This window comes from Oncorhynchus tshawytscha, linkage group LG19, assembly GCF_018296145.1.
Source record: "Oncorhynchus tshawytscha isolate Ot180627B linkage group LG19, Otsh_v2.0, whole genome shotgun sequence".
NCBI lineage: Eukaryota > Metazoa > Chordata > Actinopteri > Salmoniformes > Salmonidae > Oncorhynchus > Oncorhynchus tshawytscha.
The window spans coordinates 19,417,252-19,561,430 of record NC_056447.1 but is presented as its reverse complement, the minus strand read 5'-3'; the positions used below and the strand labels follow the sequence as shown (position 1 = coordinate 19,561,430).

The 144,179-nt window shown below is 43.5% G+C and overlaps 3 protein-coding genes and 3 long non-coding RNA genes across 13 annotated transcripts in view; 1 reads left to right on the top strand and 5 right to left on the bottom strand.

Moving 5' to 3' along the window:
* Positions 1–35,940: 35,940 nt before the first annotated feature.
* LOC112218155 lies at positions 35,941–39,193 on the bottom strand. The gene is made up of 2 exons (XR_002948591.2): positions 39,152–39,193; positions 35,941–38,991 (listed from the first exon to the last, which is right to left on the bottom strand). It is a non-coding gene; the product is annotated as an uncharacterized LOC112218155 (long non-coding RNA).
* Positions 39,194–40,189: 996 nt separating this feature from the next.
* LOC112218156 lies at positions 40,190–61,923 on the bottom strand. Its single transcript, XR_002948592.2, has 4 exons — positions 58,327–61,923; positions 44,883–44,907; positions 40,560–40,590; positions 40,190–40,269 (listed from the first exon to the last, which is right to left on the bottom strand). It is a non-coding gene; the product is annotated as an uncharacterized LOC112218156 (long non-coding RNA).
* Positions 61,924–62,220: 297 nt separating this feature from the next.
* LOC112219076 lies at positions 62,221–63,627 on the bottom strand. The gene is made up of 2 exons (XR_002948678.1): positions 63,563–63,627; positions 62,221–63,348 (listed from the first exon to the last, which is right to left on the bottom strand). It is a non-coding gene; the product is annotated as an uncharacterized LOC112219076 (long non-coding RNA).
* Positions 63,628–63,907: 280 nt separating this feature from the next.
* appl2 (adaptor protein, phosphotyrosine interaction, PH domain and leucine zipper containing 2) lies at positions 63,908–81,887 on the top strand. Its single transcript, XM_024378726.2, has 20 exons — positions 63,908–64,054; positions 69,850–69,948; positions 70,137–70,196; positions 71,179–71,250; positions 72,148–72,235; positions 72,369–72,410; positions 72,499–72,557; positions 73,123–73,269; positions 73,483–73,718; positions 74,597–74,785; positions 74,893–74,935; positions 75,140–75,196; positions 78,207–78,301; positions 78,463–78,597; positions 78,705–78,757; positions 78,853–79,027; positions 79,120–79,156; positions 79,428–79,583; positions 79,700–79,747; positions 79,849–81,887. The coding sequence occupies exons 1-20, from the start codon at positions 64,001–64,003 to the stop codon at positions 79,978–79,980; spliced, it is 1,977 nt and encodes a 658-aa protein (XP_024234494.1). The 5' UTR covers positions 63,908–64,000; the 3' UTR covers positions 79,981–81,887.
* A 1,153-nt stretch (positions 81,888–83,040) lies between these two features.
* On the bottom strand, positions 83,041–114,404 carry tubgcp6 (tubulin, gamma complex associated protein 6). Of its 7 annotated transcripts, none has more exons than XM_042301436.1 (25): positions 113,778–114,022; positions 111,372–112,215; positions 111,022–111,185; positions 104,929–105,142; positions 104,095–104,256; positions 100,870–100,991; positions 100,558–100,621; positions 100,320–100,429; positions 100,071–100,162; positions 99,129–99,268; positions 97,186–97,335; positions 96,670–96,751; positions 95,234–95,322; positions 94,821–94,936; positions 94,432–94,570; positions 92,432–92,524; positions 90,385–92,280; positions 90,105–90,297; positions 89,573–89,741; positions 89,323–89,464; positions 87,506–87,700; positions 87,109–87,241; positions 86,609–86,868; positions 86,032–86,225; positions 83,041–84,085 (listed from the first exon to the last, which is right to left on the bottom strand). In XM_042301436.1, exons 2-25 carry the CDS (start codon positions 112,173–112,175, stop codon positions 83,980–83,982), a joined length of 5,829 nt encoding a protein of 1,942 aa, XP_042157370.1. In that variant the 5' UTR covers positions 112,176–112,215; positions 113,778–114,022; the 3' UTR covers positions 83,041–83,979. The 7 variants fall into 7 exon arrangements, with proteins under 7 accessions (XP_042157370.1, XP_042157367.1, XP_042157368.1 ...); XM_042301433.1 differs by having other exon boundaries at positions 90,105–91,151; positions 91,233–92,280; XM_042301434.1 differs by having other exon boundaries at positions 90,105–91,161; positions 91,243–92,280.
* Positions 114,405–117,350: 2,946 nt separating this feature from the next.
* plxnb2b (plexin b2b) overlaps positions 117,351–144,179 on the bottom strand; it is a 182,727-nt gene continuing 155,898 nt past the window's right edge. For both annotated transcript variants that reach the window (XM_042301429.1, XM_042301428.1), the window contains 19 exons: positions 142,089–142,197; positions 140,916–141,125; positions 138,457–138,642; positions 138,064–138,197; positions 137,531–137,631; positions 135,248–135,477; positions 134,712–134,893; positions 133,871–133,937; positions 133,533–133,679; positions 124,201–124,357; positions 123,906–124,006; positions 123,594–123,678; positions 123,288–123,436; positions 122,622–122,782; positions 121,498–121,645; positions 121,236–121,300; positions 121,015–121,090; positions 120,526–120,600; positions 117,351–120,344 (listed from right to left, as the gene is read on the bottom strand). In XM_042301429.1, the coding sequence (XP_042157363.1) occupies positions 120,240–120,344; positions 120,526–120,600; positions 121,015–121,090; positions 121,236–121,300; positions 121,498–121,645; positions 122,622–122,782; positions 123,288–123,436; positions 123,594–123,678; positions 123,906–124,006; positions 124,201–124,357; positions 133,533–133,679; positions 133,871–133,937; positions 134,712–134,893; positions 135,248–135,477; positions 137,531–137,631; positions 138,064–138,197; positions 138,457–138,642; positions 140,916–141,125; positions 142,089–142,197 (2,488 nt within the window). In that variant the 3' untranslated portion in view covers positions 117,351–120,239. The remainder of the gene's footprint in view (positions 120,345–120,525; positions 120,601–121,014; positions 121,091–121,235; positions 121,301–121,497; positions 121,646–122,621; positions 122,783–123,287; positions 123,437–123,593; positions 123,679–123,905; positions 124,007–124,200; positions 124,358–133,532; positions 133,680–133,870; positions 133,938–134,711; positions 134,894–135,247; positions 135,478–137,530; positions 137,632–138,063; positions 138,198–138,456; positions 138,643–140,915; positions 141,126–142,088; positions 142,198–144,179) is intronic.

Here is a 144,179-nt window from a genome sequence, read left to right as displayed (position 1 = left end):
AACGTACAGGAACGTACCCCTACCCCATGTGACGGTGCAGCTGCAGGCAGGACATGGTACGGTATGGTGATTTATTGCAGGGTTAATTGTTCAGTGAGAAGGAACAGTGGATCAGCAGAGCTCTGATTATGGTTTAGCTGCTATCGGATTGTAGGATGCGGTTCATTAGCTCCATAATGGGGCTTCTCCCCCAGGACAGTGGAGGGGCAGGGGGGACCAGAGGAACCAGGGCATGATGAGGGGAGCATTGCCAGACCACAGGCCTGATTAGGCGCCACTCAGGGGAGGGGGAGACTTCCTGTGTGTGTCCATTGGCATTGGGCAACACTGGCCAGCTGCATGGTGTCTCTCTCCACTGGACTCTACCCACACATACTACACTGACACTCCAACCATCACACAACATATGCTGACACACACGCATGCATATTGACGCCACACACACACTTTCACACTGTTCACATAAGCTGATGCTACTCTGTTTATTACCTATCCTTCTACCCCTACCTACATATTACCTCGTACCTCTGCACTTTAACTCGGTACCTGTACTCCTTGTAAATAGCCTCATTATTGTCATTTTATCATTTTTTTATGTAGCAAATTTCTCTTACTTTTTAACTCTGCATTGTTAGGAAAGGGCTCGTAAGTAAACATTTCACGGTCAAGTCTACACCTGTTTTATTCGGCGCATGTGACAATTTTATTTTGATTTGATGAGAGGCGAGGAGGTAGTTGTACTATTGGCTGTCCCTTTGTTCCCGCCAGATCATGATTGGATACTAAAGGATATGAACCCCTGGGCTGTAGTACAGCGGGGAGAGTGATGAACCAACAACTGGAATGATGTGTTGTGACATTATCATGAAAATAGTCCATTGCACATTGCTACCATGGACTGCATCTAACAGAGAGGAAGCAAGAGAAGCAGATGAACAGTCGAGAAAGAAGGGAGGTAGGGAAGGGGAGGGAAGGGGAGAGTTACAGAGAGAGAGCGAGGGAGTGAGGGAGGGAGTGAGGGAGGGAGGAGGGAGGGAGGGAGGGAGGGGGAGGGAGGGAGGGAGGGAGGGAGGGAGGGAGGGAGGGAGGGAGGGAGGGAGGGAGGGAGGGAGGGAGGGAGGGAGGGAGGGAGGGGGGGAGGGAAAGAAGAAGGGAGGGAGGGAGGGAGGGAAAGAAGAAGGGAGAGAACTGGAGTATGAGAGAGTCATAGAGAGTTGGTATAATCAGTCCTGGGACGTATGCCTAATGGACTGTAATCTTCTGTTTCCTGATATTAACTACAATCGGCAATCAAAGTGCACTGCAATTCATGAGCTTGTAAAAACATGTTTTGGGACAGTACATCTAATGCACTTTCCATTTTCTGAGCTCTGCCTCTTTTAAAATGAACATGTCAAAAAAATGATGCTAGTTTAGTGGAGCCAGTAAAAAAAAAAACTTTTTTTAGGGGGAAACGGGAACATTCCTCATGCTCATTAGCTTAAAACGAAAATGGACTGCAGAACAAATTAATGTTAACTTTCATTTCTGGTTTTACATAAATATGAAAACCTGGAGCAGCTCAAGGGATGTCGGGTGGGAGGGTTCAGAGGGGTGCACGCTGCACACTGCACAGGCCTTCTGAAACCCATGGAAACTAAGCCGCCACATTTTTTACAGGGCGATTGGGTTGGTTTTGGCAGGGTTCTCTTAAAACGTCTTTGGCCTACCTTTGTGTTTCTCGCTCTGCCGTGGGAGCATGAGGAAAAGGTTAGCTACTCGCGCTCTGCCGTGGGAGCATGAGGAAAGGGTTAGCTACTCCCGCTCTGCCGTGGGACCATGAGGAAAAGGTTAGCTACTCCCACTCTGCCGTGGGAGCATGAGGAAAAGGTTAGCTACTCCCGCTCTGCCGTGGGAGCATGAGGAAAAGGTTAGCTACTCCCGCTCTGCCGTGGTAGCATGAGGAAAAGGTTAGCTACTCCCACTCTGCCGTGGGAGCATGAGGAAAAGGTTAGCTACTCCCGCTCTGCCGTGGGAGCATGAGGAAAAGGTTAGCTACTCCCGCTCTGCCGTGGGAGCATGAGGAAAAGGTTAGCTACTCCCGCTCTGCCGTGGGAGCATGAGGAAAAGGTTAGCTACTCCCGCTCTGCCGTGGTAGCATGAGGAAAAGGTTAGCTACTCCCGCTCTGCCGTGGTAGCATGAGGAAAAGGTTATCTACTCCCGCTCTGCCGTGGGAGCATGAGGAAAAGGTTAGCTACTCCCGCTCTGCCGTGGGAGCATGAGGAAAAGGTTAGCTACTCCGACAGTGTTCATCAGAGCGTTTCTCTCACGGAGCGTTCACTGGACGCTCTGGCTGAGGAGTACACACACACACACACACACACACACACACACACACACACACACACACACACACAGGCCCTCTCTAATGGAGAGTCTAGCATGCTGCGGCTCTGTGTGCAATCAATGGGTGTTCGGTCAGTTCCTTCACCTTGCTAAAAATACAGCTTCTTTCATCCTGCGCCATTCATTTTGAATATGAGAGCTTTACTGGGTGCTGGTGAGCAGGCCTGGCGGGAGCACAAGAACCAGCTCCTCCTGTAAAGTAGTTGGCGCAGAACATCTAGTGATTCACTGCCTCTGACCCATGCCATGCCTCCCTTCCTGCAGCTGTAAAGCCCAAATGACAGTGACAATGACTAGTCCCTCATGCTGCGTTAACCTACATTCTTTCCAACAGGAGTTAGCGAGTAGAATATGGCCGACCGCATGGACTGACTACAACCACATGCAAACTCCTTTCCCTCCGCCAAGTGTTCATGTGAACAGCAGGAGACGCAGTGCTTAATTTGATTAGCATCCAGCACTTCTCAGATTTGACTTTGTTTTTTCCAGCACCTATTCGCCCAGATCCGGTACCTCGGCATGATTAATTAATTGTTTAACTGTTCGCACTGTAGACATTCTAAAAAAAAAGCGATTTGCGTTAAATGAAGTCGTCTCCTCATTAGAAAGATCCTTGTGTAAAAGCGTGGTGATCCTTCTATGTAAGCATCCCATTCAGCCACACTGATTCCAGACCTGCGCTCTTATTTGTACATAGATGATGGTGTAAGTAGCGGGGTAAGTAACTGATCTTGACACAGGTCTTGGTAGCGGTGGTCAGCAAACTGTTCCTGTTGGCGCTGCTAATCTCGTCAGTTCAGCATCACCACCGGCACCTCCACTAGCTAGTAGACCTACAAGAGAGTCAGACTCAGCAGGAGAGGGAGACGTGGAGCTGGGGGGAGGCGGGCAGTGCATCCACCACGAAGTGCTCGAAGCAGGAGTAATTTGCAGGTAAAGAAGAAGCAAACGTATTTCCCCTGGCTTGTCATTCAGAATTCAAAGTTGGGCTGTACAACATTAAAAAGGGTAGGGAACTTGGGTCTAGAAATGACTGGAGGGATTAAACTAGCAAATTAGTGGGTGGAATGTACAGTAAATTAACATCCTATGCATCAGATGTAAAAAATAAATAAAAACTAAGAGCCTTCAGAAAAAAAGTTCATGCCTGAACAAAGGTGCATTTGGTGGCAGCAAGCCTTGTAGACAAGGCTGAAGAGGACACCCAGGTTAACACATTTTTTTGTATAATACACACAGTCAGAGTCTTCAGAACAGATTTAGAAGACGGCTAAACACCACAGCCACATGCCCACTCGTGGCTTTGAGCAAGAAGTTGACTCCCAGGAGTTAAATGGACTTGACATGGGGAGAGTCATTGTGGGAGGTTTTGAAAACTAAGGTAGGACATTTTTTCCCCCCTTTACCTTCACAGCACAGAACACATTTGTATTCTGAATATGTGCTTTATATTATCACATAGGCAGGAGGTGTTCTGATGTAGCCGACATTGATTTATTTTAGTTGAAGTTATATTCCGATATTTGTTCTACTGCTACATTGATGTCTTGAACATGATATGAAATTGGGGTCTGGTAAGCCCCACAGCTGAGTATGTGTGCATATGGCAGGTATTCTGCAGTGTCTAAAAATGTTGCTGTACATTGAGGTCTCGAAAATTCGCCTAAAAGAAATCCATACTTATGTAAACCTTGCAGCTATACTCAAGTATGTGTGCATACTGCAGTGACGTCTAAAATGCTTTGAATTAATCAGCACCTTGGAGAGGGCTGTCCGTTTCAACACCATAGATAGTAGGCTACTTGGCTGCTACGTTGTGTTTGACACTTTTTTTAGCTGTGTTTGAATACTCATACTAACCGTACGATTTGTGATGTAAATAGAGTATGTAGCATGTTTATTGGTCATAGTTAGCATGCCAAAAGTTCCCTGATGTCGTACTAAATTCACCAAAATACAAAGTATACAAGCGGTGAACATTATTTCCGTGCTTTTAGAGCCCATAATGCAATTCTTCAGAAAATGAGCGTGGCTTCACAACTTTTTCAGATTTGAAGAAAATGGCAGAAAATATGCAGCCGAAGTCTGACGAGAGCGGATACAAATTCATATTGCTTTAACTAATTATGACAAATGTTAATAAAATGTTGAGCAACGTAACTGTGATTCACTTTTCAAATAAGTTACATTAAACGTTATGTTAGCTGACAAATTGTTAGCTAAACTATCCATACGATCCGCATAGTATTACAGCAGTATGTACAGGTATGTTGTTGCCAGCAGCACAGTGAGTTACCAACACTCTGGGTAGCATGAAAAAAGCTGAACCAGTTCTGCTAGGGCGAGTAAAATGGTCAGAGTGAGTCATTTGTGTCTGGCCAACGTTAGCTAGTTATCTTGGGTGCTTGACTAGTTGTGAGGCCAGAACGCTCGGACCAACCCTACTCCTCAGCCAGAGCGTCCAGTGAACGCTCCGTGAGAGAAACGCTCTGAAATTACAAATTGACAATCTGACAACGTTCTGGATTTACGCAAACCAAGAGGGCACTCTGAGCGCACTCTGGCACTCCAGATTGAATTTACGAACACACCCGAAAAATGTCAAATGTCTAGCTAGCTAGTCACCTCGTTGGTCCGGGACCTCCCGATTTACAAATGAAGCACTGAGGAGACATGAGGGAGGGAGGGGGGTTACACTCTTACAAAAAAGTGGCTGTCTAGAACTTAAGGGTTCTTTGACTGTTCCGATAGGACAGGGATCATGAACTACATTACATTTTTTTCTTGAGCAGATAGTCAGTGGGCCGGAACAAATTGACCGCAAGAAGCCCAAACCGATTTAATATTTGACTATAAGATACTGTAATAATGTCAAATCGTACTTACATTTGTATATGATCACATACACTGAGTATACAAAACATTAAGAACACCTGCTCTTTCCATGACATACAGTGCCTTGCAAAAGTATTCATCCCCCTTGGCTTTTTTCCTATTTTGTTGCTTTGCAACCTGTAATTTAAATGGATTTTTATTTGGATTTCATGCAATGGACATACACAAAATAGTCCAAATTGGTGACGTGAAATAAAATAAAATAAACTTTCAATTTCTTTTATTTAATTATAAACGGAAAAGTGGTGCATGCATATGTATTCACCCCTTTTGCTATGAAGCCCCTAAAAAGATCTGGTGCAACCAATTACCTTCAGAAGTCACATAATTAGCTAAATAATGTCCACCGGTGTACAACATGATCTCCGCAGAGTCTGCAACACCACAAAGCAAGGGGCACCACCAAGCAAGCGGCACCATGAAGACCAAGGAGCTCTCCAAACAGGTCAGGGACAAAGTTGTGGAGAAGTACAGGTCACGGTTGGGTTATAAAAAAATATCCAAAACTTTGAACATCCCACAGAGCACCATTAAATCCATTATTTTAAAAAATGGAAAAAATATGGCAACACAACAAACCTGCCAAGAGAGGGCCGCCCACCAAAACTCACAGACCAGGAAAGGAGGGCATTAATCAGAGAGCCAACAAAGAGATCAAAGATAACCCTGAAGGTGCTGCAAAGAGGAGATTGGAGTATCTGTCCATAGGACCACTTTAAGCCATACCCTCCACAGAGGCCAGAAAAAAGCCAGTGCTTAAAGAAATAAATTAGCGAACACGTTTGGACTTCACCAAAAGGCATGGGGGAGACTACCTAACCATATGGAATAAGGTACTCTGGTCAGATGAGACTAAAATTTAGCTTTTTGGCTATAAAGGAAAACACTATCTGGCGCAAACCCAACACCTCTATCACCCCGAGAACACCATCCCCACAGTGAAGCATGATGGTGGCAGCATCATGCTGTCGGGATGTTTTTCCATCGGCAGGGACTGGGAAACTGGTCAGAATTAAAGGAATGGTGGATGGTGCTAAATACAAGGAAATTCTTGAGGGAAACCTGTTTCAGTCATCCAGAGATTTGAGTCTGGGATGGAGGTTCACCTTCCAGCAGGACAATGACACTAAGCATACTGCTAAAGCAACACTTGAGTGGTTTAAGGGGAAACATTTAAAGGTCTTGGAATGGCCTAGTCAAAGCCCAGACCTCAATCCAATTGAGAATCTGTGTTATGACTTAAAGATTGATGTACACCAGCGGAACCCATCCAACTTGAAGGAGCTGGAGCAGTTTTGCCTTTATTGGGCAAAAATCCCAGTGGCTAGATGTGCCAAGTTCATAGAGGCATACCCGAAGAGACTTGCAGCTGTAATTGTTGTAAATCAACAAAATAGGAAAAATGCCAAAGGGGGTGAATACTTTCGCAAGCCACTGTAGACTGACCAGGTAAATCCAGGTGAAAGCTATGATTCCTTACTGATGTCACCTGTTAAATCCACTTCAAATAATGTAGATTATGGGGAGTAGACAGGTTAAGTAATGATTTTTAAGCCTTGAGACAACTGAGACATGGATTGTGTATGTGTGCAATTCAGACAAAATATTGAAGTGCCTTTGAATGGGGTATGATAGTATTTTAGCACTTATTTTACCCTTATTTTACCAGGTAAGTTGACGGAGAACACATTCTCATTTACAGCAATGACCTAGGGAATAGTTACATGGGAGCTGGGGATGATTAGGTGACCATAATAGTATGAGGGCCAGATTAGAAATTTAGTCAGGACTCTGCCCTAGGACACCCGTTTAATATACCATACAAAAGACGGCACCCTACAGAGGGCAATGTCCCCAATCACTGTCCTGGGGCATCGGGATATGTTTTTTTAGACCAGAGGAAAGAGTGCCTCCTACTGGCCCTCCAACATCACTTCCAGCAGCAAAGTTTCCTGTGTCGCAAGAATGGTCCACGCAAGAATGGTCCACCACCCAGAGGACATCCAGCCAACTTGACACAACTGTCGGAAGCATTGGAGTCAACAAAGGCCAGCATCCCTGTGGAACACTTTCAACACCTTGTTAGGGTCCATTCCCTGACGAATTGAAGCTATTCTGCAGGGGGAGGGGTCAAAAACATCCCACTCCCCAGCCCCTCGATCCCTGGTACCCAGCAGTTAAGAGCAATTGGCCAGTAACCGAAAGGTTGTTGGTTAGAATCCCGGAGCCGGCAAGTTCTGCCCTTGAGCAAGGCTGTTAACCACCAACTGCTTCCCGATGACGTCGATCAAGGCTGCCCCCCCACACCTCGCTGATTCAGAGGGGTTGGGTTACATGTGGAAGACACATTTCGGTTGAATGCATTCAGTTGTGACATCCCTCCACCAAATCAAATGAGACATTTCCTCAGATATTTTTGTCAGGAACACCTGGGAGACAAGGAGTCAGAGAGGGAAAGGTCCGTGGAATCCCAGGCTAGAACCATAACATAACAGAGGAAGAACAGGAAATATAATACTAACCAAACGATACAGAAAGAGAGAGCGATTACAAGGGAGAGAGAGTGCTATCAGGCCCCCTGTGGAGCTTTGAAGCACCGCTCTGGGGGCCACGGTGGGCCCCCGTAAGAGAAGCTGGCCCTGCAGGGCTCTGGACAAACTCCTCCTCTGAGGATTAGTTTTGCTATGATTTCACGTCGTTCTCAGTGGCCTCTTGAATGCGACAGATGACGGATCTATTTTCCTACACTGTTTCACCTGCTCTAAATGGAACCACATGCTGCACACACAGGGCCGCCTCTCCTTTGTCTGTAATTGGAAGCACATGCAGAGCAGCAGAAAAGAGGGGTGATGAGGAAGCGGAGAGGAGCAGAGTAGAGCTGAGCCCGACAGGGGACCTCTGTCGACGTGTGACACTCTAGGCGGGGTCAAGTGGGAGAGAGGAAGATGGGCGGGGGTATAGGGCGAGATGGTGTCGGTAAGGGCAGCGGGAGGGAGAGGTAGAGAGGTATAGAGAGTGGGATGGAGGAAGGGAATGTCACAACAGGGGCCCCCAATACAGGATAGAGAAGTGTTTCAGTTCATTGGGGGTAACCAATAGGTGAGTCAGATAGTATGGTGTGAATTGTTTTTCCACTCACCGACTTAGGTTTTAACGGACAGTGTTTTGTCAGTGAAGTTGTGGAAGAGACCTTGACATTCAGCCTGCCTTGCTGTGAGAACATGAGCTGTCTAACTGTAAGCACGGCTGTGTGATACTTGGCTCTGCACAGCACAGGACAGCTAGGCCTTGGACCCAGGGAAGAGGGGAACACGCACACTTACATCACCACTCCTCTCCGCCACACCAGGGGAAGATTTCAGAAGAGGTGTACTGCATCTTATCTATCTATCTGATAACCTCGTTGGTCTGCTGCCCCCCATGTGCACAGCACATATATTTAAGGCCTGGTTATAAACAGAAATACTACCATAGATACTACAGAGTCATCTAAGAACTCTCCAATGACCAGACTAGTGCCTTAACTTGGGTTCTGTCACTTGATTGGTTAATCAAATTATATTTGACCAATCAAAGCCTGTTAAGATTGGAGGCTGATCCTGCAGACTTTTGGCCTTCTCCTGCTATTGTTCACAATAGTACAGTACCAGTCAAAAGTTTGGATACACCTACTCATTCAAGGGTTTTTCTTTATTTTTACTATTTTCTACATTGTAGAATAATAGTGAAGACATCAAAACCATGAAATAACACATATGGAATCATGTAGTAAGTTTTTAAAGTGTTAAATTAAAATATATTTTATATTTGAGATACTTCAAAATAGCCACGCTTCACCTTGATGACCCTCTTGGCATTCTCTCAACCAGCTTCATGAGGTAGTCACCTGTAATGTATTTTTATTAACAGGTTTGCCTTAAAAGTTCATTTGTTAGCCCTATTTGGTAAAAGACCAAGTCCATATTATGGCAAGAACTGAAAAAATAAGCAAAGATTAACGACAGTCCATCATTACTTTAAGACATGAAGGTCAGTCAATGCGGGAAATTTCAAAAACTTTAAAAGTTTCTTCAAGTGCGGTCGCAAAAACCATAAAGCGCTATGATGAAACTGTCTCTCATGAGGACCGCCACAGGAAAGGAAGACTCAGAGTTACCTCTGCTGCAGAGGATAAGTTCAATAGAGTTAATTGCACATCAGATTGCAGCCCAAATAAATGCTTCACAGTGTTCAAGTAACAGACACATCTCAGCATCAGCTGTTCAGAGGAGACTGCGTGAATCAGTCCTTCATGGTCAAATTACTGAAAAGAAACCACTACTAAAGGAAACCAATAAGAAGACTTGCTTGGGCCAAGAAAAACGAGCAATCGACATTAGACCGGTGGAAATCTGTCCTTTGGTCTGATGAGTCCAAAAGTCATTCCGTGTTTTTGTGAGACGCAGAGTAGGTGAGCGGATGATCTCCGCATGTGTGGTTGCTACCGTGAAGCATGGAGCTGGTGGTGTGATGGTGCTTTGTTGGTGACACTGTCAGTGATTTATTTAGAATTCAAGGCACATTTAACCAGCATAGTTACCACAGCATTCTGGAGTGATACGCCATCCCATCTGGTTTGCACTTAGTGGGACTATCATTTGATTTAACAGGACAATGACCCAACACCTCCAGGCTGTGTAAGGGCTATTTGACCAAGAAGAGTGATGGAGTGCTACATCAGATGACCTGGCCTTCACATTCACCCGACCTCAACCCAATTGAGATGGTTTGGAATGAGTTGGACCGCAGAGTGAAGGAAAAACAGCCAACAAGTGCTAAGCATATGTGGGAACTCCTTCAATACTGTTGGAAAGCATTCCTTATGATGTTGGTTGATAGAATGCCAAGAGTGTGCAAAGATGTCATCAAGGCAAAGGGTGGCTACTTTGAAGAATCTAAAATATATTTTGATTTGTTTAACACTTTTTTGGTTACTACAGGATTTCATGTGTTATTTAATAGTTTTGATGTCTTCACTATTATCCTACAATGTAGAAAAGCGTAAAAATTAATAAAAACCCTTGAATGAGTAGGTGTCAACTTTCGACTGATACAGTTTATCTCAATGGAGGCTGTTGATGGGAGGACGGCTCATAATAACAGCTGGAACAGAGCGAATTAAATGACATCAAACACATGGAAACCATGTGCTTGATCTATTTGATACCATTCCACTCATTACCACGAGCCTGTCCTCCCCAATTAAGGTGCCACCAACCTCCTGTGGTGTATGTCCCCAGACCCTTCTCTCGGCTGTGATGGCAATGATGGTTAACAGCCAAGCCCAGCAATTGCCAAGAACGTTGGGTGAATACATCCATTTTCAAATTTAAACCACATTATTCCAAAAACCATCAAATAGAGTTCCCGATTGAGACTGACACCAGTTGTAAACTCATCAGGGTACGTGGGCGTACCACGGGGGCCTGTTAAGTGGCTTGTCACCTTATTACAGTACTTTTGGGCTAGATTAGCTGTCCGAAACCAAAGATTATCTCTATTCTACTCCAGCAGCTAACTGCTTTTGGTCACTCTGAAACAGGGCATAGAGAAAGAGGCCCGTATCTCACAAACAGTGTAGATGGAATTCAGAAATCTGGGGATATGTTTTGTATATCCAGCCCAGGAACAACACTGTAGCCTTGCAGACAGGCACTTTGGTTGTGCTACACTGACACCTGTTGGTACAAGCCAGAACTGCAACTGATTATCCACATTTTGTTATTTAAAAAGGCAAGTCAGTTAAGAACAAATTCTTACTTACAATGACGGCCTACCCCAGCCGACACTCGGAAAATTGTGCGCTTCCCTATGGGACTTCCAATCACAGCCAGATGTGACTCAGCCTGGATTTGAACCAAGGACTGTAGCGACGCCTCTTCCACTGAGATGCAGTGCCTTCGACCACCATGCCACTCAGGAGTCTTGTCTTTTTTCTTTGACTTCTTGTGCACTCGTCTGGTTCCCTTTGAATGATTGAAAAAACTAAATAATTAATGGATAGAGAATACGTTTGCTTGATTAGCTTTTCAAGGTTGTGAGTACCTCAGTAGACATGCAGTAACCCCTAGAGCACCAGGTCTGAGATGTAATTATATACAGTGCATTCAGACAGTATTCAGACCCCTTTACCTTTTCCACATTTTGTTACATTACAGCCCTATTCTAAATCCACCCCCCCCCAATCAATCTACATCCAATACCCCATAAAGACAAAACAAAAACAGGTATTTAGAAAATGATTTTTTTAAAGGAAATATCACATTAACATAAGTATTCAGACCCTTACTCAGTACTTTTTTGAAGAAACTTTGGCAGCTATTACAGTATCGAGTGTTCTTGGGTATGACGCTACAAGCTTGGCACACCTGTATTTGGAGAGAGTTTCTCCCATTGTTCTCTGCAGATTCTCTCAAGCTTTGTCAGGTTGGATGGGGAGTGTCGCTGCACAGTTATTTTCAGGTCTCTCCAGAGATGTTTGATTGGGTCCAAGTCCGGGCTCTGGCTGGGCCACTCAATGACATTCAGAGACTTGTGCCAAAGCCACTTCTGCGTTCTCTTGGCTGTGTGCTTATGGTCGTTGTCCTGTTGGAAGGTGAACCTTCATCCCAGGCTGAGGTCCTGAGCAGGTTATCATCAAGAATCTCTCTGTACTTTACACTGTTCATCTATCCCACAAACCTGAATGGTCTCCCAGTCCCTGCCACTGAAAAACATCCCCACACCATGATGCTGCCACCACGCTTCACCATAGGGATGGTGCCAGGTTTCCTCCCGACGTGACTCTTGGCATTCAGGGCAAAGCATTCAATCTTAGCTTCATCAGACTGAGAGTCCTTTAGGTGTCTTTTGGTAAACTCCAAGCGGGCTGCCTTTTTTCTGAGGAATGGTTTCAGAGAGAATACAGTAGACAGCACGGGTCAAAATGATTGATTGATGACCCTGCGTCATGATGACGTGTGCATGTCCGAATATGGGCCCCCGGCCCGTCCCCCCCTGTTCCTGTGGTCACGTGTTAGAGGGTGTGTGTTATTTTATATCTATATGGTATGCTTTGAAGTAGTCATGGTGATTGATGTCTAGGGGCCTGGTTGAACTGGGGGGGTTGAGTGTTTAAACTTTTGGAACGTGTATGTCCCCCACCCCCAGTTTTATCGCCCTTATGTTTGTTATCTGATGAAGCAGGAATGTCCTGGGGGTATAGGGCTGTGGCATATGCATTATAAATGTCCAGAACAAGGCTTGTGACACCAGAACAGTAAACACTATTTTTAAACATGGATTTTGCGATCAGTGGCAAAGCTGTGATGACTGTAGCAACTGAAGCAGGACCGCGTCTGAAACATAGAGAAAGGGCAAAGTATACAGCCTCAATATACGATGCTCCAAAAAAGCGGTTTCTAAATGTGTATAGAACCCAGATACCGCCCGCAACTGCTCTGAAAGATGAAGTGCCGATGTCTAACAGACAGCAATGGGGGTATCTGTTTGATTACTTGGCCTGTAGAGTGAAACTCTATACGGTAGCCGAAGGAGAAGAATATACCGACCAGACATTAGGAGTGGCCTATGGGGTTGAAGACTGGACGGTTTTTCGCCAGGTTTTGTGTCCCGAACTGAGACGTATTACCAAGGGTTACAGCTTGTTCACAGGCTACGAGACCCGTTGGGAAGGTACCCCGGACACCTCCGGAAGAGTATTTCACCGGGTGAAAATAGAGAGAAAGAATGGACTTCCCTGTGGCTGCGTGGAGTTCTATATCAGCACCGAGGAAATCCGCAGCCAAAACATCAGGGATGGCGGTTTGGTCGGTGATTTTAGGCTTCGAATGCTTATCCCTTTTAAAAGTTGGGATTTAATGGAATTGAAAATGTTGGAGTTGTTGGACGCTCTGTTTGTACAGAGCAAACAGCGCCAGAGCATTGTTCGGCTAAAGAAGTGCATAATATATACGAATCCGGAGGATTACGACTCAAAGCAGCCCCAAGAAGGTACATCGTCAGAAGGGGCAGCCCCCGAAGAAAACTAGGTAAGCTGCGGCGTTAACCACACCCAGATACCCCGAGGCCTGGTTCAACAATAAAAGGAGGGTCCTTAAAACCTACAGTTCTTAACCTACGCATTAACCATGGATAATCCTAACGCCTACCAGAACTCCGAAACGTCATGGGGGCCAGACACTAAGGACTGTATGCCGGCGCAGCCCTACATTCTACTCCCCCCTGGCAAGACCCTCGACACCTTCTACATGTACACAGCCTGAGGACGTGTTTGATGGGGTGGTCAGTACTATTTTTGTGGACACCATCAAGGCCTCAGTAGCCACGCTTTTAGACGTGGTGATTGGAGAATATATACGAGAAAAATGCATCGGTTGTGAGATTAATCACCCCAGCCAGCGCAGGCATCCATGCCTATACGACCCCCCAAGATACTACTTCTTCAACAATTTTGAGGCGCTGGTGAAAAGACTTTGGTCCTGCCGGTTTATACCATCGCTGGTCAGAGCCCTGGAGGCTATGGGCCTTGTGCCGTCTATCCCCAGAGTTTACGGGGTAACAGAGGCATTCCTACATGAACTGAAGGAGGCGATCCACATCCACGAGAAACTCAAAGAAATCCGACACACCCTGGTGGACGATAACAAATACCGAGAGGCTATGGTGGCTGATGTGATGACTTTCTGGCTCAATAAACCCCAAGAGACCGAGTGACATTTTGTTATTTAGATGTAGAGCAATGGGTAACTATGTGTATACGATGTTAGAGAGAATAAATACCTTTTTTTCTTTTGAGAGAACTTACAAGTGTTATGCATCAAATTATTGAAAATAAAGTGAACAATGTGTCGTTCTACACAACCCACAATTCCGGGACTATTGTAAAGCGTGTGTTGAAAATGGAACAAATCATGAATCATGTACGACATGCAGGCGAGTGTCTACAATGGACACAAATGGTAACCCGGCTTGGTGCTGATTCTGAAGAACTATAAACAACCTTGTCTAAGATTTTACTTTATTTGTTTGAAACACCATTTAATTGTAACATGTATCATATTTGTTGTTTATATACTTTTATAGCTGATGTGTGTGTTGTAAAAATTCAGCGAAACAAACCTGTTTTTTTTGTAACAGTATTTTTATTGGAATTTCACAATTTTCACCCATATTAAGAGATACAACAACAGAGACAAAGCACACAGAACAAAAACAAGAAAAACAGCACCCACATATCTACGCGCATATATATATATACACATATATACATACACATACATACACACACATACATATACCCATGCATATACACACACATACGCATACATACACGCACGCACACACACACATATACACACCCATACATACGTACACCATTTTCCTCTTCCCGCTCGGTGCTTCTCTCACCCCATCACCATCATTGCGTCTCTCAATACATACATTTTAAACAAACTTACAAACAGAAATTAAACAAAAAAGCTCAGTTTAAACCAAGAGGTTAGGTTCCACACATGGAACGTACAGTGTAGTTCTGAAATACATAGATCCCCGCCATTCTAAGAGAATCCTTGCAGCATAATAGCTGATACCTCAGGTTCTAGGTAATTTAGATAAGGTTCCCATACTTTGTAGAACTGGTCTGTTTTAGAATGCAATGTACATGTCAGATATTCCAGAGGCACCCATTCAAATAGTATCTTATGCCAATCTTTAATAGAAGGAACCTTATCACTAATCCACTGTAAAAGGATGTTTTTCCTCGCTGCGAAGGTAAGGATGTTGTAAAGCCTCCTTTTACCGACAGAAGTAACATGCCTACTAGGGAGACCTAACAGTAAAGAAACTGGGTCCAATTCTAGATCAACCCCTAGGATCTTTTCAATTTCTTGCAGAACACCAGACCAGTATCTTTGTATTTTGGTACATGACCATAAACAATGTGTTAGGGTGCCTGTATCAGTTTTGCATTTAAGACACTGAGGGGAAGAGGAAGTGGGGCTAAAAGCATGTCTGCGATTTGGGGATATATGCAATCTGTGTATTATTCTTAATTGGATTGCTCTAGTACGGTTACATATAGATATTGTTTTTGCATATCTCCAAATGTCCTCCCACATCTCTTCGTCAATAGTAACAGACAATTCTTTCTCCCACACTTGTTTCACCCTCTGTGTGTTGACAGCAGAAAAGGACCTTAAAGTATCATAAAACAGACTTACAGACATTTTCCTTTGTGGGAAAAAAAGCATTCTTTCAATGACAGACACATCAGGGTTACCAATTAAGGTGGTGCTCTTCAGAATATAATGTCTTACTTGTAGGAAGCGGAAAAAGTCCTGCTTTGGGAGTCGATATTTCTCGACCATCTGCTCAAATGACAACAATCTTCTTATCAGCAAATAAGTCATTTAGCCTGCGTATGCCCTTATTAAGCCATAAGTTAAAGCCAGCATCCAGCAATCCTGGACTGAAATCTGGGTTGTTAAGAATTGGGGTAAGAGCAGAGGTTAGTTTGGACCTTCCCAGGAAGCGTTGAACTGACCTCCATACTTTGAGTGTGTTAAGTGTAACGGGATTATTGCAGTGATCTTCTACAGACTTGAAACTTCTGAAAAATAAAAGATCCTGTAAGGGGTATTTTGAAAGAGAAGTCTCAATGTCTAACCAAATAGAGGAGTCATCATTTGTGATCCAGTCAGAAATATAACAAAGGTGGGCACACCATTGATAGAACCTGATATTGGGCAGGTCCAAGCCGCCCATAGAACTTGGCAGCTGCAATATTGCCATCTTAAGTCTTGGCTTGCGTTTACTCCATATAAAGGAACTTAGCCATCCATTTACATCCTTTATTACCTTATTGGAGAGTAATACTGGGATCATTTGGATTGGGTAAAGTAGTCTAGGTAAAATGTTCATTTTCAAGAGGGATATTCTACCCAACCAAGAAATCGGGAGAGAGTTCCAGCGCTCCAGATCCTGTCTTATTGTATCAAACAAGGGAACAAAATTGGCTTTGTACATTAGCTGGAATTTAGGAGTTACAAATATACCCAGATACATGAAACCTGAGGGAGACCATTTAAAAGGGAAGGGGGGAGAAGTATTAGGTACAGAGTGTAGGCTACCAAGTGGCATAGCCTCTGACTTAGTAAGGTTAATCTTGTAGCCTGAGAATTCGCTGAATAATTCAATAATATTAATAAGAGATGTAATTGAAGTCTCGGGACTAGAGATGAATATCAGGACATCATCAGCATACAAGCTTATTTTATGGTGAACATCACCAATGAGCAGCCCCTGTATAGCAGGCGTTACCCTGATGGCCTCGGCCAGTGGTTCCATAACGAGTGCAAAGAGGAGGGGGGATAAAGGACAGCCCTGTCTGGTACCTCTGTGTATAGAGAAGCTATTTGACCGTAGCCCATTAGTAAGGACAGCAGCCTGAGGATCATCATATAAAACTTTCACCCATTTTATAAAGTTGTCCCCCAGACCAAATTTATTTAGAGCAAATAATAGGTAAGACCACTCCACACGATCAAATGCTTTCTCAGCATCTAGGGAGAGCACAAGACCATCCACAGCACTTTGTTGGTAGGCTTGAATTACATTAAGAAGCCGCCTGACGTTGTTGCATGACTTACGGCCCCTAATGAAGCCAGTTTGGTCTCCTTTCACAATTAGTGGCAGTGAGTCCTCTAATCTTGTGGCTAGAATTTTAGAAAGCAATTTTCTATCCACATTCAGAAGGGAAATTGGTCTGTACGAGGAACAAGACTCTGGACATTTTCCCTTTTTGAGAATAAGTGAAATGTTGGCTTCTCTCAGCGTTTGAGGGAGTTGGTCATTTGAAAATGAGTGGTTAAACATATCACGGCTCAAGGATCAGGCCATGGAACTCTTTATAGAACTCACTACAAAACCCGTCTGGTCCTGGGGCCTTACCATTTTGCAGATTCTTAATTGCGAACATTATCTCTTCCTTGGTAATAGGGGCATTAAGGAGGGACCTCTGCTCTTCGGAGATAGTAGGGAGCTCAATCTTACAAAAGAAGTTCTCCATTAATTTGGGTGCATCCTTTGGCAGTTCTGAGGCATAAAGGTTTGTATAAAATTTCTTAAATGAGTCACTTATCAATTTATTTTCATATAAATGATTACCATCAGAATCAGTAATAGTAGCAATTGACTGAGAGTCAGCCCTCTTTTTAGCTAGGTATGCCAAGTACTTTCCTGGCTTATCGCCATGTTCATATAGCTTTTGCCTGACAAATCTCATTTTCTTTTCAGCGTCCTGTGTTAGGAGAGAGTCTAACGTTGATCTAATGACTGATATTTCCTTTAATAGGGCAGGAGTGGGCGTTTTAATGTAGTCCTTCTCTTTAGTTCCTAATTCACCCTCTAACATTTTTTGCTTTTCCCGCTTTTTCCGTCTCTTAGTAGCTGTGTATGACATAATCAGACCCCTGGCATACGCTTTACAGGTCTCCCAAAGGAGCGAGGGGTTATCTGTTGATTGAGAGTTAATAGAGAAAAATGCTTTAAACTCTGTAATAAAATATGATGTGAATGTATGGTCTTTAAGAATGGTTGTGTTCAACCTCCAATGTCTTGACCGATTGAATGCCCCATTGAGTTTTATGTCCAGGATCACCTCAGCATGATCAGATATGACTATGCTTCCTATCCTAGTGGATAAAACAGACTGCAAAGACGTCTTGGGCATAAAAAAATAATCTATTCTAGTCTGACATCCATGAGGTGCAGAGAAAAAGTGAACTCTCTGTTGGAGGGATGAAAAGCTCTCCAGACATCCGCATACCCCAGATCATCACAAATAACTTTAAGTGACTTAGCTTGAGGAGAGAGTGAAGCTATACCCTGGGAAACCTATCAATAAGGGGGTTCAACAAGCAGTTAAAATCTCCTCCAACCACTGCAGTGTCTGAGTTTAATTCTGAAAAGTCTAGAAATGCCTTAGTGAGGAAATCAGGGGGGTGAGCAGGGGGGAAGTAAATATTCATTATGGAAATGTTCTGCCCTTGTAAAGTACCATTAATTATAACAAAGCGACCAAATTTATCTTTCACACAATTCAAGACCTTAAGTGGTAAGTTCTTTTTCACCAGAATTGCTACACCTCTACTTCTGGATGTAAATGATGAGAAAAACACTTGACCAAACCCTCCTTGTTGTAATTTCAGGTGCTCCTTATCATCCAAATTAGTTTCTTGCAACAGGGCAATATCAATATTTTCTTTTTTCAAAAAAGACAGTACTTTTTTCCTTTTAATGGGGTTATGGCTCCCTCTAATGTTCCACGTACATACACACAGTCTGTTATCTGCCATTGTATCTTGACCATTCAATATCCAGACTGGATCCTACTGTAAAAGTGGGTGGTACCTTTTTCCATGTGTTGAACTCTCCTCTGTCTCACTGAGCATAACCAAAAAATATGAACCCTGAACTCAAACTATACTAAACCCAAAAATTAAACATGTAAAGATCCAAAAGGGGGTTTTCCCACTAGCTAACATGCAGGGGATTTCAACTCTCCAATGTAGACTCTTAAGTCCGCATTGCCGCTCAATAGCCTCATCCTTTACATATATGGAAAAGAAAATCAATAGAAGAAGATTGAGGCTCTTCCACCTAAAACCAAGCCTGGGCACCAATATGGATTCACACATATCTCAGCCTGAGCTATAGCGGCTATTACTTTAGCAAGAAAAATAATAAAGATATGAATATTACTGAGCCGGAGTACGTGAGGACTCACACCACTGTTTCATGATCAGATTCAACCAAAAATAAACAAAGTTATTCAATGCTGTTGAGGTGCAGCTTAAAGTTATTTACCCGAGAGAGTCAATAAACGCAGCAGCCTCTTCAGGTGTGTAGAGCTTTTTAGGTGATCCGTTGACCATAATCTTCAATGTGGCCCGGGTACAACAGTGCGTAGTCCATCTTCATTCTCCTGAGTCGAGCCTTCGCCTCATCAAACGCTTTGCGTCTTCGTACAACCGCTGTGGAATAATCATTGAAGAATGAGACCTTTGGACCTTTATGTTGACTACCATCAGAGCCGATGTTTCTAGCCGCATCCATGACGCGCTGCTTGTCGGTGAAGTTGTGGAACTTTATAACCACCGGCCGTGGGCGCTGATTGGGACCGGGTATCGGTGCTTGAGAGCGATGGGCTCTGTCCAGCTTCACACGACCAGCCTTAGTGTCCATTTGTAGGTAGCCAGGGATCCATTCCTCAAAGAATTTTACTGAACGTGTCCCTTCAGAATTTTCCGGGAGTCCCACAACACGAATATTGCATCTGCGTCCTCGATTATCCAAGTCGTCAATGTGCTCCGCCATTTCGCGCACCTGTTTCTCAAGTGCTTTTATCTTAGCGTCCATAGATGTAGTTGAAGTTTCCACTGCAGCAATTCTTCCTTCCGCCTCAACAACACGTTTCACAAAGCTCTGTATTTCAGCTGAATGGCCTGCTATTGCTTCCAAGACCGTTCTTATCTTAGCATCGATCACTTTAGTAATGTTATCAGTCATCTTTTGAATCATCAGGTCCATTGTGCCTGGATCCGCAATGGTGTTAGCTTCGCTAACGTTAGCTAGCTCCTCATGCACATCCACAGGGGTGGTGGTTTTGGTCAACTTCTTAGTAGTTCTATTGGGCATGTTGTCGGAGATTTTTGCGAAATAGTCGTCAAGACTCATTATATGGTAACTTATTTAGCCAATTCTACCACTTTTTCAAGCTAGGAGATTAATGTAAGAATATAAATTTACGAATGCCACGAGAGCATGCCATTTTGTCCCCGAAACAAACCTGTTAATCTAAACCAAATATACAAGGTTTTGCATGATTCGATCATTGAGAAAGGGGGGACATGTATCCTGCAATGAATTCTGAATTGTCTGTATACGTAATACATCATGTTTTCTTGAAAATAAAAATCCCAAAAATGAAAATGAAATGTTGTCGTTATTTGAAAGTGGCTCATTAACGTTATTGTACCTCAGAGAGGCAAGAAGGATGGCAGAGCAGATGTTGAAAAACATTTATTATAATCCCTCTAATCTGGGGTTTTATGGGGGCAAGGAACGTTTACAGAGAGCTATAGCCGAAGAAACAGGTAGCCGGTTAAGCGATGCTAAAGTGAATGAGTGGCTATCAGAGCAGGATGCGCACACTCTGCATAAGCCCGTAAGAAAACATTTTCCCAGAAATAGAGTTTTTTCTACCCAACCATTGTCGCAATTTCAGGCTGATCTATGTGACATGCAGTCCCTTGCAGATAAAAATGATGGAAATCGCTACATGCTAACGGTTATAGATATTTTCTCTAAAATAGCTTTTGTCCGGGTCTTAAAAAACAAGAGTGGTGCAGAGGTGACCCGGGCCTTTGAATCTATCTTGAAGGAAGGCGGCGCCCCCAAGAAAGTGCAGACTGATGGCGGAAAATATTTTTTTAATAAGACTTTTCAGAAACTCATGAAGAAGCACAATATAGTACATTTTGCTACTGGCTCAGATTTGAAAGCTTCAGTTGTTGAACGCTTTAACAGAACTCTGAAGGAGCGGATGTGGCGCTATTTTACAGCTCACAACACTCATAGATATATCGATATAGTTCAAGATTTAGTAATTGGGTATAACAATAGTTATCATAAGAGTATAAGGATGAAACCCTCCGAGGTCTCTTCGGAAAACTCCTTTCAAGTCTTTAAAAATCTGTATGGTTTGCTCCCCCTTCGCCGTAAGAAAAAAATACATTTTAAATTCATTGTGGGGGACTTGGTTCGCATATCCAAGATGAGGGGTGTTTTCGACAAAAAATACGTGCAAGGATACAGTGACGAGCTATTCACGGTTACAGAATGTCTGCCGCGCATACCCCCGGTCTACATATTAAAAGATTATGACGGGGAACTTATAGAGGGATCTTTTTATGAGAAGGAATTACAGAAGGTAAAGGTGGGTAAAGACAAAGTGTTTCACGTAGTGGAGATTCTAGATCAAAAGAGAGAGAAAGGTCAAAAATGGGTGCTGGTCCACTGGAAAAACTGGCCCCAAAAATTCAACAGCTGGGTATTAGAGAAGGATGTGGTGGAGGCATCTGGGGGGTTAATTTAAACCCCCATGTATGATAAAATGCATCCTCATTCGTGTGTACACCGGAGTGCATAATGGAACACAACGGCTTCTACCTGACTCTCCCCAGTAATGCGTCCGCACATATATATCGTAATAATCAGAGTTCGAATTTACAACCAATTTTCCAAAGCCTATAGAGTTATCAGAGGCCTGGGAAGTAGGTCTCAGCGAGATTACATACCCCCATAGCTGGTATAATATCAAAGATAAGGACCGGGATTTTTATTGCAAAAAGTTATCGGAACCTGCGAAACTTATTAAGGTTAAAAAAGGGTTCTATAGAACCGTCAACAGGATCGTCTCCGAGTTGAATGAACGTCTATCACAGAACAGTATGGAAATATTCCTGATGTACAACCCTATACATAAACGGGTACAAATCTCAGGAGATGCTTCCGGGGGGATAAAGACCGGCGGTAATTTAGCATACATGTTGGGGATGGGTGCCAATAAATGGACGTATGTGAGAGATAAATTATTCCCATTCCCCGCGGATATACATGCAGGATTTTAAAACATATTTGTGTATACCGACAACATATCCTATCAAAGGGTCGGAGTCAGCTGTGTGCCACTCCTGAGAACGGTTCATATAGACGGAAAGGATGGGGACATAGTCACTGTCACCTACGACAAGCCACACTACGTACCTGTAAGCAAGAAATATATTGAAAACATTCTTGTTGAGTTTAAAACGGATCAGAACGAAAACATTGAATTTACTTATGGTAAAACGATTGTAAAACTCCACTTTAGACCCACCAAAACCTCTCTACATATATAATATTAGTATTATATATTTTATATACATAATACATTTAAATTAAAATTATGGAACACCGACATCTCGACCCTAACCGGTATGTCTCATACTATGTTGATCAAGTGGGTAATGGGTTACCCGGCTATTATGGTTCACCCACATGTATGGTTCGGGGATAGGAGGTATATTCCGTAACCTCTTTAGGATGGTTTTACCGTTTATGAAGAGAGGCTTCAGCATAGCCAAACCTCATTTAAAATCAGCAGCAAAAAATATAGTGAGGTTGTAGCCACTGCTATGACCAGAAGGGTGTCACCAGATGTAGAGAGTCAAGAAGGCTCAGGGTTGATGATGTTGTCTCGAAGACCGAAAAAGAGACCTCCGGGTATAAGGCGCAGGCTTGCGCCTAAAAAACGGAGGTTAACGGTTAAAACAAAGACGGGGTAAAGTGAGGCGGTCTGGACCAAAAACAGTAAAAAGAATACTCTGAAGTATTTTCTAAAAGAACAAGCACCATGGCTCTTTTACACCGCATGTCCTCTGAAGCTATAAAGACAGAGCTCAATCTTTTCACGGCCCCCTTAACCCAACATTCAGTAGAGAGGTCCAGTTATGTGGAGATAGCCCCACTCTCTGCCATTACAGACAACGGCCCCATAGAGTTTTTCATACCAGGCCACGGTGACAACTATCTGGACCTCAACAACACCTTGGTGCATTTGCGTCTAAAAGTGACCAAAAGAGATGGTACTGATATTGCAAACGATGCCAAAGTGAGTCTCATTAATTACCCAGTGGCCACCATCTTCTCCCAAGTGGATGTGACTTTGGGGGAACGTCTAATCAGTCAAAGCAGTGCCACATACCCATACCGGGCCATCATGGAATGCTTACTCAACTACTCTGAAGACACTCTCAAGACCCAATTCAGCGCAGGGCTTTTTAGCAAGGATACTGCAGGAGGCTACATGGAATCGACAGACCCATCCACCGGTGCAAATAAAGGACTGGAGGCACGGGCTCGCTACTGTGCAGAATCTCGAGAGTTTCATCTGCTAGGCCCTATACACTCTGACATTTTCTTTCAAGAACGTGTACTCTTAAATGCGATTGATTTAAGACTAAAATTAACCAGGGCCAAGGATGAGTTTTGCCTAATGTCTGCAACGGACGGGGACTTTAGCTTAAAAGTGTTGGGGGCCACGCTTTTTATTTAAAAAGTGTCGGTATCTCCGGCAGTTCGTCTGGGTCACTCACAGGCTTTGCTGAAAGGAAATGCCCTTTACCCTCTCCAAAGAATTACCATGAAAACCTTTAGCATACCTGTGGGCAGCAGAATCTGCAGTCAAGAAAACCTATTTCTAGGCCCTTTACCGCGATACGTGGTTATAGGTTTGGTTGATCACGCCTCCAATACGGGCAGCTTAAATAAAAACCCATTTAATTTTCAACACTTCAATGCAGAGTATGTAGCTCTGTGTCAGGACGGACGTCAGGTCCCTGCTAAGGCTTTCCAACCGCAATTTAATAACAACATATCTGTGCGAGAATTTTACAATCTATTCCTGGCTTACCGGGAGGCATCTAAAAGATCTCTCTTTACCTATTGACAGAAATGATTTTGCAGAGGGTTACACAATGTATGCTTTCAATTTATCCCCTGATGATGACACCTCAGGAAATCTTTCGGTGGTGTCCCAAGGTAACCTCAGGCTGGAAATGCGTTTCCGTACACCTTTAGCCTGTACCTTTAGCATGATTGTTTATGCCTGCTCTGATTCAATCTTGGAGGTGAATAGCCGAAGACAGGTTTTAGTAGATTATTATTAAGGATCGTTGAGCAAAGACATGAATACCCAAGAGTTGGAAGGGCTCATGAGCCGACTGATTGGAAAACAATTTTGCGGAGTGTTGGCTTGTGATGAATTACCTATGGAGAAATGGATGGTGCGGCCTGCCATGTTTATTGTCAATACCCATCCTAAACACATGCCGGGTGAACATTGGCTAGCTGTGACATTAGAAGAGGAAGGAGGAAGAAAAATCTCAACTTTTTGGGATTCCTATGGCTTTCCCCCCGGTTTTTCACATTTCCCCAAATCTATTAAAGAATTTCTGACCAAAAACTGCTCAAAGATATACTACAACATCAAACAGGTGCAAGATAATCTTTCAACTACATGCGGTCAACACTGTGTATTCTACCTATGCCAAAGAGCCCGGGGAGTTTCTTTTGAAGATGTTATGTCTCTTTATAAGGATTATTTAAGAAGTAATGATAACGTTGTAGCTTGTTTTGTTAGAAAATATCAAAAGTGTTCAAATGTGTATCCTTTAAGAACGTGTAATCAAGGCGTATGCTCACGCCAAATGTTTCAAGAATGCCACAAATGTTAAATTGCTTATTTTTTTAAATAAAATGTAGTGAATTTAATCATAGTCATTCAAAAGTCATTCAAAAGTCTAACCACCCAGAGAGATCGGGATTAGGGAAATATCCGGAGGCGTTCAGGGGGGTAAATGGGTTATCGTCATTCATTTCATAAGGATGCGAGGGTTTTGGGGCATCTTTAGGGGTGCTGTATCTCGTTGAAGGTTTGTGTTTTAAAGAGTGAATCTGTTGACGAATCTTATAGTTGGGTACACCCGAGAGGGGAATGTTGAGGATGGCCAGGGCCTTAAGAAACTGAAGCCACCCTGGAGGTCTTCTGTCATCAGCAACCTTGTGGGCAGATGTGGTACTTTTAATCAAGTCAAGTATATGTGAAGCCTTGACAACTGCGCCCTGAAGGATAAACTCTCCTTTGTCGTTCCAAGTAGCTGCCCCATTTGAGTCTTTTAGCTTGTTCAAAATGTAGCTAACATTTTTCCTGTTACGTGCCGGAACATGGGTTAACAAGTCATGCATAACTTTATCTTCAACAGGCATTTGATCTTCAGACGGTAAGCTCGCAGGTACAGGCATTACAGGGGCGTGGCTCTCGCTAGGCTTGTCATCTTTTAAAGGGTCCTGTAGGGAAATAGTTAAATGGCCTGTCTCTCTCTCCCCTTGTTTCACCAAGGACAAATACCTTTGCAAGAGGTTTGTGTATTTTTGGACCTTATCATAGGGGTTCAATCCTTTTCGATTCAAAATATCCTTCATGGCCGTATCCAAATCATTTTCCGCTGTTTGTCTGATATTTTCGGGACCCTGCACTTGTTTTTTAAGTCTATCCAACTCTTGTTGTGGCACCAGATACATTTTATTGGCCATCACCCTATGTGTTCAACCACCACGTCGGGCTGCAATAAGGCTGGTGATGAAGGGCACGGCTATACTTAGTAAAGGTAGAATAAAACCGCCAGACTGTTGTATGCTATGTCGTTTCTTTTGAAGACTGACCCTTTTATTGGCAAAGAGCTTGATCGCGGTCTTTTGTCTCTTTAATTTTTTCAATTGGGTCAGGGTGAGTGGAATGCGTCCTTTGAGAAGATTCAAAGCAATCTCACATAGGGATAATATGAGATCTGAAGAACAGTGACCCAAGATGGCCTTCCGTTCATTAGATGTAGCCCCAACTAGGCTTCTCAAGAGGGGCAAGTTTCTTTTTAAACGCAGAGACATAGCGGTTACTTTTTAGGAATGTACGCAGCCGGCCACTCCCACGGGAACAGACCGGTTCGTAGCCTCAGGCGTTCTGGAGTATTTGCTTTTAAATCCACGATTAAATAAGAAAATTGCGCTTTGGTAGCGTCCTCGTAGCTCTCCATAAAGTAGGATTTCCTTCCCGGGTACATCTGCTGAGCTAGAGTGTTAATTTGTAGTTTGTCTCTAGGATTTTTGAACAAAACCATGTAATTGGCGTTCAAACTGATGGTGCGGCTATTTTTAACTTGGTGAAACACATTCTGCACCAAGTAAAGCACGGACAGGTTTCTATGATGAGTATATTGGGTAAACGCTCGGGCAATTTCGGGATGTTCGCTACCTGCAAATAGCATATCATCCAAAACTAGCAGATTGTTTTTATGAGGAGGTAAAAGTTCATCATCAGACAGGGAATCAGGTATTCCTTCAACAAACTTGATTTTTATTGTCTTCAACAATTCATCATACAGAGGTTGATAACAAGAATAACACCACACAACATTATCAGGCTTTTGAGATAACATATGTTCAGAATTCTCTAAAATATTTTTTACAAAACAAGTTTTACCACTATTCGAAGGCCCTGCGATTAAGGCCGAAAATGGTAGTTGCAACCGGGGGTCAAAACCTTCTACAGCAGTCATTATATCTTAAGCTTTAAGACACCCTGTAGCTTGTAGCATAAGTCAGTAGCCAAAGGGACAATGTGGTCCAGTCAGGCAAAAGCAGTCTCTTGTCATAGACAACCCTGAATCTTTTAGTGAGTGGGGCATTCCTCAGATGGAAGCCCTTTTTTTATCCCTAACAATCTTTTTTGTAGGAGCTCCAAAATCTCCAAGTAACTATTCCTGTCATTTAGGAACCCCTCGACCAAGCGTGTGATTGATTCCAAGTTTTACACGCGGGGCATTTTCATAGTTTTGAGTCACGCCTGACACACTGCGGCATGTAGCATAAGTCAGTAGCCATAGGGCAAGGTGGTCCCGTCAGCCAAAAGCAGTCTCTTGTCATAGACAACCCTGAATCTTTTAGTGAGTGGGGCATTCCTCAGATGGAAGCCCTTTTTATCCCTAACAATCTTTTTGTAGGAGCTCAAAATCTCCAAGTCACTATTCCTGTCATTTAGGAACCCCTCGACCAAGCGTGTGATTGATTCCAAGTTTACACGCTGGGCATTTTCATAGTTTTGAGTCACGCCATTGGCTTTCAACACCACGTGATTCTTTAGAGTCCTAAAAGCATAGCTTTTGGGACCACAGGAGGACCATTCTGTGATATGGTCACCCTCTGCGAGTTCACTCGTTAAGCCACCCAGATAGTTGCTGAGTGGGGGGCTCCAATCCCCCGGTTTGCTTACATAGACCACAGAGTCTGTGTCGTGGTAAAGAACCCGCCTCTGAAGCTGCTCCATGAGCTCGTACAGTTCAAGTCGGCCATAGGCCGTGGTAAATGCTGCAAGAAACACATTTACATTACCCGGGGGTAGAACCCACTTCTTGTTACGTCTCCATTGCACCAAGGCAATGTCTTGACTCAAGAATGAAAAATGTGAAATTTCGTATTGGTCCGAAAAAACAAATTCCAAAAATTCTTCAGGGTCTTTAATAATCGACGTTGTTAGCATATTACACCTCTGCGCTAATTTGCCCCCTGTTCTGGGGCACAAAGCAAGATTTGCAACCATGGAAGAAACAACCGTTGTACTCATACATGGTCTCAACCCCGTCAATCTGGGTGTAGCCATCTACATGGTAAGAGCCAAATACCTTCTCCCCTCGATTCAAACCATGTTGAATAAAAATGTATTTTTCCTGGGCCATATACTCTAACCATTGAATGGACCCACTAGAGTATGACTTGAATTGGCGTCGGTAGTTGTCAGGCGAGGGGATAGCTATAGAGGCTGTAGGCAGATAGTGTATACGGTTGGTTTTCATGCATGCCGATGCAATAGTTGTACAACTCCAGGGGTCAATGCCTGCATCTTTGATTACCTCTTCTCTGAATCTGAGGCATCCTTCACGAAGTATAACCACATCATTGTCACAGTATGATGGAAACCAAAGGTGCCATGTCTTACTGTCTCGTACCACGTCATGAATCTCTCACGCTCTTTGGGAGACATTTGATCACACCCGCACATTTCAGGGCTGGGATATGATCCGACATAATGTAGATTCTCCTCAGATGTGAAGAAGTGGGGGAACCAGCCTTTCACAGAGTTTTCAAAACCCATGGCCTCTGGCATTTGCGCCAATCGCATGGGTAAGAAGCTTAAACTGTCAATGTATCTCTGGTTGAAGGCTGGGTCTACAAAACACACGATTTTACTACCTTGAGCTATGACCCTGGGTGCCACGCCTTGCTGTATCAATGGATTCAGAAGCAGGTAAGAATCGTAGGCTCTAGCATTGTGGGCTATAAACGTGAAGTTTCGGTACTGTGGCTTTTTAAAATGTTTTAGAAAGAGTAGTGCACAATTGGATCCTTCTGCAGACCACTTTTCCCCCTTGAATGTCATGGTAGATACAAAAATAGGCAAATGATCCCCCGATTGCTGATTTGTCTCAAAATCATAGAACACATATTTCTCTGAATGTTCATCTTCAGCCAAGGGCTGAATATAACACTCGTGTGGCACTTCTTGAACCACTTCAGCGTCTCTGCTTTTCAAAGGCCCTTTACATATTGGACAATGTATGATTCCACACACATGCGGTTTAGGGCTATCTATTGTTGTAATTGCAATGACATTTTGGGCATTTCTTGTTAATGGCACAAATGATTACAGATTTACAGGCCTTAGGGTGCCATGTTTCAATTTTGTGTTTATCGTAACAGTAGGTCGAATGACATGTGCGGTGGCAATCCTCACAGGGTGTCAAGTTTAAGGGTTGCCTTGGGCACTCTGCATCCTGACATACAGAACAGTTATAACGGCACGAGTGCCCCCCCCTTTCGGGTGTAGCCGGTATGGCAGGATGGACACACATATGGTGCGCCTAAAAATGCCATGATGTTGGTAACGGCGTAGTAATGTTCGTTTTGCACATAAAAGTACAGAATCTGAGGGTGCGGTTGGGGGGTGTTTTGGAACTTCAAGAGAGCTGCATTAGCTCTACTGTGGTACAAAACCACAATCTTGATATTCAGAAAGTTTTCAAATTTGACTATGTCGGAGAATGCCACCGCCTCCTGTATACCGAGACCCACCGCCGTTTGGATCTCTCTTGCCTTTTGCAATGCCGTCAGATCAGTACATCCAGGGTTAAGTAAATGTGCTAGGCCTATTGCAAAACATAGCTTATTATCGGGATTGTGAACGTTTATGAGGTAGGCCCTTTTATTGTTTATGATTTCTGACTGCATTAGGCTATCAAGCTTCCTTCTCTGCCCCCCACCCCCCTGGGGTTGACGTATTATTTGCACTACAAGCTCGAGGGTTCGATCGGCTATGATGGCTAAATTTGACTGAACAAGTCGTTCTAGCAGCGCGGTAAATTGTTCAAGATCTGCTTCGCCATTGGGTAAAATAAGAGAGCCTGCATAACACAGTATATCTCCACAAATTTCCAACTGTAAGACATCACGTGGTTCGCCATAATCTCTTGCCGTCTCTAACAGATCGTTTAGAGTGTCCATTATCATCATGTAAAATACCGCATAGTCAAGATTCTGATTCACCCATAGGAAATTGAAAAACTGTCGAATCTCTGTATTGTTGAATTTATTCCTGTACACAACTCGGACACGTCTATCAAGACCATCTCCCGCCAGATTTATTAGACAATTTTCCAATTCCCCAAAAACATCTTGTGGCGTTTCAGACTCTACGGACCTGGGAGTTACTGGTTGGTCTATCTCTGTTGGGGTGGCAGGGGCCGAAAATTTCTGACTCTCATTCATCCTATTAATTAAGGTTATGAGGGCTTCGGGAATCTGGGATAACATGTTTTCATCGGGCGTCCCTGACTCGTTCATGCGATTAATCATTTCTAGGAGTTCGGCTGGAATCTGGGATAATATGCTTTCATCAGGCGCCCCTGACTCGTTCATACGTTTAATAACTTCTAGGAGTTCGGCTGGAATCTGGGATAATATGCTTTCATCGGACGTCCCTGACTCGTTCATACGTTTAATAACTTCTAGGAGTTCGGCTGGAATCTGGGATAAGAGGCTTTCAACTGTCTCCCGTTGTTGCTGTAGTTCTGCCATTTTTGGATAATTAAGGATGTGCGTTTTTTGGGTCTTTCTGGAATGATTGGTGTTACATGTATGATTTTAGCGTCTGTATTTGCGTTTTTTAATGGGGTTTCTGTTTAACATGCGTGGAATTGTTCTATGCCAGAATAACATCGTCTCTGTACTATCTCTCAATTAAATCCCCCAGTCGTTTGTATATCAAAACATTCCTCGATTTCAAAGCCCTGGAAAATAATGTGAAAAACCTTTCTTGTTCTACTGCCTGTACTGATGCCGTAGAATTGACGGGGTCGATAAGGTTGGCCGCATCACAGAATAGCTGGTCGTCAACATCTGACATGTCATTAAAAACAGGTCTCTCGGTTGTTTCATCGGGAATGTTCGGTGCGCCGGAATCCACCCAGCTCTAGATGCATGTGTCCGTCTGTGCCGTTTTTCGCCGGGGCGGAGTCTGAATGAAAATAATACATACAAAATTACGTTATTAAATATAAAAAATATGTTAGATACATAAAATGTCAAATACATTTCAGGTATAATAATATATATTAACAATACATATTTAAAATAGCTCGGCTTTTTTGGCGCTTGTTCTGACGAATTGAGGATACGGAGGGCTCTAGGCTTTTTTCCTCTAGCGTTCCAGATTCTGCAGGGGCTGTCTCCGGGCAGTCTGAAAAAACATTATTTGTCCTTGTTTTAACATATTCTATCAACAGAGGTATAACTAATAAAAAGACGTATAACTAATAATAAAATGTATAATGGTCTCATACCGTGTCCCTGGAGCGCCTGCTCGTGAAGCCGCAAGTTCCCTGCACAACAATATTTTTCGGGTGGTGTTGAATCTGAGCAATGTACTTGGGCCACAGTTGTTCGTTGCCTGTTGGGGTCTGGAATATGTCGTGAGGGGGTGGTCGTTCCAGGGATTCGAGGTGAGTTTGAAAAATCGCTCGTACAGAACGGTAGAATTGCATCCAAGTCACCCGATGTGTCAGATGTCCATAACGAATCCTTTATCATTCTTGGCTGTATGTCGGCTGTAAATACATAAAATAGTTTTTAAAATTGTACACACTATTTTTTAATTTTTATATAAATATTCTTGGGTATGTGTTTAATTATAAGGACTTACAACGAAAAAAGGCTGATGGCGACTGACTGCCCGATTTTTGAGACTGTGAATCCCCCTCATTTTGTTCCAGATCCGGTAAACCGCGTAAAAACTGCGTAAATGTTTGGGATCCTAACCAACGTTAGACAATATTAACAGTTATACGCTATATATACCCTTTTTATCGTATATTGGCCTTTGGCCTGAAATACCCAAATAACTCTGGTTTAATATTACAATAATATTCAAACAAATCTTAACATATATTTTTCATTTACTCACCTCCAGAAATATCCATTAGGAGAGATTCACTTATTCAGAATATATTTTTTTAATCTGTCCGGGCAGCTAAATATTCGGGCCTTTGGGTTTGAGCTAAAGCAGTGCTAACCGTGTTAAAAATAGATGCTCCCCGTTCTGTCCCTAACTTGTTAAAGTACGGAATGAGTTTCGAGAGAAATCCTGTATGCAACCCCCCCTGTATGTTTTGGTTTAGAGACCAAAAGGCTGTGAATTCATAGAGCCTTTCTGTCGGCATACGGTTTGGTTGGGGGTCCTGGTGCGTTGATTAGATATCAGTGTTTAACCCCGGGCGGTCGGCCGATATCTTGACATGCCATATGGCCGATAGGGCAAACCTTGGTTTCAAACGATTCTCTACAGATAGAGCGCTGGGAACCCTTGTTAAACCCACATACAAACCCTTTTGTTTTTGAAACACGCACACACACACACACACACACTCCTGCTGCTCCGTCACACGCCCACTCATGCACGCACCCTGATTTCACATGTCTTTTTCTTCGCGACAGAGCTGGGTGATGATGTGAAATACCTTTTTCCATAGTTACAGGTGAGATACAGTTAAAAAAAAAATCCTTTTATTGAATTCCAAAATATTTCGTACAACCTTTAAGACATGTTTGAATTAAGTAACAAATTTGAATAATATTTAAACATGCATCACACGTGTTTTATGTAAAAAACCTTGGAGGCCTGCCGTTGTACATTATTACAAACTTTAATAAACCGTAATGTTCATAACACACTATTGTAGGAAAAGACTATGAAATAATACATGTTTTTTCAGATCTTACAGTAGTCTGCGCCAGACCCTAGCGTGAGATAAAAGACCGCTTCCCCCTTAGTTAAATGGGTGCGATACATTTTCAAAACCAATGATTTAATTCTAAATATTTAACACCTACATTTTAACACACGTTATAATTCAACATTTTTTACTATTTCTTACAGATATAGGGTCCTGTTAGCCCTGACCATTATCCGTTTCCAATTCCCCATCGCAAAGTCTTTTGCCCGCTCCATCGAAGCTCTGCCCGCTTTCACTCCAGGGAAAGAGCCGCCTTCGACCTTGTTGGTCCAGGGTATGTCTCAACGATAACCTCGGCCATCGCCGTAATTGTTCACGATTTTCGAAAAGACTGTCATGCTTATTCATCAGTGTTCGGAAAATATGGTAATCGCGCCATTTAAAACTGAACATTATTTGAAAAAATTTTACATCCTTGCATGCTTTGGAAGATAGATATGAACTGACCGTTTTCGATGCATTTGCACTATCAAATTGTTCACATGCTAAAATTGTCACTCTGGAGTCCGCGGTATACGCCATTGAAGCGACTCTTAGGGCCATTAGATCACTTCGTCCACAGACTTGTTCTTCCAACGCATATCCGGGCAGCCTTGAAGCACACAGGGCGCGTTCCATTTGACACAGCGCGAGTCTTATTTTAAGCCATTCTCTCATCCTTAGCGCTGGAGAAAAACTCTCGGGTTCTGCCCGATAAAAGGGTTGGGACACGCTGTCTGTGAATATCTTAACCGTAGATTCCTCCGGGTGGAATATGTACGAAATATGTCCCTCACTTGTACACAAAAATCCTTTAAAACATTCTGGAGCCTCACGCAAAACATCCTCCAGGCTTTTGTCGTTGGATTCATGACATGAGCTGCAAAGCACTCCGAGAATTGGCCTTGTAGACATACTTTAGATGTTTAATATTCAGGTCTTTATTTTAAAAATTGCTTGTTCTGGACATTTATAATGCATATGCCACAGCCCTATACCCCCAGGACATTCCTGCTTCATCAGATAACAAACATAAAGGGCGATAAAACTGGGGGTGGGGGACATACACGTTCCAAAAGTTCAAACACTCAACCCCCCCAGTTCAACCAGGCCCCTAGACATCAATCACCATGACTACTTCAAAGCATACCATATAGATATAAAATAACACACACCCTCTAACACGTGACCACAGGAACAGGGGGGGACGGGCCGGGGGCCCATATTCGGACATGCACACGTCATCATGACGCAGGGTCATCAATCAATCATTTTGACCCGTGCCGTCTACTGTATTCTCTCTGGTTTCTGTCTGGCCACTCTACCATGAAGGCCTTATTGGTGGAGTGCTGCAGAGATGGTTGTCCTTCTGGAAGGTTCTCCCATCTCCACAGAGGAACTCTGGAGCTCTGTCAGAGGGACCATCAGGTTCTTGGTTACCTCCCTGACCAAGACCCTTCTTCCCCAATTGCTCAGTTTGGCTTTGCAGCCAGCTCTAGGAAGAGTCTTGGTGATTCCAAACTTCTTCCATTTAAGAATGATGGTGGCCACTATGTTCTTGGGGACCTTCAATTCTGCAGAAATGTTTTGGTACCCTTCCCCAGATCTGTGCCTCGACACAACCCTGTCTTGGAGCTCTACGGACAATTCCTTCGACCTCATGGCTTGGTTTTTGCTCTGACTTGCACTGTCAACTGTGGGACCTTATATAGACAGGTGTGTGCCTTTCCAAATCATATCCAATCAATTGAATTCAACACAGGTGGACTCCAATCAAGTTGTAGAAACACCTCAAGGATGATCAATGGAAACAGGATGCACCTGAGCTCAGTTTCGAGTCTCATAACAAAGTGTCTGAATACTAATGTCAATAAGGTATTTCAGTTCTTTATTTTTAATAAATTTACAAACATTTCAAAAAAACTGTTTTTGATTTCTTATTATGGGTTATTGTGTGTAGATTGATGAGAAATTGTTTTTATGTAATCAATTTTAGAATAATGCTGTAACGTAACAAATTGTGGAAAAGTCAAGGGTTTGAATACTTTCCGAATGCACTGTATACAACAGAGAAAAGGGAAAAGGGGGCAATGCCACTGTTGATAGGAGATTTCAGCAGGAGGCAAAGCAGGTGTGATCTGGTCGTGACCAGATGTACATATGATGTAATTAGGGACGTGTGCTGCTTCATGTAGCTACCCCTCATACACACACAAACACGCATGCGCACACTCTCGCGCACACACACACACACACACACACACACACACTCCACAGTCTTATCAACGTCAGCCACACCAGTGGTGACTCACCAGCCTGTAGACTATCTATCCCAATATAAAGATGTTGTACTGTCACATACACCGGATAGGTGCAGTAAAATGTGTTGTTTTACAGGGTCAGCCAGAGTAATACGGCACCCCTGGAGCAAATTAGGTGCCTTGCTCAAGAACACATCGGCTTACTTGCTTCATCAACAATGAACGGCATAAATAAATGTCAAAACATGCTAATCAGTGGTTAGAATGGTCCCGGATAGCCTTGGTCAGATTCCTCTTTCTATTAATGTTAGACTGTGTGAATGTGATCTACATTTTCACACTGTGAAAGAAAAGTTGATTTCATAGGAAGTCTTCCGATTTCATAGGAAGGTTTGGCCTGCTGGATGTGCTCACTGCTCTCCTGTTGATAACGTATGTGTCCCAAATGCAACCTTATCGCCTATATAGTGAACTACGTTTTGAGTCTGCATGGTCAAAAGCGGTGCACTATTAGCCTGTAGGGAATAGGGTGCTATTTGGGAGGCAGCCAAACACGGTCGGTTGTGATCTCATTAGCCGCTGCTGGGAAGAGCAGTCTACTATCTGGTGCTGCTGAAGATAAAACTGAAACGACAGGTCATATGATATTTATGATGCAGCAGACAGCAACTGAACCGGGGCTAGTTGAGATTTGTACCGGCAGGCCTACGATCAATGAAACAATACATTCTTTGTTTCTTTATATAGATAAACACAGCTTTGACTATCTCATTCACAGCCATGTAACACTAGAAGCCAGGGCAATAGGGCACTGTAGTCTTTATCTTTCTATCTAACTTTTTGTGTATTTGCGTACTGTATGTGTGTGTGCACGTGCATGCATGTGAGTGTGTTTGCAGGCACATCCTCTGGCAGTAAACTACTAGTCAATAATCTTGCTCTCTGTCCCACAATTGTCTCATTAATTAAGATGGCACTACAATATTGCTTTCATACTAACAGAAGCATTTGTGGTACTCAAAGCGAATAATATGACTTCAGTTTGAAAAACATACCTCCCTGGAGGGCAAATCCAGGAAGAGTGGAAAGAGAAATGCAGGGGGGGAAAAAAACACCTCCTCTTCCGCCTCTCTCTCTTCTCCTGTCTCCCTCCTCCTCCATCTACTCCCTATACCGTCAATTACCGAGCTGGAAGAAAGATTTGATACTGCTTGAGGGACTTCGTTCAATAATGACAAATGTTCCTCAAAGCAATGCTTCATTTATCTTCTTGGTCTGTAATGCCACTAAGAATGGATGTATTGTAACCCCTGAAGCATGGTCATATTGACTGGAAGAGACAAATCCATTTCATAAAGACTACAATCAAGAACTACAGCGGTGCAGACAATAGAAAATACTTTAATCATAAATAGATCAGTGATAGGACAAGTAATACAGGGCATGTCGGGTTATAAACAAGAATGACTCTCTAAAGCAGCTGTGGTCCTTCTTACTGTGTTTGAGGGTGTACTGAGTATACACAAAGTGACCCGGAACAAGTTAGGAGCATCAGTGATTAGGAACAGTATCTCATACAGTAGTAAATAGCATAAAAGGTCATCAATTGGTTCTCAAGTGATCATCTACAGTGGTTTTCTCATGTGTTTTCTCCTTTCCCAAATGTATTATGGACACATGTACACAAGGAGATACATCCAGAATAAGAAGCCTCCAGCACATCTGCTTTAGCCTCAAATTACTCCAAAGTAATCGATTCCCCTGTTGTCGTAATCATGTGCAGCACCATGAACAGTATACCAGTGAGTCTTCCATGAGCTATATGCTAATATAAAATGGGTGGTTAGAGCCCTGAATGCTGATTGGCTGACAGCAGTGGTATACCAGACGTATACCACGGGTATGACAAAACATTTATTTTTACTGCTCTAATTACGTTTGTAACCTGTATAGAATAGCAATAAGGTAACTCGGGGGCTTGTGGTATATGGCCAATATACCGCCCCCCTCATGCCTTAATGCTTAAAGGAACCACAACACAGTAAAAAAAGACCAGGGTTCCATGGACGTTGCTTTTTTAACACAATTTCTCATACCTTTTCTCCATCCTCCCAAGAGCTACATTCATTCCGTACACAACTAGCTATGCTTGGCTATCAACTCCTGTGTTGATCATCTGTAGCAACTTTTCCTTTCCCAGAGGGGCTTTTGAATACCTTTTTTTCATCCTCTTCCCTCCCAGTCTTCCTAATTGAATAAAGCAGGATTAGCCTAGTGACATTCACCCTTGTGTTAGAGTACAAGGGCGGTGGCAGGGTAGCCTAGTGGTTAGAGCGTTGGACTAGTAACCGGAAGGTTGCAAGTTCAAATCCCCGAGTTGACGTTCTGCCCCTGAACAGGCAGTTAACCCACTGTTCCTAGGCTGTCATTGAAAATAAGAATTTGTTCTTAACTGACTTGCCTAGTTAAATAAAGGTAAAAAGTGTGGAGGAGTTGGCCAGAACAGATGAAAAGGCGGCCACAGACGGCCAATTAATTTCAACAACGTTGATTCAACTAGTGTTTGCCCAGTGGGAACAGCGTTGCACTGTGAAAGCCAAAGACCAGAGGATTCTGATGGAGCCTCAACAGAAAGGAAATGTAGACATCAATGAAAAGGGGTGGTAGCCGTGTAGTGGCAGAGCAAAAACTGTGGGGTGCTCTTTAAATCGGTACACATCGCATTCATAAGCGGCCTGACACAGATTACTGAATAGAGTAGCCAGGGAGAGTAATCTACATTTATATTCCATATACACACACCCCCTCCCTATTCTTATATTCTTATCTCAAACCAGGTAGTGTGGAGTAGAGAATATATAATAGGACTGATGTATTGAAGAGAACAAAACATCTCTTGAATCTCAAGTGTGTGAGCATGGTTAGCATGGCCCACTTCCCTGTTCGTCTGTGGTCGTGAAGATGCTGTATGTACATTCATACATTCCTTAAATCACGAACAGGAACTGCATGTAGATTAATGACATTGGATGGATTCTCTATTCCCTTCAGACTTCTAATTCATGCTCTGGGGGGAGATATTGTGGCGTGTGAATATGCTGCCAGTGTTATGGTTTCCAACTATTCACTGATACAGTTGTTCATAATGAGACATATAGATTCAAATATATGTTTAGGCAAACCTTTGGTAAACATTGTAGTTCAGATTATTTTTGACTGATTATCTTTCCAATTAAATGTTATAATAAAATGTGTACATTTAGTTTTCAAAAGGAATCATTTTAGAAATTTAGAAATAGAAAAGACAACATTTTACAAATTGCAGTTGGAGAGTTTAACTCTTCGTAAAAAAACAACGAGTTCTGGATGGTGACGCAGCTGCTAAAATGGCCAACAAGAGCTACTGTATGTGGAACACTGAGATCAGCTGCTGGAACCTGGAGTAATAATGCATGTATTGTTAACAATCTGATGACGTCAGATCTCAGATCAGTTCAGACCTTTGTGGGTAAAGAAACGTAAGAGTAGTATCCTCAATGCATCTTTAGCCCCACCCAGACTGACGATGTCATGTTAGCATGATTCACAGGTTAAATGACAACACAACACTTAATAACCTCAGACATGAATGACGCACACAACAGATGCTCGCTACAGTACAGTCAGGCTACAGTACCAGCCAGTACACCCACAGGAGGTCCCCCATCCGTTTGGTACCAAAAGTTACAAGTAGGTCCATTTGTATTTAGACAGTAAATGCAAGTGGTTTAAAAAGCAATAGCAGCAACCAACTACAAAATAACACAACACAATCTCCACATGGGTTATAGAATGTTGTTTTCATGAATCTCAGAAATTATTTACAGTATCTGATACTGAACAAAACATGAAAACTGGGTGACCTAAAATACTCCATAATCATAAAAGTGAATAGCACTGCTTGTGTTTGAGCCACTGTGTGGGTCCACTATCCCTCCCACCACATAAAACATCTATCTACACCAGCACTTGGATGAAATGTTTACAGAGCCGGTCGAGGAGGTGTCTCAGTGTGACTGGGCTGTGTGTGTCACATCTCTTCCTAAACACAAGGAGCTCGTCCAGAACATTGCCCCGGATTCCATAATGTTGGTCCCAATATCCGCAGTCGTCCCGTACCCACCCGACTTCTCTGCTGCTGCCCGGCTTCCTGTGAGGGTCAGAAAGGGCAAAGAATCCTCAGACAAAGGCATCCATTGAGGGTCTACTCGGTGCCACTCTGAGGCAGTTTCCTCAGGACCCAAGCAGGCTGACCTCATATCTGCCTGATTCCCCAGGGTCTTTCAGTCTGTCTCACTCTTACGGAGGCAGGGATGTGAAGATGAGTCAGTAATCCTCCTCTCAACGTAGGAATGTAATGTCTCTGTATGTTCTGAATATTGTAGCTACAGTCCTGAAAAGAATAATAGCACATAGCCATATACAGAGGTCAACCACCAGGTTACGTAAGATGTTTTTGAGTAGAAAATCAAGAATCAATGCAGGCTGTCACTCAATTGCAGTATTATCATGTCAAGAAGATAGAATGAAGGGATGTGTAAATGGTTGTCTACCTGTGATGCATGTCAATGATTCCCTTCTATATCTGTTAGTCTACAGAGAAAAAGAGAGACGGCAAAATTAGAAACATTAGGAAAATTGTGAACATTAGTTTTGTGTCAAATGCCATTGTGTTGTCTACATCAACCCTTTATATTATTCAAACACACACACACACACACACACACACACACACACACACACCTCCCCCTTATGGAAATCTACACTACCAAGAATTCACAGCCTCTGGTTTCCAGTCTCTCTTTCTAATAAGGACACAGATGCCACACTACTGGCATCAGATGTCTCACAACTCCTAAACCATCATCAGCCATATGTTCTGAAGACTCCCCGTGGCTGTTTTTGCTCATCAAACAACCTTATAGACTTCTGCTGTTATTTCTGCATCTCATAACCAACAACAAGGTCAATAGAAGCTGACAGTCGACTCTACACACCAAGGTCCTTGGCTGATTATCTTTTAACTCATGTTTAGGGCACGCACGCACGCACGCACACACACACACACACACACAGATTCAGAGATTAGTGACCTTCCCAAAGGGCTCTATAGAAAAATGTTCATGTTCACAGCCATCACACACACAATGAACTTTCCCCCTCTACTCCCTTTACAACTGAGACCAACTTTGTCTGAAGGCGACGTGGGGTTTTCTTTGAACACGGAGAACAAAAACTAGAAAGATGTAGTCTTCAAGGGACTTTTATGTACAGTATTTCCTTTTTTGCTTGATGTTGTCTCTTTTACTGTAGCAGGGCGTTACATACAGCCATGGTTAATCGAAGGACAGCGATTGGAGGTTGTACTGAAATCACATAATGGAGGAATCAATTAGTCTATTCTGGGGAGGGGTGTGTCCATGTCCAGGAGGGGTAGATCATCTGATATGTCCCGTACAGTCAACACAAGTAGAAAACTTGACAACTACGTTACAACCAATTGTATTGCAATGACTATCCACTGATGACCATCCTGTCCAATTTTCCTCACTACACAGACGCTGCACAGTATACATAGTTGTCATATTTACTTTTATCTGTGGACTTGGACTGGCTGCCTGCAACGGTGGTCATGTCAGATGGTAGACCTACGTACACCCCGCCATAGTTCCTGAGGGAGTAGGGAAAAGGGTCAAAGGTCACATCAAAGAGCACATGACTCTAAGCCTATGTACTTTGGCTCCCACCAAACAACAGGGCATCCTGTGAGTTAGCACTGCAGTGTGTGGGTGTGTACAGTATGTAAACAAAACACATTAGGGAAGCAGCAGTCCAGGGGACTACTCTAATCCAACCATCTAATGACTGTAGGAACACACATGGTTTGAATTGTGTTTGGGATCAACCTTCTCAGAGCAGGAGGAAAACAGTGAGGAGTAAGATGAGAGGACAAGCACTTACCTTCTTTTCTCATCGTCTGGTGAGGACTCATCTGTCCTGATTGAGACAAGAATCACAGATCAGCTCACAGGACTTGATACAATGCTCAGTGCTCAAACACATTGTACAGTCGTGGCCCAAGGTTTTGAGAATGACACAAATATTAATTTCCAGTTTGATGCTTCAGTGTCTTTAGATATTTTTGTCAGATGTTACTATGGAATACTGAAGTATAATTACAAGCATTTCATAAGTGTTAAAGGCTTTTATTGGCAATTACATGAAGTTGATGCAAAGAGTCAATATTTGCAGTGTTGACCCTTCTTTTTCAAGACCTCTGCAATCCGCCCTGGTATGCTGTCAATTAACTTCTGGGCCTCTTGAGGATTGACCACAAGTTCTCAATGGGATTAAGGTCTGGGGAGTTTCCTGGCCATGGACCCAAAATATTGATGTTTTGTTTCCCGAGCCACTTAATTATCACTTTTGCCTTATGGCAAGGTGCTCCATAATGCTGGAAAAGGCATTGTTTGTCACCAAAATATTCCTGGATGGTTGGGAGAAGTTGCTCTCGGAGGATGTGTTGGTACCATTCTTATTCATGGCTGTGTTCTTAGGCAAAATTGTGAGTGAGCCCACTCCCTTGGCTGAGAAGCAACCCCACACATAAATGGTCTCAAGATGCTTTACTGCTGGCATCACACAGGACTAATGGTAGCGCTCACCTTGTCTTCTCCAGACAAGCTTTCTTCCGGATGCCCCAAACAATCAGAAAGGGGATTCGAAATGACTTTACCCCAGTCCTCAGCAGTCCAATCCCTGTACCTTTTGCAGAATATCAGTCTGTCCCTGATGTTTTTTTTCTGGAGAGAAGTGGCTTCTTTTCTGCCCTTCTTGACACCAGGCCATCCTCCAAAAGTCTTTGCCTCACTGTGCATGCAGATGCACTCACACCTGCCTGCTGCCATTCCTGAGCAAGCTCTGTACTGGTGGTGCCCCGATCCCGTAGCTGAATCAAGTTTAGGCTACGGTCCTGGCGCTTGCTGGACTTTCTTGGGCGCCCTGAAGCCTTCTTCACAACAATTGAACCGCTCTCCTTGAAGTTCTTGATGATCCGATAAATGATTGATTTAGGTGCAATCTTACTGGCAGCAATATCCTTGCCTGTGAAGTCCTTTTTGTGCAAATCAATGATGACGGCACATGTTTCCTTGCAGGTAACCATGGTTGACAGAGGAAGAACAATGATTCCAAGCACCACCCTCCTTTTGAAACTTCCAGTCTGATATTCTAAGTCAATCAGCATGACAGAGTGATCTCCAGCCTTGTCCTCGTCAACACTCACACCTGTGTTAACAAGAGAATCACTGACATGATGTCAGCTGGTCCTTTTGTGGCAGGGCTGAAATGCCGTGGAAATCTTTTATGGGGATTCAGTTCATTTGCATGGCAAAGAAGGACTTTGCAATGAATTGCAATTCATCTGATCACTCTTCATAACATTCTGGAGTATATGCAAATTGCCATCATACAAACTGAGGCAGCAGACTGTGAAAATTTATATTTGTGTCATTCTCAAAGCTTTTGGCCACGACTGTACATAACACCCAACATGACACAAACAAATGATTGACATATAGTTGACATGGATGACTTGGTTATGAGCTGGGCAAGACTTGGTATGGCACTGTGAGGGCACTGATCAAAAGGAACCAACAATGTGGATGGTTTCCACCTACAATGAATGTAGGTTAAATGGGTAGTGGACTATGTCATGTACATTGTCACATTTACCTTTCTTCTCTGTCCATAGAAGAGGCATGAAAAAACAAGTGTATACATGAACTGCCAGTCAAAGTGTGTGTGTGTGTTGCAGGACTAGAGGTGTGTTGTGTTGCAGTGCTGAACCCCAACCACTGACTGGCTGTGGTTGGCAGTGTGCTGCTGTCAGTCCCCATTGGTCCTCGATTAAGCACTGTAGCTGCTCAGATGTTTATCAGAAAGTACACACACACACACACACACACACACACACACACACACACACACACACACACACACACACACACAAAGTGATTCAAGAAAATGTTTTGGAAATGGGTGCCTGCTCTCCCTTCCCACACCATGATGATGGAGGTGGCTCACCGTGCCTATTGAAGACCTATGTTCCCTTTATAACATAATTCATGCAATTTGCCTTGAATGGAAAATGGCTGTTGCTTTGATTTACTGAACAGGGCTAATTCATTGTAATAGCAGTTCTGGAACATGTATTCATTTCTCTACACATTAATATTCTATAGGAAAAATATTTGAAGGCCTTGATACAAAAGACTGAACATTTTAATTTGATTACATGACAGTAGGCGTTTTGAGGTCTTGCAATGTAATATCCATAAGACCAGTGTAAAAGCCCATTTTGAACTTAGTCAGATTACATTTCTCTATATCTTTCTCTACCATTACTAATACTAAATCAGTGTTTCTAATGACAACCAAATAGGTTTATGCCATACAGGAAAACTCATGCTTTGTATTAGAGGTTGACCGATTAATTAGGGCCAATTTCAAGTTTTCATAACAATCGGAAATCTGTATTTTTGGACACCGATTTGGCTGATTTATTTTAATTCTTCTTTTTTTTACACCATTATTTAACTAGGCAAGTCAGTTAAGAACACATTCTTATTTTCAATGACGGCCTAGGAATGAACGGTGGGTTAACTGCCTTGTTCAGGGGCAGAACGACAGATTTTTACCTTGTCTGCTAGGGGATTCAATCTCTTAACCTTACGGTTAACTAGTCCAACGCTCTAACCACCTGCTTTACATTGCACTCCACGAGGAGACTGCCTGTTACGCGAATGCAGTAAGCCAAGGTAAGTTGCTAGCTAGCATTAAATTTATCTTGTAAAAAACAATCAATCAATCATAATCACTAGTTAACTACACATGGTTGATGATATGTTTATCAAGAGTGTCCTGCGTTGCATATAATCGATGCAGTGCAAATTCGCGTAACACGACTGTCGTTGCTCCAACATGTACCTAACCATAAACATCAACGCCTTTCTTAAAATCAATACACAGAAGTATACATTTTTAAACCTGCATATTTAGCTAAAAGAAATCCAGGTTACCAGGCAATATTAACCAGGTGTAATTGTGTCACTTCTCTTGCGTTCATTGCACGCAGAGTCAGGGTATATGCAACAGTTTGGGCCACCTGGCTCGTTGCGAAGTAATTTGCCAGAATTTTACGTAATTATGACATAACATGGAAGGTTGTGCAATGTAACAGGAATATTTAGACTTATGGATGCCACCCGTTAGATAAAATACGTAACGGTTCCGTATTTCACTGAAAGAATAAACATTTTGTTTTTGAAATGATAGTTTCCGGATTCGACCATATTAATGACCAAAGGCTCGTATTTCTATGTGTTATTATGTTATAATTAAGACTGATTTGATAGAGCAGTCTGACTGAGTGATGGTAGGCACCGGCAGGCTCGTAAGCATTCATTCAAACAGCACTTTCGTGCGTTTTGCCAGCAGCACTTCACAATGCTTCAAGCATTGAGCTGTTTACAACTTCAAGCCTATCAACTCCTGAGATTAGGCTGGTGTAACCGATGTGAAATGGCTAGCTAGTTAGCGGGCTGGGCGCCAATTAGCGTTTCAAACGTCACTCACTCTGAGACATGGAGTAGTTGTTCCCCTAGCTCTGCATGGGTAACGCTGCTTTGAGGGTGGCTGTTGTCGATATAGGAAGCTATAGTGTTACACTGGCAATACTAAAGTGCCTATAAGAACATCCAATAGTCAAAGGTATATGAAATACAAATCGTATAGAGAGAAATAGTCCTATAATTACTACAACCTAAAACTTCTTACCTGGGAATATTGAAGACTGATGTTAAAAGGAACCACCAGCTTTCATATGTTCTCATGTTCTGTGCAAGGAACTTAAATGTTAGCTTTCTTACATGGCACATATTGCACTTTTACTTTCTTCTCCAACACTTTGTTTATGCATTATTTAAACCAAATTGAACATGTTACATTATTTATTTGAGGCTAAATTGATTTTATTGATGTATTAAGTTAAAATATGTGTTCATTCAGTATTGTTGTAATTGTCATTATTACAAATAAATAAATAAAACAAAATCGGCCGATTAATCGGTATCCGCTTTTTTGGGGGCCCTCCAATAATCGGTATATGAATCGGCATTGAAAATGCATAAATCGGTCGACCTCTACTTTGTATCCCTCCCTCCCAGGAAGGCAATACCTTGCTGAGTCTATGAAACCGTGCTATGAGACTGTTGCTGTACTTACAAATCTTTGGAGGTTTCTGCAGGTCCTGTGAACACAAGGAAGAGAAAAAGAAAATCATTACACAATTCTCATTATTTTGTTCTGGATGGTAGATAATGTGTGGATTACAGTAGAAATGTACTTTTTACCCAGTAAGTGTGGGGGGGGTTGAGGTGGTCTTGTCTCACAGCAAACGACCACTCCACACCCATCACATCGAACCAACCATTACTTATCCATTGACACAGTGTCTGTCGCTCCTCTTTGTACTCGGTGTGGTTTATTTATAGGGACCAGTGCATTACATGCAGAAACATAAAACATGACAAACTCTGTCTTTGAATCATTATTACAACTTATTTTTTTTAAATAATAAAAAAAATGGAAAGAAAGAAAACAACCCAACTAAGTGACCAAATGCCTGCAACCCAGCAGTTGGGTCAACCAAACCACCCAGCGGTTGGGTCAACCAAACAACCCAGCGGTTGGGTCAACCAAACAACCCAGCGGTTGGGTCAACCAAACAACCCAGCGGTTGGGTCAACCAAACCACCCAGCGGTTGGGTCAACCAAACCACCCAGCGGTTGGGTCAACCAAACCACCCAGCGGTTGGGTCAACCAAACCACCCAGCGGTTGGGTCAACCAAACCACCCAGCGGTTGGGTCAACCAAACAACCCAGCGGTTGGGTCAACCAAACAACCCAGCGGTTGGGTCAACCAAACAACCCAGCGGTTGGGTCAACCAAACAACCCAGCGGTTGGGTCAACCAAACAACCCAGCGGTTGGGTCAACCAAACAACCCAGCATTTTTTAGAGTGGACCTTCAACACTGTTTCTCACCCACAATATAGTCAAACACAGAGCACCCAGAAACAATAACACTTAATCAACGCGCCACTCTACCTTGCTATATCGGAAATGCGGTAAGCTCCATACATCACTTTTATTAACACAACTATCTGACTTAACGGCTCCCTTCCCACTCGTTGAAGATGTTACAGAAGTCAATGAGGCACAGCTTAATGACCACCACTTCAAATCAAATTGTATTTGTCACATGCGCCGAATACAACAGGTGTAGGTAGACCTTACCATGAAATGCTTACTTACAAGCCCGTAACCAACAATGCAGTTCAAGAAATAGAGTTAAGAAAATATTGACTAAATAAACAAAAGTAAAAAAAATTAAATAAAAATGAACAATAAAATAACAATAACAAGGCTATATACAGAGGGTACCGGTACAGAGTCAATGTGCGGGGGTACAGGTAAAGGCCAACTGTAAAGGCTCCTTGAATTGCCTGGTCAAAAGGACAGAAAGAGCGCTGAGGGTGATGTGGGCTGACTGGGCTCTTAGTGCGTCCTGTAATTTGACAGGAGTTATTGGCGGATTTCGAGTTGCACTCCAGAGCTCTCCTGGGTAGACTGTATGGACACCTGACCCTAATCACCAACTTCACACTGAGAGGGGCCTTGACATGGATGTGTAGGTAGGCCATGTAGGGCAGAGATAAGTAGTGGAGACAGGTAGAGATCACAACGCAGCCAGGACTGGCTCTGAGAGAGAGGAGGGAGAGATATGGGTGGACGGGCCCAGAGGAAGAGAAGGGATAGAGAGAGTTGGACAGGCTCTGAGGGAGGAGGGCTAAGGAGGGATGGATGGACCTGGATGGATGTCAGATATATTTTCCTCTGTATTATGGAGGTTGTCAGAGAAATGTAGAGATCACAACAAAGCCAGCATTGGCTCTGGGGGACAGGAGAGATAGAGAGGGCTGGACCTTAGAGAGGGTTGGACCTTGATGGATGTCATGTATACTCTGTATCAAAAATGTCTAACCTTGATAAGCAAGGGTCAAATCAACCAACAGCCTGCAGTGGACTTCAGGTAGATGTCAGGTAGATAGTGTCATGTAGCTATGGTCATACATCATCTAGCTTAATAAACTCCGAAAAAAAAGAAACGTCCCTTTTTCAGGACCCTGTCTTTCAAAGATCATTCGTAAAAATCCAAATAACTTCACAGATCTTCATTGTAAAGGGTTTAAACACTGTTTCCCATGCTTGTTCAATGAACCATAAACAATTAATGAACATGCACCTGTGGAACGGTCGTTAAGACACTAACAGCTTACAGACGATAGGCAATTAAGGACACAGTTATGAAAACTTAGGACATTAAAGAGGCCTTTCTACTCACTCTGAAAAACACCAAAAGAAAGATGCCCAAGGTCCCTGCTCATCTGTGTGAAAGTGCCTTAGGCATGCTGCAAGGAGGCATGAGGACTGCAGATGTGGCAAGGGCAATACATTTCAATATCTGTACTGTGAGACGCCTACGACAGTGCTACAGGAAGGAAAGCTGATCGCCCTCGTAGTGGCAGACCACGTGTAACAACACCTGCACAGGATCAGTATATCCGATACATCACATGCAGGAGAGGTACAGGATGGCAACAACAACTGCCTGAGTTAAACCCTGCCTTTCTAAGGTCTTCGAAAGCCAAGTTAACAAAACAGATCACCGACCATTTCGAATCCCCCATACCTTCTCCGCTATGTAATCTGGTTTCCGAGCTGATCATGGGTGCACCTCAGCCACGCTCAAGGTCCTAAACGATATCATAACCGCCAACGATAAGAGACAATACTGTGCAGCTGTATTCATAGACCTGGCCAAAGCTTTCGACTCTGTCAATCACCACATTCTTATCGGCAGACTCAAAATCCTTGGTTTCTCAAATGACTGCCTTGCCTGGTTCACCAACTACTTCTCAGACAGAGTTCAGTGTCTCAAATCGGAGGGCCTGTTGTCCGGACCTCTGGCAGTCTCTATGGGAGTGCCACAGGGTTCAATTCTTGGGCCGACTCTTTTCTCTGTATACATCAATGATGTCGCTCTTGCTGCTGGTGATTCTCTGATCCACCTCGACGCAGACGACACCATTCTGTATAATTCTGGCCCTTCTTTGGACACTGTGTTAACTAACCTCCAGTCGAGCTACAATGCCATACAATTCTCCTTCCATGGCCTCCAACTGCTCTTAAATGCAAGTAAAACTATATGCATGCTCTACAACCAATCGCTACCAGGACCTGCCCGCCCGTCCAGCCTCACTACTCTGGACGGTTCGGACTTAGAATATGTGGACATCTACAAATACCTGGGTGTCTGGTTAAACTGTAAACTCTCCTTCCAGACTCACATTAAGCTTCTCCAATCCAAAATTAAATCTAGAATCGGCTTCCTATTTCGCAACAAAGCATCCTTCACTCATGCTGCCAAACATAGTCAGTTTTACGAAGGTATCTTACCGATCCTTGACTTTGGTGATGTCATTTACAAAATAGCCTCCAACACTCTACTCAGAAAATATGATGCAGTCTATCACAGTGCCATACGTTTTGTCACCAAAGCCCCATATTCTACCCACCACTGCGACCTGCATGCTCTCATTGGCTGGCCCTCGCTTCATATTCATCGCCAAACCTACTGGCTACAGGTCATCTATACGTCTTTGCTAGGTAAAGCCCCGCCTTATCTCAGCTCACTGGTCACTCAGCAGCACCCACCCGTAGCATGCGCTCCAGCAGGTATATTTCACAGGTCACCCCCAAAGCCAATTCCTCATTTGGCCGCCTTTCCTTCCAGTTCTCTGCTACCAATGACTGGAACGAATTGCAAAAATCACTGAAGCTAGAGACTCATATTTCGCTCACTAACTTTAAGCACCAGCTGTCAGAGCAGCTCACAGATCACTGCACCTGTACATAGCCCATCCGTAAATAGCCCATCGAACTACCTCATCCCAATACTGTTTTTTTTGCTCCTTTGCACCCCAGTATCTCTACTTGCACAATCATCTACTGCACATCTATCACTCCAGTGTTTAATTGCTAAATTGTAATTATTTCGCCACAATGGCCTATTTATTGCCTTACCTCCCTTATCTTACCTAATTTGCACACACTGTATATAGAGACTTTTTTTTATTGTGTTATTGACTGTATGTTTGTTTATTTATTTATCTTGGCCAGGTCGCAGTTGTAAATGAGAACTTGTTCTCAACTAGCCTACCTGGTTAAATAAAAGGTGAACTAAATCCAATAAGAAAATACACCAGGAACGCACAATCCCTCCATCAGTGCTCAGACAGTCCGAAATAGGCTGAGAGAGGCTGGACTGAGGGCTTGTAGGCCTGTTGTAAGGCAGGTCCTCACCAGACATCACCGTCAACAACATCGCCTATGGGCACAAACCCACCGTCGCTGGACCAGACAGGACTGGCAAAAAGTTATTTTCACTGACAAGTCACGGTTTGTCTCACCAGGGGTGATGGTCGGATTCACGTTTATCGCCAACGGAATGAGCGTTACACCGAGGCCTGTATTCTGGAGCGGGATTGATTTGGAGGTGGAGGGTCCGTCATGGTCTGGGGCGATGTGTCACAGCATCATCGGACAGAGCTTGTTGTCATTGCAGGCAATCTCAACGTTGTGCGTTACAGGGAAGACATCCTCCTCCCTAATATGGTAACCATCCTGCAGGCTCATCCTGACATGACCCTCCAGCATGACAATGCCACCAGCCATACTGCTCGTTCTTTGTGTGATTTCCTGCAAGACAGGAATGTCAGTGTTCTGCCATGGCCAGCGAAGAGCCCGTATCTCATTCCCATTGAACACGTCTGGGACCTGTTGGATCGGAGGGTGAGGGCTAGGGCCATTCCCCCCAGAAATGTCCGGGAACTTGCAGGTGCCTTGGTGGAAGAGTGGGGTAACATCTCACAGCAAGAACTGCCAAATCTGGTGCAGTCCATGAGGAGGAGATTGTTACGCACGCCTCTATGAAGAGGGAACGCAACACCCTGCTACAACTAAACTCTCTGTGAAGCGAAAAAGGTATGGACTGTAGGTGCGAGTAAAAATGACAACAAGCAGAATGTGGTAACGTTTACAAGGACTTTATTCCTTTACACGGTAATATGGGGAAAAGGGGCTGGACGGAACCAAAGCAAAGAAAGTAAATCTCAAAGCCCCCCCCCTCTCCTATCTTACCTGCCTACCCACTACTTACCTAATTTAGCACCACCTGGTGCCCTCACCAAAATACAAGGGGTGGTCCGCCCAGGTCTTACCTAGTGTGCCTAGACAGCGAATATGCTACGGGTATATGTATGCCCGCGGGCCTCTTGCCTAAGCACTCCCTAGGTGCCTTCCCCTTCCCCCCCTGGGAACAAATGAAACAGAATATTAAACAATTTCACAAACTAAGAAACAAAGGACATCAAATAAGTTCTATCTGAGCAACAAACTCACAAAACATACCAACTCTCAGCAATGAACTCCCAGCAAAATCAACCTCTAGCAAAATCTCTCTCTAGCAAAATCTCTCTCTAGCAAAATCTCTCTCTAGCAAAATCTCTACAATGACCTCCCAGCAAATCTCTCTAGCAAATCTACCTCCAGCAAAATCCTCTACAAAAAGAGAAGATCTCCTGAACAGAACACTGGCTTTTATATAGCTTCTGAAGGAATGGGTAATTGGAGACAGCTGTGTCTTGACGAGGGGGCGGGGTCAGCTCTCCAATTTGCCCTGGAGTCGACCAATCAGCTGCTTGAGGGATTTCAGGAAGCCATTTCCTGAAATCAACACATGCAAATACACAAACTACAACACATAATCTGGGGAACGTAACAGAGATGCACTGCAGTACTTAATGCAGCTGGTGGCCACACCAGATACTGACTGTTACTTTTAATTTTGACCCCCCCCACACACACACACACACACTTTGTTCAGGGAAAACATTACTCCATTTATGTTCGTCACGTCTGTGGAACTTGTTCAGTTTATGTCTCAGTTGTTGAATCTTGCTATGTACATACAAACAATTTGTTAATGTTAAGTTTGTTGAAAATAAACGCAGTTGACAGTGAGAGGACACTTCTTTTTTTGCTGAGTTTATGTCACACTGTATACATGTAACTTACATTACAAAATGAATTCCATTCCAATCAAGTTGCCTTCAATCACCTTCCTCAAGTACAACTAAATTCCAAGAAATTGTCAATTCAATTGGCCTTCATTCACCTTCCTCCTCTGTATCACAAAGGATTCTACTTTATTCGGTGAATAATTGAATGTTTTGTATTCACTACTGTGTCCCAAGAATCCGTCATTGTATGCAATGGAATGGTAAATGGTGCCGACAGAGAGGGCTGCCTTGCTTTTAGCTCTTTGGAAACTTTGCAGTATTTTGTGTTATTACATACACCCGGGAAGAACTATTGGATATCAGAGCGGCAGTAACTCATTAGCATTACAACCAGGAATACGACTTTCCAGAAGCAGATCGTTTGTTCGCACCCCCCAGGGCAATTGAACTGATTCCAGAGGCGCGACCCAAAACAACGCCGGTGAAGGAGAGGTACCCGGAGAGGTCTTCTAATCCGACTTAAGAGGCGCGCACACCACCCACCGCTTCCGAGTATATTACTCACTCATGTTCAATCTCTTGATAATAAAGTTGACGAGCTCAGGGTGAGGATTTCTTTCCAGAGAGACATCAGGGATTGTAACATACTCTGTTTCACAGAAGCATGGCTCTCTCAGGATATAGTATCTGAGTCAGTCCAGCCAGCTGGGTTCTCAGTTCATCACGCAGACAGGAATAAATATCTCCATGGGAAGAAGGGGATGTGTGTTTCATGATTAACAACTCATGGTGTAATTGTGATAACATAAAGGAACTCAAGTCCTTTTGTTCACCCGACCTCAATCAAATGCAGACCGTATTATCTCCCAAGATAATTTTCTTTGGTTATAGTCATGGCCATGTATATCCTCCCTCAAGCCGATACCACGTTGATCGTCAAAGAACTTCACTATACTTTATTCAAACTGGAAACCACATATCCTGAGGCTGTATTTATTGTAGGGTACTACAAACCTAATTTGAGAAAAAGGCTGCCAAAGTTCTATCAACACAGACTGGTGTTTGAGGGTACTATTTAATGAAGCTGCCAGTTGAGGACTTGTGAGGCGTCTGTTTCTCAAACTAGACACTAATGTACTTGTCCTCTTGCTCAGTTGCGCACCGGGCCTCCCACTCCTCTTTCTATTCTGGTTAGAGCCAGTTTGAGCTGTTCTGTGAAGGGAGTAGTACACAGCGTTGTACGAGATTTTCAGTTTCTTGGCAATTGCTCGCATGGAATAGCCTTCATTTCTCAGAACAAGAATAGACTGTTGAGTTTTTGAAGAAAAGTCTTTGTTTCTGGCCATTTGGGCCGCTAATCGAACCCACAAATGCTGATGCTCCAGATCATGGGTGTCAAACTCTGGCCCGTGGGCCAAATTTGGCCCGCGGGGTAATTATATTTGGCCCGCGAGACAATACCAAATTCCTACTAGAGCTGGCCCGCCGGTATTATACAGCGCATTCACCACTAATACTACGAATCCCATAATGCTCTGCTGTTTTCGCGCGCCAATCAGGACAGGACCCAGAAACGCTCTCTCCTCTGTGACAGTAGTCATAGCAACATAGACGCTACAACTGTCAGCCAGCTAACCCTTCCCAAAAATGGCGAAAAGAAAGGCAGAAAACAGGAGCTTTCTGGACAAGTGGGAGGCAGAATATCTGTTTACATATGTAAAAGACAAACCTGTTTGTCTTGTTTGGGAGTCAACGTGGCTGTAAGTAAGGAGTACAACATTAGACGACACTATGAAACGAAACACCATGACAAATACAAGGACCTGGACATGACTCAAAGGAGCCAGAAAGTAGAGGAGATGAAAAGAAGTTTGGTTTCACAACAGAATATGTTTAAAAAGCCACATCACAAAGCGAGGCTGCTGTAAAGGCTAGTTATATAGTGGCAGCAGAGATCGCAAAATCAGCCCGGCCCTTTAATGAGGGAGAGTTCATGAAAAAGTGCATGATGAAGGTTTGTGACCTCGTATGCCCAGAGAAAAAACAAGCATTTTCAAACGTGAGCCTGAGCAGGAACACAGTAGCTGATCGCACATGTGATCTTGCCACCAATCTGTATGACCAGCTGATGGAAAAGGGAAAAGATTTTGTTGCGTTCTCCCTCGCTGTGGATGAGAGCTGCGACGCATCTGATACTGCTCAGCTGTCAGTCTTCATCCTTGGAGTGGACTCAAATCTGTGTGTTACGGAGGAGCTATTAGGATTCAAATCAATGCATGGCACAACCACAGGAAAGGAAATCTTTGAGGAGGTTTCCAAATGTGTAACTGAAATAAAGCTGCCGTGGGATAAACTCGTTGGATTAACGACAGATGGAGCGCCAGCGATGTGCGGTAAAAAGCGTGGACTGTTGGGCATGGTTCGGGAGAAGATGCGGGAAGAGAACTGTGCAGGTGAGCTAACTGTTTACCACTGCATCATACATCAGGAAGCACTGTGTGCCAAAGCCCTAAAGATGGAACATGTTATGACCACAGTAACACAGGTAGTTAACTTTATAAGAGCCAAAGGTCTAAATCACCGCCAGTTTAAATCTTTTCTGGAGGAGTGTGGTTCAGAATACGCAGACGTGCCGTATCACACAGAGGTGAGATGGCTAAGCAGAGGAAAAGTACTGAACAGATGTTTCGAGCTGCGTGAGGAAATATGTCAATTCCTGGAAACCAAAGGGAAGGATACAGCAGAGCTCCGGGAGCAAAAGTTCCTGTGTGAGCTGGCCTTTCTCTGTGACATCTCGAGCCATCTCGATGCGCTGAACCTGCAGCTTCAGGGGCGGGGGCGCATCATCACAGACATGTACGCTGCAGTGAGGGCCTTCAAAACTAAACTGTGCCTGTGGAAGAATCAGATGCTGCAAGGAAACCCTTGCCATTTTCCCTGCTGCCAATCCATAAAAGCGCAGATCTCTACCGCCGTGTTCCCATGCGCACAGTTTGCTGAAAAACTCAGTGTTCTCGCCGCTGAGTTTAGCCGGCGATTTGCCGACTTCGATGCCCAGAAATGCAAGTTTGAACTGCTTAGTAATCCCTTCGCAGTTGATGTGGAAAATGCACCAACCAACATCCAAATGGAGCTGATTGAACTCCAGTGCAACGACACGCTGAAGTCAAAGTATGATGCTGTAGGCGCCGCACAGTTTCCACGGTTCATCCCTGACACAATGCCTCAGCTCCGCACCCAAGCTGCTCAGATGCTCTCCATGTTCGGCAGCACTTATCTATGCGAGCAACTTTTCTCCTCGATGAAGATGACCAAAACAACTCACAGGAGACGTCTGACTGATGAACATCTTCGCTCGATACTGAGGATTTCTTCAGCTCAGAGCTTGAGCCCAGACATTGATGAACTAGCATCCAAGAAGAGATGCCAGGTATCTGGCTTGGGCACATCAGATTAGACCAGTGTGCAATAATTAACGTTTTCTTTATGCACTTTTTCTTGCTACAAGGCATGGGCTTGAATGGTTGATTGATTTATTATCATTTTATTTGTAAAATTATTAGCCAGTGGAAAAAGTTTATTTTGGTATTTAAATCAGAAGGCTGCAAATAGAAAAGAGGCATACAATTTTTATTTAAATTTTATTTATTTAATAAATGAATGCCATTGATGTGTTTTTTTCATTTGAAATTCGATTTTGCATGTCTCCACTATTAAATTATATATTGTATGGTAATAAGCGATGCTTGTTCCATATTCAATGTTCAAGTTTTGCTTTTTTGGGTCCATATTAAAAGGTTAATTTGTTCAATGTTGGCCCGTGACTTTGTTCAGGTTTTACATTTTGGCCCACTGGGTATTTGAGTTTGACACCCCTGCTCCAGATACTCAAATAGTCTAAAGGCCAGTTTTATTGTTTCTTTAATCAGAACAACAGTTTTCAGCTGTGCTAACGTAATTGCAAAAGGGCTTCCTAATGATCAATTAGCCTTTTAAAGTGATAAACTTGGATTAGCTAACACAACGTGCCATTGGAACACAGGAGTGACGGTTGCTGATAATGGGCTTCTGTAAGCCTATGTAGACTATATAAAAACTTTTTTTTTTTTTAAATCAGCCGTTTCCAGCTACAATAGTAATTTACAACATTAACAATGTCTACACTGTATTTCTGATCAATTTGATGTTATTTTAATGGACAAAAAAATTTGCTTTTCTTTCAAAAACAAGTACATTTCTCGGTGACCCCAAACTTTTGAACAGTAGTGTATGTTTTCATGGAAAACAAGGACATTTCTAAGTGACCCAAAACTTTTGAAAGGTACTGTATATATTCTTCATTCCATTCCTTTACTTAGATTGTGTGTTTTGGGTATATGTTGTGAAATTGTTAGATATTACTCGTTAGATATACCAATACCATTTGCCAAACACGTGTATGTGACCAATAAATTTGATTTGGAACACTATATAACTTTTGAAAAACAAGGTAACAACACCCCCTCCCCTGTCCTCCATCTTCTCCATAATAACACCACTCTTCGACAAAGCTGTCCACCGAATTATACTCATGTAATTGAAGGAATGGCGGTAGAAAAAATATGAAATATCAAATTCATAGCAAACACCACAATTTTATCCTTAGTTATAGAAGAGGAGGCCAAAGCCTTTATACAGAAACAGTACATGGGGTGTGCCTTAAGACAGAACAGAGTGGCCCATTCACAACCCTTACAAAAGCTTATTCATCATCAAGGCCACTCAGATCTGCTTACACAAGAGGAGGGATGAGGAGCCCAATATCCAGTACGTTTAGAAGGCACTGTCCCATTGAGTCTCTAGACAAACACATGGGTGTGGAATGAAAAACAGAATGGGAATCGAAAGAAAAAACAATTGGGCTACAGGTTGTGAGGAGATTTTAAAACCGACTCACACACATAATACCACTGGTAATTTATCTAACAGCTGTGTTGTGCAACACTGCTGATATGATCACATTTAGGTCTACACTACCGCTTCCGATACTGTTACGGATGGGTGTAGTGTCACCTTAGCCTATTGGAAACCTCAATTTGGACATGTGAAATGTGAAGACCTTTACATTGAAAATTGACAGATGCACTACACTGCCAAAAGTATATGGACACCTACGTGTCGAACATCTCATTCCAAAATCATGGGCATGAATATGGAGTTAGTCCCACTCTCTGCTGCTAAAATAGCCTCCACTCTTCTGGGAAGGCTTTCCACTAGATGTTCAAACATTGCTATGAGGACTAGCTTCCATTCAGCCACAAGAGCATTAGTAAGGTCGGCATTGATGTTGGGCAATTAGGCCTGGCTCGCAGTCGGCATTCCAATTCATACATCCCAAAGGTGTTCGATGGGGTTGAGGTCAGGGCTCTGGGCAGTTCAGTCAAGTTCTTCCACACCGATCTCGACAATACCATTTCTGTAAGTATCTCGCTTTGTTCACGGGGGCATTGACATGCTGAAACACGAAAAGGCCTTCCCCAAACTTTTGCCAGAAAGTTGGAAGCACAGAACCATCTAGAATGCAATTGTATGCTGTAGCGTTAAGATTTCCCTTCACTGGAACTAAGAGCCCTAGCCGAACCATGAAAAACAGCCCCTTATTCCCCCTCCACCAAACTTTACAGTTGGCACTATGCAATCGGGGAGGTAGCATTCTCCTGGCATCCACCAAATCCAGATTCGTCCATCGGACTGCTAGATGGTGAAGCGTGATTCATCCCTCCAGAAAACGCTTTCCCACTGCTCCAGAGTCCAATGGCGGAGAGCTTTACACCACCCCAGCCAACACTTGGCATTGCGCATTGTGATGTCAGGCTTGTTTCCTCCTGCTTGGCCATGGAAACCCATTTCATGATGCTCCCGACGAACATATCTTGTGCTGGCATGGCTCCAGAGGCAGTTTGGAACTCGGTAGGGTGTGTTGCAACCGAGGACAGACGATTTTTACACACTGCGCACTTCAGCGGTCTCATTCTGTGAGCTTGTGAGGCCTACCACTTCACGGCTGAGCCGTTGTTGCTACTAAACATTTCCACTTCACAATAACAGCACTTACAGTTGAACAGGGAAGCTCGAGCAGGGCAGAAATTTGATGAACTGACTTTTGGAAATGTGGCATCCTATGATGGTGCCATGTTGAAAGTCACTACAGCTCTTCAGTATGGGCCATTCTACTGCCAATGTTTGTCGATTTCAAGGCTGTGTGCTCGATTTTATACACCTGTTAGCAACGGGTTTGACTGAAATAGCAGAATCCACCATTTTTAAGGGGTGTCCACATACACTACATGGCCAGAAGTATCTGTGCACACAGTAAAAGAGTGCCAATTCCATTTGATTCTATCCCATTCTGTATATGTAACTAAGCTGTTGAGTTAATAGATCAATAGTTCTGACCTCTAACACACATGCATCATAATGACAGTGTCACATGTCCTCACATGTCCTTGTCCCTGAGCTTGAGAGTGACCTCTAACCATGGGCTTAATGATCCCTCACAGAGACCCTCACACATCTTCCCTTTGTATTACACTCATATGCATAATCATGCTTCTCATCTACTATACAGCTAGACTACTAGTTCACAGTATTTTCCTCCAGGGTCTCCCTTCCAGGAAGTGGAACTAGAGCAAATTCAGAGAAAATAAAACATGAACCTGTTTTTCACATTAGCTGCCTGGGGTTCTGTTAGAGAAGGAGCCTGTCTGGCCTTTGCTGAGGCGCGCGCACACACACACACACACACGCACACACTTGCTCTGATGGTTAGTGAGGTAATTCCACAGGCGCTCTGATTCTATCACCATCATTTTCCGACCACAGCAGCAGCCAGTGATTGCTAAAAAGAAAATGTATTTTTATTCAGTCATTTATTCACTCATTGATTCAGAAAACAGTATATTACTTCAGATACAAAAATGTGTAATGTGTATTAACCTCTCAACCTGAAACATTCACAAGTAGGAGTAAGACCTTAAGGTATTTGCCCAGTGAAATGTATCCTTTTGTGGGCTTTCGATGAATAAAACTAGGATATTGAGTAAGCATTTCAAAATTAGCAGTCACAAGGAGAGCCAGCATCAATCACCTGGAGATACAACAACGGACAACCGATAGCTGCTGAGATGTCAAAGTCCTGTCTTTCTTTCATCCACAACACCCATTGAGAGAACTGGACGCCACAGACTTATTTGAAAACACACACACACAGCCTATAGACTCGTCCTTGAAAGCATTACACGACTATTTCTGTTTTAAATTACTAAAAACTTTGCTGTCTCCTGGTTACCAGGGGTCAAAGTCTGAGCCTAAAAACCCTGAGGCAACCTCTGCACCCAGCCACTGTCAACCCCTGAGATCACCATACACATACGGTACACACCTGGATGCAGAAAACCACTGCATAAAGCACACATACACATAGTGAAAACATGCAACCCTCCGCACCCCCAAACAGCCAGATGATCTGGAACATGAACACTCACCCCCTCCTGAGGTGCTGGCGGCTGAGGAATTGCCACAACCCATTTTACATAGACGCTGCCACTGGGAAGGAGTTGTATTATGTGTCTCAGTCACACTGATTTACTATTTGGTGGTATGCTCCTGCACTCTGTGTCCATCCCCTCTGCAACGCTGAACTGAGTGGTGTGTGTGAAAGCATGGAGATACTGTTATATTCACAGAGGGAGGGGGAGATGGGGAGTGGGGGAGAGAAAGCGAGAAAGATGCTCTGTCCTCACATGATTTGCTATTTTTCTCCACCCTGACAGGGTTGTCCAGGAAACGGGGGAATGGGCAGGAGGGTGTCGAAGAAGCCAGCCAATGGCAAGCTTCAAGTTCGGCAGGGCTTTATAAAGGACGTTCCAGCTTTTATGTATGACTCTCCAAATTCATATGGTAACACATGTTATGCCGCTCTGGATAAGAGTGTTTGCTAAATTACTAAAATATAAATGTTAAAATAAACAAATAAACTGTTTTCACCCCCGCCCCCGGAAACCTCTCTCAAAGCTACGGATCCGGATCACGCATGTTATTTACAGACACATTTCTTTCTACTTAGCTGCTCACACTCCTCCTCTCTTCGTGTTTATCACCTTCTTCCGAACCATTATGATGTCGCCTATGTCTCTGCCTCAGCTGAAATAAAAACCATGTGGCGATTTGAACGAACATTCAATGACATATGTCTGTTATAACGTATATTGCAGTTGCACAAGCAGAATGTCGTCGCTACACATTGCATTGGAGCAAAATTAAACTGCGTTTTGGGTGATGCAAGCTAAGATTTGTAGTTGCTGCCATATCGTCGCTGAAAACTAACACTGTTAATTTGACTGCTTGTCTGCCTCTTGCTTAGCCAATGTTTGCAATAATTATTAGAAAATGACATTAAATCGCTAATTAGACTGCGTGTATGATACCCTGCCTAGATAGCTGCATGGAATGCTGCGTTCATGTGCTAGTCGGAACCATGAAACTTTGACCTATCCGATATAGGTCAAATATTTTAACTGATTGTCGTCGATTTTTAAAAAATTGTTTTGAACATGTATTATTTAGGATACAGTGTATGCTACTGTATCTGTTCAACTGGATTTAAAATACTGGAATTCCTATTTATGACCAAATAATGTAAAAATGTTATTCCCACCACATAATGAACTGTGATGGTAAGGGTAGAATGTGGTGGTAATGACAAAATGTATTAGTTAATTCATTTGTACTTACCTTAAGACCTGAAAAGACACACAAATTACATATACGTATGATCATGTTGAAATTTAACACTTATTTGCTAAATAAGACCATTACATTTTATTGAGTGATTTGATCTCTATTTATGTGATTTACTAAGGTTATTACTGTCTTTAATTATTTATTAATTTATTCTTCTATAAGATACCCTCAAATTCAACCAAGGATAGGACAAGAGCACATACTAACAAAATCAAACAAGATCCTATAGATACCAATAGCATTTATTTATTTAACCTTTATTTAACTAGGTAAGTCAGTTAAGAACAAATTCTTATTTACAATGACGGCCTAACCCGGCAAAACTCAAACCCGAACGACACAAAGAAAGACAAATCAAGAGACAAGAAAGTGGTGAACTGTGAAACCAATCTCACAACTTTCCCAGTGAGAAAAACGGGTAGAAAAAGGAGGCAATGGAAAATGAACCAAAGAAACAGCAGATCAACTATCCAGAGAGGAGTGGTTATGGAGTCATACCTGTCAAGGAACACACCACCACACTCACAGGAAGTCTTACAGCTACCGAATGATGACCTATCTGCCCCTCAAATGTCACCAGAGTCCCCCTCCTATTCAAACTCGGAAACCCCAAGACAGAGAGGCTGTAGAAAAGGTGTAAAAAAAACAGATCCAAAGTCTACAAGGATCTATGTATGGCCAATATGAAGTTGAAGGCCGCGGAAAGAATGTGGAGGGAAATTATTTTTAAAAAGATATAATAGATTGTCAGAAAAGATCAGAATTTTGGATTCCTCCGGTACAAAAACAAAACAACAAATGCGGTCAAAGCCACAGAATCTGAAAAAAATAACATAACACCATCATCTCAGAGCTGAGAGAGAAATACCAGAAGCAACCGAGTGCAAAAGACCCACCAGTGATATCCAAGGTTTTGGCTGGGAAAATACTGAAAAAGTATTGTATGGTGAAAATGGCAAATAGAATATGGATTCTCTGTGAAGACAATGCGGGCAAACAACAAAACGGCCAACTTGTCTGTGGTACTCAAAAAAGAAACATTCGAATGCAATCAGCCCATCAATAGAAGATTAAATAAAACGTTTTTAGGAACGTGATGGTAACAGTCGAGCATCAACAGGAAAAAGGAAAGATTGACAAGACAAAAGAATGAAATGCAGAAGCGATACATGAACGACACACTGGCAAAACTCCATCAGAAGTTCAAGATAGAATTACCAGAATTACCAGAGGTCAAGTGGTCATACACAGAGCTCACCAAAATAAGTCCCTTTTGAATTAAAATGTTTTATGTGAAATGTTATTTCCATGACACTGTCATTACCACAATGCTAAGTCATTACCATCAGGGTACATATATTTTTAGGAAACAGTGTATTAAATTGATTTATGATTTCTCCCATATGTGAACCTTATATGCTTGTTCTTAATCCCTAAAATAATGTCAAATATAAAGATTTTGATGTGGTAAAAACATGTTTTTGAGTATCATCAAGACATATATGGACATTTAGACATGACAATGAATACATATAATTAAGAAAACTTCCAAATTGTAACAAAAATATTATTACCAATACATATCTTTCTTTTCAACTAAAATAGCACATTTTATGACGTTGTGGTGACATTGTACAAATTGCAATTTGTAACATATCATCCGAAATGGATGATGCACATCCACAAATGAATACATACCATATGAAATATAACATATCATACTAAATGTAGTGTCCCAGATTTAGATTTACTATGTTCCATCTACCCCGGAGTCCGGGTTGAGGACAGTTTTCACAATAACAAGTGTGTGTATTGGCAGTAGTTTGTAGGCCTAGTAAACCCCCAAAAACCTGTGTAGGTTACTGATTCCCTTCAAGTTAATCGTTCTTATGGTTTCCCTATGCAAGGCCACAGCAACAACTTTTTTTTTCTGGTGACATGCATGATGTTTCAGGTGTTGTTTTACAATGTCGGCAGTGCATGCTTAGCATCAGATGGAGCTATGTGGTCCAATTCCTTGATAAATACAGAGATGTTTCTCTGCCCTCTCCAAACCTTGAGGGCAGAACCTTCATTAACTCTGGGTGTGCACACGTACATTATGTTAACAGCTTTTGATGAATACAGTACACTCAGTCTTCACCTTTGTGTAGGATTATGAGTAACCTACAAGGATTATTACAGAGCTAGATGCCTTGCAATTTCAAAAGCCAAGACCTCTTCCCATCTCACCACTGGGAATGTGATGACAGAAATAAAAGCTTAAATAAATAATTCTCTCTACTATTATTCTGACATTTCACATTCTTAAAATAAAGTGTTGATCCTAACTGACCTAAGACAGGGCATTTTTACGAGGATTAAATATCAGGAATTGTGAAAAACTGAGTTTAAATGTATTTGGCTAAGGTGTATGCAAACTCCCGACTTCAACTGTATGTATGTATGTATGTATGTATGTATGTATGTATAAATATATATATACACATACATACATCTATATCATAGAGGTAGGCTTCAGAACCAATTGCACAATTAGTTTGTGCATCACTATTTTGAACTACAATCAGTCAGACCTACTTTCATACAGTAGGTCTTGAATCAATTGATTCCCTTTTTCGTTGACTTTTCTTTTCTTCCTAGAGTCCGTGGTACTGCTTCTCCTCACCCTTTATTGACTTTTCACATTTGTTTTTTTATTGGCCTTTTCAGCCCTTTTTCATTCGCTCTGAACGCCTTTTCTACTGTCCATGGTATATATTGAAGCACTCAATGTGCAGCGGCGCTTTGCATTTCTCACATGCATAGGTAGTGCGTTTGTCACAATGACGACATCTCTGGAACCGGTGCATCGTGTTGATTGGCCAGTGAGAAGCTTTGTCATATCTTGCCTGATTTTCAACAGTGGCAGCCAGTAGAGATCTCCTTCCGTGGCTCAGTGGTCTCGTGCCAAACTTTTGCATAAGAGACTGTGCCACTATCCATGAGAAGGTGAGCAGGTCGATTGTCCCTCCTATAATCTCTGTAAAATAAATGGATGTTTACGAGTGCACTGTTGAGAGACCATGCAAAGATGGGCCACCACCACTTCTTAGAACTGATGGAGATATAGTATCTTGAAACCTGTAGGTTGTGAAGAACAACACCCCCCATGTGCTCATTGTATCGGTTGATGCATTTTGTTGTAGGACTTTGTCAAAAGGCACATCGCTCCTTGTTCCATCTCTTGACAGAGGTCTCACTGTATTTCTCCTCCATGTTTGTTGCCACTGTGACAATGTTATTGTCTTTCTAACGGACCAGCAACTTGTCTCCTTGGCTCAAAACCTCAGAGGTTCCCAGAGTAACTTCATGAAGTCTTTCTGTGGCTTGAATGGGACATCAAACAGACGATTTTGTCTCATCGTTCCAGATCTCCCATATCCTCTTTTTGTCATTTCATTGAGGAGTGCAAGTAAAGTGAAGAGGTTGTCATGAAGGAACTTGCAACCTTGAGGTCCATGACCCAACCCAGTCTCAGGGAGGAGAGTGCGGGGTAGTGAGGGGTAGGTCATCATCACTGATAACGTTGTTCCTGTCATGATCTGTTTGCATAGGTTCAGCATACACATTCAACAGCCTGGCTGGCAAATGGCCTGTCTCCCCCTCATAGTCCATATCTGACCCACCGCTATCACAATCTCTGAGGGATAACTGCAATGTTGCATGCCTTGTCTGGGCAGTCACCTAGATCCAACATATCCAGAACTTTACTCAACGTGAAACTAAAAGAAAGAACAGAGTAGAAAGTTGGGTAGAACAAGAACTATGTATGTGTATACCTAGATGTTATTCCACCAGTCAACATGTTTACACATTCTATGACCACACTGAACAAAGTTAAGTAATTGCAAATGCATATATCAATACTAGACACCTTAAAGATGACGTGTACCAACAAATCTTTGTCCTATCTTAATGTTAACATACTTTACTAACCTTTTGTTTGGGAGCTTTGACGCAGCTATCGTCTTCTCATGGCGCAACCAGGAAGTAAACAGCTCTGGTCATGTGACAATCTACAATAAACATGTGACACTGCACATATTTCATTGAAACCCTTTATTATTTCAATATTTGCTGGAAATGCATTGATACATCATTCAGTAACATTTTTAGAGTCTTATAACTGAAAACGTTTTTTAAGGTCACTATTGTGACTGATGGGATTCAATAGGTTACACTGACTTGCCTAGTTAAATAAAGGTTAAATAAAAAAAGAAAGATATGGAATTTAGCTAAAAGACCTCTCACTGTTCGCTAAGGGACCGCCTACAAAATGCTAATTTACGTGTCACCCACATCCGCACAAAGCTCTCTGGGAAAGAGAGTCCACTCGCTAAATAATCCAAGCCTGTTCTCTTCGCTGTGAACAAGATGCCGGCCGTCCATAAATTGCTTTTAGAGGAGGCTTTGCAGGACAGTCCTCAGGTAGGTCTATACTATTTAATGTTATGTGCTGTTTTTGAGAGGAAAGGTATTGTAGGAGATGCCAAATTGGGCAATCCGGCTCCACTGTTGTAGGCTAAAGTACTCTAGTCGACGATGAATGACAGCTTTGAATTGCCTGATTCTTATAGGAATGTAGCCTATTCCACTCATTGGCTATGTATCCGATACAAAGTTGATACAATGTGTCACAAATCGTAATTGTTATCAGGAACTAATCCCGCCTCTAATTTGCATATTGCTCGAGATTCGAGAAGGGCTTTCCCTGTCTAGTCTTGAGCAGTGTCGTGATCAGTCGCGCATCGCCCAATTTAGTAGTTCGGATGTCGATAAAGTCTGCGTCAACATCGATTAGTTGTTTATCGTGACAGTCACACTCTTCTTTGGACTATTTTGGGTTGCGATTGACATGGATTATTTGTTTGACAAAATAAGTGTTCATATCTGTTGGTTCTGAAAATACCCCGATTCGGGCCTATTTTAAGGGCTGTGGGAGGGGTTTTTGAGTATTAGAATCCATTGGAATTGGTCAATAGGCTAACCGACCCAACCATGGGACTTAATGGACTGCACATATGGATTTTTTTTTTTTAAGGCACTGACTAAACCTAATTGTCCTCAGTAGCTTTGGTGGTGTGGAGATGTAATCCAGTTAATCGGTTTTGTTTACTGTTTGAATAACACTATCTTAATAACGCTTACTGTAATACTATTTAATATCAGTTAGGCTAAGAATATTCTTGATATCGTTCACTTGCAGACACAACCAAATGTAGGCTACATTTCTTTAGCCTAGGCTACTTCACTCGCACTTATGCTACAATAGGCTGTGTGAGAGAAATCTAGCATACATGAAATCACATTATCTTGTATTATTCATTATGTATGTAGTTTATGGCTGGCTCCTCTGAGTTTCATTTTTTAAAAATCTACATATTCCTGGGGTTTATGTCTAGCTCTGCATAGTTCAGCATAGTTCTTCCTCTTCAAATCAATGAATCAATTAGAGTGAGTCACAGAACATGTCAAGACGCACACATCTGCATTGCATTACTGTGGCGATTTAAAAAATGTAATGCAGATGCATCTGATAGTAATATATAGACCTACAAAATGTTGTGTAAATATGAACCTATACACAATATCAGGATGTGTTCCTCTTTGCTGCATCCATACCAGTTTAGAGACAGATTGAAATTTACTGGGGTGGAGGGGCTAGACCAACTCACATGACCCTACCCATGTACTGTACAATAAATCAAACACTCAAAATAATGTTTACGACCAAAAATAACAACTGTAGCAACCCTGTGTCTATAAACGTGGATATCGACTTTGCATCTTCACCATGCTTCAGCATGCACAGTCGATGCCACGCAGGGCTATGAGCCAGAAGGTTGAGGGTTCACCAACCACCACAGATGAGCTCACTCTCCCTGCTTGTTTCATTACACTTACAATCATAGTTGGCTGCAGACAATGATCAGCCAGGGGAAAATCAGAGTTTTAACATTTTGATTAAATATTTATAATTATATATAATATATGGAACACATTTTCCACCAAGAGTTTTCTGTGCCAATGCACTACACAACATAAACAAAGCATACTGACTTCAAGCACTTCAACATCATCGTTTGCGTTTTCAACATCACAAAAAATAGACTGTCAATCTCAACAAACAGAAAATACACCCCTCCCTACCTTGTATGCTTACCCAGTGTCAAGCCACGCCTTTGATAATCTCCTATAGTCATACAAGTTTTTGGTGTTTTGTAACAGAGGTTTCTTTCCAGTCATTAATTTCTGCATTGATTGGATTGATTGATTTTTATTTTATTGGTTAGTGTAAAAAATACAATTTTACACAAATATTTTTTTAAAGTGACCAGGATTTCACTATAAAGTCGGGGACTTATTTCCATTGTGGTCCCTATGTTTTACATAAATATATATATATATATATATGCCAAAAAATGCTTTACCTCCAGATGAGGGGGAAGTTTAAGTACAATTCTTACAAACTTGTTTGGCTGGTAGCTTATTCTTTAGATCTCTGGGGCTGCTGGTGAACCATGATGTACAGGCATAATCAAAGTGACACTGGACTAGCACACTTGTCAGAGTCTTTAGGATGTCTTTAGCTAGGTTTACATCCAATTGGTGACAGATTTTCATGTGAATATTCAATAATATTTCTAAAAACGATATGCCATTTCAGGGTTTAAAGCTTTTTTTTGTGGGGGGTTCTGATAACATTAATTGTCTACCTCACGGTTCAGCTGTCAAATTTGAGCAATACACGTATCAGGGTATTGCATGCAAAGGCTAAGGTGTCCACTGTATGATATGAATATATTCAGTATCAGTCAAAAGGTTAGACACACCTACTGATTCAAGGGGTTTTCTTTATTGTTACTATTTTCTACATTGTGGAATAATAGTGAAGACATTAAAACTATGAAATAACACATGGAGTCATGTAGTAACCAAAAACGTATTGGTCAAATATCCCTTATACAGCCTGGAGGTGTGTTTTGGGTCATTGTCCTGATGAAAAACAAATGATAGTCCCACTAAGTGCAAACCAGATGGGATGGCTTATCGCTGCAGAATGCTGTGGTAGCCATGCTGATTAAGTGTGCCTTGAATTCTAAATAAATCACAGACCGTGTCATGAACAGAGCACCATCACACCTCCTCATCTATGTTTCACGGTGGGAACCACACATGCAGAGATCATCCGTTCACCTACTCTGCATCTCACAAAGACAAAGTGGTTGGAACAAAAAATCTCATATTTGGACTCATCATACCAAAGGACAGATTTCCACCGGTCTAATGTCCACTGCTCATGTTTCTTGTTCCAAGCAAGTCTTTTATTATTATTGGTGTCCTTTCGTAGTGGTTTCTTTGCAGGAATTCAACCATGAAGGACTGATTCACGCAGTCTCTTCTGAACAGTTAATGTTGATGTGTCTGTTACTTGAACTCTGAAGCATTTATTTGGGCTGCAATTTCTGAGACTGGTAACTAATGAACATATCCTCTGCAGCAGTGGTAACTCTGGCTCTTCCTTTCCTGTGGCGGTCCTCATGAGCCAGTTTCATCATAGCGCTTGGTGGTTTTTGTGACTGCACTTGAAGAAACTTTCAAAATTCTTGACATCCACATTGACTGACCTTCATGTCTTAAAGTAATGGACTGTTGTTTCTCTTTGCTTATTTGAGCTGTTCTTGCCATAATATGGACTTGGTATTTTACCAAATAGGGCTATCTTCTGTATACCACCCCTACCTTGTCACAACACAACCAATTGGCTCATGCATTAAGAAGGAAATAAATTCCACAAATGTACTTTTAACAAGGCACACCTGTTAATTGAAATGCATTCCAGGTGACTACCTCATGAAGCTGGTTGAGAGAATGTGTGCAAAGCTGTCAAGGCAAAGGGTGGCTAATTTGAAAAATCTCATATAAAATATATTTTGATTTGTTTTTTTGGTTACTGCATGATTCCAAATGTTATTTCATAGTTTGTCTTCACTATTATTCTACAATGTAGAAAATATTCCAAATAAAGAACCTTGAATCAGTAGGTGTCTAAACTGTCTAAACTAGTATTGTACATGTATACAGTTGTGGCCAAAAGTTTTGAGAATGACAGAAATATACATTTTCAAAGTCTGCTGCCTCAGTTTGTATGATGGCAATTTGCATATACTCCAGAATGTTATGAAGAGTGATCAGATTAATTGCAAAGTCCCTCTTTGCCATGCAAATGAACTGAAAAAACCCCAAACATTTCCACTGCATTTCAGCCCTGCCACAAAAGGACCAGCTGACATCATGTCAGTGATTCTCTAGTTATCACAGGTGTGAGTGTTGACAAGGCTGGAGATCACTCTGTCATGCTGATTGACTTCGAATAACAGACTGGAAGCTTCAAAAGGAGGGTAGTGCTTGGAATCCTTGTTCTTCCTCTGTCAACCATGGTTACCTGCAAGGAAACGTGCCGGCATCATTGATTTGCACAAAAAGGGCTTCACAGGCAAGGATATTGCTGCCAGTAAGATTGCACCTAAATCAACCATTTATCGGATCATCAAGAACTTCAAGGAGCGCGGTTCAATTGTTGTGAAGGCGGCTTCAGGGCGCCCTAGAAAGTCCAGCAAGCGCCAGGACCGTCTCCTAAAGTTGATTCAGCTGCGGGATCGGGGCACCACCAGTACAGAGCTTGCTCAGGAATGGCAGCAGGCAGGTGTGAGTGCATCTGCACGCACAGTGAGGCGAAGACTTTTGGGGGATGGCCTGGTGTCAAGAAGAACAGCAAAGAAGCCACTTCTCTCCAGGAAAAACATCAGGGACAGACTGACATTCTGCAAAAGGTACAGGGATTGGACTGCTGAGGACTGGGGTAAAGTCATTTTCTCTGATGACTCCCCTTTCCGATTGTTTGGGGCATCAGGAAAAAAGCTTGTCTGGAGAAGACTAGGTGAGCACTACCATTAGTCCTGTGTCCTGCCAACAGTAAAGCATCCTGAGACCATTCATGTGTGGGGTTGCTTCTCAGCCAAGGGAGTGGGCTCACTCACAATTTTGCCTAAGAACACAGCCATGAATAAAGAATGGTATCAACACATCCTCTGAGAGCAACTTCTCCCAACCATCCAGGAACAGTTTGGTGACGAACAATGCCTTATCCAGCATGATTGAGCACCTTGCCATAAGGCCAAAGTGATAACTAAGTGGCTCGGGGAACAAAACATCAATATTTTGGGTCAATGGTCAGGAAACTCCACAAATTCGGACAAACTCTAAGCATTGATTATGCAAGAATGGGCTGCCATCAGTCAGAAGTTAATTGACAGCCCAGAAGTTAATTGACAGCATACCAGGGCGGATTGCAGAGGACTTGAAAATGAAGGGTCATCACTGCAAATATTGACTCTTTGCATCAACTTCATGTAATTGTCAATAAAAGCCTTTGCCACTTAGGAAATGCTTGTAATTATAATTCAGTATTCCATAGTAACATCTGACAAAAATATCTAAAGACACTGAAGCAGCAAACTTTGTGAAAATTAATATTTGTGTCATTCTCAACTTTTGGCCACGACTGTACATACATGCCTACATACAGGAGGGGAAGCTTAGGCCTAACCCCAGAGCGAGAGAGCATGGTGGCATGCTATGACACAGACATGCATTTATTTTTGTCACATGGCTTCTCCTATACAGACGTACAGAAGGAGGGTAATTTTCAATCAGAAAATATTGCATCAAGATAACTATCCAGTTCAACTGTCGCAGTCAGTTGGAGCGCCGGGGTGCACTGCCTTCATGTCATAGGCCTGCAGTAGCTAACGCTTAATAATATCCACACCATACCAAACCTTTACAAACATTTCCGAACTTTATTAGAGTAATATCAAAAGTAAGTATAGCCATTGTTTATAGGGAAAATACAAGCAGAAGAGCGCAAGTAAACCAGAGAAAAATACACAACCCTCCCCTGTGCCCCTGAAAAAAATGCACTACCCTCCCTTATTTTGGGCCACCCCTTTACATTTTGATCTGTTCCTTACCACACCACACCTTTTATCGAAACAATTACAGGTTAATAACAGGTGAACAATCAGGCTAAAGGTCTTAAAAGCCTAGCCCGATAATTAGGCTTATATCAGTGCCTGTCTGCGTGTTGATCCTATTGTCATTCTCAGTCTGTCTGGCTGTCAATGATCATATATTTCAGTATGTCCCTCTGTCTGCTTCAGACTCGCTCCTTGCTCAGTGTGTTTGAGGAAGATGCGGGAACACTCACAGACTACACCAACCAGCTGCTTCAGTCTATGCAGAGGGTTTATGGAGCCCAGGTAACACACACACGCACGAACGAACAAAAGCCTGTGTTCAATCCAATTTCAAGAGTCATAGATTTTTTTAACGAGAGCATACTATAGCTTAGTTTGCATGATGTGTGCCGTTTCTGATAGTTAGTTTCCTGTAAGAGGGGTCATCCAGGGAATAAACTGCTAATAACATCACTTCCTGTGTTTGTCAGAGTGAGATGGGATTGGCTACAGAACAGCTGTCCAGTCAGCTACTGGAATATGAGAAGCAAGTAAGTATTTTCTTCCTGAGCATATTGGACAACACTCATGCGATTAACTGCAGTGCATTGTGATGCAACCTGCTGCCTAACGTTATTTCAGAAAGCACAAAACTCTGCATTCTAACATTGGATTTATAAGCATATTGGCCCTTTCACAGGAGAAGGTAACATGCCAGCACTGAGAATTGTGTATTTTTCACATAATAGCCTCAAGTGTATTACTCTTTGGAATGTGCTACAGGAAGTGCTCTTTAAATGTTTAAAATCTCTTAAGGATAAGGGGGCACTATTTTCACGTCCGGCTGAAAAGCGGGCCCAAAGTAAACTGCCTGCTCCTCAGGCCCAGAAGCTAGGATATGCATATAATTGGTAGAGTTGGATAGAAAACTCTAAAGTTTCTAAAACTGTTAAAATAATGTCTGTGAGTATAACATAATTTATTTGGCAGGTGAAACCCCGAGGACAAACCATCCAGGAATTCTTTTTTTTGAGGTCACTCTCTTTTCAATGGGTTTTCTATGTGGTGCTTGCAGTTCCTATTGCTTCCACTAGATGTCAACAGTCTTTAGAAATTGGTTGATGTTTTACCTTTGAGAAATTAAGAAGTAGGGCTGTTCAGAACGAGGGTCGAGTCTAGTGTACTGTTGTGGTTGAGGCGCATGACCTGAAAGCTCGCTCCACTTTGTTTTCATCTGGTATTGTACACAGTTTATCCCATCTTAAATTGTATCGATTATTTACCTTTAAAAATACCTCAAGTTGGATTAGGAAAGTTGTTTGGATCAAGTTTACAGGTAACTATATTAGATACTTTGTAGTCATGTTGTGCGAGTTGGAACCGGTGTTTTTCTGGATCAAACGCGCCAAATAGATGGACATTTTGGAGATGTAATGACAGAATTTATCTAACAAAAGGACCATTTGTGATGTTTAATGGACATATTGGAGTGCCAACAGAAGATCTAAAGTCACTGTCTTTTTTTCCCTCCAGAATTTTGCCCTTGGTAAAGGTGACGAGGAGGTAATCAGCACACTGCAGCAATTTGCCAGAACTGTGGGGGAGGTGAGGCTCACGTGTGTTATTGTACGTGTGTACAATAACACACGTACGCGTGTGTTATTGTTACTGTTTTTGTGCGCATATAGGGGATGTATTGCATGTATATGGGGGTTTAACAGTCTTGGAATCTATGGAGGTTTGATAATATTTGATATAAATTTGATATACCAAAAATATCCTCTCCCATTTGTATAAATTGGGAGTTGAATAATAGGTTTCCCCTTATCATTACAATGAACACATTTCATCATTGGAGCTTTGATCAATTCTCTGTAGAGGCTATGGGGCGCAGGCTGCCAGGATGAGAGAGGTAGATGGGTGGAGGTGTAGCCAGATAGAGAATCACTCTGGCTGGCCTCGAGGTGTAGTCTAGTGTTGGGAGTGTTTGGACGGATGGACTGAGCAGCAGGGGGCCTTGCTAGCCTGTGGTGGAGTGGCATTAGAGCAGCCACAAAGAATGAAGTCATTGTTTGCCCTTCTAGCCCAACAACTCTGGCCTAGAGCATACATCCATCTCCCTGCAGGTTATACCTAATCCTGCTCTGACCTTTGTTCCACAGTCCACAATAAACTGAAGAGGTTTTAGGTTTTCAACAGTGTTTACTTGATAGATTATTTAGCTGCATAGGGTATTATGCTTAATATTAATAACAAATTACAGGATTAAATTAATCTGCAGACCAAGAAAATGTGTTTTGGCTGGCTCTCAAATTGCAGGATGGAGATTGATCACCACATTCTGATTCTGATCAGTCATTTTAATTAACTGCTTTTGAACTCCTTTTTGAACCACAATCAATCATCCCCTGCTGTTTTCAGGGATTACAGGAGAGCCGAGGGTGCCTCTGGGTAATTTAGTTTTGATGTAAGGCTGAGTGTGTCTGTCTCTGTTCTACCCAGCTGAACACACTACACTCAGAGCTGGCCTCTCAGATGGCTGACAGAATGATTTTTCCCATGATCCAGTTCAGAGAGAAAGACCTTACAGGTAGACACAATTTACAAACACCTGCTTATCAGCCTGTTGCTTTCACACATTTTGAATACAATTTCCTTGTGTTTGATTCAGACTTTTTGCGTTGTCATGTTTTTTGACACTGAATCTCTATTTGACTTCTCAGAGATAAGCACATTAAGAGAAGTATTTGGCATTGCCTCTGATGGTATGTATGGGTTTCTCATTGGATTTTGTTTTGAGTTATAACACAGCAGCTGATCGTCAGACTCATGTCTACTCCTTCCCCTTCACAGAGCACGAGGCTGCCATGGTCAAGTACAGCAGACTGCCCAAGAAGAAGGAGAATGAGAAGGTAGTGATGTGTACTAGCCAAACTTCTAACAGTACAACAATGCACTAGAAGTGTCTGTAGCCTTGGATGAGATCTTTAAGGGTCATGGCCCTCAGCAAAGCTCACTAAATAATTTTTGACCCAAGCCACCCCTGTTCCCAGACTTTGAACTACCCCCCCCCCCGCAGGAAAAACAGAACTAGATAATGCTTTGTGTCAGGTGTGAGATCCCTCCTAAACAGCTCGGGCTAATGTTCCTGTCGACCCAGTAAGGCCAGCAGGCTAGTCTAGTTGCTATGTAACTATTATGAATGTTTTTGTCAATTTGTTTTCTACTGTATTTAAATGCCACTTTAAACATGTACATGATACTGCAACAAAATGCCCCCATGGGGACAACAAAGTCAGTAAAGCTGGTACTATTAGATGACATGTGCTACTGTATAACTGCCTCATAATAGTTGAGAGGTCATGACATACTTCAGTTGAGGTGATGTTGCTCTGTTTAGCTCTCCCCCTGATTAACTGGGTATTTGGGTTATTAATTACTTGTTTGTGTCTCATGAACTACTGTGTTGTGGTGCAGGTGAAGGCAGAGTTGGTGGGGGAGGTGGCCTACTCCAGGAGGAAGCAGCACCAGGCCTCCATGCAGTATTACTGTGCCCTCAATGCCCTGCAGTACCGCAAGAGAGTAGCTATGCTGGAGCCCATGCTGGGATACACACAGGCCCAGGTACAACCACCATAGCCAATACAAACACACACCCAAACCCCTACTACAAGTAGTAAACAGTCGTTAAACCAATCAACACACTTTATTCCTACCGCAAGTCAACTACAGTATGTGAATAAACCAGGATAGCACAGATTGCTGTGGTCAAAAAGCAAGTCAGAAGTGGAGAAGCAATGAATGCACAGATGTCTTCTGTCTTTGTGTCCCTCTCAGATCCATTTCTATAAGAAAGGCATGGATCTAGTCTCAAAGAAAATGGACAGCTTTCTGGTGTCAGTGTCCAGCATGACACAAAGTATCCAGGCTCAGTTGGACTCAGAGGCTGAGGCCATGCGTCTGACCCAGCGAGAGCTGCTCTCCATGGAGGATACTGTGTACATGCCTGACCGTGACCCCGTCCCAGTCAACCGCACGCTTATACAGAAGGCAGGCTACCTCAATATCAGGAAGTAAGGATAACTTTGATTTCATTGTTTCAAGGGTGTTTTCTTAAAATGTGTGTACCAGTATCTGATGTCTCTTCTCCTTGTTTGATGGTTTCAGGTCTGTCTGGTGTCTACAGGGCCTTTTTATTCCCCATCAAAGGACACTTTAGTTGCGCCTGTTTTAATCCATTGAACTCCAATAAAATGTGTCTCAATGTTACACTCATTGTACTTCAGAGAAAACAATTTGTCAGCCCTGGCTGTCAGCTACGATTCTAGTTACATATAAGAAGGTAGAATTGCCGAACCAACATTGTTAAGGGAGGCAGGTAGCCTAGCGGTTAAGAGCATTGGGACTAGAACCGAAAGATCGCTGATTGAAATTCCCGAGCCGACTAGGTGACCAATCTGTCGATGTGCCCTTGAGCAAGGCACTTAACCCTAATTGCTCCTGTAATCGCTCTGGATAAGAGCGTCTGTTAAATTATTAAATGTCAAATTAAATTAAAATGCCAGAGCTGTCAGATGCAGTCTTTTCCTCATATACTTTGCCAGACTTTGACAACTGTCTGCAGCACAAAATAAAAGGTTCTGCAGAAAGCAATTTTATTTAATGACACATCCGTGTCATCCATACATAATTGTTAGAGAAGTTTCTTGATTTGACTTCTCAGCACTTTCTGAGTGCTTTTGCTGTAGATTTCCAATTTTAGGTCCATTCACTGAGTCATTGAGACGGCAGCTGCTCCAAATCTGTGACCTGGGTCGTATTCACTAGGAACAAAACGGAAGCAAACAGGCCAAACGGCAGGAGGGACTGCCTGTATGCTTGTTCTCGTTTTCAAAAGTTTTTGCTATGGTGTACACTAATGAATACGGTCCTGTCCTGCTTTCCCTCACAGTAAGACAGGCCTGGTGACAACCGCCTGGGACCGCCTTTACTTCTTTACCCAGGGAGGGAACCTCATGTGCCAGCCGCGAGGGGCTGTGGCAGGGGGTATGGTGCTGGACCTGGATAACAGCTCCGTCATGGCCGTAGAGTGCGAGGACAGACGCTACTGTTTTCAGATCACCTCCCCCTCCGGTAAAACGTACGCTAAACCTTCACTGAACCTCCCCAAGACCAACACAGAGTTGTGAGAATAAGGTATTGTCCTACAAAACAATGTGCTTTAATTTTGTTCTTGTGATGTTGCAGGTCAATGATTCTACAGGCAGAGAGCAAAAAGGAATATGAGGAAGTATGTATCATATCAGTCAAATCTTTTGTATCAGTTTGTTTTCTAGGCATCTTTCATCCATGTGTTAAAAGCCATTGCTACACATTCATTCATGTTTGTTTTTCTGGCCTGCTTGTCACAAGCTACATTAGAGGAACTATTTGAAATCTCTGATGTTTGTTGAGAGATGGCCGCCTAATACTAACTTCTGTTTCTTCTCCCCAGTGGATTTGCACTTTGAACAACATTTCCCGACAGATCTACCTGACAGACAACCCTGAGGTAAATTACAGTCGTTGGCCAAAAGTTGAGAATGACACAAATATTAATTTTCAAAGTTTGCTGCTTCAGTGTCTTTAGATATTTTTCTCAGATGTTACTATGGAATACTGAAGTATAATTACAAGCATTTCATAAGTGTCAAAGGCTTTTATTGACAATTACATGAAGTTGATGCAAAGAGTCAATTTTTGAGGTGTTGACCCTTCTTTTTCAAGACCTCTGCAATCCGCCCTGGCATGCTGTCAATTAACTTCTGGGCCACATCCTGACTTATGGCAGCCCATTCTTGCATAATCAATGCTTAGTTTGTCAGATTTTGTGGGATTTCGTTTGTCCACACGCCTCTTTAGGATTGACCACAAGTTCTCAATGGGATTAAGGTCTGGGGAGTTTCCGGGCCATTGACCCAAAATATAGATGTTTTGTTCCCCGAGCCACTTAGTTATCACTTTTGCCTTATGGCAAGGTGCTCCATCATGCTGGATAAAGCATTGTTTGTCACCAAACTGTTCCTGGATGGTTGGGAGAAGTTGCTCTCAGAGGATGTGTTGGTACCATTCTTTATTCATGGCTGTGTTCTTAGGCAAAATTGTGAATGAGCCCACTCCCTTGGCTGAGAAGCAACCCCACACATGAATGGTCTCAGGATGCTTTACAGTTGGCATGACACAGGACTGATGGTAGTGCTCACCTTGTCTTCTCCGGACAAGCTTTTTTCCGGTTGCCCCAAACAATCGGAAAGAGGATTCATCAGAGAAAATGACCCCAGTCCACAGCAGTCCAATCCCTGTACCTTTTGCAGAATATCAGTCTGTTCTTGATGTTTTTCCTGGAGAGAAATGGCTTCTGTGCTGCCCTTCTTGACACCAGGCATTCCTCCAAAAGTATTCGCTTCACTGTGCGTGGAGATCCACTCATACCTGCCTGCTGCCAATTCTTAGCAAGCTCTGTACTGGTGGTAACCCGATCCCGCATCTGAATCAACTTTAGGAGACGGTCCTTGTGCTTGCTGGACTTTCTTTGGCGCCCTGAAGCCTTCTTCACTGTGAAGCCCTTTTTGTGCAAAGCAATGATGGCAGCACGTGTTTCCTTGCAGTTAACTATGATTGACAGAGGAAGAACAATGATTCCAAGCACCACCCTCCTTTTGAAGCTTCCAGTCTGTTATTTGAACTCTATCAGCTTGACAGAGTGATCTCCAGCCTTGTCCTCGTCAACACTCACACCTGTGTTAACGAGAGAATCATTGACATGATGTCAGCTGGTCCTTTTGTGGCAGGGCTGAAATGCAGTGGAAATGTTTTTTGGGGGATTCAGTTCATTTGCATGGCAAAGAAAGACTTTGCAATGAATTGCAATTCATCTGATCACTCTTCAAAACATTCTGGAGTATATGCAAATTGCCATCTTATAAACTGAGGCAGCAGACTTTGAAAATTAATATTTCTGTCATTCTCAAAACTTTTGGCCACGACTGTACATATTATATACCACCTCTAGCACCAGCTGGTTATAACGATACTTATCAACTAAAATACAGTGGTAAATCAGTCATTTTTCCTAGCACTTAAAAGCAGTTGTGATGAATAATCAATTCTAATTCGATCACCCTGTCGCAGGAGAACCTTTAAAAAGGCTTCTGAAGTTTAATCTCCACTTTGACATTTCAGACTTGATTTTCCCTTTCAAAAAATGTACCAACACCTACACAAATGTCCATGAATTATTTATCTACATAATTCACATTTCCTGATACTGCAGGATTATTGTCCTTCTGTAGCAAACTATCTCAAATGATGATCTTACATCTATTTGCATGTTGTGGTAAGGCGAAGACACACCCTTTTTGTTTTTAAACCAAGCCCATTCTGAGTAGCAACAGGGCAATGCGACAGGATGTTTCCAGCTCCAGAGTCCGGTCTGGTCTGGTCTTGTGTTTAGCACATTTCCTGATTGTTTTAGAGATGATACTGTTGCTCCCATGAGATATGTCTGAACTGTGATTTAGTGTTTTATGACACAGACCTAGTCTTATCTAATGACCCTGAGGAGTCCACATTCTCAGAGGCTGCTACTTCCACCCAGTTGAACTTCCACCCATTCCCCCTGCACATAGCAACACAGACGACCTATCTATACGGTGTGTGTATGTATGCTTACGTGTGCGTTCACCAGCGGGTTCTGCGCGCTTGGATGTGTGCTTTCCCATAATTTGTATACATTAACAAATGCATCGTCTGTTCTGTTGCTTCCTCTCTGCCCTCATGACTCCCTAGTGCCCCTCTGTAATTTGTTGGCTTCTTATTAGGTTTGGAATATTCCAAATCTGGCACAAATCAGACTAGGAAGTATGATGCAAACAACTGGTGTAAGGTCAAGTACTGCTTCCAATTGATACTTTTGATAGGCCTATATGGTGTACATAGCTTGTTATGTCTGATATACAGTCCCAGTCAAACGTTTGGACACACATGTTGACTACAATGCTTCCTACAGTTGTGTCAATTTGACTAATGTCCTTTGGGTGGTGGACCCTTCTTGATACACACGGGAAACTGTTGAGTGTGAAAAACCCAACGGCGTTGCAGTTCTTGACACAAACCAGTGCGCCTGGCACATAATACCATACCTCGTTCTAAGGCACTTCAGTCTTTTGTCTTTCCCATTCACCCTCTGAATGGCACACTAAGTCTCAAAGCTTAAAAATCCTTCTTTAACCTGTCTCCTCCCCTTCATCTACACTGATTGAAGTGGATTTAACAAGTGACATCAATAAGGGATCATAGCTTTTACCTGGTCAGTCTGTCATGGAAGGAGCAGGTGTTCTTAATGTTTTGTACAGTCAGTGTATTTGATCACGGACGTCTGCTGTGCCTGCCTCAACCTATGTTTTCAATAGAATTAGCCAAACTACGCCCTTTTGTGGCATCATGTGTTACTCACAGAGCATGTTAGGACTGTTATCATTATTACAGTGTAATGACAAGCTGCACCTTGTTCCCTTCTTTAGGCAGTGGCCATCAGACTGAACCAGACAGCCATCCAGGCGGTCACGCCCATCACCAGCTTTGAGAGGAGAGGGGAGGGCTCGCCCAACCCAGACAGGTTAGCCTCTCGTGCAGAGGAAACACCTTGCTTTTCCTGGAAAATAAAGTGTCGTCATGTGTTATTTCAGGAATGCTAATCGTGTCCTCATCACACTTGTTTTTTGTATCTCTTTGTCACTCACTCTGCGTCTCTCTCGTCCTCTCCCTCCCTCTCTGCAGGGCTAAGCCAGGTGGGGTGCAGTCCTCTAGCAGTGCTCCAGAAGCAGAGGACCTTATAGTTCCAGGGACACCCATCCAGTTTGACATCATGCTGCCTGCCTCGGAGTTCCAGGACCAGAACAGGGTCGGAGGGAGGTAAAACCAACACCACAGGGGCTGGTGTGTCAGAACCATTTCCTGTTTGCTGATTTGTCTAATAATAGCTCTACCAGGTTGAATAGTGTGCGTTTCCTCCCTGTCAGGCGTACAAACCCATTCGGAGAAACAGATGACGACTGCTCCCCTGAAAGCGATGGTAGGAGTGTCTCCAGTCCAGTTTATTGGTGCCATACTCTTGTGCACTACATATCCCATGATCCTCTGTCTCCTCATGCGTGTGCGTGTCTGCAGACTCCCTGCTGCAGCAGGTGTTTGCGGTGCGGTTCCTGGGCTCCATGGCGGTGCGTTCGGGACAAACCCAGGAAGTGATCTATGAGGCCATGAGACAGGTGCTGGCGGCTCGAGCCATCCACAACATCTTCAGAACCACAGAGTCCCATCTCATGGTCACCAGCAGCTGTCTCAGGTACAAACACAGGGCAGACAGGAGGCCCATGAAAGTGCCTAGGGAGCTTAACATTGCCACTATGTTGAGAAATGGTGTTTTCTTTACGACAGGTTGATTGACCCCCGGACACAAGTCACAAGAATCAGTGTAAGTTCCATGGAAATCTTACTTAGTTGACGCTGATCACTGTAGGTTGGTGGCACCTTAATTGGGGAGGACGGGAACGTGGTAATGGCACGAGTGGAATTAGTGTAATGGTATTAAACACATGGTTTGATATGTTCCAGCCATTATTATGAGCCGTCCTCCCCTCAGCAGCCTCCACTGACTCTAATAGTAATCTGTGTATTGTCTGTTACCTAGTGCTTCATTCCTGGTGATGGCAGTAGGTATTCAGTATGAATGAATTCCCCCCCAGTTCCAGCTACAGGAGGTGACCCAGTTTGCGGCCCACCAGGAGAACGGCAGGCTGATGGGCTTCGTGGTTGAGGGGCGAGACTGGAGCGAGGGGACCGAGGAGGGAGAGCCCTCCTTTAGTGCGTTTGTCTTCGAGAGCAACACGGAGGGAGAGAAGGTAGGTATCATAAAACGCATTCATGTGCTGCATTCATTATGTGGGTTTACATGTCGTTTACTTGCTGTGGGTCAGTCAGTTTCACAGTGTAATTCGTGTCATATCTTTTTTCACAGATATGTTACACTATAAGTTTGGGGAAGGATATTATAGAAGCAAAGAAGGTTTGTTTTAAAATCTACATTTTTGAATAACCCTATGTTTAGTATTTCTATGCATCTGAATCTCTCTCTCTCTGTGTGTGTGTGTGTGTGTGTGTGTGTAGGACCCGGAGGCTCTAGCTCAGCTGATGAAAAACATGCCTCTGACCAACGATGGCAAGTTCCTCCTGCTGGACAGTGAGACTGGTGACACGGCTAACGGAGGAGCACCGGATGAGGAGGAGTCTGAGGCCTAGCCATGCCTCATAGTACCAGGGGAGAGAGTCAGAGGTTCTCCCACAAAACGCCTCATGTGTGGTTGCGATGTTCTCATGAGCCCTTCCCCCTTGCTCTAGTCTGGTACATGTTGACCAGGAAAACCCTCCTGGGTTTATATTGCGTCTCTCACTCATGACCACTGAAGCGATGTACAGTTACTTATACAAAAGGGACAATGTTTAGGTTGACTATTTTATCCCTTTATTTTCCCTGGTGGAATTAATATCCTCAACCATCCTGTCAGTTTAAATCCCTTTCTCCAGCATGAGTAGGTTTACATTTCCTAGCTTTGAGTTTAGTGGTACTATTGTGTTAATAATGCTGCAGTATAATATTGTGTAGAGATGGCTGGCTATGATGACTTACATGTAGGTCTTGTCAGCAGCACTTCATATGACATTTATACTGTACATCTTTCATTCCTACGAGACCATATTGCACTTCCAAGGTTTCTATTTAATCAAAGGCTTGATGTCCGCGGCAGAATGCACCGACTTCAGACATGATCCGGCAACATTTATGAAGTAAGGTTTTAATCTCAATGAAGGATGGGGGAAGGTACTGTATAGTCAGAATTTTGGCGTTACCATGTGACGCTAAACTCCCATTCCTTGTTGTCTGGGAGGCAGCGATTAAAGAATGAAGAACGTGTTAATGCTCCAACCATATGGGTCTTCGAACAGTGGGCATGGTGGCATAGAAGCCTGTTTGGGAGTATGAATGAGTCATGGTAGGGCAGAAACCATACTGCCATACAGTAAGATGATAGGCACATTGTCTTGTCCATTTCCTTAATGCTATTTTGTATTTTATAAACCACTACCTATAGAATCTGCTTGAAGCTTTATTTACTTACTAGTCGGGCTTCGGATGGTACTTGGTCTGTGAAAATATTTCTCCATTTTTTTTTTTTCAAAGGCCTTTGCAAAGTAAATATGACATATGTCAAACATTGAAGATTGCATAGAGGTCTGTTATTTTCTGAATCAGTATAATATGAGTGATACAAGCGCATGAATTATTTTATGACGTGCTTCCAGTGGGAAGGTGTCTAGACTGTCTGCCTTTGGTACTGAACCAGATTCAGATACAGAATATCTCCTGACTTGTTCCATTAACCAATAGCAAGTAAGCAGAATGTCTACCATTCACCAATAGAGAAATGCTAACCTAAGCAAGACTAAGGCCTAGATTCAATCGGATCAAGCGTTAACCGGCGATAGCAGACAGCTCCATGGCGGATGTTTTGGAGGGGGAACTGCGTTAGCTCCGTTGAATCGGTGAGCAGCTGCTCTTGCTTGATTCATCTCGACCCGGGCACCTGTGTAGGCTTGTTTTTCACCGCCAGGGCATGAGCCAAGTGCGCCATTCAAAGCCGACGGCGAGGTCGGCTCAAAACAAAAGTGACATAATTAAGCACGTGGAGTAATGAGTAGGATTGTGTGTTTTCACCTGCAAAAGAAAACGAGTTTGAAAATTCAAACATTTTATGGAAAAGGGATGTTTCTAGACGACGCACCCATTCTGTTGATATGATAGAGAGGTGCAGATTACTGTTTGATTTGAGGACTCTCCCTCACTGCTTTTGCCCGTTTACGTCACGGGCCATAGACCTGTGCCCTGCGGCTCAACATTGACGAATCCGGCCATTGTCACAAAGCCACACCCGCCCCACTCGATTTAGAAGTTTAGATCAAGAAAGTGTAGTCTATAAAGAAATAATTACACCCAAATTGAAAATCATTAAACTAAATAATGTGGATTTCTAATCAGCCTAATACACAAGGCTGTGTGTGATTTATTAAATTAGACTGCGTGCAGCCAGTGGCAATGTCCACTGTGGGTTTAATGCCAGGAGCCGCTTATGAATTTGACAGCTCTAACAGGCGACACCAAAAACAACTGCTATGTGGATGTCGGCTAAAGCGGATCTGATTGAATTGAACCTTAAGGGCTTGTAAACTCAGCAAAAAAAAAAAATCCTCACTGTCAACTGTGTTTATTTTCAGCAAATTTAACATGTAAATATTTGTATGAACATAAAGATTCAACAGACAAACTGAACAAGTTCCACAGACATGTGACTAACAAATGGAATAATGGGTCCCTGAACAAAGGGTGAGATCAAAATCAAAAGTAACAGTCAGTATCTGGTGTGGCCACCAGCTGCATTAAGTACTGCAGTGCATCTCCTCCTCATGGACTGCATCAGATGTGCCAGTTCTTCCATCAAGGCACCTGCAAAATCCCCAGACATTTCTGGGGGGAATGGCCCTAGCCCTCAACCTCTGTTCCCAGATGTGCTCAATGGGATTGAGATCCGGGCTCGTTGTTAGCCGTGGCAGAACACTGACATTCCTGTCTTGCAGGAAATCGCGCAGTATGGCTGATGGCATTGTCATGCTGGAGGGTCATGTCAGGATGAGCCTGCAGGAAGGGTACCACATGAGGGAGGAGGTCTTCCCTGAAACACACAGCGTTGAGATTGCCTGCTATGACAGGCATCTCATAGTAAGACATCACAATTTATTGCCCTGGCCACATCTGCAGTCCCCATGCCTAAAGCACATTCACGCAGATGAGCAGGGACCCTGTGCATCTTTCTTCTGGTGTTTTTCAGAGTCAGCAGAAAGGCCTCTTAGTGTCCTAAGTTTTCATAACTGTGAACCTTAAATGCCTACCGTCTGTAAGCTGTTTGTGTCTTAATGACCGTTCCACGGGTGCATGTTCATTAATTGTTTATGGTTCATTGAACAAGCATGGGAAACACTGTTTACAATGAAGTTATTTCGATTTTTACGAATTCTTTGAAAGACAGGGTCCTGAAAAAGGGAAGTTTCTTTTTGTGCTGAGTTTATTTCAACTAAACGTCATGTATGCGCCATTTCTGAATGGGAGATGTTTTTTAAAATTGTGGAATAATAATGACAATTGGTCAAAGCTTGACTCTGCGTGGAGCGCAAGGTCATTCAGTGTTGACCAAGGTGTTTACTTGCATGCTGAGTTGGCAGCTTTAAAACAGCTTGTACTGTGTGTTATTCTTAGTCTGTCATTATCAGGCCGAACTCCTTTCCCTCAAGGGCTCTCGTGACATTCTGTTTTAAATGGCTGTGTCTAGACAGACGGTTTTGCATTCCTGCATTGTTTACTCCTTAAAACATGAAGGAGATAGTTGAGGGGCGAATCCTTACTTCCACTTAAGTTTTTTCTTAATGTCAATGGGAGACTAAGTGAAAATTTGACTTAAATGGAAGTTACGATTCAACCCTAGAGAGGATCAATCTTCTGTAATCCTCCTTATTGTCTGCCCTTCATATTGCTCAAACTTCCTTGTGTTCCTTCTGCTTTAAGTAAAATGCACAGTCAGGGAAGGTGTATATATACAAGCGATCTGGAAAATGTTTTAAAAAATGCAAGTGCAATGCTCTCTTTTGCAAATGACCTTTGGTTGTATATGACAGTGCTCCCCCCCACAACTTTACATTCATTGTTTGACCTATAGTTTTCCAAAAATGTTAACATGCTATCTTTAATAAATACAAGTGACATTTTATTACTCCTTTAAGTGTTTTGTTTTTACATCACAAAATGAAGCATTTCTTTAATTGACACACAGGGCTTAGGAATGGGGTGGGCAGAGGAGAGGCACCTGAGCTTTAGCTAGCGTTGTTACATTCAGCATGTTATATGGAGGGGGGGTATATAAGGTTGTTATCACTGACTTTGATAGACACCATTGTGGACAGGAGGCATAATACTGTATGGTCCGGCACATTGAAGCTGTCAAAACAGGTCGTCAAGGTACATTTAAAATGTAAATACAACGCATATAGTTTCTTTAATACGGTATATTATTCATGCCACAAATATACATTACCAAACTGCAATGGGTGTGGGGGACAGATTTGTACACAATATTCAACAAATCATTAGTTTAGAGGCTTCTCTGATTATCTACAACACAGGCACACAGTGTTCTACACACATACGTTCAGGAGTCTTTGTAGTAGTTGTTGAAGTTGATGCGGAGCAGGAAGTCCTCCAGGTGAGGCTGATATCCTCGGTTCACCAGCTTGGTCACCACTGAGGAGACACCACAGAGAGAGATTCTAGCCATTTGCCTGATTGGTTAAAGGACTAACTGACATGACACTTTTCAGAGAGGGGATGTAAGACAAAATGGGACTAAAAACATGGAGTTGCGAACCATCTGCATTTAACCACAGCAGGGTGACTGGGAATATGGTTGAATACAAAACGGTGCAGTTATGCCCTCCGTAAGCCAATCAAACAGGCAACACGTCAGTACAGAGACAAAGTGGAGTCGCAATTCAACGGCTCAGACACGAGACGTATGTGGCAGGGACTCCAGACAATCACGGATTAATGGGGGACACCGATGTCTTGTTCCCAGACAAGCTAAACACCGTCGCCCGCGTGGAGGATGACAGTGCCACCGACGCGGCCCGTTCCTGTGGACTGCGGGCTCTCGTTCTCTGTGGCAGATGTAAGACGGCATCCCTAGGAGTGTCCTCAGAGCATGCACAGACCAGCTGGCTGTTGTGTTTACGGACATATTCAATCTCTCCCTATCCTAGTCTGATGTCCCCACTTCAAGATCAAGATGTACCCAAGAAAGCAAAGGTAATTGAAATGACTAATTGTCCCGTAGCACTCACTTCTGTCATCACAAAGTGCTTTGAGAGGATAGTTAAGGATCATCTACAACTGGGCCCTCTACTTTCTGACTGGCTGCCCCCAGGTGGTGAAGGTAAGCAACAACACCTCCACTCCGCTGATCCTCACCCCAGGGTCCCCACAAGCGTGCATGTTCAAAACACTCCTGTACTCCCTCCATGACTGCGTGGCCACGCACAGCTCCAACTCAATCATCAAGCTTGCAGACGACACTGCTAGTAGGCCTGATTACCAACAATGACGAGACTTCCTACAGAGGTGGTGAGGACCCTGGCGGAGTGGTGCAACAAAACAAAAGGAGCTGATTGTAGATTTCAGCAGGGGGAGCACCCCCCCTATCTACACCGACAACGGGGCCGCAGTGGAGAAGGTGAAAAGCTTCAAGTTCCTCGGCGTACACGTCACTGACAATCAAATGGTGTGGTGAAGAAGGCACAACACCATCTCTTCAATGTCAGGATGCTGAAGAAATTCAGCTTTGCCCGTAAGACCCTCACAAACTGTTACCGATGCACCATTGAGCTTATCCTGTCGGGCTGGTTCACCCCCTGGTACAGCAACTGCACCGCCCCGCAACGGCAGGGCTCTCCAGAGGGTGTTGTGGTCCGCCAAACGCATCACCGGGAGCACACTGCCTGCCCTTCAGGACATCTATAGCACCAGGTGTCAAAGGAAGGCCAAGAAGATCATCAATGACCTCAGCCACCCGAGCCACGACCTGTTCACCCCGCTATCATCCAGAATGCGAGGTCAGTTACAGGTGCATGAAAGCAGGGACCGAGAGACTGAAAAACAGCTTCTATCTGAAGGCCATCAGACTGTTAAATAGCCATCACTAGCCGGCCTTCACCCAGTACCCTGCCCTGAACTTAGTCACTGGCACTAGCCGGCTACCACCCAATTACTCAACCCTGCACCTTAGAGGCTGTTGTCCTGTGTACATAGACATGGAATCACTGGTCCATTTTAATAATGTTTACATACTGTTTTACAGTCAATGCCACTCCGACATTGCTCGTCCTAAAATTTCTATATTTCTTAACTCCATTCTTTTACTTTTAGATTTGTGTGTATTGTTAGATAGTACTGCACTGTTGGAGCTAGGAACACAAGCATTTCTCTACACCTGCTAAACATGTGTATGTGACCAATAACATTTGATTTGACTCTACCCAGTTACCAACTAAAAACTGCAACAAGAGGTGTTCAGGAAAAAGGACTGCCAGATGTTGATTTGGATTTGAACATACCACTTTATCCATATAGAAACTACCTGCAACTCTCATTAGAAAGGTCATCAGAGGTCAGTGAGGCTTTGACCCGGTCCTTACCTTTGAAGAGGAAGTGGGAGTAGTATTTGAAAGTGTTGTATGACTGCTGCATGGCGATGAAGCTGGGGTGCACTGCCTCCCCCTGCTGGCTGTCCCAGGGCTGTGCGATCAGCTGGGCCCGGAACTTGAGGATCAGGCTGAAGATACTGTGGATGATGTTCATGACTGGAGCTGCCTTCTCTGTCAGCAGACCCCTGGGAGGGGAGAAAACAGATACAGAATTAAATTAAGGAAAGATGTAGGCTTCTGAATGGTGCAGTGGTCTAAATCACTGCATCTCAGTGCTAGAGGCGTCACTACAGACCCTGGTTCGGTTCCAGGCTGTATCACAACAGGCCGTGATTTGGAGTCCCATAGGGCATCGCACAATTGCCCCAGCATTGTCCAGGTTTGGGATTGGCCAGGGTAGACTGTCATTGTAAATAATAATTTGTTCTTAACCGACTTGCCTAGATAAATAAAAAATACATTCAGATTGAGTTAAAGATAACATGTTGAGAGTAGGCTGAGTTCAAAGTCTAGATTAGGATTCATGTATAATGTGTTGAGGTAGTCGGCGTGTGTGCATGTCTCTAACCTGAAGATAGCTCTTGAGGTAGTCGGCGTGTGTGCATGTCTCTAACCTGAAGATAGCTCTGTTGAGGTAGTCGGCGTGTGTGCGGTGTATGGCGTCCAGGTCCGAGGCACTGGCCAGCTTGGTGGTGAACTCTAACCAGGACACCTGCAGGATCTGGTTAGCGATGTAACCCTGGATCACCTTCACAAAGTGTTGCATCTCGTGTCTGTACAGCTGCAGCTGGCGGAACTGGACCGAGCGGCCCGCCCCTTTCACCAGCGCTGGACACACACACACACACGTTACTTTTGGGTCGTGGCATAATTATGACTGGTGCTATAAATAAAAGCCTGCACATTAAATATGCTGCTCCTTAGTGCTTTAAAAAGAACTGATGTGGTGCAGTTGTATTAAAACACTTGAGAGAAGTGGTATGCCTTTCTTTCCTTATCCCCTATCTTTGCATAATTCCATTTCTAAAGGGGTTTCCCCCCCTTCATTTCCAGAGATGGAGCCCTTACCAGTCCTCTTGAGGTGAAACCAGACGTCTCTGAGGCTCCACACCATGTGTTTGAGCTGCAGCAGGAAGGAGAACAGACGGTTGTACTTGTTCATACAGCTGTCTGTGATTATGATGTTCAACGGCCAGTCCACCTGAGAGACAGAGGGAGGGAGAGAAAGAGTACGAGGGTCAGATGTAACAGAGAGAGGTTAGAAAATGAGATGCAGGAGATTAAATCGGGGGGGGGGGTATTTTGTGAAATCATTATTCACAGTCTTCGAAAAGCCGCTCTCCAAATGAATTCAAGAGGATCAAACTGTTTTCCGATATTTTCCATACCAAGAACAGTACTACATCCCAATTTCAGTGAGGTCAGCGATCTACTGCACACAAAAATACACTCCCTCTCCTCTGACCTTGTACCGTAGCTCCAGGCAGTTGAGTGCGTCGGGGGCGTGAGGATGGAAGGTCTCCGGGAGGAAGCGCAGGGCGAAGGTGAAGTTAGGGGCCAGAGAACTGTCTCCATGAAGACTATACTGAAGAGCCTTACTCAGGATGGAGTTCAGGACCAGAGGAGTCAACAGCTCTCCAGGAGTCTGACCACTGCCCATCTGATGGAGCACACAGGGATTACATATGGACAAAACAGACACAGACCCACCCCAGACAGATAAAACAGACTGAATAGACAAAAAACACAGCAAATACAAACCCAGGCAAAACACAAACACACAGAGAAAAAAACCCCACAGGTACATGAAACGCCCACCAAACAGTGCCTTCAGAAAGTATTCACACCCCTTGACATTTTCTACATTTTGTGGTGTTACAGCCTGAACAAAACGTGTGTTACATTGAGATGTTGTTTGTCACTCGCCTACATACAATACTCCATAATATCAAAGAGGAATTATGTTTTTCATTCATTCAAATTGAAAAGCTGAAATGTCGAGTCAATAAGCAATCCCTTTGTTATGACAAGCCTAAATAAGTTTGGGTGTAGAAATGTGCTTGACAAGTCACATAAGTTACGTGGACTCACTTTGTGAGCAATAATAGTGTTGAACATGATTTTTGAATGGCTACCTCATCTCTGTACCCCACACATACAGATCATTGTAAGGTCCCTCAGTCAAGCAGTGAATTTCAAATACAGATTCAACCACAAAAAAAAAATATATATATATTTTCCAATGCCCGGCAAAGATGGGAATCTATTGATGGGTAAAAATGTAAAAAGCAGACATTGAATATCCCTTTGAGCATGGTGTAGTTAGTGTCTCAATACACCCAGTCACTACAAAGATACAGGTGTTCTCCCAACTCAGTTGCTGGAGAGGAAGGAAACCGCTCAGGGATTTTAATGGCTGTGATAGGCAAAAACTGAGGATGAATCAACAGCATTGTAGTTAGTTCACAATACTAACCTAAATGACAAAGCAAAAAGAAGGAAGCCTGATCAGAATGAAAATAGTCCAAAACATGCATCCTGTTCACAAATAAGGCACAAAGGTAAAACTGCAAGAAAATTGGCAAAGAAATTAACTTTATGTCCGGAATACAAAGCATTATGTTTGAGGCAAATCCAACACAACACTGAGTACCACTCTTCATATTTCCAAGTATGGTGGTGGCTGCATCATGTTATTAGTTATGCTTGTAATCATTAAGGACTGGGGAGTTTTTCAGGATAAAAAGAAACAGAATGGAGTAAAGCACAGGCAAAATCCTAGAGGAAAACCTGGTTTAGTCTGCTTTCCACCAGACACTGGGAGATGAATTCACCTTTCAGCAGGACAATGACCTAAAACACAAGGCCAAATCTACACTGGAGTTGCTTACCAAGAAGACAGTGAATGTTCCTGAGTGGCGGAGTTACAGTTTTGAAAAGAATAAAGTTCAAATGTTGCACAATCCAGGTATGGAAAGCTCTTTGAGACGTACCCAGAAAGATTCACAGCTGTAACTGATGCTAAAAGTTGCTTCTACAAAGTATTGACTCAGGGGAGTGAATACTTACGTAAATGAGATATTTCTGTATTTCATGTTAAATAAATTAGCAAACATTTCCAAAAACATGTTTTCACTTTGTCATTATGGGTATTGTGTGTAGATGGGTGAGGATTGTTTTTATTTGAATGATTTTTAATTCAAGCCGTAACAAAATGTGGAGTAGGTATGAATACTTTCTGAAGGCACTGTAGGTAAGGCTACTCCCATAGCTTCATTTCACCTTTTCAAAGATCAGGTCACTGAGAGACTGGGCGAACTCCCCGTCCTCCATGAGCAAGAAGTGCCTGAGGGCCTCAAAATGCCTCTCCACTCCAAGCTCTACGAAGTAGTAGTCCACCACTGCCTTGTTCACCAAGGATACACTGAGAGACAGAGAGAAGGGGGGGGTTAACAGGAGCACCAAACAGTCCGTGATAGGCCCACAGAGAGACATGAACTCCTTCTTCCCTAAAAAGGCAACACAAACTCACTGTGTGATGAGTGGGGTGGTGACAGAGTGCTTCATGAGGACGGGCAGGGAGACCATTCCACTAAGCTGCACCACCGTGGTGTCTGTGGCCCTGCGGAGCGATGGGTCCACCGGGAGGCCCCAGGGGCCCCGCGTCACCTGATGCAGGGGGTGACACTCTGGGGCCAACGCTGTGGAGGGGACACAGCGTGCAGAAACATACAGTGAGATTCTAACTCAAACATTCGTTATATTAATGTACCATTGCCTGATTGCACCTTTCAGTCATTGTGTTTTCAGTTGGATGGTATATTATACATGAATCATGTGAACATCTTAGTTTAAAAAGCTGCTTTACATTAGTGTTGTGCAACTGATCTGAGTACCACGGTGTTATTTTCGACTAGAGCAGTCTATTCCTGCCACCGTGTGACGCAATGACTTGAGACTATCATGAATGTGTGCACTATGCAAACACAAGGTGTGTGAAGTGCCCTCGACTGCATTATACAGTATTAGTACGTGCAGGCCTGTGTGTGTTTGATGTGACTCACTCATGAGACTGTAGCAGTCCTCGTACTGCTCCACCTGGTACTGAGCAGCCAGGGAGCGGAGGTACTCCCTCTCTGAGCTCTCGCCTGGGGACAGAGCCAAGCCCGCTGCCCAGGACGAGATGCCCTCGGCCAGCCGCTGCTGCTCCTGCTGCTCCAGGGTCCTGGCGTCGTATTCATTACCAGTCTCCTTCACCTTACAGCCCCCTCCCAGGGCAGAGTCTGAGCTGTGGCCGTAGATACTGCCAGGGATGGGGGAGGGCAGAGGGTTTACACCTGACACCTTACAGCCCCCTCCCAGGGCAGAGTCTGAGCTGTGGCCGTAGATACTGCCAGGGATGGGGGATGGCAGAGGGCTTACACCAGACACCACACACCCTGTGCCCAGTGTGGAGTCTGAGGACTGTCCGAAGTTGCTGCCGGGAAGAGGAGGGCGAACGGGTTCAATCCCAGATATCACGCACCCTCCGCCCATCGCTGAATCTGACGAATGGCCGTAGTCACTTCCGGGTATCGGAGAAGGAAGGGTTACCGTTCCTGACACCACACACCCTCCACCCAGGGTTGAGTCTGAGGCGTGTCCAAAGTCACTTCCAGGTAGAGGAGCATGAAGGAGTTCAACCCCAGAGACAACACACCCTATACCTAGTGTGGACTCAGAGGAATGGCCGTAGGTGCTACCAGGTAAAGGGGAGAGTACTGGTTCTGTGCCAGACATCACACAGCCTACTTGAAGTGTGCAGTCTGAGGCGTGACCATGCTTGCTCCAGCGTGGTCGGGAGGGCTCGGCGTCCAACACAAACTCACCCGCCTTGAAGTGAGTGTCGGATGAGTGACCGTGGATGTTTTGGGTGTGAATGGAGGCGACCTCTTCTGACATGTGCTCCCCGACCTTGATGTGAGAGTCCGAGGCATGACCGTGAACGTTCTGGGTGAAAAGGGAGGCGACCACTTCTGAAACATGGTCTCCAACTTTAATATGAGCGTCAGATGCGTGACCGTGAACGTTGGCGGTCGGAAGAGGAGCAGTCGCCTCCGAAACAAACTCTCCTACCTTTATGTTAGCATCAGATGCGTGACCGTGAACGTTGGCGGTCGGAAGAGGAGCAGTCGCCTCCGAAACAAACTCTCCTACCTTTATGTTAGCATCAGATGAGTGACCGTGAACGTTTTGAGAAGGGAGAGGGGCTTCCACATCTGAAACGTGCTCTCCGACTTTAATATGAGCATCTGAGGCATGGCCTTGAATGTTGGCAGTAGGAAGCTCAGACACACTGGAGGGTCCAGAGAGGGAAGTGGAGGCCTGTCCTGGGTGATACCCACTGTCATGGCCCTGCTCTGGGGTGGAGGAGGCAGAAGCCTCCCTGAGAGAACCAGCCATCTGTTCCTCTGCTCCAACACAATCTAGTTTCTCCATCTCAGCTGGCTTCATCTCCACCAGGCATGATGCCTCTACAGTCCCTTCAGCCTCTTTTACGATGCTCCCTGGAGGTGGTGGGTCTTCCGTATTCTCCTGCCTGCTGTCCATCTGCTTTGACTCACTTCCATCCACCAGCTGCACTGTGGTCTGGGAGGGGTGTCCGTGGACATTGGCTGTGTGGAGAGCCAGGGGCACATCAGAGAAGTACTGGCCCAGGGGGATGCTAGATTGGGAGGCCTGGCCGTGAGGACTGGGCCTGGGGAGGACCTCAGCTCCTGACACCACACACCCTACACCCATAGTGGAGTCTGAAGAATGGCCGTAGGTACTTCCGGGTAGCGGAGACGGGAGAGCTAAAGTCCCGGACACCACACACCCCATGCCTAGAGTGGACTCAGGGGGACCGGTTGGGATGTGAGGGTGAGCCACGTCTGGCTGTACCACAGGACCCCAGCGAGGTCTAGCCAGGGCCGGGGCCGTCACTCCCTCAAGGGGACTGTAGGGGGCGCTAAAGTCATAGTCTACGGGTTTATGAGGCGCAAGAGCCTCCGGGAGGTCCGACCCAATTTCCTGTAGGGCCTGGTCCACTTGCAGGCTGTCGGACGGCTTGGGCAGGAAGTCATTGGCGTCGATGTGCTCTGTGACGAGGGCGAGGTCGAGTTTCGTGGTGGGGAGTGCTGGGGGAGTGGAATGGTGGTGAAGGGGGGCCTGGGTTGGCTCCTCAGACTGCTGCTCACAGGGCTCCGGGGATAGGGACTCCTGTACAAAACAGGGGCAGGAACAGCGAGGTTAGGGCACAGAGCAGAGATCACACACTCAGTCAAGCTTACACTTCCATGAGTGGATTGGCAAGGCACTTTTACATAGGCTGTATTTATTTGACGCTACGCCACCCCACACACTTACACACCTGTGTTAATGGTTGAGTGGTCTGAGCTGGAGCTGGCTGTAGTATTTCCAGAGGGGGTCTCTGCCCTCCGACAGGATACTTCTCCAGAATAGCCTGGGGGTTTAGATAAGAATAGTACATTACTGCATCATCACCACAATCATATTAAATCAACATCAGCATCACAATCATATTCATCAACATCATATGAAACCACACCGCCAAAACACGATTCACACTAGTGGTCTTCACAGATCCACCTGTACCCAAAAACCCGATCTGGACCTGAACCAGAATTGTAAATAATGTCAGGGGTCTGGGTGGGGTCTGATATGATTGTCACGGGTATCTGTAATTAAAACTGACCTGTCCAGAAGGGCCCGTACAGATCAAAACATGACTGCTGCAGGAGAGAGACAAATTGTATAATTTATGCTGCTGCTCTTTCTTATCACAAGAGTGGAGCGTGTAGCTTGTTGTTGGCCAATCGTAAGTCATCAAAGAGGCAATAGGCTACAGTCATAGAACCTTGCTCCGTGTGGCAAAAGTTAGGAGATATCTAATCCATGGAAAATGGAATTAAAAGTTAAAAGACAAGGACAGGCTACAGCGACCAAGAGCCAACAGGCAGGCTGCTACTTAATATTCGGAATGGAGTTGGTGTTATTTGTAACTGTAGGATCAGAAAGCGCTGCAGTCTCAATTAGCCTTGCTAGCTAGTCAGCTTTTCATCTACTATAGTTGGAGTCGACTTGGTGTCTCGTCTCTCCCTCCCTCCCTGCTCCCCAAGTCACTCGCTCACAGTATGGCCCTCCCCGCCTGCTAGAGCTGCACCTCTCCCTCCCTCCCTGCTCCCCAAGTCCCTCGCTCACAGTATGGTCCTCCCCCACCTGCTAGAGCTGCACCTCTCCCTCCCTCCCTGCTCCCCAAGTCCCTCGCTCACAGTATGGTCCTCCCCCACCTGCTAGAGCTGCACCTCTCCCTCCCTCCCTGCTCCCCAAGTCCCTCGCTCACAGATGGTCCTCCCCCACCTGCTAGAGCTGCACCTCTCCCTCCCTCCCTGCTCCCCAAGTCCTCGCTCACAGTATGGTCCTCCCCCACCTGCTAGAGCTGCACCTCTCCCTCCCTCCCTGCTCCCCAAGTCCCTCGCTCACAGTATGGTCCTCCCCCACCTGCTAGAGCTGCACCTCTCCCTCCCTCCCTGCTCCCCAAGTCACTCGCTCACAGTATGGTCCTCCCCACCTGCTAGAGCTGCACCTCTCCCTCCCTCCCTGCTCCCCAAGTCACTCGCTCACAGTATGGTCCTCCCCCACCTGCTAGAGCTGCACCTCTCCCTCCCTCCCTGCTCCCCAAGTCCTCGTTCACAGTATGGCTAGAGCTGCACCTCTCCCCCCTCCCCTCCCCAAGTCACTCGCTCACAGATGGTCCTCCCCCACCTGCAGAGCTGCACCTCTCCCTCCCTCCCTGCTCCCCAAGTCCCTCGCTCACAGTATGGTCCTCCCCACCTGCTAGAGCTGCACCTCTCCCTCCCTCCCTGCTCCCCAAGTCACTCGCTCACAGTATGGTCCCCCCCCACCTGCTAGAGCTGCACCTCCCTCCCTGCCCCCAAGTCCCGCTCACAGTATGGTCCTCCCCCACCTGCTAGAGCTGCACCTCTCCCTCCCTCCCTGCTCCCCAAGGCCTGCTAGAGCTGCACCTCTCCCTCCTCTCATGCTGTATCAGCGCCGGTTAATAAAGTAGCTTAAATGACTTCGCTGCTGCTTCCCTCACTCGGATCGTATTGGACCGGGTCTGCAGCCGATCAGGTCTATAACGGAACGGGTCTAGTTGTCTTCGGGTCCGTTCTGAAAGGGTCTCTGTATCTTAAAAATGTATTTATGCATATCAGGTCCGGGTGGGAAAGGCCCAGGTCCATTTCGGAATGTATCCAACTTTTTGGACCTGCGATGACCTCTAATTTACACCCTTCTAAGTAACCTCCGTCGAGAGACAGTGTGTGTATAAGAGAGAGTACTACTGACCTCAGTCTCCTGTTGGTCTTGCTGTAGGAACTGGGCCCGGGAATCGTCCAGTCTCATTCGCTGAACCCTCCACATGGCCCGCCACTCCCTCTTGGCCGCCTCCTCTGATAGGTGGCTGTACTGGGCAATCAGTTCCTTCCTGAGGACCAGGATGCATTGTTATCTCAGGTTATTTAAGGGTCAGGTTTCACCCAACTCAGGCTTGTCTTGAAAATAAGGTTGTGATTTGAGAGAGGAGTGAGAGGAGGGAGAGGTGGTGAAGAGAAGATTTGTGCAACTCTTACTTTTATTATGATAACCAAATCTAAAACTATTATTTATGCTGTGTGTGTAACGTGACTGTGTGTCTAATGTGGGTATGATGCGGTGGCGCGCCCTAGTGGCCAGACCTGGCTCGGATCTCCAGCTGCTCCTCCAGGGCCTGTAGTCGCTTCTCTCGGTCTCTCAGCTCCCTGGCAAAGCTGAATTCATCCTCCTGCTCCTTCCTCCTGGCTAAACTGTGCCACTGCAACATTTATACACATGCACAGACATGGGTTACACACACACACACACACACACACACACTACAGCTGAGGTAAGAAAACAGTAACACGGCTCTGAAGATAAAAGGATAGTGTTGTGGTCCTAGTTGTGTTCCTATGATGCAAAACAGAGTTAAAGAGTAATTGTTTGCGTCGCTCTCATTCCTTCCTTCTTTCTCCCTCCCTCCGTCTTTAGATTGTGAAGATATGAAGGTCAAAAGGAAGACAGTAAAGTGTAACCCTCTCTCTTGGTCTCCCTTTCTCGCTCTCTGTCCCACCTCTTGTTCCTGCTCCAAGTGCTGTCTCAGCTCTTCAAAGCGTTCCCTCTTCTTTGCCTCTTCAGCCAGACGCTGCGACACCTGGCGCCCTGCAGGGGGCGAGAGAGGGAGAACAGCAGGTTGGTTACCCCCTACAGTACACACACAGTACTTGGCTCATTCACTTCCCATTGCACATCTTTGAAGCAATAACTGATATGAGCAGTTTCTTAAACTATGTGAGCGATGATTAGATTTTACACCCTGAGGTGCTGGAAGCTGTTCAAAGCTTTTTCTCACTCATATCAGCCCCCCTTCTCCCTGCTGTCTCTGTGAAGAATCCTTAGGGTTATAGAGGGTGATGTGCCAAGTTCTTTTGGGGTGTAATCAGTGTTGTGAGCAATGTTGTAAAGATCCTGTAAGGTTGTAGCGAGGTGTATGTCTGTACCAGTGTATGTAGTATTGCATTGTTCAGGACCTAACTTTTTTGTATAAAGAGTCAATTTAATTTTTATTTAACTGGGCAAGTCAGTTAAGAACAAATTCCTATTTACAATGACGGGCTAGGAACAGTGGGTTAACTGCCTTGTTCAGGGGAAGAACGACAGATTTTTACCTGGTCAGCTCAGGGATTCGATCTAGAAACCTTTTGGTTAGTCCAACGCTCTAACCACTAGGCTACCGGCCGCCCCATAAACAGCCAATGCGGCAGGTAGATTAGAAAACATATATATATACCTGCCACTTCGATTTGTTAACGTATATTTTGTATGTTTTGCCATAATTACAAAAACACACAAAAACGGATGAGCATGCTTAGTAATGTATGACAAGTAAGAAGTATGTGGTATACTGATCGATTTAATTTAATATTCTGTGACCAAAGTATTTTAATGAAAATATATAGTTTTTTAGCTGATTCCTTTAAGGTTACCTTGGTAACAGGATCACTCTAGTCATCATGTGTACCTATGAGAATGTCACCAGTAGAGGCCAACGATGTGTCTTTTTGCTAGCAGTGGGTGCATACTCAAACATTGAAAAGCAACTTGGCTATTTACATTGTTTTGTTCACAAGCTAAGAAAACACAAGGACAAAGTCTCACTTCAGAACTTTCGAGTAAATTAGACCAACTTTTATGCCTGTGCCCATTGCTTCTAAAAACAAATCTTTCAGCTCTCACAGTGTGATTCAGATGCATTTTTTGCATTACTAGATATGAAACAAAAAGGGCAGAAATTGAAAACAGCTACTGCATTTATTTTGCTATAAATCACACCCATTGTTGACTATTTTTATTAAATGGTCACACTGTAGAGCCCGGAGTGTTACCACGTGCCAACGTGGCTGGTGATTTAAACATTCTTACCCACCAATGCCAAAATCTACCCACGTCTGGCAGGTGGCAGGTTTTAACTTTAGGCCCTGCGTGTGTTACTGTGCGTGTCCCTCTCACCGCGGATGCTCTCCAGGGTCTTGGCGGCCGACTGCCTGACCTGATTGATCAGTTCCTGGCGTGCCTGCTCTGTGCGCAGGGCCTAGCAACAAAGACAGAGAGAACAGACACAGACCATCATTAACAGAGATCTATCTTCTATCTTCTCCCGCTTCTGCTCTAGCTGAAAAATAGGCCATGGATTTGGACTGTAGATCACTGAGGGTTTCAAATCGAGTATGTGTACATCAGCTTAATGGTCCATTACTGCCGCTTTCCCCATCTCTCTCATTCCTTCCCTCTCTCTCTCTTCTCCTATCTATGGAAAGCTGAGTCCAAAGCAGAGAAGCGTAGAACAAACATTTTCACACAAATCTCCAATTAACGTCAAAGCCCTACACTTTAAAGCATATTTGGGGTTTAGAAAAGCGCTATAAAAATCCTATGCATTATTAATAGATGTTTTTTCCATTCAAGTTTGAGTTTCATGCATTTCTCAGGATAGGTCCTTGATGATTTGATGATTTGCTGCAGTACCTGTTCCTCCCTGCTGGTGGCGCTGTGCTTGGCGATCCTCTCCATGCGTCCTCGGTACACGGCACAGTCCCTCTCTATCTCCTCTACCTCCTGCAGGGAGAACGTGACAGCGATGCGAGGCACGGGCAGCTCCGACCAGCAGATGTAATGCTGCGGCAGAGAGACAATATCAGACAGCAGTTATAGGTACAGCTGATCCTAGCCTAGATCAGAGTTAACTTTGGGCTGCTAGACTGCTCCGGATAGGGGTTTGTGTACGTACAGATCTAGGATCAGCTCAGTCCCTTCCCAAAACCTAACTTTAACCATTAGGAGGAAAAAAAACAAAAAAACAATACAGACCTTAGATCAGTGTCCAGGAAAAGTAACTCCATCCTAGTTTTTATTCTCTGACCCAAGGACTAGAGGTCGACCGATTAATAAGGGCTGATTTCAAGTTTTCATAACAATCAGTAATCTGCATTTTTGGATGCCGATTATGGCCGATTACATTGCAATCCACGAGGAGACTGCGTGGCAGGCTGACCACCTGTTACGCGAATGCAGCAAGGAGCCAAGGTAAGTTGCTAGCTGGCATTAAACTTATCTTATAAAAAAACAATCAATCTTAACATAATCACTAGTTAACTACACGTGGTTGATGATATTACTAGTTTAACTAGCTTGTCCTGTGTTGAATATAATCAATGCGGTGCCTGTTAATTTATCATCGAATCACAGCCTACTTCGCCAAACGGGTGATTTAACAAAAGCGCATTTGCGACAAAAGCACAATCAATATACCAATATACCTAACCATTAACATCAATGCCTTTCTTAAAATCAATACAAGTATATTTTTAATATATTTAGTTAAAATAAATTCATGTTAGCAGGCAATATTAACTAGGGAAATTGTGTTACTTCTCTTGCGTTCAGTGCAAGCAGAGTCAGGGTATAATGCAACAGTTTGGGCTGCATGGCTTGTTGCGAACTGTGTGAAGACCATTTCTTCCTAACAAAGATCGTAATTAATTTGCCAGAATATTACATAATTATGACATAACATTGAAGGTTGTGCAATGTAACAAAAATATTTAGACTTAGGGATGCCACCCATTCGATAAAATACGGAATGGTTCCGTGTTTCACTGAAAGAATAAACGTTTTGTTTTTCGAAATGATAGTTCCCGGATTTTACCATATTAAATGACCTAAGGCTCGTATTTCTGTGTGTTTATTATATTATAATTAAGTCTATGATTTGATATTTGATAGCACAGTCTGACTGAGCGGTGGTAGGCAGCAGCATGCTCGTAAGTTTTCATTCAAACAGCACTTTCCTGCCTTTGCCAGCAGCTCTTCGCAAAGCTTGAAGCACAGCGCTGTTTATGACTTCAAGCCTATCAACTCCCGGGATTAGGCTGGCAATACTATAGTGCCTACAATAGTCAAAGGTATATGAAATTCAAATCGTATAGAGAGAAATAGTCCTATCATTCCTATAATAACTACAACCTAAAACTTCTTAACTGGACATATTGAAGACTCAAGTTAAAAGGAACCACCAGCTTTCATATGTTCTCATGTTCTGAGCAAGGAACTTAAACATTAGCTTTTTTACATGGCACATATTGCACTTTTACTTTCTTCTCCAACACTGCTTTTGCATTATTTAAACCAAATTGAACATGTTTCATTATTTATTTGAGACTAAATTGATTTTATTGATGTATTATATTAAGTTAAAATATGTGTTCATTCAGTATTGTTGTAATTGTCATTGTTACAAATATATATAAAATGAAATGAAATAAATATCTATATATAAAAATCAGCCGATTCATCGGTATCGGCTTTTTTTGGGGTCCTCCAGTAAATCGGTATCGGCATTGACAAATCATAATCGGCCGACCTCTACCAAGGACACAGTATGAGTGTGTAAATGACCCATTACCACTGACCTGGGGACAGCAGATCTTGAGCAGGTTGATGGTCTTCCCGCAGACGTACACGTCGTTGGCTATGTGTCGGAGGAAGACAGGCACGCAGTCCTCCACATCACGGGAGATCAGTGTGTAGCCCTGCGCCCAGAAGTGCTTGTCTAGCGGGAGAGAGGAGGGTTGTGAGGTACACCAGGAATTTCTAGGAAAGGAGTTTTTCCGAACCCTATTACAGTGGGGTCAGGAGTTTTTCCATGATGGGTGTTTAGGTCCTACTATGGAAAAAACTACTAGGAAATGATAACAGGTTAGATCTGTGTACCCTTATACAAGCACTGGGGGGGCGTGAATTCACCAGGATTTATTTCATGAAGAAACGAAGAACGAACGAAGAAGATTGCCATTGCCAAGCAAGCTCCACTGATTGCTTCACTAACTGACTCTTGGAATAGAGCAAGTGACATTAGTATGTCCTTCAAAATCAGGAGTGAGAAACACTAGGAAGGTTCCCTGCAGGCATGATGAAGTGAGCCAGATCAGGTAACAGTCCTCTAGAGCAGGGTTTCCCAAACCCGGTCCCGGGGCCCTCCTGGAATGCACGTTTTGGTTTTTGACCAAGCACTACACCGCTGATGCAAATAATCTTGATGACGAGTTATATATTTGAATCAGCTGTATGGTGCTTGGTCCAAATGCAAAACCTGCACCCAAGAAGGGCCCCGGGACCGAGTTTGGGAAACCCTGCTCTAAACCACAGCAAATCTGAAAGTGATACTGTCGGTCCTTGAATGTGGTACAGGGAATTAGCTCATTCGGAGTGTAGCCCAACCTGAACTCAAACACGGGTCCCTGGAGCGGTCAGTCCAACATCTTTACCACAAGAGGGTTGAACTGCTTCATGAGGTTGCTACAATCGACACTGTGCATGCAGAGTACTGTTATCGGGCAGTGTAACGTTCTGACCTCTGAAGCTGAGGTAGTCTTCGTTGACCTGGATCATGAACTCTCCGTACACGTCCCGGAACACTCCACTGTACACCCAGTCTGACACAAACCTACACACACAGGGAACAGGATCAGTCAGGCGCACAACCAGGCCAGGGCACGTTGTTTACAAGCATCTTGAAAGCATTTGTGGGGGTGCAGGTTAGCATAAATTCCACGTGGGATAGATCAGTGGACATTGTCAGTGTGAAGGCTGGGATGACTGACCGTGTGTAAGGCTCACAGCTGCTCTTTAGTAGGGACAGCAGCACGGGGTAGTTCTCATTGCTGCAGTTGCTCTGGGCCTCGTTGTACAGGTAGGAGAGCAGCGTCACACCCTGAAGAAGACAAGATACCGGCCGAGTTAAACTATTGAGTACATACACCTCTAAATGAGGCAAACAGAGAGAGTGAATATGCCGACAGAAATCAGGGTGGTGTGTCGGAGAGGTGTAATGAAACTTACCACAGGGAAGGTAGCCTGGCCCACACCAGATGCCCCATCCACACAGCACAACTCTGACAAATACCTACAAACACAGAAGAAACAGGAGCCTGACTGGGGGACACTAGACAGCGTAACACAGCGTCAATTCCTAAAAATATAGCTATTTAATTGAAAATCAACTGTCCTAAACAATGCACATTCAATTGGTTGGAATGCCATTTAGTGAGTACATACAGTCTTGTAGGAATTCAGTGTTGGTTAGATGATCGAGTTTAGGGAACTGTGTGTCTAATTTCATGGTGGTTATTCATCTGTGAGTAAGGGTCTTACCTGAGCTGCCGGCCCACCTTGCGGAACAGGAAGCCGATGGTGAGCAGGCTAAGGGTGGGAGGGGTGCTGAGGACACAGGCTCGGTAGTAATGCAGGTACTTACGCAGCCCACCTGTAAACGCCTGAGAGAAAGACAGAGTACCAGTCAAAAGTTGACACCAACTCATTCAAGGATTTTTCTTTATTTTGACTATTTTCTACATTGTAGAATAATAGTGAAGACATCAAAAAATTTGAAATAACACATTAGGAATCATGTAGTAAACAAAAAAGTGTTAAATCAAAATATATTTTATATTTGAGATTCTTCAAAGTAGCCATCTTGATGACAGCTTTGCACACTCTAGGAATGCATTTCAATTAACAGGTGAGCCTTGTTAAAAGTTCATTTGTGGAATTTCTTTCCTTCTTAATGTGTTTGAGCCAATCAGTTGTGTTGTGACAAGGTAGGGTTGGTATAGAGAAGATAACACTATTTGGTAAAAGACCAAGTCCATATTATGGCAAGAACAGTTCAAATAAACAAAGAGAAATGACAGTCCATCATTACTTTAAGACATGAAGGTCAGTCAATCCTTAAAATGTCAAGAACTTTGAATGTTTCTTCGAGTGCAGTCGCAAAAACAATCAAGCGCTATGATGAAACTGGCTCTCATGAGGACCGCCACAGGAAAGGAAGACCCAGAGCATAAGGTCATTAGAGTTAACTGCACCTCAGATTGCAGCCCAAATAAATGCTTCACAGAGTTCAAGTAACAGACATATCTCAACATCAACTGTTCAGAGGAGACTGCGTGAATCAGGCCTTCATGGTCAAATTGCTGCAAAGAAACCACTACTAAAGGGCACCAATAAGAATAAGCCACTTGCTTGGGTCAAGAAACACGAGCAATGGACAGTAAATCGGTTGAAATCTGTCCTTTGGTCTGATAAGTCTTTGTGAGATGCAGAGTAGATCTCCACATGTGTGGTTCCTACTGTGAAGCATGGAGGAGGTGGTGTAATGATGTGGGGGTGCTTTGCTGGTGACACTGTCAATGATTTATTTAGAATTCAAGGCTCACTTAACCAGCATGGCTACCACAGCATTCTGCAGCGATATGCCATACCATCTGGTTTGCGCTTAGTGGGACTATCATTTGTTTTTCAACAGGACAATGATCCAAAACACACCTCCAGGCAGTCTAGTGGTTAGAGCATTGGGCCAGTTACTGAAAGGTTGCTGGATCGAATCCTGAGCTGGTAAAAATCCGTCGTTCTGCCCCTGAGCAAGGCAGTTAACCCAATGTTCCCCGGGCGCCGAAGACGTGAATGTCGATTAAGGCAGTCCCCGCACCTCTCTGATTCAGAGGGGCTGGATTAAATGCGGAAGACACATTTCAGTTGAAGGAATTCAGATGTACAACTGACTTTGTATCCCCCTCTTTCCCTGAATATAAGGGCTATTTGACCAAGAAGGAGAGTGATGGAGTGCTCCACAATCACCTGAACTCAACCCAATTGAGATGGTTTGGGATGAGTTGGACCGCAGAGTGAAGAAAAAGCAGCCAACAAGTGCTCAGCATATGTGGGAACTCCTTCAAGACCGTAGGAAAAATGTTCCTCATGAAGCTGGTTGAGAGAATGCCAAGAGTGTGTAAAGCTGTCATCAAGATAAAGGGTGGCTACATTGAAGAATCTCAGATATATCTTGATTTGTTTAACACCACTACTACACTACCGTTCAAAAGTTTGGGGTCACTTAGAAATGTCCTTGTTTGACAGAAAAGCAAAAAAATGTTGTCCATTAAAATAAAATGAATATTATAGCTGGAAATGGCAAATATTCCATAAATTATCTACATTAGTCATACAGAGGCCCATTATCAACAACCATCACTCCTGTGTTCCAATGGCACATTGTGTTAGCTAATCCAAGTTTATCATTTAAAAAAAGGCTAATTGATCATTAGAAAACCCTTTTGCAATTATGTTAGCACAGCTGAAAACTGTTGTTCTGATTAAAGAAACAATAAAACTGGCCTTCTTTAGACTAGTTGAGTATCTGGAGAATCAGCATTTGTGGGTTCGATTACCGGCCCAAATGGCCAGAAACAAAGACTTTTCTTCAGAAACTCATCAGTCTATTCTTGTTCTGAGAAATGCAGGCTATTCCATGCGAGAAATTGCCAAGAAACTGAAGATCTCGTACAACGCTGTGTACTACTCCCTTCACAGAACAGCGCAAACTGGCTCTAACCAGAATAGAAAGAGTGGGAGGCCCCGGTGCACAACTGAGCAAGAAGACAAGTGCATTAGTGTCTAGTTTGAGAAACAGACGCCTCACAAGTCCTCAACAGGCAGCTTCATTAAATAGTACCCGCAAAACACCAGTCTCAACGTCAACAGTGAAGATGCAACTCCTCTGTCCAGTGTCTGTTCTTTTGCCCATCTTAATCGTTTATTTTTATAGGACAGTGTTGACGTTGAGACTGGTGTTTTGCGTGTACTATTTAATGGAGCTGCTAGTAAAAATAAAGAAAAACCCTTGAATTCCAGCAACTTTCCCAAAATTACCTGGTTTTCCTCGTTTGGATGAATCCCGAAATTGGGAGGGAATAAGCAGGAAATACCGAATTCTCAAACCAGGAATTTTACAGAAATGTCACAACCCTATACTTATGACAAGTCTTACAATTAAGCAATGAGGCCTGAAGGAGTGTGGTAAATGGCCAATATACAACAGATAAGGGCTGTTCTTTGTATGACGCATCGCGGAGTGCCTGGATACAGCCCTTAGCCGTGGTATATTGGCCATATACCACAAACCCCAGAGGTGCCTTATTGCTATTATGGTTTTGGGAACTGGTTACCAAAGTAATTTGACAAAAAAAAAAAACATTTTACTGTTCTTACCCGTGGTATACGGTCTGATATACCATGGCTTTCAGCCAATCAGCATTCAGGGTTCGAACCACCCAGTTTATAATGCATTATAACCACATCATAATGTCTTTACCTGCAGGCCTAAAGTAAAGTGTTACCCATGGCTATTCATTAATGTCTTACTTCAAAAGGCCTTGAAACCCACACCGTTTATACACCAGATAATTACCCCTATCCAGTAATTATAATATAAAAGGCTAAACTGATCCTAGATCAGCACTTTTACTCTGAGACACTTTGTGAATATAAGCCACGATAACAGATGCGATAGGGCGGTATATAACGATTGAAGGACCATACCTGGAAGACCAGGCCTCTCTTTTGGGCACTCTGCAGAACGAAGCGACTGAGCCTCAGGTAATGGGTGCCATACTGAGCCAGCTCGCCAAGCAAACGAGACACACTCTCCGGTGACGCTCCCGACACACACACTCCGGGTCGAACGTCAAAATTTACACACACCTGGAGAAAGAGAAAAAATTGAATCCATTATGTAATTAAGTGATAATGCCCATGAAGCTAGTGTTTGGAGGATATTTTGGCACGGGTGTTGTTAGGCCTGAGACAAAGTAAACTAGACTGCACTTCGTTTAGTTTGACCTTCTTTCAATTGATATTTCTTTGTATATATCCTTAAAAATTATGCCAGCTGATTCATGATTTCGACTGGCTGAGAAGTGCTGCCTGACGGTCTCGTCCCGATGTTCATTACTATGGGACAGCTAAAGATCGAATTTGAATATTGAAATTACGTTGTAAATGTCGGAAAGACAGGCCGCAAGATATATAGAAATCTCAGCTGTTGAAAACCAAGTGTTAGTCTAAAAGAAATTAGATAAATGTCCAGATGCTTTTTATAGTGGAGATCAAGTTTATAAATTGCCTGGCTGGGCTGATGAGACAGTGGATTGCACAGTCAAATGGAACAGAGTAAATAGGCATTTTAATGTCATAGATTTAGCAGGTGGTAACTTGTAGAATAGATACTGGCTGGAATGTGGTTTTAACCAATCAGCATTCTGGATTAGAATCACCCATTGTATAACACGCTATCTATTTATATTACATATACACCAAACCAAATAAAGTAGTATGCAGACTACAGCCAGAGTTAAGGTGATGGGGTTACAGTACCTGGTTGAGGGGGAAGGTAGTAGACGCCACCCCGATCAATACATTAAGTAGGTCACTGACCAGCTGGGTCTGACAGTCCAGAGGCAGGGGCAGGAGGGGCGAGGGGGAGGCAGAGCATACCACCCTCATCTCCCCCTCCCACAGCCTGTAGAGCTGATCAAAAGCCTCCCTGCCTCCCTCCGTCAGGTAGGGGAATTCCCTCTTCCCTGGTGGGCTGGTGGGAGAAAGAGTTTATGCTTGATGAATTATTCTGGAATAATTCTAACATCTTAGGCCATTTCCATCTAAAAAGGCCCCATGAGCACCAACAAGTGTTCAAAGGATCGTGTCAAATTGGGTGTCAAATGAAAGCTAAGAATCTACACTACTGGTCAAATTTTTAGAACACCTACTCATTCAAGGGTGTTTCTTTATTTTTTACTATTTTCTACATTGTAGAATAATAGTGAATACATGAAAATTATGACATAACACATATGGAATCATGTAACCATAAAAAGTCTATATTTTACCCACCCTTTGCCTTGATGACAGCTTTGCACACTTGGCATTCTCTCAACCAGCTTCATCTGGAATGCTTTTCCAACCGTCTTGAAGGAGTTCTCACATATGCTGAGCACTTGTTGGTTGCTTTTCCTTCACTCTGCGGTCCGACTCATCCCAAACCATCTCAATTTGGTTGAGGTCAGGGGGTTGTGGAGGCCAGGTCATCTGATGCAGCACTCCATCACTCTCCTTCTTGGTTCAATAGCCCTTAATAAGCCCAAACCAGATGGGATGGCATATCGCTGCAGAATGCTGTGGTAGCCATGCTGGTTAAATGTGCCTTGAAATCTAAATAAAATCACAGACAGTGTCACCAGCAAAGCACCCTGACACCATAACACCTCCTCCTCAATGCTTCACGGTGGGAAATACACTAGCAGAGATCGTCTGTTCACCCACACCATGTCTCACAAAGACACGGCGGTTGGAACCAAAAATCTCCAATTTGGATTCCAGACCAAAGGACAGATTTCCACCCGTCTACAATGTCCATTGCTCGTGTTTCTTGGCCCAAGCAAGTCTCCTCTTATTGGTGTCCTTTAGCAGTGGTTTCTTTGCAGCAATTCGACCATGAAGGCCTGATTCACACAGTCTCCTCTAAACAGTTGATGTTGAGATATGTCTGTTACTTGAACTCTGTGAAGCATTTATCTGGGCTGCAATTTCTGAGGCTGGTAACTCAAATGAACTTATCCTCTGCAGCAGAGGTAACTCTGGGTCGTCCTTTCCTGAGGCGGTCCTCATGAGAGCCAGATACATCATAGCGCTTGATGTTTTTTTGCGACTGCACTTGAAGAAATGTTCAAAGTTATTGAAATGTTTCATATTGACTGACCTTCACGTCTTAAAGTAATGGACTGTCATTTCTCATTGTTTATTTGAGCTGTTCTTGCCATAATATGGGCTTGGTCTTTTACCAAATTGGGAAAGAAATTCCACAAATTAACTTTTAAGAAGGCACACCAGTTATTTGAAATGGATTCCAGGTGACTACCCCATGAAGCTGGTTGAGAGAATGTCAAGAGTGTGCAAAGCTGTCATCAAGGCAAAGGGCAGCTATTTGAAGAATCTCAAATATAAAAAAATGTGGTTACTACATGATTCCATATATGTTATTTCATAGTTTTGATGTCTTCACTATTAATCTACAATGTAGAAAATAGTAAAAATAAAGAAAAACCCTTGAATGAGTAGGTGTGCTAAAACTTTTGACCGGTAGTGTATATTTGAGAAATTAAGGCATAGATTTTTGAACAAATTTTCCATAATACAAATTAGGAATACGCAAAGGGTTTGATTTCTTGTCAAACAGACGGAAAAGGGGTCTTAAAACATCTACCAGAAAAAGTATTAAAAAGGTAATATCAACATTTATATTTATTTTGGATAAATTATTTGCCTTCGGTAAATTTATGAAATATTGCCTTGTGGCTTGTTACCAAAAACCCAGATATCTTAAGATATTTCCTAATTTCTTTCCCTCATGAGGTGGATAATGAAAGTTCACAGAAGTAACAAGTAAAGGTAGACCTACCAATTAGTCAGTGTTTTTAATGATATCATTTCTGATTATGAAAAGTGAAAATAATATGTTATGGAATTAATTAATGCAATTGAATTAGCTACAATGGGAAATCAGTCACAAACCACAGTTGGGTCACCTGCTACTGTCCTCCCTTCAACTGGCATACTGTCATGTTCAGCTTATTACTGTTTAATAATCAAATACAATTTTATTGGTCACATACACATGGTTAGCAGATGTTAATGCGAGTGTCGTGAAATTCTTGTGCCTCTAGTTCCGACAATGCCGTAATATCTAACAAGTAATCTAACAAATTCACAACTACCTCATACACACACAAATGTAAATGGATGAATAAGAATATGTACATATACATATATTTTGATAAGCGATGGCCGTGCGGCATAGGCAAGATGCAGTAGATGGTATAGAATACAATATATACAGTGGGGCAAAAAAGTATTTAGTCAGCCACCAATTGTGCAAGTTCTCCCACTTAAAAAGACGAGAGAGGCCTGTAATTTTCATCACTTCAACTATGACAGACAAAATAAGGGGAAAAAATCCAGAAAATCACATTGTAGGATTTTTAATGAATTTATTTGCAAATTATGGTGGAAAATAAGTATTTGGTCAATAACAAAAGTTGATCTCAATACATTGTTATATACCCTTTGTTGGCAATGACAGAGGTCAAACGTTTTCTGTAAGTCTTCACACACTGTTGCTGGTATTTTGGCCCATTCCTCCATGCAGATCTCCTCTAGAGCAGTGATGTTTTGGGGCTGTTGCTGGGCAACACGGACTTTCAACTGCCTCCAAAGATTTTCTATGGGGTTGAGATCTGGAGACTGGCTAGGCCACTCCAGGACCTTGAAATGCTTCTTACGAAGCCACTCCTTCGTTGCCCGGGCGATGTGTTTGGGATCATTTTCATGCTCAAAGACCCAGACACGTTTCATCTTCAATGCCCTTGCTGATGGAAGGAGGTTTTCACTCAAAATCTCACAATACATGGCCCCATTCATTCTTTCCTTTACACGGATCAGTTGTCCTGGTCCCTTTGCAGAAAAACAGCCCCAAAGCATGATGTTTCCACCCCCATGCTTCACAGTAGGTATGCTGTTCTTTGGATGCAACTCAGCATTCTTTGTCCTCCAAACACGACGAGTTGAGTTTTTACCAAAAAGTTATATTTTGGTTTCATCTGCCCATATGACATTCTCCCAATCCTCTTCTGGATCATCCAAATGCTCTCTAGCAAACTTCAGACGGGCCTGGACATGTACTAGCTTAAGCAGGGGGACACGTCTGGCACTGCAGGATTTGAGTCCCTGGCGGCGTAGTGTGTTACTGATGGTAGGCTTTGTTACTTTGGTCCCATCTCTCTGCAGGTCATTCACTAGGTCCCCCCGTGTGGTTCTGGGATTTTTGCTCACCGTTCTTGTGATCATTTTGATCCCATGGGGTGAGATCTTGTGTGGAGCCCCAGATCGAGGGAGATTATCAGTGATCTTGTATGTCTTCCATTTCCTAATAATTGCTCCCACAGTTGATTTCTTCAAACCAAGCTGCTTACCTATTGCAGATTCAACCTTCACAGCCTGGTGCAGGTCTACAATTTTGTTTCTGGTGTCCTTTGACAGCTCTTTGGTCTTGGCCATAGTGTAGTTTGGAGTGTGACTGTTTGAGGTTGTGGACAGGTGTCTTTTACACTGATAACAAGTTCAAACAGGTGCCATTAATACAGGTAACGATGTAACGAGTAGAGGACAGAGGACAAAGTTACAGGTCTGTGAGAGCCAGAAATCTTGCTTGTTTGTAGGTGACCAAATACTTATTGTCCACCATAATTTGCAAATAAATTCATTAAAAATCCTACAATGTGATTTTCTGAAATTGTTTTCCCTCATTTTGTCTGTCATAGTTGAAGTGTACCTATGATGAAAATTACAGGCCTCTCTCATCTTTTTGAGTGGGAGAACTTACACAATTGGTGGCTGACTAAATACTTTTTTGCCCCACTGTACATGAGGTGAGTAATGTAGGATATGTAAAATGTATTAAAGTGCGGTTATTTACAGTGACTAGTGATACCTTTATTACGTCAGGTAAGACTCTTACTCACAGGTCAATAACCACCATGAAATTAGACACACAGTTCCCTAAACTCGATCATCTAACCAACACTGAATTCCTACAAGACTGTATGTAATCACTAAATGGCATTCAAACCAATTGCTGGGATTTTTGCATTGTTTAGGATAGTTGATCTATTTTCACCTGCTTTACTGTCCTCCCTTCAACTGCTATACTGTTATATTCAGTTTACAAAACGTTTATTTTCTTCCTCTTTCTGTCATCTGGGGGTCAAAGCAAGACTGGCAACAGTCTGGGCCCGGTTGCCTAATATAGATGTAACTTAGGCTTACAATTGCTTTAACGATGCATCTTTCCTACAAAAGCTGATGTAAACGTACATTTCCCAAAACACCGCATGGAGAAAACGGTGGCTAAGTGCGTCGTTGGAGCATGCGTCGATACTAATAGGATTGAGAGGCTGCACTCAGATCAGCTTTCTCAATTAAAATCTTACCTTAACATTAGAATTGTTTCACAATACTGAGGACGGATTAACCTCTAGAGATATTACCACCTACGGCTGAAAATATTGAGGCGGCTTATTGCAATGCTTACCCAATAAAAACGCACTGAATCACTGATCATCATTGCGCACGTGTTAGACTACACATCAATAAATATATTGAGAAATTACAGACAGTAGCCTACAAGCAGCAAAATTGCACATAGTTCTATGAAGAGCTTGTTTCCTAGGTTAGGGATTATGTGCAATGAAGAGCTTGTTTCCTAGGTTAGGGATTATGTGCAATGAAGAGCTTGTTTCCTAGGTTAGGGATTATGTGCAATGAAGAGCTTGTTTCCTAGGTTAGGGATTATGTGCAATGAAGAGCTTGTTTCCTAGGTTAGGGATTATGTGCAATGAAGAGCTTGTTTCCTAGGTTAGGGATTATGTGCAATGAAGAGCTTGTTTCCTAGGTTAGGGATTATGTGCAATAAAGAGCTTTTTTTTTTTTTAAATTAAGGAAATGTGTTTTTAAGTGCCACTTTTTAGGATGTCAATATACTGTAAATGAATGTAATGTGGTCGTTTGTAATTGTGTCTTGCCTTTTAAATCATTAAGTGTTATTTGTTTTTACCATTGAGGACCACTATGCTCTGGGTCCACACTGGATATTTATTTTACCCAAATAAATCCAATCTGCCCTGGTCGGACCAAATCTGAACCAGAGATCTATGTTACACGTTTGGACAGTAGAGCACACTACAGTAAAGTTTAATGTACTGTACATATCTATTTTACTGTACACTAATGTACTGTACTCTACCGTGAGGTCCAAACTTGTGAAACATGGATGTTTGGTCAGAACCCACCAAATGTGGTCTTGTTTGGGGGCGGAGCTCATAATAAGAATAACCAGTGTATAGAATAATACACAAATATGAGAAATAAATATATTGCATATTTCTACCTTTGTGTACCCAATTCCGTTAAAGTAATTCCGTTACCTGATGTAAATCCACTTAGTAGTTTAATAACCAAAATGTTATTGTTTTTTAAACTCAAGGTGTCATATCATAGCTGACACTCCAATCTTTCTGCAGACATTTTTAAAATTTTAATTCGGAACAGATATTTAACAGAGTATTTGGAAAACGTGGTCGCATAAACTGAGGGAGATTTTAACGTAATTCTGTTACCAAACTTTGCATCTGCACAGCTCTTCCAGTATATGTATTTTTATGAAATGTTCTGTGTAAATTGTTGAAAGAATTCCTTGCGCATAGAGTTGTATGGTTGGTTAAACTTGTAAATAAATAGTTTTTGTTTGGCATACATTTAAATGTGAAAAATCAGGAGTCAAATCGTAACCCGTTACCGTGGAATTTCCCCTCAGTTATATGTTCCAGTCTTTCAAACAGTCTTGTATCTCTCCCTTACCAGCCAACAGACTCCCAGCAGCGGCGTCTCCCAGGCTCAAAAGTCCTCAGGGCGTCCCAGACATCAAGTTCTGGGCTGGGACTGGGCTCTGACTGGGAGTCTGGGGTTAGGTTGGAGGCTGACTGGAAGCCCTCATCTTCTAACTGGTCCAAACAAGGTGGCACCTGGTTAGAGCACCAACAAGAGATCATTGATTATAATGACTAATCATCCAGTGCCCGTAAGAACAAATCAATTTGGTCTGACATATTGACTACAGTACGTTTTACCATTGTCAAAAAGGAACCACTCACTGCAACCAAATTAACTGAAATTCGTCATACATCCACTCATATCAGTGTCAGTCTTACCCGTATGGCTAGCCCAGTGACATCAGCATTGCTGGGAACAGGAGGCAGATTGAGCCTGATGTCCAGGTCTGAGGTACGGGAGTGTTGCAGGGCTCCAAACAGAGACATCCTGGTCTCCTTCTCAAACCTCTCCTCTACGTCGGACCTCCTCCTCAGTGCCAGCAGGCCTGTGCCCGGAGGAGCATCCATCAGACCCAGAGTCCCACACAGACCCTTCAGGGATCCCCACTCCTCCCCACACATCAGGGCCCAGGCTCGGGCCTCCAACCTCTGCAGCTCCTCACTCTGGTAGCCCCCCAGTGGAGGCCTCCTCAACACGGGCCTCTCCCTGCGCATGTAGTCCCTGCTGAATGAGGCCGGGGGTGGGGGTGCAGAGCCAGTCAGCTGCACCAAGAGCTCCAGCACAGAGTCCAGCTCCTTCAGACCCGAGGCGGGCCCCTCACTTAGCCTCCCCAGCTGCTCCTCCAGCCTCTCGGCCTCGTCCTGGCACCCCGCCACTCGCAGGTCAAAGGATATCATAAGTAGCTTGTTTCTGGGTGGGGTGGTGGACGTGGCACTAGGTACTGACAAGAACCCTTTCGGGGAGCCCTCCTGGAACAGTTTGGACAGCAGGGCCCCGTAGGCACGCTTTCTGAGAGTGCGGCGGACCCCCTCTCGAGACACCCCTCCTAGAGCACGACGTTTCCATGACACCCCAGTGAGGCTGCTGTCACACAGGGAGCCCAAGAGTTCAGTGATGCTGTTGCTGTTACTGCTACTGTTGTGACTGCCAGATTTAAGGCAGACATCTGGACTGGAGTACATGGTTGTAGCTGGTCAGTTGATGTGATTGATTACTTCTGACCTATGGATACAGATATTTTTTTGAAACGTACAACACTTGAACATACTGTAGTGTAGTTTGTGAGTTGAGTCAGTGCAGCATAAATCATTTGGAAATCAAGCTAGCGCCGAAGCATTCAGAAGGTATTCAGACCCCTTCACTTTTCCACATTTTATTACCTTACAGCCTTATTCTAAAATGAATTAAATGAATTGAAGGTCCCCCAATCCGATGGTCACTCTGACAGAGCTCCAGAGTTCTTCTGTGGAGATGGGAGAACCTTCGGGAAGGACAACCATCCCTACAATACTTTTATGGTAGAGTGGCCAGACAGAAGCCACTCCTCAGTAAAAGGAACATGACAGCCTACTTGGAGTTTGCCAAAAGGCACCTAAAGGACTCTGACCATGATAAACACGATTCTCTGGTCTGATGAAACCAAGATTGAAGTCTTTGGCCTGAATGCCAAGTGTCTGGAGGAAACCAGGCGCCGCTCATCACCTGGCCAATACTATCCCTACGGTGATGCATGGTTGCAGCATCATGCTGTGGGGATGCTTTTCAGCGGCAGGGACTGGGAGACTCGTCAGGATCGAGGCAAAGCTGAACGGAGAAAAGTACAGAGAGATCCTTAATGAAAACCTGCTCCAGAGCGCTCAGGACCTCAGACTGGAGTGATGGTTCACCTTCTAACAGGACAAGCACACAGCCAAGACAACACAGGTGTGGTTTCGGGACAAGTCTATGAATGTCCTTGAGTGGCCCAGCCAGAGCCCGGACTTGAACCCAATCGAACATCTCTGGAGAGACCTGAAAAAAGCTGTGCAGCGATGCTCCCCATCCAACCTGACAGAGCTTGAGAGGATCTGCATAGAAGAATGGGAGAAACTCTCCAAATACAGGTGTGCCAAGCTTGTAGAGTCATACCCAAGAAGTTTCAACAAATATACTCAGTAAAAGGTCTGAATACTTATGTAAATGTGATTTCAGATGTGTGTATATATATATATATATATATATATATATATATATATATATATATATATATATATATATATATATATATATATATATATATATATATATATATGAACACATTTGCCAACATTTCTCAACCTGTTTTTTGCTTTGTCATTATGGGTTATTGTGCGTAACGTTAGATTGGAGGGGGGAAACAATTACATCCATTTTAGAATAACGTAACAAAATGTGTTAAAAGTGAAGGGGTTCGAATACTTTCCGAATGCAGATATGTTTTTGTGGGTGGGTAGGCTGCACAATTAAGTGAGAGCAACTAACTAACATTAATCAAATTTGATTTGATTAGCAGAGTACAATTGACTAGTAGCTAGCAAGGTTAGCTGCAGCTAACTGGCGACTCCCTAACGACACAGTATAACAAGTCAGAACTGCAAGCTAATGTTAGCTGCCTGGGTAGCTAGGCTAACGTCGAACAAAATTTATTTAGCTAGCTAGCCACGTTGTGAGCACCGGGATGGCAAAAATAACTACATATAGGCATGCTAGCAAAGTGTATTCCATAATAATGCCTAACTAGCTAGCTGGCTAATAATGTTAGCTACCTTCAACTCATACATTGGTTTTCGGTCCTCCTTCCATGATGATGGTGCTGTTAGCTAGTTCAGTAACGGAGGGACCATTCGTTTTTAGCAAGTTAGCTAGCTAGATGTCTCAATATACTTGTTACTTGCCTATATTTAATGCATACTAGCTATCTACTCTCTGTAGTTCATCATAATACGTTTCAAAACAAAAGTGTACGTTATTTTGTCTGTATCATGTACATCCACCTCAACTACACGTTGGACCCGCCCACTCAACCTGAGTGGACAAAATACCAGACCAGGCTATTTCATTGGTTAACTCCTGTACGTTTGTATGACATACTTCCGGTGACAATGATTGCGCGCTAAAGTACAACTGACAGACAAGTCAAATATGGTGTATTTGTGCCGACATTGCCCACCAACTTCAGCTGTTTATCTACCTACCACTCAATTCACATTTAGCTACCCTCTACCAAGTCCAAATTGTTCCCGGGTTCTTCTGGCCGTCGTGTTCCAGCCCAGAGAAGCGGACAGCGTCGATTGTCGTGGAAGAGGAAAAGAGAAGGAGGAATATAATTTAGCAATTGGGTTCACACAGGAGAGAGCTTCAATCCAGGCTGTCAGTGAGGCCCAGTTTCACCGCATCAAATAAACAACACAGACAGAGGAAATCAAGACGAAACATAGCCATTTATCGGACTGCTTCAGTAGCAGTGGGGGCTGGTGTGAGGATATATAGGAGGACATCCACATTGTAATGGCTGGAATGGAATAGTTGGAACGGACTCAAACGTGGTTTCCATGTTTGATACCATTCTATGAATTGCAATCCAGTCATTACAATGAACCTCCTATAGCTCATCCCACCAGCCACTGCTGTTTAGTAGTTTCTTAGAGCCTAAGGATTTGAGAAGTCACACATGCAAATCAGAGGAGGCTGGTGTGGGGAATTATAGGAGGACAGGGTCATTGAATGGTATTCATTCAGCGTTTCCCAAACTCTGTCCTCAGGACTGCACATTTTGGTTTTTGCCCTAACACTACACAGCTGATTCGAGGACCGAGCTGAATTAATACCATTCAATGACCCTGTCCTCCTATAGCCCCACCCACCAGCCTCCTCTGGTTTGCATGTGTGACTTCTCAAATCCTTGGGCTCAAAGAAACTACTGAAGAGTGGTAGCTGGTGGGAGGAGCTATAGGAGGACAGGCTCATTGTAATGACTGGAGTCTGGGAAACGCTGTATTAATTGAAAGCTATCAAACTTATGAAAACCACGTTTGACTCCGTTCCATCAATTCCATTCCAGCCATTACAATGAGTCCATCCTCCTATAGTTCCTCCCACCAGACTCCTCTGAGGCAACACTTCTCAGATTGCAGTGTGAATTGTATTTGTTTGTATCACAGGAGAGAAGCCTTACCACTGCTTCCTGTGCGGGAAGGGTTTTAGCCTCACACATGTCCTAAAGGTAACTGACATCAGAGAGTAGTCACTAGTGAGAAGCCGCACTGCTCCCTGTGTGGGCCAAGTTTTTCTCAGTCCCAGCATCTAAGGGCACACCTAATGACACGCACAGAGAAGCCTAATCATTGTTCCAGTGTTGGAAGAGTTTTTCTTAGAAGAGTGCTTCACTGCATCAGACAACTATTCATACTAACCCAAGGTAGTAGTCATACTCAACATTCTCCAAAGAACTGAATCGGTTTGAGATTAATTTACTTCATGGTTGTGATCAGTTTTAGAAGTCAGTACTTTATTGTATTTTTTTAATATGAAGAGTAATTTTTTGATGCAAACTTAATTTGGTTACATTAAATCAATAATAAAAAATACAAAAATTCCTTTATTTTACTTAAGCATAACTGCTTCCTTACCGACACATTTAGTTCAAGATACAGCCATAGTGAAGGGCCAAACCTTTAACATTTTGACTGGACAAACCAGCCCTCCATTGTATTCAATGCAGAGGCAAATCTCAAAGTAGCTATGAATCAATTACATCATATTTGGCAAACTTCCATATGTAGAAAGTTTGGGGCTTCTAGTGAATGGATCATGTTGTTATTAACCAGTCAGGCGCTTGACTTTCCCTCGAAAGACTTAATATGCATGTGTGTCTAGCAGTTACATAGCTTGCATGGCTCATCACAGTGGGTGGGATATTTACAAATCATAGACTAATAAACTTGATGATTCATCTACATATTGTAACATTCATGAAACTGATACAGCACTTGAACACTCAAGACAAGAGAAAAAGGTAACTTTTAGAACCCATTCCACATTGATACCACTCTCACCTCAGAGACACACTCTGTACATCATCGCCCCACATCTGGTCAGTACCTGGTCCTGTATCATTCATAACCACAACTGTGTGGAACGGACATCTTCACAGTGTTATTGTTCGTTTTCATTTTCACCTAAGTTTCTTCCTCCACGCTAGGCCATTGGTGGGCTATGAAGCCCCCTTCCCCCACGGTGGTGGGAATCAATGCCTCAAACTTCATTAGAAGCTATGAAACCTGTGGAGGTGAAACATGCAAGAATGCTAGTAAACACAACAATCGCCTGCCGAGCCGAGGGAGGGACTGGCATGGCTCACTGCTGTACTGTGGATGGAGGCTGAGGTAGGAGCAGACACACCAGGGGCATGCAGATTTTAACCTGATTTCTGGTCTGGAAGAAGACACCCTGTAAAGAAGCAGCCTACTATATGATGTGTGTGTTGTATCATTCTCAATCTGGCTGCTAGAGGTGCACATAATAATTCAAAATCTTATCAACAAGATCATTCCCAAATAATATTGACTCCCATATAAAAATGTACATATTTTTCATCAGCAATCAGATTTCTCCAAATACAGTGCAAGTCTAAAAAAAAGTGGGAGTTATCAGTGATAGCGTGTAGGACGTTGGGCGGGGGGGGGGTTGTTGAGATAAGGAAATGTAATCACTCTCGCTGTGGCAGCAGCCTTGAAGTTCTCTGTGTGTGTGCATATCTAGTTCTGAGATCTCTGAGCGTGTTAAGAACATGGACTCCCTGAGAGTCAGTCTCTCTATGCTATCCCATCCCTGCTTTGACGTTTGTTAGGCAACTAGACCAGCCAAATGTTTTCTTTCATCCCCCCCCATCCAAATGAATTCTTAGCTGTACAGTAAGTGCTTGAATTCATGTTTTCAAAGCAGTTTTTATGTAAGGCCATCACTGGAGGCCTTATGATAATATGTATGTTTACATTATAAACACATGAGATACTCAGCCCTGAGTGTTTCAATCCTAAACTCGGCCTGAGGCTTTAGTACCTAGAAGGCTGCTCGTGGTAGATCGCTTGGGGTGATTGTATCCAGGTGGCAAGTTGTTAAAAGTTAACATGGTCAAAAATCAGGATTACAAGGGGGATATCTTTTTTTAACAAAACTATCCCTCCCTCAAATTGACCCGATTGCATCATTAGGCCCGTGTTTTGGGTGTGGAACTGTGGATGCAAGTAGAGTATAAAATGTGATCAAAAGGTTGTGGAACAACTCCATCTAAACACACAAAGGGCATTAGAGCGGTAAAGAAGGACAAAGAAGCCAAGGACATGGATGTCTCAGTTTATTCATGGAGGAGTGGATGATGCAACCTGTATGTAATTGCCCCATCCACACAAGCCTCTTGAGAAGTGAGTGATCCGTTACAAACAGATCAGGTAACATAATCAACGTCTTCTGAGCTGCCTTGGATGAGAAAAATGTTGGGTTTCATTAAGGTCCTGCACTAATTTCCTGTCCCATTTTTCTTAAGTCACGGCACGTTCACAAGGAAAGGAAAGATCTCGACAACAGCACAACAAATTCGTTTTTTTCTCCCCCCGGGACTTAATGCATAGGATTATACAGTTAGAATACGGTTTTTCAACATGTTGTCTTTTTACAAAGGTATATGTTATAGGAAACAAGAAATTAAAATAATTACTGCACAGCAGTAAGAAAGGTAATTGTCGAGTATAGATAGTCGTTTTTCATACACACAGAGGAACAGCTTAGAATCACGGGGCAAAAACAACATTGGAACCATTTGTACTCAATATTCTACATTTGTAACTTTGTCTTAAGACTAATTTAGGAATGCCAGACATTTTAGGGGGAAACCGTTTGGGGTTGGCTACTGCTTTACACTTATTTGGGCTGTTGCCATAGCCATCATGATCCTACTAAAACACACACACACACACACACATCACTGACACCCAAAATAAATGCACACATCAAATCTGCAACCATAGAAAGTATACTGAAATGTTTTCAGCCTATTGGCACGCAATGCCTGCAGCAGAACTGTAGCAGTTGATAGCACATACATATCACAATCGCAAATACATTGCTGTGTCTTCTATTACTATAACCGCTTAGTTATATCACCAATAAAACAATACAAATGATATTATTATCATCATATAAGGCACGTTTTGGTTAAAGAAAGGCTTGAAAAAAGCTTTTGCATCACTCGGTCAGGAGTGGAATCTGCTGTGGTAAACAACAGCGTCAGAGGAGGATGCAGACTGGATGCAATTAAGAGCAGAAACATCCCCCACTGATGCCATTATGCAGTGTGCCACTCCGTTCTGTGCTGAGTGGGCAGTGCCAAGTGCGGCTTGGCCAGGGTGCCAGGCTAGCTGCTGTGGAGACAGGCAGGCACAGGCTCTGTGCAAACCTCACTCTACCAAAGGCAGGAATATCACTAACATTCTGGGGTCTGGAACTTAAAACATCTATTCTGACACTAGACCACGCACTGACTGATGGTCAAATTCAGGGAGCTTGAAAATTACAAATCTGTGGTCGCGTGAAAGATGAAAATTGAAAATGTAACTGATTTGACTTGGCAAAAATTCTCCAAATTATAATCAGGCACCAGCTCAACTATGGCCTACTTGAATGCCATATCAATTTGTATTGCAATGAATTATTATGACCATGAATTAACCTGACTTGTGACACATCATACCAATGCATGTTGTAGAAATCATTACACATTGAAAAGAGTACCATTCTATTTAGTACCGTTTGAAGCTTACAACGTAACTCATTATGGGATATTATGACAGTGGTCATTTGGCATACAACGGCATAAGGGAACACAAAACACGATTAACAGCATGTACCATCATGGTCATATTACTTAGTAAGTTGGTTACTGTACGACATCTCCTGTCATATTATTTCTATTTCCCACCACTGCATATTTGTACTCGTGTCCTAAATAAAGTATTGCTGCATCGTTACTGAAGATGAAATGGTTAATAACAAATGGTAACACACATGAGTGGGATATGAATGATCCCCATTGCTTGTGTCTGAAAGTTTGGATGTTATTGCACGGCTGTTATTAAATATGTATGCTTGACTGGCTACATAGAGGAATTATTCAAAATATATTCAATTATCTGTTATTTTGCTTGCACAGAATCAGGGGGGGGGGCTGCAGGGTAAAACTAACTAAGGTTGTCAAAAGTAGATTTTTTTTTTTACCCTTTAATTACATACAGTGCTTAAGTTTCAGTGGAATGTGTTAGTATGTACTCCTACAAGGGGAAACAGATGCGCTATTGATCTCTGAATGTAAGGACCTACGGGTGTATTGGCAGCCACAACATTCGATCGAGCTCTGAAGCATGTGAACACATTTTCTAAACACAAATAAAAACCATCATTTTGAAAAAAAAAACACTATTGACGGCCTGTCATTTCTAATATCCTGTCCCAGTCAGTTAGCCTGTCCCAGGCATGACCCTTTGGTCTGTGTAGAGGAGCTCAGTGGGTGAACAGGTTCCTGTCTGTCGGTGACTTGTGGAGATTAAAATGACAGATAGGGCATCCACCCTGTGGCCTGACAGTAGGCATCCCGTGCACGCACACACGCACACAGACCCACATTCACACACTGGCTATAGAAACACAATCCACACCACAAGGCGGTCCATTTAAAAAGATAATATCTCCTCGTAAAGCTTTCCGCATTAAGACCTCACAATAAAAAATATATATAATACAATTCTTACAACTTTTCTAGACAGGAATAAATTGAACATCTGATTATCTCTTTGTGCCATGAGTGATCGACACAGGGGATTATTTCCGGCGGCTGGCCCCCTGTTGCATTGTGGGAACAGCCAGAGTGAGCAATGAGGACCACCTATTTCAGTTTCGCAAGTGGACTTAAGTTAAGGCGTACCTATGACGGCATGTGTAACCCATCCTCATCTATCTCTCTCTTTGCTTCATTGGTCCCATACTGCGCCACTCCGCAGACTCTGAACTGTCCCACATTCTGGGCCTGCTGGGTTGAAGGTGTTATCATCAACATCAAGGCCCTGTGAGGCCATCTTCTCAGTTTCTCTCTCCTTTGCCAGGAGAAATAAGCCCCTGTGGACACTGGAGGCACGGTACCATCTCCCTCCCTCCATCTCCCTGGCCCCTCCAGTAGGTTAGAGATCTGTCACTTTGTTCTCCAGGGCGGCTGCTATCTGCTGCAGCCGCAGGGTGAGCTGTTTACTCTGGGCTGCTGGGTCCTCATCTAGGGACTGGATGATCTGTAGGGAAACAGGGAGGGAGGGTGGAGGAGGGGGAGAGATAGAGGGGGGTGGGGGCAGAGAAAGACAGACAGAGGGTGGAGACAGAGACAGAGAGTCTTTGGAATCGCTCTAAAAATTCAAAAACATGAAGAAAAAACCACAGCATTCTCTCTGGAATGTAAAGTGAATGGCCTCTTACCCCGTCGTAGTATTTGCTCGCGTACTGGTAGAGCTGATACAGAGCCACTTGTATGTTGAGTTTGTCTGTGTGAGTCTGGGAGACGCAACATAGGATTCAGAGATGCATCTTAACAACAGACAAATCATGGCTTGAGTCACACATTCTTATAGAGAGCAGAACGAACCACGTCTATGACCGACTTTATAAAATGTTACCTTCACTAACGTCTAGAATAGTGCACCACTAAGAGTAATAGCACAGAGATATGGGCTGTGTCCCAAATGGAAGCCTATTCCCTACATAGTGCACAACTTTTGACCAGCAGCCTTTTGACCGGGCCTATCGGGCTCAAGTCAAAAGTAGTCCCCTATATAGGGAATAGGGTTCCATTTGGGACGCAACCTATATCTCAGTGGGCCCTGGTCAAACATAATGCACTATACAGGGAATAGGGTTCCATTTGGGACGCATCCATAGATAGAAGGCAGAGAGAAAGGTGTTTCTTACCCGAGACACCTCTGCCAGATGAGTGTTCATGTCCTGGTCGCTGACTGATACCATCTGTCTGATGCCCTTGTAGTAACTATACACAGACAGACAGAGATACGATCATAATCTCTATACATTACATACTGACGAGCATCAATGCAAGCCCAGAATATAACTGCACTGGTAGCAAGAATCTAAACAAATTGTTCAGGTCATTGGGAACTGCTGACGATACGTACTCATCAACCATCTTCTTGTAGGTGGAGATCTCCTTTGCATAGAGTAGTTTGTTACTTGGAGAGTCCTAGGGGAGATTAAAAAAATATGATCATTATAATATTGTTCTCTTATCTTTTACCTCACCAGAGGTAAACAACTTTTAAGAGATGTTGACCTCATCACCTCCCTCTTTCTCCTCCTACTCATCTCCCTCCTCCCTCTTTCTCCTCCTATTCCCCTCCTCCTACTCATCTCTCTCCTCCCCCTCCCCCTTGGACTCACCCTGCTGAGTTTGTGCTCACTCTTGGTGCAGGCATCCATGAAGGTTTGAGCAATGACGGATAGTGACGCGTCCACCACCTCCGTCACGTGGACGTCGAAGATGAAGTGAGGGTTCTTCAGGATGTTCACCCAGAACCTCAGAGGCAAACTGGTGGGGAGGGGGTCAAGAATAACTACCAAGTATCGACCAACAACAGCCCTAAAAAAATGACATATTTTTTTTCATTCTTACTCTCTATCAGGGACTGATTTACACCTGGGACACCAGGTGGGTGCAATTAATTATCAGGTAGAACAGAAAACCAGCGGTAGTCTGGACCTCGTAGTGTATAAACACATCTTCACCATTCAGCGGAACCAAATTATAGTACAAGCCAGTGATGAAAGTTAGTTATTTTTGTCCAACTTAAAGCGCATATGCATCAGGCATGCCAAACCAACTGCAACCCTTTCTCTTTCAAATACCCTGTATCTTCAAAACATAAGTAAACTACACTTAAAGAATGCTTAAGTAAATAAGCGTGCTAATGAGCATTCCAAACACAGATCCATACAAATCCTCCAATATGAAGTTGGTCCCGAATATCAAACGAGGCTACAATAGGAGTACTTCTCCCTGATCACTTTAAAGGCTGCACCGACTGAGACAGACTAGCATAGGAATTCATATTGGCTGGCAACACCTCCCGGGACATTGAGAAAACAAAGGCGAAAAAAAAAGAGATGTGATATAATGGTACAATTAAATTAGCTGGGGACGTAATTACCATGTTTGTTTGTCATTATGGCTGATACACACATTCATATTTAATCCAAGAGGCCCCGGTTGTTTTGATAAACAAAACAAGCACCCGCCAACTGAATATGGTGTAGCATAATTAAATCACTCATCTCCCATCCTCACAATCGCCAAGTCAATCACTGACATCTATATGCAACACACTGTATTGAATACTTGAGCTTTAACCAACTTGACAGTAATTTATGTACTTAAAATGCCACAGGAGCACTCAGACTGAGAATGCAGAAGAGATAGAAGTACTTTTACATTTGCATTCCACATACTGATTACTTAGTCCGTGTGTTTCTTAGAGTCATCTCTGGAAGTGTGTGTGTGTGTGTACCTGTTGGTCTTCCAGATGTGGATGGTCTCCTCATCCACGTTGTCATGTTTGAGCGCCTGCTCGTCCAGGAAGTCAAAGAAGTACTTGATGGCGGGCGGCACCACCGCCCCGGAACACAACACGCTGCGGAAGAAGTCATCCACAAACTGCTGCAGTGTTCCCTGGAAGGAGGCAGACCAACAGACACAGCGTGAGGCAGGCCAACAGACACAGTGCGAGGCAGGCAAACAGACACAGTGCGAGGCAGGCCAACAGACACAGTACGAGGCAGGCCAACAGACACAGTGCGAGGCAGGCCAGAGAGGTAGGGAGCTGCCAAGTACCTTAGTGCAGCCCGATACCTGCGACGCAGTCATTTACACAGCGTCTATGAAGCAAGGCGGCGTCACTGACGCACACCTTCAAACCAGGTTTTGTTCGAAGACTGACCATCACTTATTATCACATAGCATCCTCAAAGAGCTTTTCTTAGAGAATGAATCTCAAAGATCCCTTTCTCGAATGAAATGTAACTGTACTGAAACATGGCAGGCCCACCGTGACAAAGACCAGTGGTGTGAGACAGATTTCCTTGGTGGCTTTGTTCATGGACTAGTCCTCATATAACCTTCTTATGACTTTTGTACGTACGGCACACTGTAGTTAAGCCTGGTAGTGTAGTTATACCTTGACAGAGAGCAGTCGTGTGAGATAGATCTCAGTGATGGCTTTGGTCATGGACTTGTCCTTCATGCTGCCCCTCTTGGACTTCATCTCATCCAGCTCATCAGGCCGAACCAGATGGAACACCTTGTCGTCGTCCAACAAAGAGTTTCCTAGTAGAGAGAAAAATCATTTGACTTTCCAGTAACACACTACTTAATGCCAGCTGACATATTGCATTATCATGTGGTTATAATGCATTGAGAGACTTGTCATCAGCATCCATGACCCCTTATAATGTCTTATTGGCATCTCCTAGTGATCACTTACTCTCCTCTTGGTTATCCTGGTTCTGGTCGTAGTTCTGTTGAGTGTGAAGGACCCGGGACAGGACTAGAGTAGCGTTGTCTCGCACCTGAAAAACACACACCGTGTTCAGCTATAACTCAACATCGTCACTCAGGTCAGCTGATTGCCATTGGGTTTCAGAACCTACTTCATACTCCATGCCATTGATTAGACAGTGCCACTGTCACGTGTATTGGGCATATCGCCTGTGGCATTATTTCATCATGTATCCAGTAAAGAGCTGAATTAAGACTTCTCTCTGACCCCTAACGGATCAGTCTGTAGATGACTCACGTTGTAGTGGGCCAGCGTGTTGATGCGCCTCCATCTGCCCTCCTTCTGGGACGTCAGGTCCAGGTCTGACAGGATCTGCCCCGTGGAGCCAGGGCGCCACTCTGTGGCAGGGGCAAGAATAGCAGCTTAGAACACCTGCCAGTCATGACTCAAATCTATTGACATCCACCACCACTCCACTTACTAGATGGTGCTCATCGTTACAGACTTGCTGGTGTTAATGTGTTCAAATGCAGTATCTTCACAACACATGGGTCGGGAATACTGAGTGTGGGTGTGTGCGTTCTCTTCTCACCCAGAGTGACGCTGTCCACCTTGGGTCTCTGAGAGTAGGGCAGGTTCCTGTACACCGCCTCGATGATCTTCTCCTTCACCTGGGACACCGTGTCGCAGTTCAACACCTTGACGGGCGTCACGTCTGGCCCCTCCCCGTGCACCAGCACCTGCAGAGTCTGAGACGAGTAACAGAGCCAAATGCATGAGGTGAGCCTGCAGTGGCAATGTTACCGTGGCAACTACTGTAGGCAGGTGGTAGTCTTTGACAGCTCACAGGTGCTGTCACCACGTTCTGGTCTGCCTAACGAGCAGCTGCCAGCAAGGGACTCACTCCCGTCATTCTGGCCAGGTGATCCAGCTCGCAGCTCAGACGGAATCCAAACAAACTGACGACTCGACAGGGAGACTACAGATTATACAACAGATTCTTTGTACTTGAAAAAAAAGTCTGTCGTAGAAAGACTATGTAATTACTTTGTGTCATTCTTCTTCAACTCAATGAGTCACGGGATGCTAGCTACCGCAACAGGATCAGTGATTGTGTATAATTTGATAATTGTCCTTGAAAATGGAACTATCACAGGATTTCTCTACTTAGGGTAGACAGCTGGGATCTAATTATCTGCTATTAGCAAAACACATTAGTTAAACACAGGTACTTCTGACTAAGGTAGCCTATATACAGTGAGTCAGAACATGAATTGCTACGGTGTAGGTAGCCTATATACAGTGAGTCAGAACTTGAATTGGTACAGTGTAGGTAGGCACAGTATAACGTGACATAAAGGGTCTTGAATTGGTACAGTGTAGGTACGGTAGGCACAGTATAACATGACATAAAGGGCCTTGAATTGGTACAGTGTAGGTAAGGTAGGCACAGTATAACGTGACATAAAGGGTCTTGACTTGGTACAGTGTAGGTAGGCACAGTATAACATGACATAAAGGGTCTTGAATTGGTACAGTGTAGGTACGGTAGGCACAGTATAACATGACATAAAGGGCCTTGAATTGGTACAGTGTAGGTATGGTAGGCACAGTATAACGTGACATAAAGGGTCTTGAATTGGTACAGTGTAGGTATGGTAGGCACAGTATAACATGACATAAAGGGTCTTGAATTGGTACAGTGTAGGTATGGTAGGCACAGTATAACGTGACATAAAGGGTCTTGAATTGGTACAGTGTAGGTAAGGTAGGCACAGTATAACGTGACATAAAGGGTCTTGACTTGGTACAGTGTAGGTAGGCACAGTATAACATGACATAAAGGGTCTTGAATTGGTACAGTGCAGGTAGGCACAGTATAACGTGACATAAAGGGTCTTGAATTGGTACAGTGTAGGTACGGTAGGCACAGTATAACATGACATAAAGGGCCTTGAATTGGTACAGTGTAGGTAAGGTAGGCACAGTATAACGTGACATAAAGGGTCTTGACTTGGTACAGTGTAGGTAGGCACAGTATAACGTGACATAAAGGGTCTTGAATTGGTACAGTGTAGGTAGGCACAGTATAACGTGACATAAAGGGTCTTGAATTGGTACAGTGTAGGTAGGCACAGCATAATGTGACATAAAGGGTCTTGAATTGGTACAGTGTAGGTACGGTAGGCACAGTATAACATGACATAAAGGGTCTTGAATTGGTACAGTGTAGGTAGGCACAGTATAACGTGACATAAAGGGTCTTGAATTGGTACAGTGTAGGTAGGCACAGTATAACGTGACATAAAGGGTCTTGAATTGGTACAGTGTAGGTATGGTAGGCACAGTATAACGTGACATAAAGGGTCTTGAATTGGTACAGTGTAGGTACGGTAGGCACAGTATAACGTGACATAAAGGGTCTTGAATTGGTACAGTGTAGGTAGGCACAGTATAACATGACATAAAGGGTCTTGAATTGGTACAGTGTAGGTAGGCACAGTATAACGTGACAAAAAGGGTCTTAAATTGGTACAGTGTAGGTAGGCACAGTATAACGTGACATAAAGGGTCTTGAATTGGTACAGTGTAGGTAGGCACAGTATAACGTGACATAAAGGGTCTTGAATTGGTACAGTGTAGGTAGGCACAGTATAACGTGACATAAAGGGTCTTGAATTGGTACAGTGTAGGTAAGGTAGGCACAGTATAACGTGACATAAAGGGTCTTGAATTGGTACATTGTAGGTAGGCACAGTATAACGTGACATAAAGGGTCTTGAATTGGTACAGTGTAGGTAGGCACAGTATAACGTGACATAAAGGGTCTTGAATTGGTACAGTGTAGGTAGGCACAGCATAATGTGACATAAAGGGTCTTGAATTGGTACAGTGTAGGTACGGTAGGCACAGTATAACATGACATAAAGGGTCTTGAATTGGTACAGTGTAGGTAGGCACAGTATAACGTGACATAAAGGGTCTTGAATTGGTACAGGGTAGGTAGGCACAGTATAACGTGACATAAAGGGTCTTGAATTGGTACAGTGTAGGTATGGTAGGCACAGTATAACGTGACATAAAGGGTCTTGAATTGGTACAGTGTAGGTACGGTAGGCACAGTATAACGTGACATAAAGGGTCTTGAATTGGTACAGTGTAGGTAGGCACAGTATAACATGACATAAAGGGTCTTGAATTGGTACAGTGTAGGTAGGCACAGTATAACGTGACATAAAGGGTCTTGAATTGGTACAGTGCAGGTAGGCACAGTATAACGTGACATAAAGGGTCTTGAATTGGTACAGTGTAGGTAGGCACAGTATAACGTGACATAAAGGGTCTTAAATTGGTACAGTGTAGGTAGGCACAGTATAACGTGACATAAAGGGTCTTGAATTGGTACAGTGTAGGTAGGCACAGTATAACGTGACATAAAGGGTCTTAAATTGGTACAGTGTAGGTAGGCACAGTATAACGTGACATAAAGGGTCTTGAATTGGTACAGTGTAAGTAGGCACAGTATAACGTGACATAAAGGGTCTTGAATTGGTACAGTGTAGGTAGGCACAGTATAACGTGACATAAAGGGTCTTGAATTGGTACAGTGTAGGTAAGGTAGGCACAGTATAACGTGACATAAAGGGTCTTGAATTGGTACAGTGTAGGTAGGCACAGTATAACGTGACATAAAGGGTCTTGAATTGGTACAGTGTAGGTAGGCACAGCATAATGTGACATAAAGGGTCTTGAATTGGTACAGTGTAGGTACGGTAGGCACAGTATAACATGACATAAAGGGTCTTGAATTGGTACAGTGTAGGTAGGCACAGTATAAGGTGACATAAAGGGTCTTGAATTGGTACAGTGTAGGTAAGGTAGGCACAGTATAACGTGACATAAAGGGTCTTGAATTGGTACAGTGTAGGTACGGTAGGCACAGTATAACGTGACATAAAGGGTCTTGACTTGGTACAGTGTAGGTACGGTAGGCACAGTATAACGTGACATAAAGGGTCTTGAATTGGTACAGTGCAGGTAGGCACAGTATAACGTGACATAAAGGGTCTTGAATTGGTACAGTGTAGGTACGGTAGGCACAGTATAACGTGACATAAAGGGTCTTGAATTGGTACAGTGTAGATACGGTAGGCACAGTATAACGTGACATAAAGGGTCTTGAATTGGTAGTGTAGGTAGGCACAGTATAACGTGACATAAAGGGTCTTGAATTGGTACAGTATAGGTACGGTAGGCACAGTATAACATGACATAAAGGGTCTTGAATTGGTACAGTGTAGGTAGGCACAGTATAACGTGACATAAAGGGTCTTGAATTGGTACAGTGCAGGTAGGCACAGTATAACGTGACATAAAGGGTCTTGAATTCGTACAGTGTAGGTAGGCACAGTATAACGTGACATAAAGGGTCTTGAATTGGTAAAGTGCAGGTAGGCACAGTATAACGTGACATAAAGGGTCTTGAATTGGTACAGTGTAGGTAGGCACAGTATAACGTGACATAAAGGGTCTTGAATTGGTACAGTGTAGGTACGGTAGGCACAGTATAACGTGACATAAAGGGTCTTGAATTGGTACAGTGTAGGTAGGCACAGTATAACATGACATAAAGGGTCTTGAATTGGTACAGTGTAGGTAGGCACAGTATAACGTGACATAAAGGGTCTTGAATTGGTACAGTGTAGGTAGGCACAGTATAACGTGACATAAAGGGTCTTGAATTGGTACAGTGTAGGTAGGCACAGTATAACGTGACATAAAGGGTCTTGAATTGGTACAGTGTAGGTAGGCACAGTATAACGTGACATAAAGGGTCTTGAATTGGTACAGTGTAGGTACGGTAGGCACAGTATAACATGACATAAAGGGTCTTGAATTGGTACAGTGTAGGTAGGCACAGTATAACGTGACATAAAGGGTCTTGAATTGGTACAGTGTAGGTAGGCACAGTATAACGTGACATAAAGGGTCTTGGCTTGGTACAGTGTAGGTAGGCACAGTATAACGTGACATAAAGGGTCTTGAATTGGTACAGTGTAGGTACGGTAGGCACAGTATAACGTGACATAAAGGGTCTTGAATTGGTACAGTGTAGGTACGGTAGGCACAGTATAACGTGACATAAAGGGTCTTGAATTGGTACAGTGTAGGTACGGTAGGCACGGTAGGCACAGTATAACGTGACATAAAGGGTCTTGAATTGGTACAGTGTAGGTACGGTAGGCACAGTATAACGTGACATAAAGGGTCTTGAATTGGTACAGTGCAGGTAGGCACAGTATAACGTGACATAAAGGGTCTTGAATTGGTACAGTGTAGGTACGGTAGGCACAGTATAACGTGACATAAAGGGTCTTGAATTGGTACAGTGTAGGTACGGTAGGCACAGTATAACGTGACATAAAGGGTCTTGAATTGGTAGAGTGTAGGTACGGTAGGCACAGTATAACGTGACATAAAGGGTCTTGAATTGGTACAGTGCAGGTAGGCACAGTATAACGTGACATAAAGGGTCTTGAATTGGTACAGTGTAGGTACGGTAGGCACAGTATAACGTGACATAAAGGGTCTTGAATTGGTACAGTGTAGATACGGTAGGCACAGTATAACGTGACATAAAGGGTCTTGAATTGGTAGTGTAGGTAGGCACAGTATAACGTGACATAAAGGGTCTTGAATTGGTACAGTATAGGTACGGTAGGCACAGTATAACATGACATAAAGGGTCTTGAATTGGTACAGTGTAGGTAGGCACAGTATAACGTGACATAAAGGGTCTTGAATTGGTACAGTGCAGGTAGGCACAGTATAACGTGACATAAAGGGTCTTGAATTCGTACAGTGTAGGTAGGCACAGTATAACGTGACATAAAGGGTCTTGAATTGGTAAAGTGCAGGTAGGCACAGTATAACGTGACATAAAGGGTCTTGAATTGGTACAGTGTAGGTAGGCACAGTATAACGTGACATAAAGGGTCTTGAATTGGTACAGTGTAGGTACGGTAGGCACAGTATAACGTGACATAAAGGGTCTTGAATTGGTACAGTGTAGGTAGGCACAGTATAACATGACATAAAGGGTCTTGAATTGGTACAGTGTAGGTAGGCACAGTATAACGTGACATAAAGGGTCTTGAATTGGTACAGTGTAGGTAGGCACAGTATAACGTGACATAAAGGGTCTTGAATTGGTACAGTGTAGGTAGGCACAGTATAACATGACATAAAGGGTCTTGAATTGGTACAGTGTAGGTAGGCACAGTATAACGTGACATAAAGGGTCTTGAATTGGTACAGTGTAGGTACGGTAGGCACAGTATAACATGACATAAAGGGTCTTGAATTGGTACAGTGTAGGTAGGCACAGTATAACGTGACATAAAGGGTCTTGAATTGGTACAGTGTAGGTAGGCACAGTATAACGTGACATAAAGGGTCTTGGCTTGGTACAGTGTAGGTAGGCACAGTATAACGTGACATAAAGGGTCTTGAATTGGTACAGTGTAGGTACGGTAGGCACAGTATAACGTGTCATAAAGGGTCTTGAATTGGTACAGTGTAGGTACGGTAGGCACAGTATAACGTGACATAAAGGGTCTTGAATTGGTACAGTGTAGGTACGGTAGGCACGGTAGGCACAGTATAACGTGACATAAAGGGTCTTGAATTGGTACAGTGTAGGTACGGTAGGCACAGTATAACGTGACATAAAGGGTCTTGAATTGGTACAGTGCAGGTAGGCACAGTATAACGTGACATAAAGGGTCTTGAATTGGTACAGTGTAGGTACGGTAGGCACAGTATAACGTGACATAAAGGGTCTTGAATTGGTACAGTGTAGGTAGGCACAGTATAACGTGACATAAAGGGTCTTGAATTGGTACAGTGTAGGTACGGTAGGCACAGTATAACGTGACATAAAGGGTCTTGAATTGGTACAGTGTAGGTACGGTAGGCACAGTATAACATGACATAAAGGGTCTTGAATTGGTACAGTGTAGGTAGGCACAGTATAACGTGACATAAAGGGTCTTGAATTGGTACAGTGTAGGTAGGCACAGTATAACGTGACATAAAGGGTCTTGAATTGGTACAGTGTAGGTAGGCACAGTATAACGTGACATAAAGGGTCTTGAATTGGTACAGTGCAGGTAGGCACAGTATAACGTGACATAAAGGGTCTTGAATTGGTACAGTGTAGGTAGGCACAGTATAACGTGACATAAAGGGTCTTGAATTGGTACAGTGCAGGTAGGCACAGTATAACGTGACATAAAGGGTCTTGAATTGGTACAGTGTAGGTAGGCACAGTATAACGTGACATAAAGGGTCTTGAATTGGTACAGTGCAGGTAGGCACAGTATAACGTGACATAAAGGGTCTTGAATTGGTACAGTGCAGGTAGGCACAGTATAACGTGACATAAAGGGTCTTGAATTGGTACAGTGTAGGTATGGTAGGCACAGTATAACGTGACATAAAGGGCCTTGAATTGGTACAGTGCAGGTAGGCACAGTATAACGTGACATAAAGGGTCTTGAATTGGTACAGTGTAGGTAGGCACAGTATAACGTGACATAAAGGGTCTTGAATTGGTACAGTGCAGGTAGGCACAGTATAACGTGACATAAAGGGTCTTGAATTGGTACAGTGCAGGTAGGCACAGTATAACGTGACATAAAGGGTCTTGAATTGGTACAGTGCAGGTAGGCACAGTATAACGTGACATAAAGGGTCTTGAATTGGTACAGTGTAGGTAGGCACAGTATAACGTGACATAAAGGGTCTTGAATTGGTACAGTGCAGGTAGGCACAGTATAACGTGACATAAAGGGTCTTGAATTGGTACAGTGTAGGTACGGTAGGCACAGTATAACGTGACATAAAGGGTCTTGAATTGGTACAGTGTAGGTAGGCACAGTATAACGTGACATAAAGGGTCTTGACTTGGTACAGTGTAGGTAGGCACAGTATAACATGACATAAAGGGTCTTGAATTGTTACAGTGTAGGTAGGCACAGTATAACGTGACATAAAGGGTCTTGAATTGGTACAGTGTAGGTAGGCACAGTATAACGTGACATAAAGGGTCTTGAATTGGTACAGTGTAGGTACGGTAGGCACAGTGTAACGTGACATAAAGGGTCTTGAATTGGTACAGTGTAGGTACGGTAGGCACAGTATAACGTGACATAAAGGGTCTTGAATTGGTACAGTGTAGGTACGGTAGGCACAGTATAACGTGACATAAAGGGTCTTGAATTGGTACAGTGTAGGTACGGTAGGCACAGTATAACGTGACATAAAGGGTCTTGAATTGGTACAGTGTAGGTACGGTAGGCACAGTATAACGTGACATAAAGGGTCTTGAATTGGTACAGTGTAGGTAGGCACAGTATAACGTGACATAAAGGGTCTTGAATTGGTACAGTGTAGGTACGGTAGGCACAGTATAACGTGTCATAAAGGGTCTTGAATTGGTACAGTGTAGGTACGGTAGGCACAGTATAACGTGACATAAAGGGTCTTGAATTGGTACAGTGTAGGTACGGTAGGCACAGTATAACGTGACATAAAGGGTCTTGAATTGGTACAGTGTAGGTACGGTAGGCACCGTATAACGTGACATAAAGGGTCTTGAATTGGTACAGTGTAGGTACGGTAGGCACAGTATAACGTGACATAAAGGGTCTTGAATTGGTACAGTGTAGGTACGGTAGGCACAGTATAACGTGACATAAAGGGTCTTGAATTGGTACAGTGTAGGTAGGCACAGTATAACGTGACATAAAGGGTTTTGAATTGGTACAGTGTAGATACGGTAGGCACAGTATAACGTGACATAAAGGGTCTTGAATTGGTACAGTGTAGGTACGGTAGGCACAGTATAACATGACATAAAGGGTCTTGAATTGGTACAATGTGTAGGTAGGCACAGTATAACGTGACATAAAGGGTCTTGAATTGGTACAGTGTAGGTAGGCACAGTATAACGTGACATAAAGGGTCTTGAATTGGTACAGTGTAGGTACGGTAGGCACAGTATAACGTGACATAAAGGGTCTTAAATTGGTACAGTGTAGGTAGGCACAGTATAACGTGACATAAAGGGTCTTGAATTGGTACAGTGTAGGTAGGCACAGTATAACGTGACATAACGGGCCTTGAATTGGTACAGTGTAGGTAGGCACAGTATAACGTGACATAAAGGGTCTTGAATTGGTACAGTGTAGGTAGGCACAGTATAACGTGACATAAAGGGTCTTGAATTGGTACAGTGTAGGTAGGCACAGTATAACGTGACATAAAGGGTCTTGAATTGGTACAGTGTAGGTAGGCACAGTATAACGTGACATAAAGGGTCTTGAATTGGTACAGTGTAAGTAGGCACAGTATAACGTGACATAAAGGGTCTGGAATTGGTACAGTGTAGGTAGGCACAGTATAACGTGACATAAAGGGTCTTGAATTGGTACAGTGTAGGTAGGCACAGTATAACGTGACATAAAGGGCCTTGAATTGGTACAGTGTAAGTAGGCACAGTATAACGTGACATAAAGGGTCTTGAATTGGTACAGTGTAGGTAGGCACAGTATAACGTGACATAAAGGGTCTTGAATTGGTACAGTGTAGGTAGGCACAGTATAACGTGACATAAAGGGTCTTGAATTGGTACAGTGTAGGTAAGGTAGGCACAGTATAACGTGACATAAAGGGCCTTGAATTGGTACCGTGTAGACGCAGTATAAAAAAGATGAAAGGGTTCAGGGATGCGACACATAATTGCGATCAGGGCAGTCAGTGAAAAGGCAGTCAGAACAGACTCGGAAGAACACAATAGCAGTAGTAGCTGTTGTCAGGGCGGGATGGTGGTAACCGTGGTAACGGTGTGGCGTCACTCACCAGAACGCAGTACTCCACGTCGTCTCCCAGCAGGCCCGTGTCGTTCAGGGTGTACTTGGCCTTCTTCACTCTGGCGTCTACTGGACCTTTCTCGATCTGGTGCTTGATGGCTCGGAACAGTTTGTACAAGGGCTCCCCTGCAGAGTCCTGTTGACAACACAGGGGGTCAGATTGCAGTCAGAACACTCGCTACATTATTGCATCTCTGACACTCTTCACATGATATGAAATGTCCACAAAAATAATGTTTTTCGTTAACTCAGGAGGCTCCTTAACGCACACACACATACTAATGACATATCAGCAATATATTGAATGAAAGAGTGTCATGTCATCACCTTGAGGAACTGGTAAAGACAGATGGACATCCAATTACACAGCATCCTCTCCACAACGGTCTCCGACCTGCAGGACACGACAAAACACAGGGCTGAGTGACACATCTCAACATTTCTATTAGAGTCTCCGACCTACAGGACAAAACAAAAGAGTGACTGACACATCTCACAATACCAATAAAAAAAGCAACCTTTAGAATGAACTGCTGTAACCCCTCTCCATTCACAGGGCCTATTGTCAGGCATTAGCACATCCAATGAACAGTTATGTGTATGTGGAGGATGTTAGAACAATGGACCAATCAGCATAATTAGCTCCTCCATTGGAGATAATTACACATGTTGTACTGCAGCACAGCCACTCAAACACTGCCGAGCACAGTTGACAGTTGACATGACACAACCCCAGGTTCTGTTCCACTAGACAACCAGACTCTGTTCAGGATCTCCTTTCTGCTGTGAACTGGAGATGGCCACTGTCTCCAACGCTGGTGTTGTAGGCTAAAGCCACTGGCTGTTAGATGTGATGTTGGCTGCCATGGGAAACCAGAACATACGCTAGTAGAACTAAATCTACCGAAACTAAAGCCACCAAAGCTAAAGCTACCAGAGCTAAAGCTACCAAAACTTAAGCTACCAAAACTAAAGCCACCAAAGCTAAAGCTACCAAAACTAAATCGAGCGAAACTAAAGCCACCAAAGCTAAAGCTACCAAAGCTAAAGCTACCAAAACTAAATCTAGCGAAACTAAAGCTACAGCTTTCAAAACTAAAACTACCAAAACTTAAGCTACCAAAACTAAAGCAAACAGAACCTAAAGCTAGAGAGTAATACCCCTGACCTGCGCAACATGAGTTTGGGGTTCTTGCTGTCGACATAGTTCCCCATGAGCTCCAGCAGCAAGGTCCTCATGATGTCAGTGTAGTACTCCAGCTTCCCGTGCAGAGCCACCGTCAGCAGGGAGGCAAAGTACACCTTGGCCCGGGCATTGAAGTCTGGACGGCCCTCCAGAGTCTTGATGAACTACACACACAATGAAGATTGACAGAAGACCCAGTTAACGACAATCCAGTTGACATAAACTGTTGGTTAATCTTCCAACTTAAACAATGGAAGGGAGATCGCAATCATCCGAAATAGCCATCTCTCCAGGTCTCCTTTCCTTCATCTGCTCTAATATGAACAGATTGGACTGGTGCAGACATAACACATATACAGGCCACCAATATATCCAACAGGCATCCAACGCAGCTTTCACCTTTCATCGTTTTTTTTAGATCAGCGCAGATTAAGATCAGGGAAACAAGAAGAGAAAGCCTCTTTAGACTACTGAAATACAACCAGATATATTATTTGGCTAGGCTCAATGTGCCTTACGTTAATGAGGAAGGTCTTGGAGTTGAGCAGGTTGGAGAACTGGTTGAGGGCCTGGGCCACAATGGCCTTCCGTGCCTCAGGGATGTCCAGCTTGCCCGTGATCATCACATCATTGGCCCCGTCCTTGGAGGGCAGGAAGAAGACGCGGTCCGTGTAGGTCTTATAGTCCAGGAAGGGGATTCGCCCCTCGCTCAGGTCGTTGGTATGGTCCTCCATCTCTATCATCAGGTCTGACAGGGGAGAGACAAAGAAACATCTAAGTATTTTGCATATGTCCTCATCCTTAGACTTTTGAGCAAAATACAGTAAACATTTACTCCCTTACAAGAAAAATGTTGAGCTTAAATTTCACAAGCAAAAACATATTTCCCCACGTATTACATTTAGAGTTCACATGTTAACACCAGCTTTTCACATGTGAGGAGAATAACATGTCTTCACCTCATATGTGAAATGCAGTTTCACATGTTAGAAAACTCAAAATATTAAAATCTCACTTTCACATGTGGAATTGCAGATACACATGTGTGATTTAAACAATGTTATTCCTACACATTTTCTGTTGTAGTGGGAACAGTAACATGAGTAATCTCAAAACATTATACTTGAATGAAAATGTTTTTATATGTTTTTTTATGTTTAGCTCACAGAATATAATTTAAAAGCATGCATTAAGGTGTCTAATATAATAAACGTGGCAAAAATGAATGGAGACATTAATGAAATGTATTTCTATAGCTTTAGAAATACTTGTAACAATGGTTGGGGAGTGCCAAGATGGAGGCACGGTGGCTTCAAAACAGCACCCCTATCAGTCATCTAGTGTACAGTGAGATTTGTAAAGTATTCAGAACCCTTGACTTTTTCCACATTTTGTTAAGTTACAGCCTTATTCTAAAATGGATTCAATTGTCCCCCTCCCCTCATCAATCTACACACAATACCCCATAATGACAAAGCAAAAACAGGTTTTTAGAAATAGTTGCAAATGTATCAAATTAAAAATTTAAAAATATCACATTTACATAAGTATTCAGACCCTTTACTCAGTACTTTGTTGAAGCACTTATGGCAGCGATTACAGTCCTCAAGTCTTCTTGGGTATTACCCTACAAGCTTGGCACACCTGCATTTGGAGAGTTTCTCCCATTCTTCTCTGCAGATCCTCTCAAGCTCTGTCAGGTTGGATGGGGAGTGTCGCTGCACAGTTATTTTCAGGTCTCTCCAGAGATGTTTGATTGGGTCCAAGTCCGGGCTAAGGCTGGGCCACTCAATGACATTCAGAGACTCGTCCCGAAATCACACCTATGTCTTGGTTTTTGCTCTGACATGCACTGTCAACTGTGGGACCTTATATAGACAGGTTGGTGCCTTTCCAAATCATGTCCAATCAATTGACTTTACCACAGGTAGACTCCAATCAACTTGTAGAAACATCTCAAGGATGATCAACGGAAACAGGATGCACCTGAGCAAAATTTAGAGTCTCATAGCAAAGGGTCTGGAAAAAAATTGCAAAAAAACCAACTGTTTTCGCTTAGTCATTATGGGGTATTGCATGTAGATTGATGAGGGAAACAATAATTTAATCCATTTTAGAATCAGTCTGTAACGTAACAAAATGTGGAAAAGGGGAAGGGGTCTGAATACTTTCCGAATGCACTGTATAGATAAGTCATGGATCAGAACCCAAAATAAAATCTTGTTTTACTCCAATGTTTGTAAACAAAGTAAATGTAAACAACCACTGTATAGTCTAAGAACATGGTTAAAACTAAATGTTGATATGATGCATGGTCAGACCTTGTATCAACAGCGTAGTCTATGGATTTGAGAGTGGTTGCATTTCTCCAGCCCCATCCCTCAGCTTTTTACTGAAACTGTGGCGGGGAGAACACTCTGCCAATGTTTCAATTAAGGATTGCCGCTTTAAACACCTTCAATAGTGTAATAGTGTGTGAGTTACTTTTGTGCCATGAATATCAAGCAAAACTTCCCAGTAAACATGAAATAAAGAAAGCCATCCAAAAACCGAAAAACGGGAAAGCCCCAGGACCTAAAGGAACACCTCCAGAAGCCGTCAGACTCCGAGAAAGCAACCGAAGTGCTGAACCGACTCCTGGGACAGATTTGGATAAAGAAAAAGTGCCAAGCAGATGAATGTGTCGATGAAGAACTTCATATGAAGTAGAAGGAATGTATAATTATGTAAAATATTGTGTAATGAAGACCCTTGGTGGCCTTAGGCAGTTCTGCTTAACAGCTGTGGTTATAATGTAGTACCTGTGAACTCTTTCTTGCAGCGGTCTCGTACACTCTCCTCCAGATTCTCCAACTGGTGTTTCACCTTCTCATACTCTCTCTCAGCCTGCTGGCTCTTCCTCCTACGCGCACACACACATATTGCTATATTGTAATTATTTCGCCACTATGGCCTATTTATTGCCTTACGGGAGGTAAGTATTATCCTACCTCATTTGCACACACTGTATATACCTTTTCTATTGTATTATTGACTGTATGTTTGTTTATTCCATGTGTAACTCTGTTGTTGTTTGTGTCGCACTGCTTTGCTTTATCGTGGCCAGATCGCAGTAGTAAATGAGAACTTGTTCTCAACTGGCCTACCTGGTTACGCATGCACACGCACACACACACGCACACACACACACACACACACGTAACATTGTACATTTCTGTCAAGTGTGCATCATTCAGCTGGCTTGGCTCCGGGACACCAACTGAAGTTGTCGGCCACACATGCATGGAGAAAGGCGGTATGGTGTACTGTCCTGTATGCTGGTTGCGTAGCTTACCTGTAGCAGTAGACAGAAATGAGGATGATGAGTAGCATGGGGACGATGACTGCAGGGATGATTAAGAGAGATACCTCGTTCTTCCTCTCGTAGTGCACAGAGCCCACCACCCACTCTCCATTCCCAAACTTAATCTGAAACACACAGGTCACAGCAGGAGAGTTATCGTCAACACTGTAGATAGGAGAATGTCTTCAATACAATATTGGGAACTTTTAACATTACGTTTCCCTGACACCAAATGACTCTGAATCTATTTTGGCAGGCAGAATTTAATTACCCATCTTCAGGAAACTGCAGATAAATGAAAAGATAGCTAAGACAGATCAATGTACCTGTGTCGTCCAGTGTGTGTGTGTGTGTGTGTGTGTGTGTGTGTGTGTGTATTCTCACAAGCAGGTCCAATGGGTCGGAGCTGGTGTCTCTGCGTCTGCGGTGACGTTTGGAGAGGGCCCGGGGCTGGCTGGATGGGGGGTCCAGGAACAGCTTGTCATCTTGTAGGGTGTTGACAAAGTAGGGGATGTCCCCCACAAACGCCTGGGCCTCCTTGGCTGTCATGGCCTTGGAGAAGCCTCGGCCCTACCATGGAAACCGTAGAGAATGGAATTATTGTGTAGATCAAGATTAATAACTGCAAACAGGACTTTTTCCCAAAACATGTAACCTGAACTGGAAAACATGTAGCTGTACCCTAGTTGTACCTTCCAGTGCGTTTTGTAATGTCACAGCTGTCATGACTGTCCTGACCAGGTCAGGTTACAGGAGACCACAACCCTACAGATTATCTCTCAACACAACGCAAGTTTGAAGACAAAGAAATCCTTTTCTACCCAAGCTACGGATGAGTAGCTGTGTCTAAGCGGGTGAATTCAAGTCAAACCAACTAGCCTCCATCTCCCATCGAATCGTGGTATCTAAAGGGTTATATTCCTATGCTGTGAGTTCTGAGCTACAGAGCTGTCTGTCCTCAGAAGACCCCTTCCAGAGCAAAGGGTGAGGGAACAGACTCCTAAGTCCAAAAGGACACTGACATTAGGAGGACGATCAGGGAGGTGCGCCGGAGTAGTGCGTCATCGAACAGCTGAACGGTCCACGCAGAGAATCCTCTGAGATCATCCCCACGTAATTACATCATTATATTCTGACCCATAAGAGCGGCAGTTTGTGGCAAGGCTAGGGTTAGAATAAGCATAGCTGACAAATTTACCCAAATGTATATTTCTCTTGTGTACTTTCTTTTTTCTCTCTCTTTTGAAATCCCCATTGTGGGTAACACGCGCCATAGTGTGTTGGCCCATTGTACTGAGTTCTAATCAATAGCCTATAATGTGTTTTGTCTATATGTATCTTTTATCATAATTTTAGCTTTATAGTAAATAAATATTCAACTAAGATTGTTGTGGTATGAACTCATTGGTGAGACCCGGGTCCGTGCAGATTCACGGGCTATATGACGTTCAGAACGAGATTGGTAGAGGCAACTGGTTAATTAGCGGCTGTTGTAAAATCGATATTCTGATATTCTTTGAGTTAATTTGGGAAATAGAAACTCAATAAAAACTAGTTTTCCCATGGTGCCCCAGGTTAATGAGTTAATAATTGCTTGATTCAGTTAATCACGCAATTAGAAACTTTAATAATTCGATGAACAACAGTCGTCACATTAACTAATACAATATCACGACACAGCCTTACTCTAAAAATAATTCAATTGGGTATTTTTCCTCATCAATCTACACACAATACCCCATATCACATTTACATAAGTATTCAGACCCTTTACTCAGTACTTTGTTGAAGCACCATTGGCAGTGATTACAGCCTTGAGTCTTCTTGGTTATGATGCTATAAGCTTGGCACACCTGTATTTGGGAAGTTCCTCCCATTCTTCTCTGCAGATCCTCTCAAGATCAGGTTGGATGGGGAGTGTCGCTGCACAATTATTTTCAGGTCTCTCTGGAGATATTAGATTGGGTTCAAGTCCGGGCTCTGGCTGGGCCATTTAAGGACATTCAGAGACTTGTCCCGAAGCCACTCTAGCATTGTCCTGGCTGTGCGCTTAGGGTCGTTGTCCCGTTGGACAGGTGAACCTTCACCCTAGCCTGAGGTCCTAAGCGCTCTGGAGCAGGTTTTCATCAAGGATCGCTCTGTACCTGACTAGTCTCCCAGTTCCCTGCCATGGAAAAACATCCCCACCATATGATGCTGCCACCACCACGCTTCACCGTAGGGATGGTGCCAGGGTTCCTCCAGACGTGATGCTTGGTATTCAGGCCAAAGAGTTCAATCTTGGTTTCATCAGACCAGAGAATCTTATTTCTCATGGTCTGAGGGTCCTTTAGGTGCCTTTTGTCAAACTCCAAGTGGGCTGTCATGTGCCTTTAAATGAGGAGTGGCTTCCGTCTGGCCACTCTACCATAAAGGCCTGATTGGTGGAGTGCTGCAGAGATGGTTGTCCTTCTGGAAGGTTCTCCCATCTCCACAGAGGAACTCTGGAGCTCTGTCAGAGTGTCCATTTGTAGAAACATCTCAAGGATGCTCAATGGAAACAGGATGCACCTGAGCTCAATTTCGAGTCTTATAGCAAAGGGTCTGAATACGTATGTAAATAAGGTACCTGTTTTTACTTTGTCATTATGGGGTATTGCGTGTAGATTGATGAGGCAAATAATTAATTTAATCCATTTTAAAACAAGGCTGTAACGTTACAAAATGTGGAAAAAGTCAAGGGGTCTGTACACTTTATGAATGCACTGTATACTAGGTCAGCTCACATGGGCCAGGAAAAAAACTCCTGGCCCAAATCAAAACACAGTCTTTTCATTTCCTCATTTCGAGTGCAACATACTCACAGTGACAATGATGATGGAGGTCTCAGTGATGATCTTCTTGGTGAGGGGGTTGAAGGCAGGGTTGGGGTGGTAGTCGAAGGGCTTGAGCTCCCTCACCCAGTTGTCCAGCTGGATGAAGGTCCTGAACACCTGGGTCTCAGAGGACCTGTTGACGGCAGGGGACAGGAACCGGAGAACCGTGTCGTTCTTATTCAGAGCCTCCTGGAGGTACTGGGGGACGATGAGAGGAGCAGGAGAGGAGGAGAGGTGAGACCCACAGAATTAAAAAGATGCCATGTGCTTATTTTGTTTAGGGTGAGACCGCCCTGGATTCCATACTGCTCCTGTACATATACAGAGGTGAAAAACAACATAATGGCTTTAGTCTTTAACCATCACACTATGCACATTCCAAGACACATACATTTTAGAACCACTATGGGCCTACATTAAATGTTGAGCTTGAATTTGTATTGATTCAGGATCTGCCAAAGCAGCAGCTACTCTTCCTGGGGTCCAGCAACATGAAGGGTAGTTGTATACAGTTCAGAACGGCCAGAATATACCGAATATTACCATGGAAAGATTGTGATTTCAACCACACGAGGTCTTTAATAAGTCAACTTTACCAGCCACCAGTTTGTGGGGTTTCCCCTAAGACCCCAGCCTCAAGTCCCTGCCACCCAGGGAGAGAGGGAGAGGAGCAGAACAGATCAAAGCTGCTTAACCACATCATCAGCTGGAACCTTAATTCCTCTATTCAATATAGACTCTAAATGAAATGCATAAAATTGCTGCTTATCCCGCCCAAGGCATCAGGGGGCAGGAGTCTGCGTCTGCAAAGCCCCTACAGTAGCTCTGGGTGGACTGTGTGACATTAAGTCAAACTCGCTTGATTATTTCTGGAGGAATCAGAGCTTTTTTTGATGCAATCTTCCAGGTTTAAGGAATTATGGTCTATAATGAGGCAGTAATGCAGGCCTATGGCATCTTTCTTCCTGATCACTGAAAGTTAGTTTATGGGGAGTAATTTAACCGTCCATATGTGGTTGCGACAGAGGGGTGGTTTAGGATTTAGATTTAGGGCTGAGGTTTGATTGACATATAACCTGATATACTGCCAGCGGTGGAGAGATAGTGAAACAGAGAGGCAGAGAAAGAGAACGAGAGAGAAAGAGAGAGATGAATCCATACCTCAGTAGGAGTCATGCCGGACCACTCGTCTGCCGAGGCCTGGACCCTCATAATGGCGTTCTGGATGAGGTCAAACCCGGATCCTGTCACCACGATGGTCCTTCCACCACTGAAACAACATCACCGGAAACAAAGGGGTGAAATTAATGGTTTCAACCCATGGAGGGGATCACATTCACATTTCATCCAACAGAAGAGATATCACATTAAATCCATTTTATCTCATTTCTACCAGCATTCCTGTGTAACCAGAGGAGAAAAACTCGAGACCACCTTTAACCCAGACACAGAGACGAGTACAAAGCTCTCCCTCGACCTCCATTTGGCAAATCTGACCATAATTCTATCCTCCTGATTCCTGCTTACAAGCAAAAACTAAAGCAGGAAGTACAAGTGACTCTGTCAATACGGAAGTGGTCAGATGACGCAGATGCTATGCTACAGGACTGTTTTGCTAGCACAGACTGGAATATGTTCCGGGATTCATCCAATGGCATTGAGGAGCATACCACCTCAGTCACCGGCTTAATCAACTCTCTCTTCATCAGCACTCTTCAATAAGTGCATCGACGATGTCGTCTCCACAGTGACCGTACCATTGCAACCAGAAGCAATGGATTATAGGCAACATCCGCACCGAGCTAAAGGCTATAGCTACCTCTTTCAAGGAGCGGGACACTAAAACGGACACATATAATAAATCCTGCTGTGGCAAACAGGCAAAGCGTTAATACAGGACTAAGATTGAATCCTACTACACCGGCTCAGACTCTCGTCGGATGTTGCAGGGCTTGAAAAATATTATAAAGGGAAACCCAGCCGCGAGCTGCCCAGTGACGCGAGCCTACCAGACGAGCTAAATGCCTTTTATGCTTGCTTCGAGGCAAGCAACACTGAAGCATGCATGAGAGCACCAGCTGTTCCGGGCGACTGTGTGATCACGCTCTCCGTAGCCGATGTGAGCAAGACCTTTAAACAGGTCAACATTCAAAAGGTGTGGGGCCAGACAAATTACCAGGATGTGTACTCAAAGCATGCACAGACCAACTGGCAAGTGTCTTCATTGACATTTTCAAACTCTCCCTGATCGAGTCTGTAATACCTACATGTTTCAAACAGACCATCATAGTCCCTGTGCCTGATCACCGACAACGATGAGACAGCCTATAGGGAGGAAGTCAAAGAATTGGCAGTTTGGTGCCAGGACAACAACCTCTCCCTCAATGTGAGAATAACAAAAGAGATGATCATTGCCTATAGGAAAAGGAGGGCCAAACAGACCCCCATTAACATCGACGAGGCTGAAGTGGAGCGGGTCGAGAGTTTCAAGTTCCTTGGTGTCCACAACAAACTATCATGGTCCAAACACACCAAGACAGTTGTGAAGAGGGCATGACAACACCTTTTCCCCCCCAGGAGACTGAAAAGATTTGGCATGGGTCCCCAGATCCTCAGAAAGTTCTACAGCTGCACTGCCTGGTATGGCAACTGCTCGGCATCTGACCGTAAGTTGTTACAGAGGGTACATCACTGGGGCCAAGCTTCCTGACATCCCAGACCTCTATACCAGGTGGTGTCAGAGGAAGGCCCAAAAAATTATCAAAGACTCCAGTCACTCAAGTCATAGACTGTTCTCTCTGTTACCGCACGGCAAGCAGTACCAAGTCTTTGACCGAAAAGCTCCTTAACAGCTTCTACCCCCAAGCTATAACACAACTGAGACATTAATCAAATTGCCACCCGGACTATTAATATTGTTTTTACACTGCTGCTACTCGCTGATATTATCTACACATCGTTACTTTACAAATTACCTCAACTAATCTGTACCCCCTGTATAGCGCCTCACTATTGTTATTCTTATGTCATTTTCTTGTGTTACTTGTTATTCTAATTTTTTTTTTAACTTCAGTTAATTTAGTCAATATTTTCTTAACTCTATTTCTTGAACTGCATTGTTGGTTAAGGGCGTGTAAGCAAGAATTTCATGGTAAGGTCTACACATTTAACCGTCCATATGTGGTGGAAGGACCATCGGTGGATGGGACAAATTCTGACTTGACATTGATTTGATTTGACATTGATGCTACA

Coding starts and splice junctions, on each gene's coding strand:
- tubgcp6 (XM_042301432.1), bottom strand. CDS start 112,175: ATGTACTCCAGTCCAGATGTCTGCCTTAAATCTGGCAGTCACAACAGT. Junction 100,992..104,094: donor AGAGAGGCCTGGTCTTCCAG/GTATGGTCCTTC, acceptor TCTTTCTCTCAG/GCGTTTACAGGTGGGCTGCG. Junction 99,269..100,070: donor AGACTACCTCAGCTTCAGAG/GTCAGAACGTTA, acceptor CTCTCCCGCTAG/ACAAGCACTTCTGGGCGCAG.
- appl2 (XM_024378726.2), top strand. CDS start 64,001: ATGCCGGCCGTCCATAAATTGCTTTTAGAGGAGGCTTTGCAGGACAGT. Junction 78,302..78,462: donor GGCTCGCCCAACCCAGACAG/GTTAGCCTCTCG, acceptor CCCTCTCTGCAG/GGCTAAGCCAGGTGGGGTGC. Junction 78,598..78,704: donor CAGAACAGGGTCGGAGGGAG/GTAAAACCAACA, acceptor CCTCCCTGTCAG/GCGTACAAACCCATTCGGAG.